General features: G+C 39.1%; 3 protein-coding genes and 3 pseudogenes across 7 annotated transcripts; 3 read left to right on the top strand and 3 right to left on the bottom strand.

Annotated features, from left to right (window-relative positions):
• Positions 1-12,498: 12,498 nt before the first annotated feature.
• On the bottom strand, positions 12,499-13,393 carry LOC114087085 (forkhead box protein I3-like; annotated as a pseudogene).
• A 19,519-nt stretch (positions 13,394-32,912) lies between these two features.
• On the top strand, positions 32,913-71,750 carry Optn (optineurin). 3 transcript variants are annotated; one of them, XM_027928591.3, is made up of 14 exons: positions 32,914-33,107; positions 39,699-39,875; positions 40,585-40,787; positions 44,628-44,810; positions 47,327-47,400; positions 49,246-49,380; positions 58,565-58,667; positions 59,797-59,912; positions 61,155-61,304; positions 61,668-61,761; positions 63,152-63,310; positions 65,369-65,499; positions 66,652-66,734; positions 71,395-71,750. In XM_027928591.3, exons 2-14 carry the CDS (start codon positions 39,710-39,712, stop codon positions 71,520-71,522), a joined length of 1,725 nt encoding a protein of 574 aa, XP_027784392.1. In that variant the 5' UTR covers positions 32,914-33,107; positions 39,699-39,709; the 3' UTR covers positions 71,523-71,750. The 3 variants fall into 3 exon arrangements, with proteins under 3 accessions (XP_027784393.1, XP_027784394.1, XP_027784392.1); XM_027928592.3 differs by lacking the exon at positions 49,246-49,380 and having other exon boundaries at positions 32,913-33,107; XM_027928593.3 differs by lacking the exon at positions 66,652-66,734 and having other exon boundaries at positions 32,913-33,107; positions 71,395-71,578.
• Positions 71,751-82,848: 11,098 nt separating this feature from the next.
• LOC114087158 (small ribosomal subunit protein eS27-like) lies at positions 82,849-86,850 on the bottom strand (annotated as a pseudogene).
• A 216-nt stretch (positions 86,851-87,066) lies between these two features.
• Mcm10 (minichromosome maintenance 10 replication initiation factor) lies at positions 87,067-115,121 on the top strand. 3 transcript variants are annotated; one of them, XM_027928574.2, is made up of 20 exons: positions 87,067-87,088; positions 88,846-88,924; positions 92,502-92,840; positions 93,441-93,545; positions 93,685-93,822; positions 95,530-95,716; positions 96,920-97,085; positions 99,185-99,352; positions 100,952-101,068; positions 101,898-102,097; positions 103,459-103,559; positions 104,338-104,448; positions 104,528-104,645; positions 107,623-107,851; positions 109,066-109,210; positions 110,010-110,128; positions 111,875-111,988; positions 112,530-112,675; positions 114,130-114,172; positions 114,658-115,121. In XM_027928574.2, exons 2-20 carry the CDS (start codon positions 88,918-88,920, stop codon positions 114,739-114,741), a joined length of 2,637 nt encoding a protein of 878 aa, XP_027784375.1. In that variant the 5' UTR covers positions 87,067-87,088; positions 88,846-88,917; the 3' UTR covers positions 114,742-115,121. The 3 variants fall into 3 exon arrangements, with proteins under 3 accessions (XP_027784375.1, XP_071475819.1, XP_071475821.1); XM_071619718.1 differs by lacking the exon at positions 87,067-87,088 and having other exon boundaries at positions 88,730-88,924; XM_071619720.1 differs by lacking the exons at positions 87,067-87,088; positions 114,130-114,172; positions 114,658-115,121 and having other exon boundaries at positions 88,730-88,924; positions 111,875-111,980; positions 112,530-112,669.
• A 4,105-nt stretch (positions 115,122-119,226) lies between these two features.
• On the top strand, positions 119,227-121,809 carry LOC114087084 (small ribosomal subunit protein eS27-like; annotated as a pseudogene).
• A 3,652-nt stretch (positions 121,810-125,461) lies between these two features.
• Ucma (upper zone of growth plate and cartilage matrix associated) lies at positions 125,462-134,437 on the bottom strand. The gene is made up of 5 exons (XM_027928421.1): positions 134,380-134,437; positions 133,927-133,992; positions 133,730-133,825; positions 129,411-129,509; positions 125,462-125,559 (listed from the first exon to the last, which is right to left on the bottom strand). The coding sequence occupies exons 1-5, from the start codon at positions 134,435-134,437 to the stop codon at positions 125,462-125,464; spliced, it is 417 nt and encodes a 138-aa protein (XP_027784222.1).
• Positions 134,438-144,179: the final 9,742 nt, after the last annotated feature.

The raw sequence follows: 144,179 nt of genomic DNA, 5'->3' as shown, positions 1-144,179 counted from the left end.
TGCTGCAGCCACTTTCCAACTGGTCCTGGCTATTACTCCTGCCAGTGGCATGCCCTGGCATCTTCTACAGGGTACTCATTTTATAGGCATGAAGAAAGCACAAGTTACAGGGTCCTGGAGGCTTCCACCAAAATAACAAAGGAAAGCCCTGGAGGCCAGGCAGTGCATGGCATGGTCAGAACCCTTGAGAACAGCCAATAAAAGAGTGATGAGAGAAGCTGAAAGAGTGAAGAGTGAGCTGAAATAGAGACCTGAGGATGTTAGAAATGCCAGGAACCTAAAACCAATAAAAGCAGTAGGTAGACTGCAGAACCAGCCCAGGAGAGTTGTCTTGCAAGGTGATAGGGATAGGGGCTGCTGAAGTCCTTTAGAGCTCACATTATGCAACCATGTGACACAGATGCCAAACACAGAGCTACAGGAATTGATGTTTGCCCTGCTGGGGTTCTGGTCTTACTTTGGACTAGTTCCCCTTATCACTTTCCTAGTCCTTCCTTTGGATATGGGGATATTTAGCCTGTGCATTGTATCTTGGGAGTATGTAACTTGCTTTGTGATTCACATCAGAGAGTTTGCCTTGAGTTTTAAAGAAGACTTTGAACTTGGATGTTTGAACCATGTTGGAACTATTGATTCATGGGCACTCTTGGAAATGGAGTGAATACAATTTGCATTGTCACAAAATAAGGTGGACATCAGATTTTGGAGATTGGAGGCAGAATGCTCTGGTATCAGTCTTAAATGTCTCCCCAAAGCCCATGTGTTGAAGACTTGTTCCCCAGTGCAACAATGATCAGATCTGGGGCCTTGGACAGGTGACTCAATCATAAGGGTTATGATGTCATAAATGAATTATGAGGATTCATGATGGATTTGTAACTTAGTGGGCTATTGGGAGGTGGTGGAAACTTCAGGAAGTGGGCCCTATTTGGAGGATATATGTCATTGGGGGAATGCCCTTGAAGGGTACATTTTGTCTTTTGTCCCAGATCCCCTTTCTCAACCCTCCCACTCTGATTTCTGGCCACCATGAAGTAAGCAGTTTTGATCCATCACATGTTCCCTGCCATGTTGCTTTAATTTGTCAGAGGCCGAAAGCAATAGGGCCAAGTAACCACAGACTTTAACCTCTTAAAATTATGAATCAAAATAAAATTTTTCTCCCTTTAAGTAACTTTTCTCAGGTACTTTGTCCCAGTGATGGAACGCTAACTCACATACCACCCAAGGCCACCTCTGAATCCTGAGTCTACCTCTTTTGTCTAGCTGTTTACCCAGATCAGCAAATATTCCCATCTTTGACTGCTATGTTCAGCAGTTTTCATATCTCCTTGCAAACAAAATGAAATGTACATTCTCAGTTGGGTTTAGGCCAAAAAAGCAGAGTTAATTAGAAAGGCTATCTTGTCTCAGTGTGTGGAGTCAGGGAAATGTCCACAGAAAAATGGTTCCATTCTGTCCAATTTTTTTTTTTTTTTTAAATCTGAGGTGCCAAATAGAGCAATATTGGTAACCAGGTATCCTTTTCCCTGGGAGCAACCCCATTTACCCCTGAACCAGCATTTCTTATGCCCTAAACCCTGCTCCCATTCCCACACTACTTCCTGGTTCCTTTGGAAAATGTCAGCCACTAATCACAGTCTCAGGGGGATGAGCTGCAGGACTGCTTCCTTCAATTTCTCTAAGCTTCTCAAGCAAAACTCCTACATGTCTATCTGCTCACATTTATAAAGTGGGCCTGTCCAACCCTGAACAATAGCTTGCTTGAAGAGTTTCTGTTGCCTTGAGAGGTGCTATGTTCAGGCTGCCCATTAAAATCACACAAAAACTTGTTAAAAATAAGCATTCCTGGGCCCCATCTGGGAACTACTGAGTCAGACATGAGAGGCATGGGACCTGCGTTTTCAACAAGCACCACAGGCCATTCTGCCTTGCAAAGGCTTTCTAGTGTGACATCCCAGCTCAGAGCTGGGAAGCTGTTATCTTTGGCCAGCTCATTTTCTATTTCTCGGCCTCAACTTCCCAGAGCTGAAGGAATGAAGCAATAATTACTCTCTTGAAGAGTAGGGTTGGGGACGTCCGCTCTGCCGGCCGGGCAGTAGACAGAAGATCAGAGCCTAGCGGGAGGGGGGGCGCAGCTAGCGGCATCGGCTCTGCCCACGCGGTAAGGAGACGTCCAGAGCCCAGCCTAGCCGGAGGCGGGAGGGGGCACAGTCAGACATCCGCTCTGCTGCCAGCCTAGTAGGCAGACGACCAGAGCCGAGCTGGAGGGGGGAGGGGGGAGGGGGGAGGGGGCCCAGCCAGCCATTGGCCCAGCCACCCGCCCTGCTGACCTGGAGGAGGGTTTGTCATGGGGCACTGGGGTCAGACAAAGGAGGCACAGATCGCAGAAACTCAGCTTGCGGGTCACCAGACCGAGCTCTGGACAAACATAAGGTCTCCCCAACACCCCCCACCTCATCAAACACGTTAGGAGAAAAACAAATGGAACCCATCTTGGAAGATCCCACCAACCCTTAAAACCCATCAACTGGTGGGCTTGGCTACCAGTGTGTTCTGGGACGGATCAGGCACCTGGTTTCCATCTCAGAGACTAAAAGTAGAGAGGTTACATGTGGAAGCTCAAGTCCTCTCACACTAGCTACATCCATCACCCTGAACACAGGGACTCAAACTAGGATTAGGCAAAGCCACTTACTGGAAGGGGAAAAAAATAATAATAATAAAACAAAATAGGGTTTGGAGAGACTTTTTTTTCCCTTTTCTTTCCTCACTTACTTTCTTTTTCCCTCCCTCTTTTTTCTCTTTCTTTCCTTGTTATTTTTTTTCTTTTCTTCTTCTTCTTCTCTCCTTCTTACTCCCTCTATCCCACTTTCAACCCCCTAAATTTTACTATCTATAAGTAGGGTAATCTTCTAAATACAGATAGGAGTTTGAATCTATACATTCTTCCATTAATTACCCATCTATTGGTTAGAGCTCTCCAAAGTTGCTAAGTTAGATCAACCCCATACCCTCACTCTTCCCCCTAAACATAGCATCCTACACCTGAAATTCAGTTTTCTTCATGCTACCAGAAATGGTAGGCCTTTATGAAACTAAGGAGTATATTTTTAAATGATAATTGAAGCTAACATCGGTAGACATAGAGCCTAGCTATAATTGTATTAATAATGAAAACTTGTGCTTAGATGATGTACTATTGATATTGGGAACTGTTAACAATTCTTTCTCCACAAAAGAGGGACTTTGGAACTAAAAAAGAGCAATATAAATATATGGGGGGGGTGAAATCAATAACACAACAGTTTCACAAAGCTGGAAAGAAACGTGAGCAGTATGAAAAAACAAGGAAAGAAAGGACCACAAGCAATGCAGGTCAACTCAACTTTAGAAGAGGTAATATCTGAAGCAGATGGAATGTCAGATAAAGAGTTCAGGATATACATGCTTCAGATGCTCTGGAGTTTCAAGGAAGACATTAGACAGCAAATTCAGACAATGAAAGATCACTTCGACAAGGAATTACATTAACAAATCCAAGAAGCAAAAGATCAACTTTACAGGGAGATAGAGGATATTAAAAAAAAAAAAAAAAAAAAAAAAAACAGAAATCCTGGAATTGAAGGAAACAATAAACCAAATTAAAAACTCAAATGAGAGTATTACCAGCAGAGTAGAACACTTAGAAGACAGAACATCAGACAACGAAGATAAAGTATTTCAGCTTGAAAAGAACATAGACAGCTCAATGAGACTGTTAAGAAACCATGAGCAGAACATCCAAGAAATATGGGATAACATAAAAAGACCAAATTTAAGAGTTATTGGGATACAGGAAGGTATAGCGGTCCAAACCAAAGGAATGAGCAACTGTTCAATGAAATAATACTAGAAAATTTCCCAGACTTGAAGAATGAAACAGAATGCCAATTCCTAGAAGCCTACAGGATGCCGAATGTGCAAAATCACAAGAGATACACACCAAGACACATTATAATGAAGATGCCCAACCTAGAGAATAAGGAGAGAATTTTAAAAGCTACAATAGAAAGGAAGCAGATTACATTTAGGGGTAAACCAATTAGGTTAACGGCTGATCTCTCAACACAGACTCTGAAAGCTAGAAGATCCTGGAACAACATATTTCAAACGCCGAAAGAAAATGGGTTCCAACCAAGAATCATGTATCCAGCGAAATTAAGCTTCAGGATTGAAGATGAAATTAAAACCTTCCATGACAAACAAAAGTTAAAAGAATTTGCAGCTAGAAAACCAGCAAAAGAATTTGCAGCTATAAAACATCCTTGGCAAAACATTACAGGAAGAGGAAATGAAAAATAACAACGAAAACCAACAGTGGGAGGTAGTATAGTAAAGGAAAAACTAATCAAAGAGGAAAAAACAAATCATGTTAAGTAATAAAAATAAACAAATATGGCTGGAAGTACAAACCATATCTCAATAGTAACCCTAAATGTTAATGACTTGAACTCACCAATCAAGAGACATAGGCTAGTAGATTGGATCAAAAAAAAAAAAAAAGATCCAACAATATGCTGCCTACAGGAGACTCATCTGATAGGAAAAGACATACATAGACTAAAGGTGAAGGGTTGGGAAAAATCATACCACTCACATGGACCTCGGAAGCAAGCAGGAGTGTCCATACTCATATCAAATAAGAGTAGGGTTGGTATTGGAGATGAAATGATCCCCACCCAGAGATAATATTCAGTAAATATTAATTATATTATTTATTATTTATTCCTAATACTCAACATAGCTGTGTTCATTTCAAGGATTTGATGGGGGAAGTTGCCCGTTTTTACTGCAGAATCTGCTTGCATTTTAAGTATAGTCTAAGTACTCTTTCTAGCCTCCCCACTTCTCTCCATTCTCCTCAGAATCCAAACTACAAAAGTCTTCTCCACCTATGATCCTCTCAGAAATACATCATTAGAGGATGCCAATTTGGGAACTCCAGAGCCTCCTTCTAAACAGAATCAAAAGAAGATGCACCACCTTAGTATCAATGAACAGAGCCTTCTGTTTGCAAAACGGCCCAAAACAAATCATTTCATTTGAGGCAAACAAATATGTCTTATTTTGTAAATGTTATACCTCAGCATGCATGAATTAAAAAACTGGTTTTATTCAGGGAAACAACTATCCAAGAGAAGGAAATGCCCAACTCCAGCCCACCTGATCCTTCCTATCCCACTTGAGAGGAAGACAAACCTGGGAAGTTCTTACAAAACACAAACCCAGTGACAGAGGTTCACTAAAAGCCTGAGACTTCATCCCAGCAGTGTATAGTACCTCCCCTCACCCACCCCTCACAACCACATCACTGTCTGCATCTCTGCCTTAGTTTCTTACCCTGTAAGTCACAACCAGCTTTATGATGAATACTAAAAGCAGAGATTAAAGAGACAGAACAAGTGTCAGAGCCAGGCCAAGATAGGCAGGGAAGTTAGAAATATCAAACTAGAAATTTAAGATAACTGTGATATATGTGCTAAAGACACTAAAGAAAAAAAGTAGACAACATGCAAGAACAGCCTAATAATATAAACAGTGATATGAATAGTCAGAGAAAAAACAAAAAGATATACTAGATGTCAAAACAGTCTAATAGAATTAAGAACTGCCTTTCATTGGATTGACAGTAGACCAGACTTGATGAAGGGAAAGACCAGAAAGCTTGAGGATATATCAGCAGAAAGTTACAAAACTGAAAAAGGAAAAAAAAGCCTGACAATAAAAATTGCTCGGGGTGGTGGTACACACCAGTAATCCCTGCTGCTCTGGAGACTGAGCAGAAGCATCATAGGACAACCTGGACAACCGAGGGAGATACTACCTTAAAATGAAAAATAAACTAATAAAAGGACTGTGGATGTAACTCAGTGGTAGAGTGCCCCTGGGTTCAATCACTAGTACCACCAGAAACAAGAATAATAATAATGATAAGTTAAAGCAAAATGACTAAAAATTTCCCTAAATTAATGTCAGACACCCGACTACAGGTCCAGGAAACTCAGAACACTAAGCAGAATAAATGCCCAAATAACTAAAACTAGAAAATATATATTTGCTATATTCAAATTATGTGCCCTCAAATGTTATAGGTTAAAGTTCTGGCCCCCCAGTACTTCAGACTGTGACTGTATTTGAACACTTTTAAAGAGGTGGATAAGTTAGAATGAGCATGTTAGGGAGGGTCCTAACTCAATCTGACTGATGTCCTTACAAAAAGAGAAAATTTTGACAAAGACACACCAGAGAGACCCACAGAGAGAAAAAGCTATGTGAATGTAGAGTAAGAAAGGTGGCTGTCCATGAACCTATGAGAGAGACCTTAGAAATGAAAGCTGCCAATGCCTGATCTTGTGCTTTCAGCTTCCAGAATGGTGAGAAAATCATTTTCTGCTGTTTAAGCCACCCAGTTTGTGATACTTTTTAAATAGAATCTCTAACAAACCAAAAATATTGAACCTACAGATCATTTTCAGGTGGGTGCTCTCAAAGCCTCACAGCAGATGTATGTGTGTGTGTATGTGTGTGTGTGTGTGTGTGTGTGTGTGTGTGTGTGAGAGAGAGAGAGAGAGAGAGAGAGAGAGGTGTTGATTGAAATAATAAGTTTGTAAATATTCAATTAGGGTGTTTTTTAAACTATACACAAATTAAAAAATAAAATATATAGGAAATTTTATCTCCATCTCCATCAGAGAAATAAATGCAAAATATAATTTAACCATTTAACTTAGCCATTCATATATTCATAAAAGCTAAAAGTAGTTTTTCCACTGATAAGTAGTAGTTCAAGAAGAGTGATATGAAGCCAGGCACAGTGGCACAAGCCTATAATCCCAGCTACTCATGAGACTGTCACAGCAGGATTGCAAGTTTGAAGCCAACCTGGGCAACTTCAAGATACCCTATCTCAAAACAAAAAGTAAAATTTATGGTTGGGGTTGTGGCTCAGCGGTAGAGCACTTGCCTAGTGTGTGCGAGGCCCTGGGTTTGATCCTCAGCACCACATAAAAATAAATAAATAAAAACAAAGCTATTGTGTCCAACTACAACTAAAAATAAATAAATAAATATTTTTAAAAATGTAAAATTGGGTGAGACTGTAGCTCAGTTATAGAGCATCAGAGTTAAATCCCCAGTTCTGGAATAAAAGAAGAGTAATATAAGCAAGATGGTGGACCACAAGTGACCTATTCATGTCCCACCCATAGCAGCTAGAATTTGGCAGCCATCTACAAATGAAAGTGCCCTTATGGAACTGCATGTTGTAGGTTGTGGAGTCCAAGACAGAGGAACACTGTTTAGAAAGGACAGGTTCACATCCAAATGGCAGGCCTGCCAAATGTTGTTCTGGCTATGGACCCAGTAAAACCTGAATCCCTGCACATTGAACAACAGGCCCTCTTGGCCTCAGTTCTACTACCAGCACCATTGCCAAAGGTCCCAGGAGGAGTCATGCCCACTCTTGAATGACTAGCCTGCCAACCTCAGTTTCAACTGCATATCCTGAAGCAGTCCTGTAACTTAGGCCCCAACCCCTGTCTGCCTTAGCTGCAGTCTGAAAGCAACCCTGACCAAAAAGGGACTCACTGGAAGTCATGTCTGTGTCCACAAAGGCAGCCTGTAGACCTCTGTCCCTTAACAGGGCCTCAAACAGCTCCATCCCTACAAGTTGGCTCCAACCCCCCACCCCAGCCACAGTCCAGGAACACGTTGTCTTGCTCACCAGGGATTGACAGGAACACACACATATCCATGCCCCTGGAGGCAGGCCAGCCAACTGTGGTCAGACTAGATCTTGAAGGAACCACCATGTCCCAGTTCCAGACTTGCTCACCTGTAGTCCAGAGGTAGCCCTTGCCTGCCCAGGAAACCAGCAGGTAGCATGCCCACCTGTGCTCTCAGAAACAGGCCTTCATCTCAGCTGAAGCAACACTGTAACTCAGTTATGTCTCCTCTCAGCTGAAGTCTGGAGCCAGTCTGCCAGAGCAGGGACCCATCCAGGGAACCAGCAGGAGCCCTCCCAGGGACCTAGAGAAGGCCATACTAATTTGCACACCTGGGAAAAAGTTTAACCAATGAGGTGAATGGTATGTATACTGAAAACTTCAAGACGTTGACTAAATAAGTTGAAGAAGACATAAATAAATGGAAAGATATCTCATGTTGACAACTTAGAAAAATTAATATCATCATAATGGCCATATTGGGATTGAATGCAATCCCAATCAAAATTCCAACAGGATTTTTAACAGAAATCTTGAAATCTATATGGGACCACAAATAAATAAAGCAATCTTAAGAATAGAGAATAGAGGTAGAGGCATCAACTTCCTGATTTCAAACTACAATTATCCCTTGGTATCCATGGGGGACTGGTTCCTGGACCTCCCATGGATACCACAATCCCTGGATGCTCCTGCCCCTTACAGGCATAGTATTTGCATACAGCTTATGCACATCCTCCTATATATATGAATCATATCTAGATTACTAACAATACCCAATACAATGTAAATGCTATGTAAATAATTGTTATGCTTTTTAGAAAATAATGACAAGAAAAAAGTTTGTGTGTATCTTGTAAAGATGTAATATTTTTAGCATGAATACACACAATTTTTTAATTTTATTTTTAAAATTTTTTTCCTTAAAATATTTTGGATTGATTTTATTTGTCAAAAATGAATATCAAGTAGGAATCTTTTCTAAAGTATTGCATATACTAGCCTACTTTATGCTTATTAGGAATAAAATTGTTTACAACATTTTAGTGACAACATTTTTGGGGGGTTTAGCTTTTTTACCATTTTTTATTATTTTTTACATGACGGTAGAGAATATTTTGAAATATTATACATACATAAAGTAACTATAACTTGTTCCAGTTAGGATCCCATTATTGTGGTTGTCTTGCTGTGGAGTTACATTGGTCATGGATTATTCATTTATGAGGACAGGAAAGTTGTGTCCCATTCATTCAACTATCTTTCCCATTACCAGCCCTCCTCCCTTCCCTTCAGGCTCCTTTGTCTAGTCTGATGAACTTCTAATCTTCTCCTCTCTTGTTGGAGGTAAGCATCCACATATCAAAGAGAATATTCTGCTTTGGGTTTTCAATGTTTATAGCAGCTCAATTCATAACAGCCAAGCTGTGGAACCAACCTAGGTACCCTACAACAAATGATTGAATAAAGATAATGTGATACACACACACACACACAATAGAATAATACTACTCAGCCATAAAGAAGAACAAAATTATGGCATTTGCTGGTAAATGGATGGAACTGGAGAATGTCATGCTAAGTGAAATAAGCCAGTCCCAAAAAGGTTCAAAATTTTTAACACTTTCAATTTGTGAGTGGTTGAAAATGTAGATGCAGAACTCAAAGATACAGAGGGTCAACTGTACATTACAAAGTGAGCAATAATTATCACAAAAGTTTGGCACTGGCACAAATATATACAAATAGAACAATGTAATAGAGTAGAAAGCCCCAAAAGAAAGCAATGCAAATATGGTCAAGTCATCTTTGACAGGGTCCTGATAATACACATTATCGGAAAGGATAACCTCTTCAGTAAATCGTGGGGAAATCATGAATGGGATGGTTGTGATTGCTGCATAATATTATAGGTGCATTTAATAACACTTATCTATACACTTAAACTGTTAAGATGGTAAATTTTATGTTTTGTATTTTACTATGAAAAAATGGAAAAGAAATTCAAAATACTTTTTGGAATTCCAAATTTTTAAAAAATCTGGAGAAAAGTTTTGAGTCTTCCCAACCCAGCTATATAGTGACTCTGGGTGTGTGTTAGGATAGGAAGGAGGTGAGGAGAGGCTTCCATGGCTCAAAGATCCCAAGCCATATTTCATTTTGCTGGGCAAGAGAGTTTTCTTTCATGATTTCAATTACATTGATCTCAAGCAATCTATTTCTCTTTTCCATAAAGTAGATTAAACGAATAAAAAATAAATAATTGAGCTAGGCACAGTGGTGTACACCTGTAATACCAGCTACTGGAGAGGCTAAGGCAGAAGCATCACAAGTTCAAGGCCAGCCTGGACAATTTAGGAGACCTTGTCTTAAAATTTTAAAATGGGCTACCAATGTAGTTCAGTGGTAGAGCCTAGCATGCACAAGGCCCTGGGTTGAATCTCCAATATGGCAAAAAATAAATAACATTTTATATATTTTCATAAATATATACTATATATATTTACACTATATATACATGAAAATATAGGGAATGTAATACATATATGTTACATTCTTATATATAAGAATGTATAAGAATGTCTATATATATTACATTTTATATACATATGTATTACATTATTAATATATTTTCATGTATTCTCTAAATTGAGAAGACATGATCATTGGTATTGGACAACATGACAGAGGGTTTTTTTTTTTATCCCACTTAGAGTTTGTTTCATGTGATCCTTCTCAGCATGCAGTTTACTTTCCTAAGAATTTTTTTCTTTGCTGCTCTGGTTCACATTATAAATTTATAATTATAGAATTGTGCTAGAAACAATATTTATAAAAGTTCATATGCTTGCTCACATTCAAAAATATCCTTAGAAACAGTTTTCTGTACTTTTCAGTAGAAGAGTAGCTAATCTCTTTGGTTGTCTTTCTGCATAATGGTTAAAAAGTAATGATGACATAATCATAATGATTTCTTTTCCACACCCTATTTCAAAATAAAAAATTTTTAAAAATATTGTATCTTAAAGAGAATATTCTGCTTTTCCCTATTTCATAGGGAAAAGGCTTTTTGTTTGTTTGGTTGGGTTTTTTTTTTTTTTTTTTTACAATATGCATGTGATCCTGATTCTAAAAAATTCCAGTCTAAAAATGCTCACATCAAAGTCTAAAAATGTGACACAAAGGTGACTCATTGGATGCTATCTTCATCTGAGTGGAATGCTGTTCCCATAAATCCAACAACCACTCATTTTTTATACACCTTTAGTTTATTTATTTATTTATTTATTTGTTTATTTTTATGTGGTGCTGAGGATCGAACCCAGGGCCTCACACATGCTAGGCGAGTGGTCTACTGCTGAGCCACAACCCCAGCCCCTAACCATTCATTTTTAATTAACTCTTTTTAAATAACTTACTATTAAACAAATAATGGCCCAGTGTTTGCCATGTAATGTACCAGGTCTCTGCTGGGCATTGGGAGGGTGACCATGAGAGTTATTCAGGGAAAATGCCTCTGAGAAGTGAAAGGGAGTGCTAAGATAATGAAAGCATCTATTAAAAAAAAAAATTGACCACAAATGGCAGCACACTGATACAAACCATATTAAAACTATGAAATTCCATTTTAAAACTATTTTTAATAAAATTCTAACAATACTTGGTTAAGAAATGAAATACCCAGGATAGGAGCTAAGAGGGACAGGATGTCATCAACTGATTCAGCAGTCACCCCAGACCTTGGACTTGGGCAGCAGGAGTGAGGCAGAGCTGGTGTGTGTCCCCCTTTCCTGCTCAGGGGAACATCACCAGGGATTGCTATTTCAACCAGAGTCTTTGATCAAGCGAGATCCAGCTCCTGCTATGCCTACTTACTTATGTCTGCCCATGATGCAGTTTGCTTCAGCACCTAGGATACAGGTTACCAGCACCAGCTCTGGAGCCAGGGCCCAGCTCCACCATTTCCTTTCTGGGACCTTGGGCAAGTCACCTGTCATCTCAGAATTCCACATCCCTTGCATGGAAAGCAAGCATGCGACAGGGCTCTCCCCACCACTCCTGCAAGGTGAAGATTCCGTGGGCTAAAGCCTGTCAAGTCTAGAGCAATGCTTGATGCCCAGGCTGCCTGACTGCATGGTTTTATTGCAATTAGTACTTCAAGAGTACCAGAGGTGACCTATGAGCTGGGTACACCTCAAGGATTTGTAGGGCTTCCCTGGGACACACTGATACAAACCATAACTGGGGGCCAAAGACAAAGAGGTCTCCTAATAAAGAGCCAACTACCTGTCTTTTCTAGAACAATCAGAAAGCTGCTGGACAGGAGACAGCCAAACAGCTGCTCTGCAAGCCTTTGGCTGGTGGGTCCAACCACCGGCTCCAGGTGCCAGCTGCTTCGTTTCCCACCTAGCAACTTCAGGGCTTGTTCCACCTGCCTAAGTACTTCTGAGCCCACCACCTGGCATAGAGCCACAAACCGGACAGACCCCTGCCCTCACAGGGCTCACAGGCTACCTGGGTCTGAATGCAGGTGGATTTCTCCCCAGAGGTTCATCTTCAGGAAACCTGTAAAAGCTTGCTGGGTTCTAGGAGTTCCCTGTTCCACCTGGTTCCTCCACTGTAGTAACAGGATCACCAGGGAGAAACGCAGAATCAGCCCAGCCCCAGACCAGCACTGGGAATCCGCACTGCAGAGACCTCAGATGTGCTATGAAAATCTGGGAAGCATGGCCTACACCTCAGAGGCCTCCCAGGGATAGATGTTGACCCTGCCAAAGTTGTACAGGGGCCTACTGAAGGGGCTGCTCTGGCGCCCAGGGTTGTGGTAGGGAAGGGGCTGTAGTAGGAAGATCACTGACTGCTGCCATGCTGGTGCTCAGCGACGGTGTCTGCGGAGGCTTCAGAGGTGGAGGTGGCAGGGGAAAGCACTGCTTGAGGGCAGCTGAGAGCCTTGGACCCCCAGGTAGCAGCTGCTGGGCTGGCGCGCTTGATGCTCCCGCTGCTGCAGACGCTAAGGGTGCCGAGGCTGCTGAAGAAGGTGCTGATGCAGGAGCCAGAGGCCAGCACCAGGCCCCCGGAGGGGACACGGGATTCTTGGCGCCCTCGGTCTCGGGCGACTGGCCACAGCACCGAGGAGGTGTGTATCCCTCCGGTGTGCCACCCACTCTGGTCAGTCCGCAGTCCCGAAGACAGGTGTTCTGACTTGGAAGTCCCTGCAGTTACCACAGAGCTCCTCTGGCCTTGGAACGCCTCTTTCGCTTCCGACGAAGTTTCTGTTGTCAAACATCATGTGGCAGTTTGGATCCAGAGTCCAGTAATTACCTTTCCCTGGGTCGTCCTCGTCACGGGTCACCTTCCTGAAGCAGTCGTTGAGCTACAGGTTGTGGCGAATGGAGTTCTGCCAGCCAGCCTTGCTGCACTGGTAGAAAAGGAAGCTGACGGCCAGGAACTGGAAGATGTGGCGAGCTTGAGGTTGTCCCCGGGCGCGCTCTGGATGGCTATGGCGATGAGTATGAGTAGGGCGGCCGCACCATCTTCATTAGGTCCTCCCTAGTGGCCAAGAACAGCCAGCCCGGCTGTGAAAGAGGATTTTCTATGAAAGTAACTCTGGGCAGTTTATGCAACATGAACAGACGATCTATATTGGGTCAAGGATTCCTGCTAATCCAGCTCATCCTTCAACATGTGCAGAAGGATGCGGATGGAATTTGAATAGAACACACCTTCAGCTGGAGACTTGAACTCAGAGCCCACTAATTAAACAGATCACAGGAAAAAGAAAATCTGTTGAATATTAGAGTAATTGGTTAAACTAGGTTTTGACTGTCAATATGAAAAACATAAATAATATTCCTGGTGCACTGTGAAATAAAATGACCTACTAGGCACCCAAGAACTTTGTCTTGTTTGGTGCTGGGAATGGAACCAGGGGCCTTGTGCATGCTGGGCAAGCGCTCTAAACCCAGCGCCAGAAGACTACGTAGTGTACTTTTTTTTTTTTTTTTTTTTAAATCTGGAAAGGCATTGAGGCCCCAATCTGAATCTGACAAAAGAAATTTAAAATTAAAAGTAACGGGGATTTCGAGTGTCTGTTTTGGGGTCCGGCAGCGATCCTGGTGTTGGAAAAGCGCAACCACTCCCGGGAGCCCCCCTATGGCTGCACATGGCCGGGCCAGACTGTAAAGTGCGGCAGCCTCATGCCCTCCAGGACCCCGCAGCGGAGTCTGGTGGAGCCCTCCACTGCCGGGTCTCCTAGCCCAGCCTGTCCTGCTCAGGCGAGGCCACCGCGGAGGACAGGCGCGGTGGTGAGAAGGGTGGCGCGGGAGCGCAGCGGAGGCTGTCAGCCCCTTCCAGCCCAGAAAGGGCAGAGGACGCCCTGGCTGGACCGCGCATTAGACCGGGGCGGCGGGTAGCGCCCTCATCTGCGGGTCGATGAGACCTCACCACAATGGACAGAAGCCTGAGAGGTCCTGGGCGGGGGGGGGGGGGGGGGGGCAGACCCTCCGCGACCAGAGAGAAAAGGCGGCGGACAAACCCTAACTGGCCAATTCCAAGCCCTGGACCCTTTGGGAAGATTTACTGGGCCTTAGCCTAAGACCTGTGCTTGTAACATGGAAAGGCTGCTCTCAACTTTCCCCCGACCTTTAAAAAAAAAAAACTTTTGCTACATCTGGACTTTCCAAATGTAAAAAGGTAAATTTCATTTTAAAATGAAAAGTAACGGGAATTTTCTTGCAATTTGATAATTTCAATTTTGTCCAAAATTACTTTGGGAATATCCTGAAGCAGAATAGATGTTTGAAAATGTTGTTGATCTGAATTATGAATAAAACTTTTGACATGATTTTATTTTTTTGGCATAATTTTCTAATTATTTGATTTTTTTTAAGATATTAAAACTTACTGCCTCAGCCTCCTGAATACCCAGGAATTATGGGCGTGCTCCACTGTACCTGGCTTGAAACAGAATATTTTACAACTTACCATCATGCCTAAATCATGTTAAAATCTCAGAAATTTTTGTTGAAAATCAGAGTGGGTCAAAGTGAGCTGAGGAATACCAATTTGGATGTTGGTTGATGCCTGGTTATGGATTACATTAAATGGTATTTTTGAAGGGGTCAGACTTAACTGAATGTACAATGGGAAGCCACTGCAAGTGTTTGATTATGAGGACAATATGAGAAGACCTGTGATTTAGAAAGAGCATTATAATAGCATTTAGGAGTAGGCATTGTAGGAAAGAAAATTAAAATTGATAAGAAGGGCAGCACAATACAATAGACACTAGTATGGCCCTATTATAAACGTGGCTGTATAACCAATGTGATCCTGCAATCTGTACACGTGGAAAAATAAGATTAAGATTACGTACCCCATTTGAATAAAATATATGATATATCAAGATCATTGTAATGTTTTGAGCAACTAATAAAAAAATTTAAAAAAAAATTAGATTATGGCTATGGAAAAAATAAAGTGAACTCTTATGGGTACTATTATTTACTTAATTTCATTGATTGAATTTTAAAAAGCATTTTTTGTACCTGGTATTAGAATTAACCTTTTTATTATAGGAATGTCTTAAATGTATATCATATCTTTTGACGATTTTATCTTCTCTCTTGGATCTGTTGTGCTGACTTTCCTTTGAGTGTAATGAATCTTCTAATTTGAGGTAATAATCCTAGTAAAGACATCCTTACAGTTTACAGCTTCAACTTTTTGAAATTAAAATGCAATTATATGAAATTTAATCGTATTATAATTTCAGCATGGTATCACTCAAAATTGATAATGAACATTCAATTTGACTGTTGACTTTATACAACAAAATCAGTTTTCCAAAGTGTGTTTTGAGGAATGTTAATTCTATGAGATGTTTCTAGAATAGTTCTGTGTGCAGAAAAGTGCAGCAGACATCTTTTTTTTTTTTTTTTTTTTTGGTAGTTTGTTTCTAAAGTCATTGTAGAAGGTTAAAAAAAATATATGTATATACAAAATTGTATTATGAATATTGGTTTTGGAAATTCCTTTGCTGCATCAAATAACATAAATATAATTTAGTAGGGTCACATTTTTCTCCAGCATTGTTCAACTTTGCTCGGTTTTGTTGTTAATTTTGGTTGTTTCAAGTGACACAGGATGCTGCCAGTTACTATGTGATTGGCAGTACATCCATTCAGAGTTCATCTTAATTGCATACCCTGTATCTCTTGTTTTCAGGAATAATTTTGACCCCTGTCTGATCCCCTCATTGAAACTAACATATACATGCACCAGATGTTCTTCCTGTGACTTTGTCCATTCGAATGTATCCCCACAACCACCCTGGGAATTGTGTACCACTAGAATCTTCATCTAATCTCATAATCACAGATGGTCTTAAGTGTTTGGGGGATGGGGAGAAGCTATAAACCACTTAGAAAACTCCGTGAAAGCCTAGGGATACTTTGGGAACAACAAATATATATAATACCACGATACACACACAATCCATATAGTTTCAGGAACCCTGTAAGTCCATAAGTGAAGTCATATATGAACTTGAAGATAAGAAATTTTGAGTAAGAAACAGACTCAGAGAGTCACCAGCATTAGTCACTTAAGGGGCTAGGTTGATGAAACACATCTGCTTAGCCCCAAGACTGCTTCAAACATCCTAGAGTCTCTCAAGTGGTAACTATCAATTCAAACCCAAGACTGAGTTGCACGCTCACGAAAAGACTACTGCAGAACATTAAAGAAAATCATCACAACTGTCAACAAAACTTCTTTAACCTTGGGGAAAGGACATTTGCTTTGCAACACAGGAAAAATCTGAAGGCAGGAGAAGTCCCATCCAGAAAACGCATACTAACCATTGGCTGGGACGTGTCCCATGGAAATGCAGTCTGCATGGTCCTCAGTATGGTCCTTCCCCGTCCTGGCTTGGCCTCCCTGGTCTATACACCCAGCATAGCAAAGCCAACTCCTTCTGTCATTGACCTCCATGGCTCCTTCCAGGCTGAGCAGGAACTAAGCCCCGAGCTGCTGCTGACCATGTCAGAATCAGATGCAGAACAAGACGTGCCAACTATGAATAGCAAGGGGCTCCAGACTGTGCCAAGCAAAGGCAAGTCTCATATTTTAGACTTTTTATGATCTCTTCATGTGAAGTGCAGAGAGAACACGGCGATGAGCCCTTGACTGGGATAATTAAACGAATTTATCTCTAATCTAGTCAACTTTGGAGAGGGTAGGCCTCTGGGCTCTTTAATTTGTTGGTTTCTGTGCATGCAGGTGGTTAAATGATAGCAATGGCCATTTTTAACAGGGATTTTTAAAAATATATATGGAATTATCATGTCTTTTACACTCTAAGGAAAGTATCTTTCTATTGTTTCAATAGCTTGAAATTTTATTTGTACCTAATTAATATTCAAATATAGTTGTTTTATGAATCCCAGTTTTTATATACATTTGAATAACAAGAAATTGGAACTCTGAGTTCTACATATGTATATACATATATATTCATTTTATTCTTTTTAGTTATATAAAACACCAAGATACACCCTGAAATAATCACAGAAGCATGAAACACAACCTGCTTCAAATCAGTCCCCAGCACTTGCCCTGTGCTACCCCACTCGCCTCCCTCCACTCCAGCCTTCCATCTTCAATCCATTTATACTTTATTTTGTTTTGGTTTTTAATTGGTGTCCATGGATACACCTGATGCTGAGACCCACAGGGCCACATCTGTGTATGCTCATGTCAAAGTTGGTCAGATTCATTCCACAGTTTTTTCCCTTTTACTTCCCTTCTTTCCCTCATTCACCTTCATTGGCTTTACTGATATTTCCTCTATTTTGATGAAATTCCCTCTCTTTCTTTTTTATCACTCCTGCTTATTTTGGATTAGCTTCCACATCAGAGAAAACATTTGACCTTTGACATTTTGGGATTGGTTTATTTCACTTAGCATGACACTCTCCAGTTTCATCCATATATTTACCAGCAAATGCCATAATTCATTCTTTTTTATGACTGAGTAATTCTCCATAGTGTATATAAACCACCTTTGCTTCATCCATGTATCTGTTGAAGGGCACCTAGGTTGGTTCCATGCCTGGGCTACTGTGAATTGTGCTGTCATTTGGAAAAATAAGAGACCCAGAATAGCCAAAGCAATCTTTAGCAAGAAAGTGATGTAGGAAGCGTCACAATACCAGACCTCAAATAATACTACAGAGCTATAGTAACAAAAAAGCATGGTACTTGGTACCAAAACAGGCATGAAAACAAATGAAAGAGTTAGAAGACAAACTCACATAAATACAATTACCTCATACTAGACAAAAGTGACAAAAATATACATTTGGGAGAAAGATAGCCTTTTTAAACTCTATAATCTATATTTATTCTCTCTTTGATTTTATTTATTTATTTATTTATTTATTTATTTATTTATTTATTTATATATGACAGCAGAATGCATTATAATTCTTATTATACATACAGAGCACAATTTTTCATATCTCTGGTTGTATGCAAAGTATATTCACACCAATTCATCTTTATACATGTACTTTGGATAATAATGATCATCATATTCCACCATCATTTATAACCCCATGCCCTCTCCTTTCCCCTCCAACAACTCTGCCTATCTAGGGTTTGTCTATTCCTCCCATGCTTCCTCTCCCTATCTCACTATGAATCAGCCCCCTTATATCATTCGGCATTTGTTTTTTTGAGATTGGCTAACTCCATCCATTTACCTGCATATGCATGTAAAGATAGCCTTTCTAACAAATTATTCTGATAAAACTGGAAATCTACATGTACAATAATGAAATTTGACCCCTATCTCTCACCCTGCACCAAAGTCAACTCAAAGTGGATCAAAGACCTAAGAATTAGACCAGAAACCTGCAACCTCTAGAAGAAAATGTAGGCCCAATACTTCAAAGTGTCGACTCAGGAATGGACTTCCTCAACAAGACTCCTAAAGCAGCAGAAATAAAATTAAAAACCAATAAGTGGGATGGCATCAAATCAAAAATCTTCTTCATAGCAAAGGAAACAATTAAGAGTATAAAGAAAGAGCCAACAGAATGGGAGAAGATCTTTGCCACTTGCTCCTCAGTTAGGCATTAATATTCGGAATATACAAAAACTCAAAAAAACAAATAACCCAATGAATAAATGGGCAAAAGAACTAAACAAATGTTCAAAAGAATAAAACAGATGACCAACAAATATATGGAAAAAATGCTCAGTATCTCTAGGAATCAGTGAAATGCAAATCAGAGATACACTGAGCTGGGCGCAGTGGTGCACACCTGTAATCCCAGCGGTTCAGGAGAATGAGGCAGAAGGATCATGAGTTCCAAGCCAGCCTCAGCAACAGCAAGGTGCTAAGCAACTCAGTGAGACTCTGTCTCTAAATAAAATACAAATTAGGGCTGGGGATGTGGCTCAGTGGTTGAGTTCCCTGAGTTCAATCCCCAGCAACCCCCCCCCCAAAAAAAAGATACATTGAGATTTCATCTCATTCCAGTCAGAGTAGGTGGCCATTATCTAGACTGAAAATAATAATAAATGTTGGCAAGGATGTGGGGGGAAAAATAAACCTCTTACCTTGATGATGGGACTGCAAATTAGTGCTACCACTCTGGAAAGCAGTATGGAGATTCCTCACAAAACTAAGAATGGAGCCAATACATGACTCAGCTATACCCACACCTCAATACATATCCAAAAGATTTAAAATAAACATAGTACAATGGTACAGCCACATCAGTGTTTATAGCAGCACAATTCACAGTAGCCAAGGTATGGGTTTCAGATAGATAGAGATAAAATATATATGTATTATATATTTTGGTACCAGGGAGTGAACCAAGGGTTATTAACCACTGAGCCACATCCACAGCCGATTTTCTATTGTTTTTTTTAAATAATTATTATTTTATTTATTTATTTTATTTTTATGTGATGCTAAAGATTGAAACCCATGCCTCACACATGCTAGGCAAGCACTCTGCCACTAAGCTACAGCTACAGCCCTTTGTTTTTGTTTTTGTTTCCAGACATGGTATCACTAAGTTGCCTCACCAAGTTGCTGAGACTGGCTTTGAAACTTAAGATCCTCCTTCCTCAACCTCCTGAGCTTCAGGGATTATAGGCCTGCATCAGGGCACCTGGCTTTGAGTTATATTTTTAATGAGTTCAAGGCTGCATTTTGAGAACTGACCAGCAGGTGGCAGTGCCTGACAAGGAGTTTTGATGTTTTCTGCCTCTGTCCCCTCTCCACCCCCAATCTCAGCAGAAGTTGCTATCAAAAGCCACATTAAATATGTTTTAAAAAGACATTCTTCAGTTCTTAGCATTGCACCATACATCAGAAACCATCTGCTTAAATCCTTTGGAAAAGTAAAATAAATAGGTCTTTTTTGTTTTTTCTGCTGGGTTAGGGATTAAACCCAACGCTTTGTGCATGCTAGGCAAGCACTCTGCCACTGAGCCACATCCCCAGCCCCCAAAATAGTTATTTTAAACTATTTTTTCTAAATATCCCAAATAGGGACTTCAATTTATTTATTTCAATAAATCAATACTATAATTGTAGACTGATCTATGGAAATTTAAATGAATTTGCAGAATCTTTTTAATAAAAAATTGATTTAATGGAGGTGTTACTCATTTCTTTTTTGCCTCATGAATTCGCAAAAACATTATCATTAGATTTTGATATTATTTCAATTCAATTTACTATTATTGTGTGGCAGGTAATACATTATACTCTATCTGCCAGGCATCTCCTCTCCTGTAAGAACCAACTACTAATAAACAGAAAAGAAAAAAAATCAAGTGGTAAAGGCAAAAGAATTTAGAGTTTGACAGTTTTAGTTAGAACCCCAATTTTAGTTACTCTGACTATAACACTTTCACTGCTGTTTAAATACTGCTCTTTGCTTATATGCCTGTCTGGTTTAAATGATGTCTCAGAAACTGTGCTAATCACACCATATATAATGTATTATAATCAAACACACACACAAAAAAAATGACACCATTTTATTCCACAAATATGTCATGTATTATGCTAGTCATAAAATTTCAGAAGTGGTCATAATTACTTACTCTACAGACTAAGTAGGTAAAAGAAAGCGAAGTCATTCAGTATACTGAAACACATGACATAAGGCAGAAATTGGTAGGAGACAAATGGCTGAAGTAGGAAAGGGGGAAGCTCTTGAGAGTTTTAGACTTAATCTGTAGGAACTGGTTTCCAAATACTGGTCTATGGACCAGTTACAGATTGCCTGTTTTACAATTGTTAGATTCCTAGGCTCTGTCAGTGTTCACTGTTCCTAGGTAGCATTCATGTTGCTAATCATGGGAACCACACTTAAGAACCAGGCATAATGTGTTGCATCTCTGATTTTGGTTCTGATGAACTCCTTTTCTACCATTGAATATAGTCATGGAGGACCTGTCAGTCAGAGTCTCACCTTCCCTTAGCTGCAGCAGCCTAGCTAGATTTCAAATAATGTTCAAAAGTTTGTATCATAGAGCTGGGCATGTTGGCACTGTAATCCCGGTGACTCAGGAGTCTGAGGCATGAGGATCGTAAGTTTGAGGCCAGCCTAGGTAATTTAGGGAAACCCTATCTCAAAATAAAAAATAAACAGGGCTGGGGATGCAGCTCAGTGATACAGGTACCCCAGATTCAATCCCCAATATCCCTGCTCCAAAAAAACACACAGAAGTTGTATCATAGAAAGTTCCCCAGTTATCTTGATGAACTCCAAGACTGGAAATACAGGGAAGCTATTAAATGATTCTCATCAGGAGATAAATGATCATGTATGTGTTTTATATAGTTTACTCTGAACAATGTTTGGGAAATTTAAGAGCAGAGCATAGAGATGAATTAGAACACTATGGAAATCATCTAGGCAAGAGGCACTAAAGGCCTACCTTAAATTAGGATGCAGAAGAAAAGCAGTGAGGAAGATAATGGTATTTAGGTCAAGATAAGCAAGCCTTGATTAATCTAATCAACAGTTCTCAAAGATTGGCTTCCTTCAGAACCACCCGAAAGGTGAGGGGCTATCTCACTTCCCATAGACTTTTTGAGTTTCTGTGCCTACCTAGAGTTCCTAACTCTGTAGGTTTGAGGTGGGTCTCATGAATCTACATGTATGACAAGTTCCTAGGTGGCATTCGTGTTGCTAATCATGGGAGCCACACTTAAGAACCAGGCATAATGTGTTGCATCTCTGATTTTGGCTCCAATAAACTCTTTTTCCACCATTGAATACAGTCATTTAGGACCTGTCAGTCAAGAGTCTCACCTTCCCTCAGCTGCAGCAGCCTAGCTAGGTTTCTTATTCTGAATTTTCTTTCTTTTTTTTTTTCCTTCACTTTTTTCCTCTAAGTATTTCTGTTGATTCTTTTTAGTTATATATAATATCAGGATACATTTGGACATAATCACAAAAGCAAAAAATATAATTTGGTCTAATTCGGTCCTCAGCACTTGGATTTCCACTTCACTTGTTCCTTAAGGTGGTCAGAGTTTTTCTGTTTCCAACCAAAAACTCCAACCAAGAGAGTGAGGGAATCTTGGTAAGATGACCCTATTAGTTTTGTATACCTGCTGTAATAAGTGACCCCAAACTTAGTAGTTTAAAGGGACAGAAATTTATTCTCTCACGCAGGCTAGCAACCCAAAACTGACATCACTGGGCCAACATTAAACTTTCAGCAGGGCCACACTCCTTTGGAGACTCCAGGGGAAAATCTTCTTCCCTCTTCCTTCTGATGCTCACTAGTATGACTTGATTTTTGGCCACAGCAACCTCATCTCTGCCTTCATGATCATCTTTCCTTCTCTTCTGTAAAGAATTTCCCTGCCTCTCTCTTCTAAGGACACTGTGAGTCCATCTGGATAATCCAAGATTATCTCCTTAGAGATAGATTAGATCCTTAACTAAATCACATCCACACAGTCTTTTTTCCAAATAAGGTAACATTTATAGGTTCCAGAGATTAGGCTGTAGATATTGGGGGAAGGACACTTTTTTTGGCCTAACACAGTGACCAAGAGTCATCCTGGTTTTAGTGCTGAAAATCTTACATTCTAGGAAAACTCTCAATCCCAAAAAACTTGAACTGGTTTGCTTTTTCCTTAAACTTCTTTGCCTTTGTATGCTCATTTTTTTTTTATTCTGATGGGAAAAGGTTAAAAATGCTATATCAGGGGTAGCTTTAGCTGTGCCTATAAAGATATGAGAAATTTAAAAAAAATATCATAGGGCTTTGGGATCCACTGGAGTAAGTGTCATTTATTTTTCAGCCCATCAACCTCACAGATAATGCCCTCAATATCCAATAGGGCATTCTTCTAGGGAAAGAGAAGGCTGCCCTGCAGTTTCCCATGACAAGCCTAGACACCAGAATCTGCCAAAGGTTGCAGGCATCTAATAGATGCAATATATGGCTGTGCCACCTCCAAGAGATCACCATCTGTCCTGGTGCAGCAGGGACAACAGTGTGAGTCCTAGATGTCATGAGACCACCGGCCCCTCCCCATTCCCTCCAGCTGCTGTGAAATCCCCCACTCTACCCTGCTCTCTCCCTTCACCCTCCAGGACACTGGGGTAGATAATGTACCTTCTGAGATTGGGTTTTCTGAAAAGACAACAATAAAGATTTTTCTTCTAAGAGCTATTGCTCAAAATCCTATAGATGCCCTTGAGGTAGGAAACACAAGGGGACTAGCTACTAACTCAAAACAGGAGACCAGGGTGGGGAGAAACACAAAGAACTTGACACACACATTAACATCTCACTAAAACCCACACTCTGCTGTGTATTACCCACCACAAATCCACAGCAGCGAGGCAGTAAATCATGTAGGACTTTTAATCCTCTGAGTTACACTGGGATTCCAGCTACTCATGAAGTGTGAGGAGGATGGAGGCCCGCAGCCAACTACTCAGGCTGAGAGACTGCTGGCTCTGAGCTTAGCAAAGATCATAGCAGCAAACACTAGGTACCAGGTCTCCTGTTAGTGCCTTATGCACACTATGCCTTTAACATGCTCGATGTCCTCAGGTAGCAGGTGCTCCAGATACAAAGCCCTTATCTGAAACCTTTGGAGCAAGCTCCATTTCATAATTCAGAATTGCCAGAGTTTTAGAAAGGTATAATGAACCTAATTTATATCACATAACACTCCAGCAGGGTCTGAAGCAGCTCTTATACAAACTAATTAACGTTCCTTCAATAAATGAAATAATCAGCTGGGTTTGGTGGTACAAACCTATAATCCTAGTGACTTGGGTGGCTAAGGCAGAAGGATTTTAAGTTAAAGAACAGCTGGGCAATTTATTTAGAAACAAGGTCTTACTGAATTGCTTAGTGCCTTGCTTTTGCTGAGGCTAGCTTTGAACTTGCAACCTCCTATCTCAGCCTCCTGAGCTGCTGGGATTACAGGTGTGCAACACTGCACCCAGCTTGGCTTTATTTTTTACTTTAGAATCAGCAACACTTCATACCAAAAAAACAGAATAAGTGGTCTGATGAGCCAAGTAGAAGAGATTAGATTTCTAGACAAAAAAAAAGACTGAAAACCTGAAACAAACTAACAAAACCAAAAAGTGAATTGGCCATTTCAAACTTACTTTCATTGTAAAGCAAGGATAGAGAGACAAAACATTAAATAGATAATTGGTAACAAAAGTTTACTTTCCTGTGTAAAGATTAGGACACTTCATTATCATATCAATTGAATCTAGACCGGGAAATTTGTCTCTTCTTTCTCTAATCCTGATAATAGATGGCAGACATACATAAGTGTGGCAATGTGAGGTTGGGAAGATGGTTCTGTGGACTGGGTGAACTGTGTTGACACCCACATGCTTTCTTTGGAAGGGCATATGCCTGAGGCCACTCTGGCCTTGCCTGGCTTGAGTTAGTGGGATACTCTACATTCCTCAGAAAACAACCTGTTATCTGAAGGAGAAATGCAGGCCCAAGGACTCCTACCTGCCATTAAGAAGTGCATGGGTTTCCCTGAAAGGGGATTTTTATGACCTTTACACAGACCAGGACTTAGGGAGACCTTTAATCTTCCAGAACTTAGGGAGACAGGATAATTAGAAGTGAAGCCTCTAAAAATAAAATCTATAAGAAAAAGTTACAATTGGAACAAGTCAGCACAGGCCAGGGTGACACAGAGTTGACTTGGGTCTTTAGCATGTCATTGTAATAGTAAAATCTCCTCTACATGGGGTAAGATGATACACAGTGGATCCTTCTATCAGTCAAAAGTGAAGAGGTGGACCTGGCCAGGATTCCATGGAAACTTCCCTGGGGCCCCTAATGAAATAGGAGTGCAAGAAGAGCTGAGAGGACCCACTCTCTCCCTTTCTCCTTTGAAAGTGTTTCCTTTTCCCTATTCCTTCTAATAAACTCATGACTGCCATTGAGTGACTCATCTGAAATTTTTCTAGCATGATTATAAGAACCAGTGACTGAAGACATCTATGGCTATGTTGGCTCTGCAGACAGCCTTGCTATGCAACACTGAAATCTCAGGTGGGATAAATAAGTTATGCTCTCTGATCTGGGGTCCCACAGTTTGTTTAAGCTTGGTGAATGGATCTTTAGCTTGAGTGACTTCATTTTGACTTTTAGTCTGGTCTTTTGGGGCCTAATGCAAAAAATTAGTCCAAAGCAACATCCTCCTATAATTTTTATTTAACAAGTGGAGTGTGCCTCACACCAGGTACACTTAGCAGGTCCAAGAGGGATTCTCTTCCCAGGGGACAGCTGTAACCACGTCTCTGATGCTTGAATTATCCCAGTGGTTATACAACAACAAAAACCTCAAGAACTTTATATTCTCATTCTCTCTCTCTCCTTCTTCTCCCTCTCCCTCTCTCTCTCCTTCTCCCTCTCCCTCTCTAACTCTCCTCTCCCCAAGGAGCATGAGAGTTATAAAATGTCCAAAACCTCTCCTTTGAATCCTCCAAGTTCTTTCTTCGGCATCAGGAAACAGAATACTCGTGGCATTTACATCCTTAGAGTTGAAAATTGGTGTAACTGGCAGGAACCCAAAGAGGAAACATGTTGACTCCAGAGTTGCCAAGGGACATGGGGTCGGTGGGGAAAATCCAGGCTGGCCACAAATCTTGATGTGTTTAGAAGTGGCTTCCCTATTGGATGGGTGGGGACCACTGCATACATTCAGGGACACCCTGAAAATCCAAATAGAGGTGCTGCAAGTTTTGGAAGAGCATCCAAAGTAGTCATGGGAAAGAGAATTTAAAAATGTCAGGCATTGGTGACAAAGCCCCTAATGTGTGCATTAAAGTAAGTCACAATCTGGGAGTTAGCTACTCACATTAGAGTATAGAAATAATTTAAACTAGAAAGAGAAGTCCAATTAGCACAGGTTGAGAGCAAGGATGGGCTGTCATGGCATTTAGAACTTGCAGACAAACACCTGCAAGTCATGGAGTACCCTTAGGATAAAATGAGTGGACACCATGGGGCCAGAGCCTGTATTTAGGCATTGGTGACTAGCAAATACTTGGGCCCTCAGACATAGGACCCACTCAGAAACTCTACTAGTTCCAGTGACTCAGAAGTTATGGTCAAGGATGTAGATATAATGGAAGCTAGACTGGTAGTTGTCCAAAAGGTAAAGACTCACCAGGAATGGCCTGAGGGTACAGATCCACATCTATTTCCAGCTCCAAATCCATATTTACATACTGCCAAGAGACCACATACCCCCCACTGCCCCTGTGGAGCTGGTGGGACAGAGGTCCAAGTTCAGGCAGAAAGTTAAAAAAAAAAAAAAAAAACAGTACACCAGCATGGCTGCTTCATTTGTGGGGATAATATTGAATGGCCTAGAACTACCTAAAATGACTTCAGTAACTGCTCACCCTGCTTTGCGTCAGTGACTTTAGGCCAGTGCTGCTGATGTAAGTGTGGGGTCATTACTAGCTTGGCTGCTTCTTGGTCAAATTTAGGAGATACTTCTATGCCCAGAAGCACCTGGGCTCCTAAGAGAGAATTACAGGTCTGTTTGCAGGACCTGGGGATGAAACATGCTATCTACGTGCAGCCCTTTCCAGGGCTGGTCAGTATGACTTTCACTGCCAGGATGAGAGATGCGGTGTTACACGTAGCCCCTTCATCCATTTATGGTACCCCATTAGTAGGGCAGCCCCTCCAGCAAGCAGCCATTGATAGCAGATCTAGAGGAGACAGAAAGATTGAGAGAGAAAATGGGAGTCTGTAAACTCAACCCAAACTGGAAGGACCTCTCTAAGTCTCCCATAAATGAATGTGGGTGGACTTAATAGCAGCAGGAGTAGATGAAAGGAAAATGGATAAATAGCCTAATGCCACCCTGGTAGTTATGGAAGCAATTATTAAAAAGGACAAATGATTTCAGCCATTAACTCTCAATAAAGAAAAGAAAAGGGAGACAGTCAGAAAGGTAGACTGGACTCCTACTTCAAAAGGAGACAAAAGCATCTCCTATTAGGAGATGTAACAAAAGCAGAGCCCACACTCCCCTCACCCCCAACACACACTAGAACCCTTTGATTGTGGGATGACTAGGAGGAGGTCAAGGTTCAGAGGTCTGAGCTATGCCTCTGGATCAGAGACCATATGTAGAATCAGTAACACATTAATCTTCAAAAAATATGCAGAAGATAACAGCATTAGACAAGAGAACTGAAGGTACATTGATAAATGGCAATCCTGACAAATTTTCAAACAGGTTAACTGCTATTGATGGATATGGGGAAACAGTGAGAGTCAGAGTTGCAACACTGATGTTGCAGCTTGAACACCTGCCACCCACCCCATACCTGGAGTTCATAGCTTCCATCCTGTATACAGTGTAGGTGTTGATACCTTATGGGGTAAATGTTTACAAACCACAGTAGGGGAGCCCTGTTTGCCAGGAGATGTGTCAGCTGTTAAGAATGTGTTAGCACATTAAGAGAATGCTGAACATCTCCCTATTGTTTTCCTGGCTTCCTACTGAATTTTTGCCACCAAACAAGATCAGCTCCCTGGAGGCCAGTAAGAGATAACAGACCATAAATGCATTAGCTAAAGTAAATATAATTCACACAATCCACAGTTCTTTTTTTTTTTTTTTTTTTTTGGTGTTGCGGGGGATATCAGGGATTGAACTCAGGGGCACTAAACCACCGAGCCACATCCCCAGCCCTCTTTTTGTACTTTATTTAGAGACAGGGTCTTACTGAGTTGCTTAGTGCCTTGCTGTTGCTGAGGCTGGCTTTGAACTCAATATTCTCCTATCTCAGCCTCCCAAACAGAGCTGCTTGGATTATAGGCGTGTGCCACCACGCCTGGCTCCACAGTACTTTTAACTCTCACATGGCTGGCTGGTAAGAAAGCAGGATGGAACTCGGCACATGGCAGTAGACTATAGGAAATTAAATAAGGTGATCCCTCTATGCAGCCATTCTCATCATAGCCACATGAGAGGAGCACAGCATTCAACTGGGAATATACCTCTCTGTGCTAGACTTTGATAATGCCCCTTTTAGCACAGATACAACTTCTGAGGATTGAGACCCATTTGCCTTCATGTGGGAAAAGCGTACTATGGACTTTCACCATATTACCTCAAGGATATCCCCACCTTGTGTCATGATACGGTAATAAACCTGGCTCCAACCTCCACTGGTAAAAATGTTTACATAATGATCATATCTGATTCTCTTTCAGTGCACACCAAGGCTACCCCCATGCTTTTGACTGACTTGCAAAGGAGAAGATGAGCTGTAAATCCTAAAAAAGTGCAGGGGCCTGGCTTATTGGTGTTGTCTGGTCAAGTAAAACAGAGGTTATAACTCAGGTTGTTATAGATAAAGCTCAAATATGTCTACCTCCCAACATAGTAAGCAAATACAAGAATTTGTGGGGCTACTGGGCCATTGGAGGGCTTCCATTCCCTTATCTGGGTCAGTTATAATGATCCCTATGTAATTTGTGCAGGAGGGGGACATTATAGGACTCTACTGACTGGAGTACTGAGTTATTTAATCAAGCCAAATGAACAACAAAACAGGTGCATGCCCTTGGGACACTAGACACATTGATTGATACCTACTGAGCTTACTGTCCATGTCAGCCCAAATGATTTTGGTTGGGGCTCCTGGCATTGGATTAAGGGACACGAGACTTCTTGTTGATTTTTTCACAGTATAGAAAGGGGTGAGGGAACATTATTGCTTGTTGGAAAAATAATTGTATGCTACTTATGCTACCCTTCTTGCCACAAAGCCCATAACCATCAGAGTAGAACCAGTCAAGATCATACAACTAGCAAACATAAGATGGCTGGAGGAAGATACAGCAGAGAAAATTGCTACTTGGCTACATCATAGATTAATCATGCAGGACAAGACTGTGTGTCCAGCTATAACATACTGGGGACTGCACATGAAGATATCTGATATGGTCACTGCATTCCAGCAATGTCTTGCTTCCTGTCAGCACTACTCACAATGACTGGATGCCACCAAGGGGCATATCAAACAAGGTGCTGTCCCTCTTCAGCAGTGGCAAATAGGGTACATTGGCCCTCTCCCATTATCAGAAGGGACCTGATATGCATTGACTTGTGTGGACACAGTTACAAGCTTGATGCAAGACTTCCCCAGTAAAAGAGTCAATTCAAAGGCAATTATTAAGGGACTGATCCTGCTGAGTTCCATGTATGGCACACCACAGGTAATTGAGTGACTGGGAGACTGTTTCACGGGCCATGACATATAACAGTGGGCTCAAAACCAAGACATATTGTGGATTTTCCATCTGCTATACTATTTAAAAGGAACTGGGTTAACTGGAATGAATGGCCTGCTGAAAAAAGTCTTAAGGACTGGGGGCAACTCTATGCAGGGGTGGAATGCTTATCTGCCTGAAGCACTGAGGGCATTAAATGAGAAACCCAGACATCAGCAGCATGCAGACTTTTCTATGTTATCTCACTCATGTAAACTCATGGGCTGGGGCTGAGCTCAGAGACAGTGCACTTGCCTAGCCTGTGTGAGCACTGGGTTAAATCCATAGCACCATATAAAAATAAATAAGTAAAGACATGCTGTCCATCTACAACTCTAAAAAAAATCTACTGGACATTTTCTTAAACTGGCTTGGGGCACAAGTAACAGTTTACTGTTTCTGGCACCTGAAAACATATCAGAGACAGGAGTATTAGTTGACCATGGAAGCCGCTGGTGATTTGCCTTACTGTGATCCCTTGTGGGTCTAAACTTTACTTGTAAACCTAAACTAACAAGTAAAGCCCACTGTGTGGGGAACCTGGCCCTCACAAGTACCAGTGATGTCACCCTTGTACACCTGAGGAACACTTTGTATCAGTTTATGCCAGTTACATTTCAGAGTGTCTTATTCTTTCTATGCCCCCAAAGTGCAAACAGATAGCTTGGCATGGTGCATTTGCTTAGGCAGGGCTACTTTGTAGGGTCCTCTACTAACAACAAGATCACACAGTAACTGGTATACTGCCCCATGGAGCTTATTTGCCATTATTGGTGCCCATTAAATATTTGCCATATTCTCCATAAGTTAGCAACAAGTAACCTTTTCCTGGACTGGGCAACAGAAGTTGCACATCATGCCAACCAGACCCACTGTTGGATCTACTCAGAATTCTGTGTACCTGCAGCAGAAGAACTTCCCTGGGTATGGAATGGACTTGCAATCTTAATTACTTTAACATCCTTGTTGATAGGTTCTTGCTCTTTGTACTGCCCTAGTAAGATATGGATGCAGGGCTCCAGAGCTCTGTCCTGAGGACTTTCCAAAAGACATGGGCAGTACATTTAAGGGCTTCTGAGGCACTGAAGGAGTGGAGTGTTTGGGAAAACACTAGTTAGTACCTAGGAAAGTTTGTTGTTCCAAAAAGTAGTTAAGAAGGACTCTGAAGAATGTGATAATGGAAATAGAGAGGGGAAACTTTAGATGAGGATCAAAGCAGTGACTTTGGTTGTAAAGTAGAAGAATGTACTCATAAAATATCTAAAGAAATGTTAGATTGTCCACCTGGGCAGTGGGTATGCCCCCTATCCTGTACATTTCCCCTGCTTCTAAATGCAATGCAGCCCTCCATTGTAATACCCAAACCCCCTCCATTGAATCCTTTGATTTTTTTCTTTGTGATTAGTAAATAGTATGTTTGTGGCATTTGCAGCCCTGGGGTTAAACAAAGGGGTTCCTGGAAACCCCAATTTATAGTTAGTTTGTCAGTTGGCTAGAAACTCTTGTCAAACAACCTGGATATTGCAAATGGCATTGGAAGTGGGGGTCAGTCCCATGAGGCTGAATCCTTATCCTGTGGTATCTGCCACTACATCCAGGTGGAGAAAGTTATAATTGAATTAATGGACACCCAGCCAATGTCACCCACAGAGCTGGTTGTTGTTGGTGGTGGGGGGACATTTTAACACATACACACACTTCTTGGTGACCAGAGGTCATAGAACTCTTCTGTGTTGATTGTGGAGTAAGAGTATGGGAGAAACTGTTTTTGTCCTATATTCTCAGACCCCAACCCACTTTTGGTTAATTAACACCAGGGGACTGTTGAGAGCCAGGCAGCAGGAGATCTAGACAGCAAAGCTATACCTTTGCAGTACACCAGGAGAGGGTGTTTCTGCCTTTTCCCTTTTTTGGGTTAGGAGGGTTTGTGAGTGTGTGTTGCTGCCAATGGGATCCAGGATCTTGCACATACTGGGCAAGTGCTCTACCACTGAGCCACATTCCCAGCCGTTTTTGTTTTAGTTTGAGATAGGAACTCACTAATTCTGCCCAGGCCAGCAGAATTTGTGATCCTCCTGCCTCAGCCTCTGCAGTATCTGCGTTTATAGGCATGCACAATGGCTCCTGGCAATGATTAGGATTTTGTTTATTTCCCATTTGTGAGCAGCCATAGATTAGTAATCATGCGCTGCTTACTCCCACTGATATGAGCAACCCTCAACACTTATATTCCTAGATCAAGTTCTTCCCTGTTATGACATTCTTTTCTACCTAAACACAAATCTGCTCACAGACGCTTTCCCAGACCACCTGGGATCCCACTCTAATTTATTTAAGTGTCTTGCTCTGGGATCCCCTTTTTGATCTCAACACTTTGACTAAGTCCTTGCCCTGTGATCAGATGAAGTCTGTGTCCTATGACAATGCCTCACTGATGCTTTCTTTGATGTTTGGATTGCAAACCAGGACGGATCTTCTCTCCTATTGTTTTCAGCCCTTTAATTCTACTATCCAATGCAGAAGCATCTTCCCTTCTTTGGCATAATAGATCAATACTTCCCACAGAAGCAAAGGCTGCTTCACAAATATGATCCAGATTGATCCATTAATCCCACCTGTCTGGGGCATCTGAAGCATCCAGATGTTAACAGATCTGTAAGAATAAGAGCCCAATCAGCATCCTGAACACTTTCTTTTCAATTAAGGCAAAAGGGGAGGTGCCTTTGGGATGCAAAGCTGTTATGCTGTTAATTATGCCTAGATTTAAAACAGATAAAGGTTTCATTTTGAAATTGCGGGTGGGGGTGGGCTGGGGTTGTGGCTCAGCGGTAGAGCGCTCGCCTAGCACTTGCGAGGCGCTGGGTTCGATCCTCAGCACCACATTAAAATAAATAAAAATAAAAGTATTGTGTCTACCTACTACTAATATATATATATATATATATATATATATATATATATATATATATATATTTTTTTTTTTTTTTTTTTTTTTTAAGACATTGCCTGGGACCCTCTTCCTCCTTCCAAGACCTCCTGCGGCTCTGGTCAGGGAAGACCGATTCTACACGCTTCTTCTAATTCGTAGTTTATCTTATTTAACGACATTTGTCTGACACCTCAGCGTTTTCCCTACCCACTGGGGTGGGGAACTTGGCACTGCACTAAAGCAGTGAGGGTGGAACGCTGGACACAAGCAGGAGAGAGGAGGGGCGGGACGTTGGGCGAGGCCGCGAGGGGCGTGGCCACAGGCGTGGCGTGGGCGGAGCCTGGGAAATTCCCCGGCGGAGGCGGGGAGCTAGCGCTGTGGTCAGCTGAGCGGCGCCGGGCGGGTAGCGAGGCCGAGCGTAAGCCCCCTAGCCCCGCCGCTCCGGTCCCCGCCCTTGGCCCGTCTCCCAGCCGGCGTCCACATCCGGGCCGGGAGCTCTCCTCCAGGGCCACGATGCCTAGGGGTCAGTGACATCGAGAGAAGCCGATCGCCGGCGGCCGGTGAGCTGTGATAGGGGGCGACAGGGACTGGGTGGGGGTGGCTCCTTCCTTGGCGAGTGCTTCTCGCCCAGGAAGCGGTTCCCCGCCTCTCGGCTCACTGCGGCCCGAGCTTGCCTGCTGAGGATGACGAGGGTTGGGGCGGCCATGGGGCATACCTCCCGTGGGACAACTGCCTTGCGAGGGTTTTCAGGCCGGGATCATGACCTGCTGTGAAAGGGCGACCGGTGCGGCCACCCCAGAGGGTCCCTGAGCCCCGGAATGGTAAAAACACCGGCTTGGTTAGCTGCAGGTGATTTCCTCTGCAGGTCACCGAGGTCTTTTGAGGGTAATGTCCTCTTGTAGGAGGAAGTGGTTAAAGGTGCACTCTTGGAAGACATGAAAACACTATCAGTGAGGTGTTCCAGGAACAGGAAAGAGTAGTGACCCCTCTCCAAGGTGGTGGGCTTACTGGACAGGTCAGAGTCGTCAACGTAAACCGTTGTGCCTGGGAAGGTGTGTGATCTCTCTCTCTCTCTCTCTCTCTCTCTGAAATCTACATATATATGTAGATTTTACTTTATGTAGCTATACAGATAGATATACAGCAGAGGGGGAGAGAATGAATATTTGATGAGGCTGAGAACTTTAAAGGAATTGCTTTTACAGTCAGAAATGTGTAAGATGAGGCAATAAACAGGCTCAGAAGAAATGAAACCTAGCTTCTGGCCAGGCCTTGCCACCAAGAGTACTGTTTATGGAAATATGTGCCACAGAGGTGTTTAAGGATGAAATGGACAACTAAAGCCTTACGGAAAGACTTAGAAAAATACAGAAGACAGTGTCAGGATGCTCAGAGGCTTAAAAACTAACTAGCAGAGCAGCACTGTAACAAGAGCAGCCAGCCATCTGGCTCTTTTGACCTAGGGAAAGAAGAGGTGGGGAGCCAAGGCTGCCTCCCAGGACAGGCCTATTTGTATTGTACTAGAGAGGACCCAGAGCAGAAGCCAAGGCCAGGGACTGCCCTGGAATGGACAAGACAAGGGCAATTTGAGTGTGGTTTGTAGTGGACAAGGACTGATTTGAGTCTGAAGGGTGTGTGATCTGTTATTTCACTGAATCTGTTTTAGGAGTTCTTTATATATTGTGTACAACACTATAAAAGTAACACCGTCTTTGTTTTACAACAAAACTTTAACCTGTATATTATGATACAGAATCGAGATTTCCCTCTAAATAAACCTGAAAGGAATTGATCAGTGTATTACTTTCCTTCTGATTCTCAAGTAGTAGCACGTAGGTGTTCTCACCATGAAAAATACCCAGTGATCCTCAAACCTGCTTATCTGAATTTTATAGAGTTGGCCCATTTTTAAAAAATATTTATTTTTTAGGTGTAGATGGACACAACACAATGCCTTTATTTTTATGTGGTGCTAAGGATCGAACCCGGGTCCCGCCTCGCTCCACCGCTGAGCCACAATCCCAGCCCCTAGAATTAGCCTATTTAATAAGTTCTTTAGAATTTATGGTATGGTAAACAAAAGGCAAAGGGAAAAAAATTAAAATCTTAAAAATAAAATCTATTTTAAAAGTTTTCATTGTTTCCACTTCAACATGTGTATTACAATGGAGCATGAGAATATATGTTATGAGATAATATTTTGATGCCTTTGCAGTGATATTAAAAAGCAATTTTGATTTTTAAAATAGGTTTTAAAGTTGATTTAAAAAATCTGGAAGCGAATGCCATAGAACTGTAGGAAAACATAATAATACCAGCATGTGGGGTTTGTCATTTATACAGCAGAAAACATTTTATAGGTGTTAGACTTAAAAATACTTCATTATGCTGTATTTTCATTTCATTTCAGCAAACATGTTTGGAAGCCTGCTGTATGCAGTCTTTAGTAAGAATAACATGGAGAGAAAATAGATGGGCATAAGATGACAACAGTGTGGGGAAAGAAGGCCAAGGAGGTTGAGACACAAATTGCTCTTGAGTGCTTAGGAGAAGAAAGAGTTCATTTGATACACGACATCATATTTGAGATGGACCTTGAACTGTCCAGTGCAAGTTTCCCAGGGCAAAAAGGGAGTCAGAGATCTAAGGCAAATGACAAAAGAGAGACAAGGGTGCAGAGGCTAAGAACACAGAGAATTATGAGCCTTTCAGTGTACCTGAGTATGAGTAGTTTGGTGACAGATGACACCAGTAGATAGGTATGTTGAAAGGCCATATTTGTCTTGCCAGAACTCTGTCTTATAAGAATAGTTGTACTCAGGTAATGACCTCATGTTATAGAAGAGACAATGGGACTGAAATGGAAAGAGATAAAAGTCAGACCATTTAGGCAGCTATTAAAATCCATTCAATAAGGATATATTGAATCTTTCATTATATATTTTACATAATGTCCTTAGGACTGGGGGTACAGCAGTAGACAAAATAGACCAAAACAAAACAAAAACAAACAAAAAAATCCTGTTCTCAATGGTGGTCAGCATTTCCAAAGTCCAGACAAACTAAGAAGGGCCTGAGCTAAGCCTATGGGGATGAAGAGGAGATTGAGAAGCATTTAGTGGGTGGAAGAGACTACTATTTGAAAATCCATTAGACTTGACAGAAGAGGGAATTGGAAGTATCAAGCATCACTCCCAGGTTCCTATCTTGGCGACTAGATTAAAGCTGTTTCTTTTTTCTGTGTAATAGGAAGATACCACATCAAACTAGAATTTCTGGTATATAATAGTAAGACTTCTTTTACCTCACTGGTAGGATGCATAAATACTCTTTAAGTTCTTTTTCCAGTATGGTGATGGGTTTAGCTGATGCAATCTTGGAATCTTAGCACCTCTGTTAATACATACTGGAAGAACCAACTATACTGCCAAGAGCCAACTATTATCTCTGATCAAGAAACAAGTTTTCACTTTAAGACTAATTTATCCCAGCTCAGGAGACTGAGGCAGGAGGATTAGACAGTTGTTGGTTCAGAGCCAGCCTCAGCAATTTAGCAAAGCCCTAAGCAACTTAGTGAGACCCTGTCTCAAAATAAAATATAAAAAGGACTGGAGGTGTAGCTCAGTGGTTAAGCACCCCAGGGTTCAATCACTGGTACCAAAAACAAACAAACACAACAACAACAACAAATGTGATTTATCCACGTAGGGACTGAACCCATGAATACTTCAGTAGCAAATTTGAAGGCACAACTGCACCAGGGTAAGGGCCTAATCTTATTTTGTGTCTAATGTCTAGTGGGTAGAAGCCAGTGTAAAGTAAATTCTACTTAACACATTACAGTTTTCTGGCCATCAGCCATCCTGTAATAGAAGAGACAGTGCCCACAACTTGAATTATTGCTCATGTTTTCTGTCATTGAAGTATTCAAACCTGTTTTGTGAACGTGCACCGTGTAAACTAGACAAGACATTCTTGCTTTGAATAAGAAGTTGGACTAGATTATTTCTAAGGCCAACTCAGGAATGAGATTTATTTCCATGTCTCCAAGGTCAAGTCATTTCTATAATTACTTGATCTCTGGAATTAAAAATACGAATGTATGATGTTAGGAATTCAGGTAGCAGATCTAAGAATAAAATCTAGATTTTTGCTTTTGACCTTCTACCTACCAGGTAGTTATCAGTCTTCCTTAATTGTGAAATATTGACAAATTCTGTGCTCAATCCTTCCATTATTAAATATCACTTTTTCTGAGAACTGACACACTTCAGATTGAGGTCATTTAGATTATTATGAGAAAATCTGTTATTAGAATTTTGGACTAAATGACATTGTTCCAATTTCTGTAATCCTTGAATATATGTGCAAAGATTTATAATATACCTCCGTGTTTGCCCACTTGAATGTTTCTCAAGGTGATGTTAAAACTTAATTGTAAGTTTTCCCTAACTGACATTCTACCAATAGATATTTCATATGTGCACTCTACAGAGATCACTCATAATGATTCCTCCAGAACATTCTAAAACCATAAAGTGCCCTTGAGTCATCCAAAATTATTTTATATTAAATTACTGTTAGTAAAATTTTGATAGAATCTATATGCTATGGTTGCCATGCATGCTAACTTCTTATTTACTATGACATTTGAATTAAAAACTAATTTTTCCTAACAATATTGGATAAAAAGAGTTTCCCATAACTAAGACAGGTATATGAATTGGTGAGAGGCATGCTCATGAGGGTGTGTCTGTATTGAAGGGTAAAGTAGGACTATAATCTTAGAAACCAAAGAATACCTTTTACAGGGTTGCTGAGCTGAGAGCAACAATGAAGCATATCATCTGCTATACCAGTCAGTGAGTTATCACAACAGGTCAGGTGACTTCCCAAGGCCACACATTTGGCTAGTGGTATAAGTGCTTTTCTACTGCCTCTTTTAGCACAACCCTGCTTTTTCCAATGTCCTTATAAAACCTGGACAATCTGAAAAAGCTGGAAGCACTGATATAACAACTAGAACTGTTTTTACCTTTATTATGGATTTATCTATAGACTTGGTAAAGGTGTCAAGGAAGGTCAAGGAGGAAAAACATCTGAATACTTTTCAAGGGAACATCCCTCTCCTTTCCCTTCCCCTCTTCCTTTCCCTTTCTATTCCTTTTCCCTTGGAAAGACAATTAAGGGAAAATTTGTTCATATGAAAAGACGAAACTGAGCACATCTCCAGATAAGTGTTTAGATATTTAAAAAAATATTTTGGGCTGCAGGTGTAGCTCAGTAGTATAGCACTTGCCTAGCATGCACAAGGCCTTGGAGTTGATCCCTAGTACTAAGAGAAAAAAAATGTGTGTGTGTGTGTGAGAGAGAGAGATATGCACCCTTGCAAACTATAATGTAATTGATGAATACCTAAGGAAATTTTATATTGGCTGATGCATTACACATTTAGGCCTATTACCTAGAACTTCATTATTCCTCTGCAAAATAGGTATGAAAACTGTTATCAGAAAACCCCATTAAAAAAAAAAAAGGAAACCCTCATTTTAATGAAATGTTGGCACCAAGATCATTCTGTACAGAAAATTCATGAAAGTCATAGACATTAGCAGTTTATTTCTTTTTCTTTTCTTTTTTTTTTTTTTTTTCTTTTTTTGCTGGGGGAGAAGAGCAGTCTGCTTTAGCTCCTTAATGCTAAATGATGGAACATTTTACCATGATACCTTTTTTCTAGATCAATTTACTTGTGTAAGACATAAATGTAAGAGGTTCAGAATTGAGTAAAATGCTTTATCAGTGTTTTCCATTCATAAAGTAGCCATTCTCATGACTAGTTCATGAGTATGCATTCCTTTGTGCTGACTGCTTTAGGTAGAAATCGCATGGCTTAGTGGCTCCGCAGGACCTGCTGTTTCTATTGGTGGTAGCATTGTCTCTGATTGCCTACAAGTTCTTCACAACCAAAAGCAGAGTGCCATCCTCTCATTTCCAAAGAACAGACAGAGGGCTGAAACCCTTGCCTCTTGTTATATGTTAGAAGGCAGTTCTCTTGCCTCTGTCTTGCAGTGACTGATTTCATGCACAATTCAAAGGGGCCACACAGGCTCTGTAATCATGAGGAGCTGATGGGTCTTAGAGCAATGCCTTTCTCCCATTAAAAATGGGCTTGCACACTTCTTCATCCTAGGGCCTTCTTTGGTGTCAGTGGCTTTTGTATAGCTTTATAACCCATCCACATCAGTTCTTGATGAAAAAAAAAGTGTGAAGATAAAAGATTTTTCACAGAGCATATAGCCAGTCATGGAATGATGTCCCTGTTTCTCTGGGTGGTACATAATAAAGAAATAGAGTTGGTATGTACTGTTATCTTGTATTTTTAAGTCCACATTGACCCATTTACAAAATAAAGTGTTATGTGAAGAAATATTTTCAGAATACAAAATAGCAAGATGACTTAAATTTTTTTGGTATATGCTTTGAAAAATATGATATTGAAGGCCATGTATTTAGTAGCACCTTTATTGTATGATTGGGTGGGTGTGGAAATCATCTTTTGATACTTGTTTGTGCCACTTCTTGGCCATGAACAAGCTGTATACCTCTGTGAACTCAGCTTCTTCATAGTAAAATAGCTACCCGGGTGACTTTTAATGAAGAATATAGGGCAATGACAGGTTTGGGTGGTGTTTTAGCACAAATTAAGCATTGAAAAAAATGTTAACTCTCCCCTTCCTTTTAACCAAAAATTTGAGAAGTAAATATATGGAAATTAACAGTTTTACTGAGATATAATTCACATATCATACAATTCACTCAAAGTAAGGAGATTTGAACTTAAAGATTTGCATTGGAAAATTTATTTAATTATGCTTTGCACATGTCTACACATACCCTTCCTTCTCATTTTCCAGTCTTTCTTACTGTACCCCTTTGTACACTCATATATACACACATGCATGTTTCTCTGAAACTGGGATATGCCTTTTTGTTTAAAACAGAAAAAGAATTTAAAAAGTTCAAAATGCAAGTGGAGAAAGTTGGCAACTTTGGAAATAAATATTAGTAATTATTAATGGATCTGTGAGACTCAAGGACACCCCTGGTGGAGGGGGGCATGGCTAGATTTTTAGGTTGTGGCTTTTCCATAGGAACTTCTGCCATGTCCCACCAACCTCTCAGCTGCCTGACTGAAAAGGGGGACAGTCCCATTGAGACCACAGGAAATGGACCCCCCATTCTGGCTCACCCCAGCCTGGATACATTCACCCCAGAGGAGCTGCTGCAGCAGATGAAGGAGCTCCTGGTTGAGAACCACCAGCTGAAAGGTGAGCAGCCACCCTGCATGTGTTCTCCACTCACCTGGGGCCTTTATGAAACATAATTCCTTTGTAACAAACCTCCTCTTGAGCCCAGATGGCTTTTGGTAGAGTTAAAATGCTTTCTGTTTTTTACCTCTTGATAACGTAAGAATAAAACATATTCTGTCAGGGGACTGGTGATGTTGCTCAGAGCAGAATGCTTGCCTATCATGTGTAAGGCCCTGGGATGGATCCTCAGCACTGCAAAAAAAGAGAAAAAATATTCTCTCAGGGGAATAGAATAGTGATATTTAGTCTATTAAGGAGGAAAAGAAAGGAAGGCTGCTTTGAATACAGACTTAGTCCTAAATATTACCTATTCATAGGAAACATTCTGATATGTCAAACTATGGCTTTTGGCAGAATGGGTGTTCTCATCACAGAGTGATAGGACCTTTCTTAGTCTCCTAGTTAGAAATGGGAATCTGGGCTATAGTGGAGGTATCCAGATCAATTTTTTTTTTCTTGATACTTTGAGGACTAGAAATGTTAGACCCACTAGTCCTGTCTGAAAGCAAAAACCACTCACCCGGATATAGTCTTTTCTCCTGCTGATCCTTGGGCCCAGGCCAAGGCTGGCCTGTTTAGATCCAGAGCCAAGTGGCGAAGTGGGCTGTGGGCCTATTTGGTCCATTCTCCTGGTGTGTGTGACTTCCTCATTCTGACCTCCATACAGAAGCCATGAAGCTAAATAATCAAGCTATGAAAGGGCGATTTGAGGAACTCTCAGCCTGGACAGAGAAACAGAAGGAAGAACGCCAGTTTTTTGAGATACAAAGCAAAGAAGCCAAAGAGCGCCTGATGGCCTTGAGTCATGAAAATGAAAAATTGAAGGAAGAACTTGGAAAACTAAAAGGGAAATCAGAAAGATCACTTGAGGTGAGAAGACTGATAAATTATGATGTTATTTCTTAGTATTTTCAATAGAATCTTACTTGTCTAGACTCCTAGGTGAAAACCTGTCATGATTCAAGCTGGACAAGTTTTAGTATAAAGTGTTTTGGTGAAAAAAAATTAATTGCAGTTTTTTTTAATATGTTCTTAGTTGTTGATGGACATTTATTTATTAATTTATATGTGATACTGATAATCAAACTCAGTGCCTCACACATGCTAGCTAGGTAAGCGCTCTACCACTGAGCCACAACCCCAGCCCTTGATTGCAGTCTTAAGCCTGTATAATCTCTGCTGGGGAAAAGAAATTTGTAAGGCTTTAATCATGTTGACTGTAGTCCAAAGAATACTGAGGCGATAAATCAGCGTTTCATATTCATTATAGCGATGCAGTGGACCTCTGCTTTGAATCATCCAATTGTTGGCTTTTAGATTATGTCTCTGATAAAAATTACATTTAAAACATCTATTACTCAGTATTTTTACTTATTGACTTTGTCCTTTCTCTCAATCTAAAATGGAGATAATTCACTTTACATTTCCTTTTGAAAAATGACTTGTCAAATGCCACGTTGTGATGAGAGGCTGGCTATAGAGTTGCCATGGTTAAAGAGAAAGAGACATATCACCCAAGTAACCTGGGAAATGTATTCATACTAGAGAGTAGATGTCAAAGGTGTTAGTGAAAAACAAACCAGGACACATTGGAAGTCCCTGCCAATATACCAAGGGTCACTGGTTATTGTTCATTTGGGTGGACATCTGCTATTCATTTTCTTCCAACCTGGCACTTAACCCTTTGGAAAATGAAGTACTTGGTTGTATTAGGGAGGATGTATTCTAGCTATGAGTGATTTTTTTCTTGAGACTTTTTACCTTGAACTTTGTTGATCTCTATTTTCTTGAATGGGTAAGGAATAGAAAGAAAATTAAAAGTAATTGAAAAGGGGGATGAATAATCCAAAACATGAAAAGTTGATTACAAAAATACTACAGTTCATATCAGTGATCTTACTCATCATCCTGCTCATGGAATGATGAATATTCTGCTTGAATAAATTTATATTTGTATTGTTGGTAAGATTTATCATGCCTGATCCGTCAACTTGTCTTACTATTCAAAAGTGCATGAAGTTGTTTCTTTGTGGGGGGAATTTCTCATTAGCTAAATATTGTTGAGGTAAAATTCTCTGAAGAAATGATCGCCTAAGATATATGAATGATTTTCTAATCTCAAGAAGAAAATATCTTAAATTGTATTGCTTCCTTGGATTTTGGAATGTGAGCTGACTATTGGCTTTAGCCAGCTGAGGCCTATTACCCTGAAGCCAAGATGGCAGCTTCCAGAAGCAGTTTATCTTTTTGAGCTATCTGCCTATGGGTTTTCCTAGAAAGCTCCAGAATTGGAAGAAGTTAAAATCAGAAACTGAAGCTTTGGATAGCTGTTTCAAGGCAGGTAATCAGAGGACACAAACTCCACATGAGGATGAATAGAGATCTCCCTTGGAGGTCTACCTTCTGATCCTCAGGGTGAGGCCAGGCACTAGTGGTTCTGTCTGATTTCACTGAATTATGCATTAAAATTTTCTCCAAGGGAATGTTTTCTACCTTAATTGTACAAATGGCTATGCAGGGTCAATAGATAGAATCCTTCTAGGATTCTAAGTTTGCATATTAACTTAGGCACATTTTCAGGACAGTGGGAGGAAAGATTGTACAAATACATGAAAAGACAAATTGTGTCACATGAAGGTCAGTGGTAAGGGCTCAAAGTGATGAAAGAGAGCAACAAAGAATGGAGTTGGAATAGAGATCAGAGCTAAACCATAGGAGCGCTAATCCAGGAAGCAAAGGAAAGGATTTCAGTACTAAATGAAGGGAAATTTGAAGGATTATCTTATAAGGAGTTTCATGGAAAAATAATTGGATTTATTATTTCCTGAGTACAATTAAGGGAATTGTGAAAAAGAAAATTTAGACTAATAATCTGAGATTCTAATGTCAGTTTTTTATCCTTGATCCTCAAACACTTGTTTAAAACTCTATTTTCTCTCCTTATACCAAAGTGTATAAAAATGCTTTCTACAAAATGTCCTTAGAGAGGTCAAGAGGGCACACACAATGATTCCTAAAAAGGAATCGTTCCTGGTTCTAGGTGAGGTAGTACCTATCCTTTTCCTGTTTCATTCTTCACCTTTGTTTCTTTTGTGTGAGTCATTGCTGAGAGAGACTGCACAGCTTCTGACCTTTCCTTGGAACTTACTTCTTGGGGTTCTTTGAGCTGCTTTCCTTTGAATGTGTGGTAGTTCCCAGCACGGCACTGCTCCAGCTGAAGGCAGAGCATCACCTGGGCAGCGGGAGGCCCGTCGGGTTACAAGTCAGTAACTGGTTCGTGGTCCAGCCACGTGTCTTTCTCATACTGCTAAAGTTCCACTCTGAACCTTTGGGCCTGTTCTTTGTTTCTTGGGAAATCTTTTAGAGAGGTTAAGAGAGGAAATTTTCAGACAATGCTGACTACAAGTTAGGGATCACTCATTTAAATTATTTGTTTAGAGATCATGTTGATAATACTTAATTAGGCTAACAGTTTCTGAAAATTAAGATTTTTCTTTAAAGGCTGGTCTCAAATATTTGTTATTTTTCACTGTACTATTAAGATGCAGGGAATGCTGAAATTTTCTGGTGCTCTCAAGCATCTATACTCCTAATTTGGAAAGGGAACTAAATGAAGCATGTTGTCATGCACATAGAACCATGGAGGTTTCTTAGGGAGAGAACCAACTATGTGTGGTGTCACATTTTCCTTTCTAACCTAAAAGAACTGAGGCCAGGAATTTCAGGGATTCTGTTAAAGGCCATATACCTCCAGTGATGGGCAGAGTATAGACAAGATCTGTTCTGCCTATTCCCAAGTGAAAATGCCACACCTGAAAAGGGTCTTTCTCCTGTGACGTTGACATATGCAGTCATTGCAACAGGGTGAACACAATGCATAGTAGGCACTAGTGGGATATTAGTTTTTATAGGCTAAAATTTATTTATTTATTTATTTTGCTTTTGGTACCAATCTCTGAATTTTAAATTTCCTATTTCTCAACAGATTTATTTTTACCAACTTTCAAACACCAACATAGAATATTGTACCCACCAGCTTACATATTGGGAGGATTTGGGTTTTGCTGTCACGGGACCAAGTAATATCCTTGGTGCTTTGGCTTCTAATTAGATATCATGAGTATAAGGAGAGCGGGGATAAGTGGACATTTCTAGGGAGGAAAAAAGGTAGGAGTTTGAGTTAGCACAGCTTTTTCTTCTTGTTTTCTAGAGTTTTGGCCTAAATCACCATTGCCAAAATCTGGTTGGTTCTTTTCATAATATCCATATTCCAATGTGCTATTGAAGACTTACTTTCTTGTCATGAAGTCATTTTAAATTTCTGTTATTTGAGTACAACACAAATAATGTAAAATGCTGGGCATTGTGTCATATGAATCCTAGCTACTCCGGAGACTGAGGCATGAAGATCTCAAGTTTGAGGGCAGCCTATGCAACTTATCTGTCTCAAAATAAAAAATAAAAAGGACTAGGGATGTAATGCAGTGGTAGAGAGTCACTGGGTTCAATACCCAGAAACGCACACACAGTAAAAATTTCCACCTTAAATGTTCTGTTAAAATACATGTCAAGTAAAAGCTGGGTTTTCTATTTAAACCAGGGGACAAAGATATTGAAAACAGCCTTGTCCATGAGTGTGAGGACAATCAAGTTTGATGGGTAGGCCTTTGGTTTGATTTCCTTATGTGCTATTCTCCTTGTCATTTCCAGGACCCCACTGGTGACTCTAGGGTTCCCAAGGTGGTAGCAGAGCAGGAAGTGGAACAGCTGAAGACCCAAGTGGCACGCCTTCAGGCTGAAAAGGCAGACCTGCTGGGCATCGTGTCTGAATTACAGCTCAAGCTGACTGCCAGCGGCTCCTCAGAAGACTCCTTTGTTGAAATCAAAATGGCTGTAAGAGTTTTGTTTTTGGTCTTGTTTTAAGCAAACTATAAAGCCTCATCTAGACAGAGGAAACAATTACCACAATTTTTTGCCAACGATGGAAGTGAAATAATGAGGAAATTTCAGTGTAGCAATGATAAATTGGCTCCCATTTTTTTTAAGTACAATGCTTGCAAGGGTTTCCTAGCTAAAATGAAAAACATAAATTACCTTTTATGACAAAAGATATAAACATTTTCCCCAACTTGTCCTGGCAAATTGGATGTTTTGTGACTGACCTAAAAACAACTCAAAAACAAAAAACATGTATGAACTTTCTGGTCATTTTTTTAAATCAGGTCTCAAAGCTGTAAGACCATTTCACTTAGATGAGCAGAATTGTGATCAAATGTAGTAACAAATGGTTTTTAAATACTTTTTAGTTGTGGGTTTCTCTTTTCAAAATCTTATGAGGAACCATGGAAATTAAAAATGAGAAGAGAGGGAAGAGCTGTTCTGGTGGTAGATTTGTGGCCAAAATCTTGGTCATTGTCCACAAAGCCAATCCAATAACAAGGACAGGATTTTGAGAAAAAGGAAAAAAGAAGATTTATTGCTTTGCTAGCAAAAGAGAAACACAGGGGACTCCTGTCCCAATGGCCATGACTCTGCCCATCAGCAAGAACAGGGGGCTTTTAAAGAGGTGACTCAAAGGCTATATTCTGTGTGTTCTCTGGAGTTGTAATTCACTTGTTCATTTGGGAGATAAGACCTTTCTGAGAACTTCTGGTACCATCCCCAAAGTCTGGATTACTTCATTCCTATGGTGAATGTGTACTCTGCCTAGGATGGGGAAGAAAGGTAATCCTGTTTCCCCTGAGATTAGGGAGGAGCCAGGAGAGAGAAGGAGAAAGAAACATGTCCATTTAAAAAAATAAGTTGCAGTGGCAGAGCAGTAAGAATTATACTCAAAGCATAAAGTGGACCACTGTTACAGGTTGAGGGGTATATGAGAACTGAGTTTGAATCCAGTGCTGTCAAAGTCAAATTCCTGTCAACCCAAAATGAAGTGAGCTAAGCAAGGTGGTGTATATTGATCCCTAAACTCTTGTGAAGTGTCTGTTACGACTGTTTCTGGATATACACATAGTCCTGTTAAAGAGCAGAATGGGTATGTAGATCATGTAGGGGCCTCTCCTTCAATGACACTACAAAAGATTGGACAGTGAAGGAGAAAAACACACAAGGATAAAATCCTCTGTAATATAGGAGGGTCATTTGAGCTTTGTCAAAGTGCAGATCTGATATAGGAAAAGAGATAAATTGTGCCCTGAAAAAGGAAATGGACTTTATAGATCAGTCAGGGGTAGTGGGGATCAACTTGAAAAACACCTGAACTGTTAGTTATTCTGGAATATTACTGTGGGTCTTCCTTATTCACTTACCACACTAAAGATTAACAGAGTTGGAAAATGGCTCTTAGTGACCTTACTATCCATGCCAAAATCAGGAGAAATTTAGGTTTGAAAAGGCTCCTTTATCAGAGTGTCCCTCCTGGAAGACTACTGAAGCAGAAATTTGATCAAAGAGCTTTAACCTTCTGCAAATAACTGATAAAATTCAGGAAGCCCAAAGAGTATATCGGACTTCTCCAAATTAGGCTTGTTCTCTTACAGTTAACATCATCTTCTGCCTCACAGATAAGTGACAGTTGTGCTTGTCTCACTGCTGTGAACTTGAAAATACTGCACAAGATTTAGAAAGTGCAGCTCAGGAGGCTGAGGCAGGAGGATTGCAGGTTTGAAACCAGCCTCAGCAACTTAGTGAGGCTATAAGCAACTTCATGAGAACTTGTCTCAAAATAGAAAAATTAAAAGGGCTTGGATGTGTGGCTCAGTGTGATATCAAAAAAAAAAAAAAAGATTTAGGAAGTATATCTACAATATCTGTTATAATTTTTGAAGATTTCCCTATTAGTTTATTTGAATATAACTGCCTTGCAAATACTGCTTTAGTCTTACTTAACATCCCTAAATGGCCTATGGTGCATGCAAATTTCTAACAAGCCCTAATTTGGCAAAAAAAAAAAAAAAAAAAAAAGATGGTAAGCCTCATCCAAAGAAAATTGCCTCTTTGTCAACTTTGATTCACAGAGTTCTAGTATTTTACGTTTTAAAGGGCTGCACAAGAAAGATATGTGGGATTGTTAGCTGTGTGGTCTTAACCTAGGGAAAAAGGGAACTGCCAAGAAGATAGGAGATAAGCTTATGTTTATGGAGTCTGGGTGAGTGTGTTCAATGAGAAGAGTCTGACCTTTACGCCTTGGCCTAGATATTTATAATCCTGACAGAGTGTGCAGGCTGAGGGAAGAGTAAATTTCCATTCCACTTGAGTGACCTAATTTAATCATTTCACATTCAAATGTTGCGTAGTTTCCTGGGTTGTATCATCAAAATTCTTGATCTTTTCCCTTTTTCTTTTCTTTTGACAAACAATTTGTCTTGTAGATATATTGTGTTAAATCCCTTTCATTTCTGCTTTTACAGGAAGGAGAAGCAGATGGAACATTAAAAGAAATCAAGAATAGTCTTGAGCCTACAAGAACAGACTCCATTGACATGTATGTGATGAAAGACTAGAACTGTCAGGCAGAAAGATGGGGCAGTCTTGTCCCTTTGAGTCTGTCACTGGAGGTCAAACATGATGGGCTGGAGAAGTAACTTTTTATTGATTTATAGTAGGACCTTTCATTAATATTCAGTTTGAATGCTATTTAATGTTGTAGCCCAAACTGGCGGAGAATAAAAACAATGTTTGGTGCCTTTTTTAGGCTGACTAATGCAGACTACTCTGTTGTAGGTGTTTCATCTCCATCAGGTAAGAAGTGAAAAGAGTCCTGCCCTCCATCAAAAGAAGATATTGCTTCCCAAAGACCCATGTTTGCTAATTTGTTTACCAGTGCTGTGTGACTTGGACCAGGCTGCCCAGCTTCCATAAATGAGATGTATCACTTTCATCTCCCTGTTCATCCCTAGTTATAAGCCAGAGTGACCAGTGCTGGTGATCCTCTCTAACGATTATTGTTAGTGCTAGCAATCATTGTAGGAGTTTCTTGAAAGTGCCCAGGTGTCTTATCTGTGGAGTCTCAAGTTTACCTGAACCAAGTAGATACTGGGAAACAGACATCTTAAATAATGAAAGGGCAACAGGTTCTTGCTAAATTGAGGATGGCCTCAAACTTGCAATCCTCCTCAGCTTTCCAGGTAGCTGGGATTACAGCCACTGTGTCTAGCACTGCATAGATTGTTTTTGTTGTTGTTGTTGTTGTTGTACTGGGAATTGAACCAAAGGTCTCACACATGCTAGGCAAGTACTGTACTACTGAGCTACATCCCCAGATTGCCTCATAGACTTTTAAAACCTTTTTTTCTATAACTTGATGAATGTACATAGATAATGACTTATAAAAGGTGAAAAAAATCCAATCATGTTTCCAAACTTTTGTATCAGAGAGAAAATATTAGACAATATTCTTTCATCAAACATGGCTGTTGGCATAAGTGAATATTATTCTCTTTTTAGGTTAAAAATTCTTAAAACTTTTCCCCCAAGTTGCTATTTTTAATATCAGAAGACTTTCCTGGAAGTATAAGGAAGGAAGAAAATTGTTTGACAATTTCAAGCCACTTCCTCCTCATTCATACCACATGCAAAGATCAGTTCTTCTTTTAAGCCACCGTGCTATTTAAAAAAAAATAACAACAACTCTATGTTATTTATGATAATCAGAAGGAGTTTGAGATTGATTTCTAGATTTAGAGTTTGAGCTTTGGAGTCCTAGTAATGGAATTCAATTTCTTTATTAGATTTGTGAGCTCCAGTAGTTTACTGAAATAGTGCCTGCCATAGGCATCATCATAGTCCCTGAATGTTTTTAGAGTGGTAGCCATGGTTTTGTTTGTCATTAAAATGTCTCTATTCAATCATATTTTGAAGTCAAGAAAAATATTTGACAACATTGGCTATATTTGTCTTTGATTACTTGAAACAAAAAGAAAAAAAATGTTTTCTTGACTTGTAAAATTGACTTTCTCAAGTTGGAGAAAGGCCAGTGTAGTTTGTTTGGCAGAGTCCTCTTTGAGACTAGATCTCTGGAAAGCGAGTTTTGGGGTCTTACTTACACAGTGACCATTCAGAAACAGCAAGTTATACTTTAAGGCTATCTTCTCTGGAGTCTCACTGTCAGTCTCTACACTTTCCCCAGAAAGTAAGGAGGAGCATAGCAATATGGGTCTTGGGACCATGCATCTGTCAGTAGATGAGAATTAATTGGAGAATGTTCTGGAAAACAGTTTGTTTAAGCTGGTCTTAGTTATATTGGGCTACTCTAAGTGTTGGTTTTCATTTTTTGATTTAAAAAAACCTTTTAACCTTTATACTGAATGTGGTGGTGGTATCAATATAGGAGCAAATCTGCCAAAGATGCCAAGAATTATTTGGAATTTGAAGAATTAACTGTGAGCCAGCTCCTACTTTGCCTAAGGGAAGGAAACCAGAAGGTGGAGAGACTTGAAATTGCTCTCAAAGAAGCCAAAGAAAGGTATGAGATAGCTTGACCTGAAATGTGTATACACTGTTTTTTAATAACTTTATTAAAATATAACTAAGATACCACACAGTTCTTCCATTTAAAATTTACATTTCAATATTTTCACAATATTGTGCAATATTCTGTATTAGGGTTGCAATCATTGCCACAATATAATTTTAGAATATTTTTTCCCTCATACCATACAAGAAATCCAAATCCCATTAGTGTGTCTATACTACCCATGCCTCCCAGTAATCTTCTTTCTGTCTCTATACATTTGCCAATTCTGGGCATTTCATATAAATGGAATCACAAAATATGTGATCTTTTATGACTCTTATGACTGGCTTCTTTGACTTATCATAGTGATTTTTTTTCCTAGTACTGGGGGTTGATTCAGAGCCTCACATGTCTCACATATGCTACTAGTGCACTATATCCCAGCCTCCAATTATTATTTATTTGTTTGTTTGTTTGTTTGTTTATTTTTGGAGAAAGAATCTTGCTAAATTGCCCAGACAGGATGATCCTCCTGCCTTGGCTCCTAAGTAGCTGGGATTACAGGTGTGCAATATCATGCCCAGTTAGCATAGTATTTTTAAGGTTCATATATATACAATGTACCATATATCAGTACTTAATTCCTTATTGTTGCTTGTTTTACTTAGCTTTTTCACCACTGTGAATAAAAGACCTGACAAGAACAATTTTAGAAGAGGAAAAGTTTATTTAGGGGTTCATGGTTTCAGAGGTCTCAGTCTACAGAAGGCCAGCTCCATTCCTTGGGGCTCCAGATGAGGCATGGTGTAAGAGTATGGTGGAGATGAGGTTCATATGATGATCAGAAACCAGGGAGGGAGACTGCACTTGTCAGATACAAAATATATACCCCAAAGCAACACCTCAATGCCCACCTCCTCCAGCTATACCCTACCCACCTTCAGTTACCATTCAGTTGATCCCCCATCAGGGGATTAATTCTCTGATTGGGTTAAGGCCCTCATAACCCAATCATTTCTCCTCTTAACCTTCTTGCATTGTCTCACACATGAGCTTTTGGGGGATACCTCACATCCAAACCATAACACTGCTGAATAATATTCTACATTGGATATGTGACATTTTCCCATTTACCACTTGATGAACATTTGTTGATTGTGAATGCTTCTATGAACATATAGATATAAGTGTTTGCTTGGACATGTTTTTAATTCTCTGTGGTGTATACCTAGAGAATGGAATTACTAGTCTGTTTAATATTTGAGGAACTACCAAATCATTTTCCAAAGAGGCTGTACCATTGTGTATTACCACTGGCAGTATATGTGTATTCCACTTTCTTCACATCCATATCAACACTTGTCTACCATTTTTATTTTAGCCATCTTAGTAGATGTGAATTGGCATCTCATTGTAGTTTTGATTTCTAATTCCGTAGTGAGAATCTTTTCATGTTTAATTTTCTTAGGAGAAATAGCTATTCAAATAGACTAGTTATTTATTAAAAGTATGATTTGCAAATATTTTCTCTCATTCTGTAGGTTGTTTTTATCCTTCCCTTTCCCTTTCCATTTTTTTTTTCCTTCATGTTACTGAGCTACTGAGGATTGAACTCAGCTCATGCTAGGCAAATATTCTACCACTATAGCACATTCTCAACCCTTCACTTTCTTGATGATATTATTTGCAGTGCAAGAAAAAAAATTATATTGATGTGATTTCTCTCTTTTAATTTTGTCATCTATTCTTTTAGTACGGTATCTCAGAAATCATTGTCTAACCCAGTATCACAAAGCTTTACTCTGTGTTCTGAAGATTTTTATTGTTTTAACTTTACATTTAAGTCTGTGGTCCATTCTGAGTTCATTATTATGTATGGAGTGATTAGAAGGCTAATTTCATTATGCTCTTGGTTCTGTTTCGTTGATCTATATATTTGTCCTGTCCTTATGCAGGCATACAGTCTTGATTTTTTTTTAGGGTTTACATTGCATCTATATATCAGTTTGCGCTGTATTATCATTTAACAATATCCTGACTTATGAGCATGGGATGCTTTTCCATTTATTTGTATCTTCTTTAATGTCTTCCAATAATGTTTTGTATTTTTTTTTATTTTTTATGTTTTTTAATTTTTTTTTTTTTAGAGAGAGAGAGAGAGAAAGAGAGAGAGAGAGAGAGAAAGAGAGAGAGAGAGAGAGAATTTTTTAATATTTATTTTTTAGTTTTCGGTGGACACAACATCTTTGTTTGTATGTGGTGCTGAGGATCGAACTCGGGCCACACGCATGCCAGGCGAGCGCGCTACCGCTTGAGCCACATCCCCAGCCCAATGTTTTGTATTTTTAATAGTTCAGGGATTTTTGGTTTGGGGTTTTGTTTGTTTTGGGGAAGTTGTTTGTTTTTGCAGTGCTGGTGATTGAATCTAGGGCCTTGCACATGCTAGGCAAGTCCTGTTTTGTACTTTTCAACACATCCTGCCTTTTTTTTTTTTTTTTTTGCAAAATTTATTCCCAAATATTTTAGTCTTTTTGATGTTACTGTAAATGGAATAGTTTTCTTATTTTTTGGCTTTCTCATTGGCATTACATAGAAATACAACCAAACAATTTTTGTATGTGGATATTATGTCCAATAGCCTTACTAAAGTCATTTATTAAGTGCTAATTTTTTAGTGGAATCCTCAGGATTTTTTTTATTACAGAATCAGACTGTATCATTAGCATATAGAGATAGTTTTGCTTCTTCCTTTCTAATCTGAATGCCTTTTATTTCTTTTTCTGCCTGACTGCCCTGGCTAGAACTTGTAATGTGGTATTAACTAGAAATGTAGCATCCTTGTCTTGTTCCTAACCTTCAGGGAAAAACTTTCAGTGTGTGTGTGTGTGTGTGTGTGTGTGTGTGTTGGTAGAAGAGAGTGGTACTGGGGATTGAACCCAGGGCCTGTTGCATGCTCAGCAAGTACTCAACTCCAAGCTTTCAATCTTCTACCATTAAATATAATGTTAGCTGTGGGTATTTCATAGATGCCTTTATCAGGTTGAGAAGTTCCTTTCTATTTCTAGTTTGTTGTAATTTTTATCATGAAAGGGGTTTGGATTTTTTCAAATGCTTTTTATGTGTATATGGAGTTGATCATATGGTTTTAGAAAAACCTTTATATATAGTATATCATATTAATTGATTTTCAGGTTAGACCAACTTTGTATTACCAGTTTGTCATGATATATAATCCTTTTTATATGTTGCTGGGTTCAGTTTGCTAGTATATTGTTGAGGACTTAAATATATAAGGGATAATAATTCATAGTTTTCTTGAGATATCTTTGTCTAGTTTTGGTCTCGGTTAATATTGACTTCATAGAATGAATTGAGAATTGGTACCTCCTCCTCTGGATACATACACTTTAAAAAATATCCAATGAATCTTTTTATATGGAAATAGCTATAACATAATGCTGTTGTAAACAAAATCATTTAGACTGGTTTCAGGGGTACATTTATGTGTCTTATGCATTTTTAAGTCAGTAATTTCTGTTTATAAATATACTTTTTAGAATACAAAGTATATAGTATAAGATACAGGGGAGGTTATAAATAGTTTTAGGGTTCTTGTGACTGGAACATTTAATCATAATATACTATGGCATAATTAATTCTCTCAGACATTATCCGTTGCTTTTTTGTTTTGTTTTGTCTTTGTGGTACTGGGGATTGAACCCAGCGGTACTTTACCACTGGGCTCCATCCCCAGCCCTTTTTTAATTTTTTAATTTTGAGACAGGGTCTGGCTAAGTTGCCCTGTCTGGCCTCGAACTTTTGATCCCCCTTTCTCAGCCTCCTGAGTCTCTGGGATTATAGGAATACATCACCATGTCTGGCTTAATCTTATACTGCAGCACTTTAATACTTTCCAGAGCTGGGGATGTAGCTCAGTGGTAGAGCAGTTGCCTAGTATGTTGAGAGGTCCTAGGTTCAATCCTCTCTTAGGAAAAAAGAAAGTATTTTGCAGTTGAAACAGTTTAGAATTTTAACTATAAGGAGATCTCTTCTTAAATGTTAAATATAAGTTGTTTTTTTTTTTCCAGAATGAAAAAAAAAATAACCTGAAAGACATGTCAGTATTTGTCCAGTGTCTTATTTGGTGATCAACTCTTTTCAAAGGTGAAAAGGGCATGGAGGCATCTAAGTTTTTACCCCACACACTACTATTCAGAAAAGTTCAGAGTTAATGTCTAGGAACCTACTACCTCCATTGTCTTCTAATGAGGAAATATAATCATCCTTTCTTTTCAGTAAATTCAAAAACATAGTAAGTAGTACAAATAAAAGCATTCTTTTTATTATTATAGTTGAGTTTTAAAAGAAGATGTTCTGTGAATGAGAACTTTAACAGCAATGGGTAGTCAGTATATTTGTATTTTAAAGGCATATTTTATTTTTCAAGTTCTATATACCATTCCAAAAAGTCAAGTTTAACACAATTCATCCTTAAGCCAATATGATTGGCCTTATTAGTAGAAGTATAAACTTAGGAACTTGCTAGTTATAAATAATGATCTTTCATACGAAATTATATTACCTGCTTTCGAAAAAGTCATAGCTTTCTACCAGATGCCTAGAGGTATTTATTTCTTCAGATTGTAGGTAATGAGTCAGGCCTGCCTTTGAGATGAAGTCCTCATGCCTCACATGAGCACCCTGTAAAGATCTCTTTCTCAATAACTCTCAATTTCTGATTTGTAACCAGCTTTCTCTCAATATTTAACAACTAACAAGTCAGTAACTAGCTGCTGAGAATAATGTTCTCTATGTGGGCATAGGAGGATTTCCTCCTAGATAAGGTAGGTCTGAAACTAAGGAACAAAATCACTGACACATGAACAACCTGGCTTGATTTTCACACACTATACACAGATATGATAAAAACACATGTGCAATATATAACATGTCTTTTTCTGAAATAAGTCAGTTTTCAAGCATTTTCATTAATCATAGGAAACAGTTGTTCTAAATGTATATATAAAAGTTACTCTGAAAAATTTTTAGGTGATTTATGGGGAAAGTGAATAGTAGATTTGTCTACAGTTTTGCCAGGATTAATATTTCATGTAATATGTGTGTTTCTAAACATACTCCGATAGCCAGTAAGGAGCAGGAAATTCTATAAGAAATGTAGCCCTGGAAAATTAAGAGGTGGCAATGAAAAGTCAGCTCAAGGTAAAAAATTAAGAAAGTTGGGGCTGGGGTTATGGCACAGTGGTAGAGCGCTTGCCTAGTACATGTGAGGCACTGGGTTTGATCCTCAGCACTACATAAAAATAAATAAATAAAATAAAAGTTAAAAAATGCTTTAAAAAAATTAAGAGGGGCTGGGGTTGTGTGTGGCTTAGGGGTAGAGTACTCGCCTAGCACATGGGAGGTGCTGAGTTCAATCCTCAGCACCACATAAAAATAAATAAATAAAGGTAATGTGTCCAACCACTACAACTAAAATATAAATATATATATATATATATATATATATATATATATATATATATATTTTTTTTTTATTATTTTTTTTTTTTTTTTTAAATTAAGAAAGGTTGAGGCTGGGATATAGCTCAGTTGGTAGAGTGCTTGTCTTGCATGTACAAGGCCATGGTTCAATCTCCAGCACCACAAAAAAAAAAAAAAAAAAATTGTAAATTTAATTATAAAAATTAAGTTGTAACTGAATTATAAGTCAAAAACCTGTGTCCTGTGTGAGTGGTGGTGTAAAGGTTAACCTCTTGCCCCCTATCATCTGGTACTTAACCCATTTATTGGGCTTAGCCAGAGACAGTTCCTGTACACCAATTAGGTTTGGCAAACTTTAACAGAATCCAGTGTTATTTTACTTTTTATCATCACTAAGTCCTTATTTAAAAATCACTTTTACATTCATATAATAAATTGTTCTATAAGCTTCTTACAGAAAAATAACAGTTCTTTGACCAGCCATTCCAGATACTTTTTCCTTCTTCTCAAACACTTCCAACATATTTACTTGGTTTTATTGATATTTACCTTCATATATTAGGCTTAAATTGTTATTTAAATTTTTTAAAACATTTTGTACATAATCTATTAATCTCCCACTATGCATGTTGAAGATTTAACTCTCTTACACATCATCATCAACACCACACATATGTTTTTGGATCCCTCCATTTTGTCCTTTCCCTGCCTCTGAAATTGATTATATTGAAATTTATTTAGATGATTATTTAGCGCGCACACACAACACACAACACACACACACACACACAATTCACAGGTGAGCTATATTCTATGCCATGACCACTTTTCCTTTTGACAAAACGTTTTTTAACCTCTGTATATAATTCCTTTTTGGAAATTTGCTACTGATTGTGGTAGCACAAGCCTGTAATCCCATCTACTCAGGAGGGTGAGATAGGAGAATTACAAGTTCAAGGCCAGCCTTAGTAACTTAATGAGACTATCTCAAAATAAAATTTAAAAAAGGATTGAGGATGGAGCTCAGTAGTAGAGCACTTGCCTGGCATGCACAAGGCCCCAGGTTCAATCTCTAACACTGCTTTATTTTTTGCTTAAGTCTTAGTCCGTTTTCTGCTGCTGTAACAGAATACTATAGATGCTTACATCTTAAACAATGTAAGTTATATGGCTTCTGGTTCTGGAGACTGGGAAGTTCAAGATAGAGGGGCTGCTTCTGCTGAAGTTCTTCTTACTATGTCATAACATGGAAGAAGGCAAGCAAGCATGCACAATAGAAAAAGAGAGCTACTGTCATTGTTTTATTAGGTTCTCACTCCTGAGCTTGAAGCAGCTTTAATCCATGCATGACCATACTGTTATAATGCCAATGACAATTAATCAACATAAGTTTCAGTTTCAGAGGGCGACATTCAAACCCTAGCACTGAGTTTCCCCATGTACTCTCTTCCAGTGAGGAAATCTCTTAATTACTTTACAAAACACTGATAGCATAGTAGTGTGCTTTTCTTGCAGAATCTTCTCCAAGAGTCTCATGTGGTCACTTCTGGGTCCTGCTGTATTGTAGTCATCTCAACATCTTCCTTTGGCATCATCCTGTGGAATTCCTTTGCTCTCCAGTGTTGGATCTCATTTCCTTAATCCAGTGTCTTTCTTACTCTTTTACTAAGTAGTGTACACTACATCTCCATACTGAGAATATGAGGCATATGTTTTCTGAGGTCTACTTATCAAAAAAAATCTCTCTACCTTTATACTTAATGGATAGTTGTGTTAGATACAGAATTCTAGATTGGACATTATTTTTTTTCCAGTTTTTGAAAGCGTCACCTCATTGTATTCTAGCTTCTAGATTTACTGTTAAGAAATCTATTGCTACTCTGATCCTTAATCTTTTTGTATGAAAACTTTTTGTTTTTCCTCTTCTCTGAAAGTTCTTTGCTTTGTCTCAAGTATTCTGAAATTTCACATGTGCTCTGGGTGTGAGCCTGTTTTTTAACCTTGCACCTTTTTCATTCTGCAAACTCATGACCTTAACTGAGCAACATCCCTGCCCTTTTAATTTCTTATTTTAAGACAGGGTCTTGCTAAATTGCTCAGGGCCTCACTAAGTTTCTGAGGCTGACCTTGAACTTATAATCCTCCTGCCTCAGTCTCCTGAGCTACTGACATTACAGATGTACCCTACTACTCCTGGCTGACCTTCATTTCTTGACAAATAATCTCAAGTTAAAAATTATTTCCTAGTCTCTTTTTCCTTTATTTGCCTTCCTAGAACCTACTATTGTTTTGTTTTGAATTGGATCTCCTGGACCCATCATCTGATTTTCTTAACTTTTGCTCATCTTTGGCATCTCTTTCTCATTTTCCTTTTTCAGTTTTCATCTCTATTGTATTGGGGGAGTGCTCATGCGTGGGTGTACATGTGCACATGCTTCCTTGCTTTTAATGTTCCTTTCTCAATGACTGCGATATATTTCCTTATGTCTCTGGGGATAGCACTCCCACCTCCCACTGGCATATTTTACTTTCAGTAGAAAATATTTGTTTTATTTTAAGGTAATCTTGTCTGGAAATCTTGGCTGTTTGATGAGACTTAAGAGTAAGTAAGAGTTAGAAGTTACTTGAAGCGTTGTGAGCATCTGGAGGGAGATAAGCTGGGAGGTTCCTGGGGAAACCTCACGTCTGAAACTTAAAATCTTTTCCCTTGTCCTAGTCAGATTCTCCTGAGAAGATGCTTCTAACCTCCTGCCTGAAGGTCATTTTTCTAGATGCCAGTGTTCTTGAGATGAGTAGGTAAAGAAGGCTGAGGCCTTAAGCTGTATCTATGTAAATTGTTCCCTTTTAAATAGAAGGCCCAATCTCTCTGCTTAACTCTTTTGAGTCCAGAATCCTTTACTTTTTATCTTACAACATTTTTTAAACAGGTTCCACCTTTACCACATCCAGAGGTACCCACTAACCCCAGCCTTTTTGGAGTTTCCATAGTATAAATCATGTTACTTAATGGCGCTCCCTACTATTGGCTCAGGGTCACCTTCCTGGAATGCTGAGCCTGTCCCCACTCAGTCCTGTGCTTTCTAAATTTTGTTATTTGCTTTCACCTTCTCTTTGTTCCTATAGTCACATAGGTTTTTGAAAGTCATTTTCATAGCATTTGGGGTAGGATAAGAATTATATGCACATACTCGACTTCCTATATTTAACCCATCTCCATTTTTTTCATTTATACTGGAATGGCTTTCCTATGATTATGACTCAGTGTAAAAATGTGCTGTGTCTGTCTGTTCAGGAACTTATAAATTCAGATAGATCCTAAAGGAAAAGTCTTTCCTTCTGTTAGTTTCTTATAAGTGGGACAAACACTCATGGAAGACACACACATATCTACATGTGTATACACACACAAGAAATTTTAAAAATATTTTTGGATAGTCCAGTCACATGAAAACAGGCAGTATTCAAAATGAGTTATTCTTGGGTTTCACTTCTACATATATTCATATCTTAAATCACATCAGTTCTAGCCAGTCTTAGAATGAAAAACAAAACTATTGCTAATACAGTGAATGTAGAGATTTTGAAAAACCCTGATTCTTTACCCAGATTTTGAAGTGTTCTTTGGAGTACTTCTGTAATTGCTACTCCTTTTGAGCCGAAAGTAACTTTTTAACATTCTGTAATTTTTCAGAATTTCAGATTTTGAAAAGAAAGCAAATGATCGTTCTGAAGTTGAGACCCAGACAGAGGGCAGCACAGAAAAAGAGAATGAAGAGGAGAAAGACACAGAGACTGTGGGTACTAAGATTCCAAGACTGCTGACACACCCAGTGGATAAAGAGTAATACAGTGGCTGTGATGTGTATTAGCTTTAAAAAATGTAGAAATAATAGTAAAAATTTTTTTTTATTTCTCTAATATTTCTTGTCCTAGTTTGAGCTTCACTCAGTGTTAATTATAGTGAGATATATTTCAATCAGTATTCTACAAAACCACTCCTATATCGCTTCTTGTCTCCTAAATCCTTATGTGAGAAAGCTCACTACATTAAAAAGGAACTTCATCTACTTTATAATGAGATTACTTGAGGATATAACTCAGAAAATTGTGGAATTCAAAGATCTTGGTTGTATGTCTCTAATGGTAGGAACAAAGTACTTGGAATAAGAAAGGTCCATGTATGTACATTCACTGTTGTGTGTAACTTAGAGATGTATCTTTCAGTCTGAAGAGTCTTAAATTTAGAAAGAGTTAATGAAACCATGAAGTTATGATAGCCACAGTAGTCCATGTGGTAGGTACTTATATAAAATAGCCATTTTAACTAATGGACTTATTTAACAAAATTTATATATCAAATGCCTACTGTTGGCCATGTATTCAAAAGAATCGAGACTATTTAGAAAACAGATGTAGCAACCACCAGTGTGTAACCGCACTCTGTTGACAAAAACAACAAAAAAATTCAACTATCAGTAACAGAAGTATCAAGACTTCCAAGATATTGTAAAACTCATTTATGAATTACAGGACTGTCAAGGAAAAGGCTGTATAATGAAAATGTTGTGCAAACTAGAAACATAAATTAGTTAGGAAATATGTAGATGAATTGATAGACAATAAATAGGGATGTGCTTTGATACTCTCTAATCTCTATGATCACTGAGCCATATGTAAGATTACTTTTTAGTAGTAAAAAATCATTATTAGAAGAGCATTCAAATTGATTAATGCTCTATTAGGAAGTAGAATTGTATCCAAAATATTTCTTTTCATGCAAGATATTTGGGGTAGTAATTGTGAAAACTTTATTCACCAGTCAGTCTTATTTCCATACCAGTGGTTCAGACTCTTTTCTCACAAAGAAGTTCATTTAATCTTGTGATAATCAAGTGTGAATGTTTGTTATTTCCTGTATGATAGGTTGGAAGCGAAGTGGAAATGTTGAACCTTCAGGTGACATCACTGTTTAAGGAGCTTCAAGAGGCTCATACAAAATTGAGTGAAGCCGAGCTGATGAAGAAGAGACTTCAAGAAAAGTAAGAGAAAGAGGCTGCTTTTATCCTCTTTGGAAAAATACACATTTTTATTAAGTATGTTACTATATAGAAATATAGTTCTATAATATTTACTGTATATTTATTATAATTTTATATATGCTACTATGTTAGTGAGTAAAAGAAAAACAGGACTATGTAAAATATGAATTCACTAATGTACAGGTTAATGTATAAGCATGGAATTCTTGTTGTAATATGAAAGAATGGGGACTTTGATTCTAAGTACACTAGCCTATGTGGCACCTGTGCAAAGTAGCAAGCCAGATTGCCTGTACTGTGACAACACTGATGTGAACACACACAAAAGAAAGCTGAAAAGAGACTGAGTGAAGTTTAGGAAAAAGTCCATCTCAATTTGTTGTTTAATCAATCATTAAAGCTAGCATATAAATTGAGAATTTTACATTTGCTTATTTCTTTTGATCTAAGAAGTTACCCAAGACATAGCAAATATAACATGTTTGTGTTATTACCTTGGGCAAGTTATTTATTTAACCTCTCTGCACCTAAGTTTTGTCATGTGTAAATTATGTGTCATAATTTCTCTAATGTACACCAAGTTAAATAAGATATTTAATTTGCTTGGCTTTAATGCTTTGCACATAGCTGTCATTGATTTGTTTTTGCTATTATTATATTGAAATTCTCTTTTTAAAATTTTTTTAGTTGTTGATGGACCTTTATCTTATTCATTTATTTATACATGGTGCTGAGAATTGAACCCAGTGCCTCACATATGCAAGGCAAGTGTTCTACCATTGAGCCACAACCCCAGATCGAAATTCTCTTTTTGATATTTAAGAGAACCTGTGGGGGCTTCCTTTTTCCTTTGTTGAGTCTTTATTAGAATTCCAAGTTTTGGTGATTGACAGAACTTTTTCAAATATAAAAGTACCCATGGATCACTACATGAGAATAATTGCTAGCCAACTTCTACTTTGGTCTGTATTTAGCTAAGAAAAATATATTTATATGACTACATACACCAATTATTCAAAGATGACACTACCTCATGTCACTTTAGATCTGTACTTATTTATTTTTAGACATAAAAGTTCAGAAATATGGACATGTCTAGTAAAGAAGCAGAATGGATAAATATTTTACTTTACATTCATAAATCCTACAGACCTTAAACTTCTTTGAATTTAACCTGTTTTTTGGATATGTTGAAAAGCCACTGAGAAGTGAAATTGCATTGTTTATCTTCATCTTTCTTAGATGCCAGGCCCTTGAAAGGAAAAATTCTGCAACCCCAGCAGAGCTGAATGAAAAGCAAGAGCTCGTTTATAATAACAAGAAGCTAGAGCTGCAAGTGGAAAGCATGCGATCAGAAATCAAAATGGAGCAAGCTAAAACAGAGGATGGAAAGTGAGTACACTGTGCAGAATGGGAGCTTGCCCAAAAGAATACCTTTTTAAAATACAGATTGGAATTAAGAATAGAGAGTAAATTCACAAAATTTGTTTTTTATTTATCTGAAAGAGTACTATGAGACTCTTTGGAGGGATAAAATTTTAAAGGTTTATTATAACAAAATTATTCTTTGTATTTAGCTTTTTTTCCCCCCCAGACACTATTGTTTTGAGAGTAAGAAAATGCTAGTAAATGGTGGAATGATAAAGATAAGAGGAGATTTTGCTACTTGAGTGTTCAGAAGATGATTCAGAGGCAAGGCTTTGAGTTTGTGATATCCTCCTACAAGATTCTGTTTATTAATATCTTTTTTAATAGGTCCAAGTTAGCCATTCTACAGTCAACCCACAACAAGCTTCTTCAAGAACATAATAATGCATTGAAAACAATTGAGGAACTAATAAGGAAAGAGGTACTCATAGAAAAAATAGATTACTGATTAATGGAAACTGTTGAACATTTTATACCTAAAAAAAGGTTACCTGAATCCTTGACTAAGTCCCATTTCAAAAGTTGCTTTTCAGTTTATAATTGGTTTCTTGTGACATAATATTTACAACTTCTCACATATGTTCAATGTGCTTTGTGTTACAAAGGTGGTGTTCATGTCCCACTATCAGAGAGTAAGCATTTAGTATTTCTCAGAGTAGGTAGAGAGAGCTGTAGGAGAGCTAAGAGCATGGTCTCCTATGTGCACAGTGTACAGTAAGAAAGCTGGCTAGGGCTGGAGGGGCCATTCACATGTACAAGGCTAGTTTGCCTGCTGGCAGTGAACTTGGAACACTGGACTCACTGGTTTGCAATTTAAATTGATAATAATGCCCAGCATGGTGTGATAATTTATAGACAATGGAAACTTTGAATTAGAAAGCCTTTGAATTTATATTTTTATAAATATACTCTTTTTTAGAGGGCGTTGTTTTTTTAATTGCTTTTATTTTTTAAATACATGACAGCGGAATGCATCACAATTTTTATTACACATATAGAACACAAGTTTTCATATCTCTGTTTGAATATAAAGTATGTTCATACCAATTCATGTCTTCATACATGTACTTTGGATAATGATGTCCATCACATTCCTCCATCATTGCTAACCCCCTGCCCCCTCCTTTCTCCTCCCACCCCAATGCCCTATCTAGAGTTCGTCAATTCTGGAGGGGCTTATTATGTCCCTATTTCAGTATTATCTTTTAAAAATACTGTTGTTTTAAATCAGGTAACTGGGCTGGGGCTGTAGCTCAGTGGTAGCACTGCCCTGTCCACTCAGTGGTACAGCACTTGCCTGGCATGTGTGAGGCACTGGGTTCTGTTATCAGCACCACATAAAAATAAATATGTTAATAAATATATTGTGTCCATTTACATGTAAAAAACATTTTAAATAAATAAATAAATCAGGAAACTATGATTTGCAAGCCATATGTTAAATGAATCCGATTTTCTGAGTAAGTTGGTATTGCTAATGAACAGACTAATTTAAAGCTAATGATTTTATTTATTTTATTTTTTATTCTTTATGTATTTATTTGGTACTAGAGATTGAATCCAGAGGCACTTTATCACTAAGCAACATCCCCAGATCCTTTTATTTTTTTCTTTTGAGACAGGGCCTCCCTAAATTGCTTAGGCTGGGCTCAAACTTGTTATCTTCCTGCCATAGCCTCCCAAGTAACTGGGATTATTAGTGTAAGTCACTATGCCCAACAAAGCTAATAATTAAAAAAAAAAAAACTAAAGGTTTATCTAACATTTCACTAACATAGACTACATTTCTAGAATCAAATTGTCTTTTGTAGTCAGAAAAAGTGGACAGGGCAGTGCTGCAGGAACTAAATGCAAAACTGGAAATGGCAGAGAGGGCACTGGCTTCCAAGCAGCTTCAAATGGATGAAATGAAACAGACCATTGCCAAGCAGGAGGAGGATCTGGAAACCATGGGTGTCCTTAGGACTCAGGTAAGAAATGCTGTGGAACCTCAACTGAGTGGGATAAGCCCCAAATAGATTTGCAAACGCAAAAGTGATGGTGTTTAATACACACACATTATTTTATATTCCTTCCACCAGTGAAATATTTAAAACTTTTAAATTGATAAAAAGTGTGGCAATGTCGTGTGTGTGTGTGTGTGTGTGTGTCTGTGTGTGTGTGATGCTAGGGATTAAACCCAGGGTCTCATGCATGCTAGGCAAATGTTTACCACTGAGTTACACCTCCAGTCTGCAGAGTGCACAGCTCAAATGAATTTTATTCATCTGTGTTTCAAAACTGATAGGAAAATGGGTTATTTTCATTTGTAGCATTATAATTAATGCTACTGTGACATTCCTGTAGATATCTTTGTTCTCATGGCACTCATTTTCTGTTGGGTACACACCTGAGAGTGGAATTGCTAGTTCACAGGCTATGCATGTTACTCAGTGTAGAAAGTAAACAGTTTTCCAAAGTGGTTGTACCACTTTGGAAATGTTCACTCCCATCCACAGAGTTTCCATTGCTCTACGGTCCTATCTATGCCTTTATTATCAGTCAATTTTACTTTTATTGTTTTGGGAGTATGTAATGGTATCACATTTATTTGGTGTTTCATTGATGACTAATGAGTTTGAGTACTCTCTCAAATGTTTGTTGGTCTTCTAGGTATTCTTTTTTGTGATGTGCTTGATAAAACTTTGCTCATTTTTTCTTTAGGTCTGTCTGGCTTTTTCTTGATTTTATCAGTTCCATATATAGTCTGATATAAACCCTTATCATTGTTTTTGCCTTTTCACTCTCATAAAAGAGTCTTTTTTAAAAAATATTTTTAGTTGTAGAGGCACACAATACCTTTATTTTATATATTTATTTTTAGGTGGTACTGAGGATCAAACCCAGTGCCTTACATGTGCTTGGCAAGCACTCTACCACTGAGCCACAGTCCCAGCCCTCAAAAAGGAGTCTTTTGATGAGAAAGGTTCTTAACTTTATACTAGTCCAAGATACCAGTCTTTCTATTTATAATTAGTACCTTTTTTGTGTCCTGTTTAAAAAACTTTCACTACTCCAAGGCCAAGAAGATACTCTTTTTTGTTGTATTCTAAATACTTTTCCATTTTATTTTTTATATTAAGATCTATGAACTACCAGAAATTGGCTTTTGTATATAGAGTGAGATAAGAATTTGGATTTATATTTTTTTCCTATGTGTCCAAGTGTCTTGGTTCCATTTAGTAAAAAGCCATCTTAAGTGCTCTGCTTGCTCCTTCTTCTTGTGAAGAGTATGAATACCAACAGATGGAGATCATTGGAGCCATCTCAGGGGCAGAGAAGTAGTTTGCAAAAATGGACTTTTGTCTAGGTTCATATACTGATGTGGCCAATTTTTCCAAAGATTAAGAGCTATTAAACTAGTTTATAAAATAAGGATAGCAATTCTACAATCCCAGGACTTTTTAAAAAATATTTTATTAGTTGTTGATGGACCTTTATTTTATTTATTGATATGCGGTGCTGAGAATCAAACCCAATGCCTCACACATGCTAGGTAATTGCTCTACTACTGAGCCACAACCCCAGTCCCAATCCCAGGACTTTTGATATGGGAAATGAACATCCTCACGGGGACTTCACATGTGTCTGGAATTCAATAAATAGCATCTTTCTATTATTTTAAATTTAGCTTAAGAGCAGCATTCTTAAGTTTATCTAGCAAAGTGAATAAGCCACTTACTATATTGTATTAGTTCTGAATACCTTTTTAAAAAAAGAAACGGGAGTATTTTACTGAATTAACGTTGCATATATTGCCAAAACCACCTATATCAGTGCAGTTTCAGGGTCCTAACTGTTTAAGCACACATGAACACACAGTTCATATCTATTATTTGAAAGCAGCTGGAAAGTTTCTAGCAGGAGTATGTACCTATCATTCACAAGGCCTACCTGAGGATGCAGTACTCTCAACCTTATAAACAGGTGATCTGCAGGGAATCCACATTCATCTCAGTAGAAACTTCTTTACTTTTTTCCTCTAACAGATGGAGGTTTATTGTTCTGATTTTCATGCTGAAAGAGCAGCGAGAGAGAAGATTCATGAAGAAAAGGAGCAACTGGCATTGCAGCTGGCAATTTTGCTAAAAGAGAACGACGCTTTTGAAGATGGAGGCAGGTAAGGTAAAGCAAGAGGAAGGCAGAACATATGACGGCATGGGCTGTAGGAGAGGTAACCTGTCAAAGATGTTTCCTAATTTGAGCTATTAGAATCACTCTACCTACACTTGTGTTCCTACATTTGAGATTGGCTTATTAACAAAGCTGGACAGAGACTTGTTGGAACCCAGTCAAGTTCTTGGCTTTGAGAAAAGCTGTGAAAATATGTTTTATGTGTCCAAATGTTACCCTGCTAGTCGTGAGTGAAATATACTATACACTTTAAATTTCTAATGTGCTTTGAAAAAAAATACTTCCAAAATTTCTCTTGATTTTTAAAATTTCATCTTGGGAAAGTTTTAAATTCTAGAAAAATACAGAGGAAAAAAATAATACACAGCAAAATATACACAATTCTGAATTGACAGTTCCTAGTATATCTTTTTTTTTTTTTTTGCTTCAAAAAAAAATTTTTTTTTATGAAAGGGAGCTTTAGATAAAGTTGAAGTCTCTTGTTCCACATCCTTCATTTATTCTCCTCTTCCTTTGCTTTGAACAATCAGTTTAGTGGGTAGCCTTCCCATCTGTATTATACATGTGTGTATACACACACCCCAATTTTAAAACAATATTATTTCTCTTTAAATTACAAAATAATCAGTGTAGAGATTATTCTGTAACTTTATGTAACATTGTGATTTCAAATGCTGTCTATTTTGATTCATGCTGATTTAATTCATTGTTTTAATACCTGTGTAGTATCTTAGTGTAGAAATATGTAACTTATTTTCTAATCCATTCTAGTATCAATTAATAGTTTGGTTATTTCCTAGTTGATTTTTAAAGATCTTACTTTTACCTCACAGTATGCTCGTGCCAATATTATATAAAAATCAATTTAAGGGGCTGGGGTTGTGGCTCAATGATAGAGCACTCACCTAGCATGTGTGAGGCACTGGGTTCAAGCCTCAGCACCATGTAAAAATAAATAAAATTCATTCAGGTCCTAATGAAATTCTTTTAAAAAATCAATTTAATCTCACATTCTGATTTTTATGAACCTTGACACTGCAGTTTGACTCTTTTTTTTCCCCATACTTTTGTTGACTGCTTAATGTTGTCATGGTTCATAGTTGCAGAACATCACATATAGTGTTGTTTTTAATCCCAGTAGGCAATCCTTGATGGAAATGCAGAGCCGGCATGGGGCAAGAACAAGTGACCCAGACCAGCAGGCTTACCTTATCCAAAGAGGTGAGTCACATTCAAGTCTAGGATATTCAGGGAATATCCTACTAAGAAGGCACTCAAAGAAAAAAAAATCCCACTATATTCTATAAAAGGGATTTCAAATTAAGCTACCCAAAATACAGCACCCTTCAGTCTTATTCCCCTAGTACTCAGATCTCTATCCATTACTAATTCCAGACCTGATTCTTCACCCCATGCTGTAGTCTACAGATATTAGGTCATCTGCATCATCCCCTTCAACTCATCTTAAGCCTCTACTTGCATATATTTATTTGTGCAGTATCCTTCATGTAGGTGTCCTTTCCATATGCATATTCCTGTATTCTTATATTCTCCTTCCAATTAATTCTTATCCCATCTTTTAAACCCATTTCAGACAGGTACACTCCTATAATCCCAGTAATTTGGGAGGTTAAGGCAGGAGCATCACAAATTCAAGGCCACCTGGGCAACTTAGCAAGACCTCTTTTCAAAATAAAAAAATAAAAAGGAATGGGATATAACTCAGTGGTAGAGCACCCCTGGGTTCAATCCCCAGTACGGCCAAAAATTTTTTTTTTCATATTTTCCCGTCTCCAAATTGTTACCTTTCTGAACTTCCAAAATACTTCATTCTTTTGCTATCTTTTAAGTATTTATATGTTGAAATATGTATTTTAGACCTCTGTTAAATGATGAGCTCCCAGGACAGTACATTTTCTTGTTTTAGTACTGGAGATTGGACCCAGCAGTGCTCTACCACTAAGCTACATTCCCATCCCATCCCTTTTTATTTTTTATTTTGAGAAAGGCACTTGCTAAGTTCCCAGGTTGGTCTTGAACTTGTGATCCTTCTGCCTCAGCTCCCAAGTCACTACTATTGCAGGTATGCACCAACACACCTGGCTTCTGGATGAAATATTTTCACCCAATATCTGGTGTTTTGCACATAATAATATTAGCATTTTTTTTTGAGAGTTTACTATGTTCAGGCACTTTGCTGATCTAACTTCATCTGTATTATTTGATTTGATTCTCAAAAAATTCCATGAGGTCTATATTATCATTTTCTTATAAAAGACAAAACTAAAATTTTGTCAAGGTTAAGTAACCCAGGATTATAAGGCTAGTTGGGAGCAGAATTGGAAGAGGAACCAAAGGTTATCTGACTGACTACTACATAGTATACTGCGTACAACAGATATCATTTAATTTGGAAATACATCCAATTTTTAATTTCCTAAGTAAAACTGATCATGATACATCTTAAAAGAGTGGTGCTCTTTTAATGATTTTATACTGGTACTAATACACTAATACACTAATAATATGCTAGTAATAATGTTCTGTAATTTGTAATGAATCACTGAAAGGAAAATATTATTCTTGATTCTAGGTATTAAAAAATAGAATTCCAAGATCAAAGACTAACATAGCTAGAAAAAATAAACTAATGGCAGTGCCATCAAGTAGAGTTCAGGATCCCTCTTAAATATCACAAAAAAACTTTCCTTAACTTTTTTGTTTGTAAATATTTTACCAGTTTAAGTCTCCTTCACATACCAACTGACTATTAAAATGGAACTGCAATATTATCATCAGTAAGGACACAATATTAATACATATAATGAACTGATAAATCTCAGGGAAATTTCTCTGAGTATCTTTTTTTATTTCCTATCTCTCCCCTTCCCCCACCGGCCAAAATCCTATTACAGGAACAACAACAAAAAGATTAAACATTAGAGGTAGCAATTCAGGTTAAAAATATGCATAGGATTATTCATGGGGGAAAATGCAGAAAAGCTATCATTTGATCTAACAAAAATATTACCCTGGGTCTGGGGTTGTGGCTCAGCGGTAGAGCACTCACCTAGCATGTGCAAGGCCCTGGGTTCGATCCTTATCACCACATAAAAGTAAATAAAATAAAGGTATTGTGTCCAACTACAACTAAAGAATAAATATTTTTTAAAAAATATTACCCTGAGGCATTTTTTAGCATCAGTGGGTAAAGCTATGTTTTTCTCAGAAACCTACAGCTTCCTACTCCTTTGATTTCTTTCCACTCATCTGATTTCTCTCCCTCCTTCCCTCCTTCCTTTCTTTTTTCTTTTCTTTCCCCAATCCCCCCATCAGTACTGGAAATTGAATCTGTCACTACCATGCCTGTCTATATGTGTCTGATTCTAGAAATGTCCAACAAGGTAGTCTTGGGTCAAATTATTGCTGACTCCTGTCCCAAAAGCTGTGATTCTGCCCATCAGAATGAACGGGGTTTTTAAAGAGGTGATTCAGAGAAAATGAGATTAAGAAGATCAGGAAGGAGAAGATTAGGGAAAAGAAGATCAGGAAGGAGAAGACCAGGGAGAAAAAGGTTGGGGGGAAAAAAAAAAACTTGTAAGATTCAAAGCCACAAGGGATATTAGTCAAAGCATCAAGTGAACCCCTTACAAAAAGGTCAGTCTCTTGCACGTGGATGTCTTAAGGAATGGTTGTGTTCTTTATAAGTCAAAAACCTACTTACATAAAAAAGACTGGTCAGTTTCTGACTTACATTTATAATCTAAAAGTCTTTTTCTATGTATACATTTATTCTTGTCTAAATAAGCTGTTTTGTCATAAAAAATATTCCAGAGGACTGTCTTAAGATTTTTTTTAGTGTCTTAACAAAACTGATTTAAACAAGTCTCTCTTGATAAATCTCATCATTGTCATCAGCAGCAGCCATTTCAGTGTCTGCTCTGTTCTAGGACTTGGTTAAGTGACAGGGAATAGAAAGGCATAAGGTGTGGTCAAGTCCTTAAGGGCTGTGGTATAACTGGAGACAGAATGTGCACATAAAAACATAAATTCATGTACAAGATAGCATGTAGGTAAATAAAAGGAATGGTGGTGAAGATAACAGAAAAAGCTGATCATAAAGGCACAGAGAATTGAGAAAAGCCTTGAAAAAAACATGACTCTAACCTTGACCTTGAAGCTAGGATTTGGATAAGTGTAATGTGAGAGTAAAAGGCAAAGATGGAAATGAGTATGATCAGTTGATAATAAAAACTGACTAAACTTTTTATGGATTGAAGAGGCAGAAGGCAGAGGGAACCTTGAGCAGGCTGCTATCGCACACACACAAAAAGCACACATGGAGGCAACAGTGTTTAAAATGTAGAACCAACAATGCCAATGGCAAACTACAATCCACAGGCCAAATCTGGCCTGTCTTCTGTTTTTACAAATCAATTTAATTGGGATGTAGTCATGCCCTTTTGTTTGCATCCTGTCTTTGACTGCTTTCATGCTATAGTGGCAGAGATTTTATTTATGATTTGCAAGGCCTATATAATATTTTCTCTTTGGTCCTTTACAGAAGTTTGTTGACTCTTAATCTCAAGCAATAGGACAATTAGAAAGCCCTGCTTCAAAAATCATGCTTTATGAGGAATATAGATAGTAAAATATGCTTCTTGGGCCAGGGATGTAGTTCACTAGTAAAGCACTTGCCCAGTTTGCAAAGACCCTGGATCTGGGTCTTAGCACTGAAAAAATTTAAAGAAAATAGAAAGTTTCTTAAGTTTCTTTTTTTGTCTGAAAGTCTTACATGTTATTGAATTCAGTAATGTATTTTGAAGCAAATAACAATGGTAAAGATCCAAAAACAAAGTTTTGGGGCTGAACCAAAGTATGCGCCGAGACTCTAAAAAAAACACAAAATACTTTGCACTGGTCCAGAAAGGTCAGGCCAGAGAGATGCCCAGGAGACAGAAGTAAATTTCAGCAATGATCACAGTTTGTATTGATCTAGGACATACCCAGAGTAAGAGCTTGTTTCAAACATTCTCTGATTTAGGTTTCAACCTCAACCTAACTCAGAACTGGGGGCAATTGCAGGATGCATTCTTCAGCTGTTTCTCTTCACTGACATTCCTTGGGCAATTCCTATTCTTTCTAAGGCTCCTCTCATAGGTTACTCATCCAGGAGGCCTTTCTGCATTGGGGCTCTTTTCTTACTCCTACCCAAGCCCACAGTGCCTAACACTCCCCCACTTCCACATCACCACTGCCCCTTCTCTTACCTGGCTTCCCCACCTTGTCAGTATCCTGGCACACAGCAGTCTCTTGCACATCCATGAGGGCTTACAAGTGTCTGCTGAATAAATGGGAGTGAGTGTTTTGCTTCTGAAAAGGTATATACTGTTGCAGGAGACCCCTCCATACTCACTTTATTCCTTCCTTCATATTCTCTCCCTCTTTTGCTTCTATCCAGAACCTATATTGTCCTGTACCTAGAACTGAAACTGTCTTTTCAGACTCACACCTAGAATATAGTTTAAATCCTGAAATAATAGAAAAGCAGCAGGTACTATTTGTGGAGATTTCTCTGGCACACAGTGATGTCTTCCATTAAAGAGTGTGGTGATGTACACCTGTAATCCTAGCTACTTTGGAGGCTGAGGCAGGAGGATCCTAAGTTCAAGGCCAGCCTCAGCAACTTAGCCAGACCCTCAGCAACTCAGCAAGACCCTGTCTTGAATTAAAAAAATAAAAAGGATTGGGAATGGTATCCCACTGGGTATTGATTATGAAGTTTAACAGATGACCAAATTAAAACCATGTTATTAAAATCAAGCAGAAGTTCTTTTCAAGGTGGAACTAATGAAACATTTAATTTCCTGCTTATTCCCAGGAGCTGAGGATAGGAACTGGCGGCAACAGCAACCACAGAGTATTCCAATTCATTCCTGTCCCAAGTGTGGAGAAGTTCTGCCTGACATAGATACATTACAGATTCATGTGATGGACTGCATCATTTAAGTGTTGATGTTTCACCTTCCCCCAAACTGTTGGTAAATGTCAGCTTTTTCCTCCAAGACTTGTACTTTTGTCTTATTTTTTTCACTCAAATATTTTGCCTCATTATGCTTGTTTTAGGAGGAAAAAAAAGATGTATCAATTCTAAGAGAACACTTTGTGGATTTCCATGAGCTCACAAAATGGAATCCTTAACCACTGCCCTTCTGATAATAAATTCAGTAGTTTTTATGTTCTGTTTATGTGGGCAAATACACTATTCATACAGTTAAATAGCAAGGGATGTAAAGTGACAGGGCTCAGGGAATTACAAGAAACTTCACTGATAAATTTGAGAATCTTAAGGAGGCAGGAAAAATGAATTGGTCACAGATTTAATCAGAAAAAATGTCTTTTAAATAGTTTTAAAGCAAATTATTGTTATTATGTATCTATTGAAACTGGATCTTTTGGGTTTATGTGTTTTTGTATATGTTGTAGTTTTATTGTAGCCATAGTAATTGTACCAAAGTTGTGACATACCGCTTTTCATCTAGTATGGTGAGCTTTCAGTTAATATTAGGACAAGTCAAAAAATGTTGGCATACATGACATGAAGTTCCTTGGATTTCTCTTTTTTTCTCTCTCCATATATGTTAGAGAGGGAAACTAGGGATGGAACTCAGGGTCACTCTAGCACTAAGCTACATCATGCCCCACCTCCCCCAACCCCACTTTTTTTTTTTTTTTTTTTGAGATGGTCTTGCTAAGTTTCACAGTCTAGCCTAGAATTTGCCATCCTCTTGCCTCAGCCTCCTGAGTCACTGGGATTAAGTTCACTAGATTTCTTATCATTCACAGTGTTAAGTTTCATAATCACAAGAACTGGTTATTACAAAATAAAATTTTGTTTATGAATCTTTTACATTGTTCATAGATGATTGATTTCATAGTATGAATTTTCTGTATTAAGCTCATTTAGCTTAATATAAGCTTACTTTGTAAGATATATTTTATCAATTTGATGAAGTTGAACAAGATCCTTTAGTTGAGACCAACACACGTTTGAATTAGAAAGTTGTTCTTACTAAGAAGGTGAACAGATAGGGATTTGCCTTATTTTAGACCTGTAGTTTACTAACTAGTATTGGACAAGCCATAGAAGTTAACTATCTTTATATATCCAGTTCCTAAAACATTTAAGAGAAAATAAAAGATCTCCTTTGTATTTACGATAAGATCTCTCCTAGACAAACTTGATTACACACATATGTACATGCATGTATGCATTTATGTGTATTTAAATATGAATCAAAATAGTTAATTCATGCCAAAAGAACATATTATTCAAATTACAGTTATCTTCATGCCAAGAGAATACATTGTACACCTTATTAATCTAGATTAAAAGATTATCATACATACATCCCAGGGAGAATGTTTGTAAAAGACATTTCTAAAATTATAATGAAATTTTTTCTTTACTTGTTTATAGTTTCTAATATAAATGTTTTTATCCTTTTATATTGGATAAAATAGATTTCAATAGTATCCTATAGAGAAGAAAACAAAATGGTTTCATGTTTAAGTTATTGTGGATATTCTTTTACTTTGTTCAAATATAGATATCCAGGAAATCTAAAGTCTAAAATAACGACATGAATGAGCTTATTAAGCTTGTGACCAAATCATTTGCTTGATAACTAAAAGTATGACAAATGAAGGCAAGTTCTTATGGTTGCTTTAAATTAAGGTCATTGAAGAGTTATATGTATCCTGTGTTCATTACAGCATTATTCATAGTAGCTAAGACACTGAAGCACCCTAGGTGTCCGTCATTAGATGAATGAATAAAGAAAATGTGGTGTATATACACAATGAAAATACTATTCAGCCTTTAAAAAGAGGGAAGACCTGTCATTTGCAGTAACATGGATGAACCTGAAGGACATCATGTTTAATTGAAATAAGCCAGACACAGAAAGACAAATACCATATAGTATTACTTATATGTGAAATCTATAAAGTTGAACTCTTGGAAGTTGAGAATAGAATGGTGGTTACCAATGGATGGGGAAGGGGTTAGATAGGGAAAATGGAGATGTTGATCACAGGGGACAAAATTCCAATTATGAGGAGTAAGCTTTAGTGATATTTGGCACAAATAGTGACTGTAATAAATAATGTGTTATATATTAAAAAAAAAACATTAAGGCTGTTTTAAGGGAATCAACCAGTTCAGTAAACAACGTGTAAGCTCTGTATATGTCTTATCTAATTTATTTATTCTGATATATCTTCAAACGCTTTGTTCCATAATAACAGTTAATGACTCCTCATAGAAATCTTGTGTGGGGGGGGGATGAAAACACAAAGAATGGTGTCTACCCTTAACAGATTTATAAGTATTGTTAACTGTAGGTACATAACTGTCAGAATATCTCTAGAACTTTTTATCTTGCATGACTAATACTCTGTACCTATAAATAATTCGCATTTTCCCCGTCTCAGCCTCTGGCAACCACCATTCTACCTTCTGTGTCTATGATTTTGATTATTTTAAATACTTTACATAAGTGTATCATGCAGTATTTGTTGTTCTGTGACTGGCTTATTTCACTTAGCAATGTCCTCAAGGTTCATCCATGTTGTTATATATGGCAGGATTTCCTTCTTAAGGTTGCGTAATATTCCTTTGTATATGTATATCACATTTTCGTTATCTATTTATCTACTGATGGACATTCAGGTGTTTTACCTCTCAGCTACTATAAGTGATGCTACATGAATATGGGAGTACAACTCTCTCTTTGAGAGCCTGTTTTCAGTTCTTTCAGATAACTACCTATCATATGATAGTTCTGTTTTAATTTTCTGAGGAAACTCCTTATTGTACCATTTTACATTCTTACCATAGTAAGAACAGAGTTCTGGTTTCTCCACATCCTTGTCAACACTTGCTATTTTCTGTTTTTCTGATAATGACCATACTAATAGGTGAGGTGATATCTCATTATGATTTTGGTATGTTTTTCCTTGATAATCAGTCATGTTAATGTCTTCTCATATACTGGTTGGTCATTTGTACATCTTCTTTTTTAAAAAAAATGTTATATTTTTCTGTGGTGCTAGTGCCTCATATGTGCTAGGTAAGCACCCTACCACTGAGCCACAACCTCAGCCCCTATATGTCTTCTTTGAAAAAATGCCTATTCTAGTCCTTTGTATAGTTTTAAATTTTTCCCCCTCTTGAGTTACAGGTATTCCTTATTTATTTTGGCTATTAACCCCTTATTAAATACTTTCAAACCATAATATTTTGTTTATATATGGTTTGCAAGTATTTTTACCCATGCTGTAGGTTGCCCTTTCAACTCTGTTGATTGTTTCTTTTGCTAGACAGAGGGGTTTTGGGTTCAATGTAGTTCCATTTGTCTATTTTCATCTTTGTGGTTTGTGTTTTTGGTGTCATATGTAAAAAATCAGTGCCAAGACCAATTTCATGTCTTTACCTTTTGCTGTCTTTATTCTTGTTTCTTCTGTTTTTTTGCAGCAACATACTTTAAATTCCTTTCTTATTATCTTTTTTTAAAAATATCTTTATTTTATTTATTTTTATGTGGTGAGGAGGATTGAACCCAATGCCTCACATGTTTGAGGCAAGTTCTCTGCCACTGAGCCACAACTCCAGCCCCTTATTTTCTTTTTTGATGAACTCTCAGCTTTTGTTTATCTGTGAAAGTATCTCTTTCGTTTCTGAAGGATAGTTTTGCTGGATATATTATCTCTGTTTGGCAGTTTTTCTCTTCCAGCAGTTTGAATATATTATCCTAGTCCTTTCTGGCCTGCACGTTTTTCTGTTACAAATTGCTTACAGCCTTATGGAGACTTCCTTGAATGTGATGAGTCTCTTTCAAAATTCTTTCTTTAATGTTGGACACACATTCTATTCTTCTCATTCTCCCTGAGGGAGAGGCTACCAAAACGCCTCTGTATGCTACACTACAATTCTCTAGAGCAGCAGCAAGCCTCCCAACTCTCTGGGACCCAGATGTCTACAGTATGCTGGGTCCCACTAGCACCCTAAGATAAGTAAAACGGAAACTCTTCTCTTGGGAATTCCCCCCACAAAGATGGAACAATGGACATGTGCTTCACTCTTCTCTTCTCTACCCAAGGGAGGGCCTACCAAGACGTATTGGCCTGTGTCTGCTGTGATATAGATCCTCTACAGCAGCAGCAAGCTACTCAACTCTCATTCTTAGAACCCCACTCCACCCCCACCCTCATCCCCACCCCCATCTGTAGTATACAAGTTCCTGTCCAGCACTCTGACCAGGCAAGACAAAAACCAGTCTCTTGGGTAGCTCTAACTAAAAACTGAATGCATGCTCCACTTTTTTTCCCTCCTCAGGGAGAGAAGCTGAGAGCTAAGGGTTTTCACCTACTTGTCCTGCACTGAATTGGGGGAAAGTACTATGGTAACTGAATGTATGCTAATCCAGATCTTCTTTGTTCTCAGAAGATCCCAGCCTGGTGTTGTGTTGTGTGTCCTGTGTGTCCTATCCTCATCCATGCGGTCCTGCCCCCACCCCCCGCCACTCTCAGTATTGGGCTTGAGATGGGATAGAAACCAGTCCCTCAGGCAAACCTTTGAAATTTGCAATATTGGGTGTATTCTCTCCTCTTTGCCACCCCAAGGAGAACTCAGAAGCTGGGAGTTTTCTCTTGATCATGTTATACTAAGTCAGGGGGAGGTACTCTGTCTAGCAATTAAGTGCCACAAATTTGCCTACATGTTTGTTTTATACTCAACTTCAGGTATAAGAACATCTTAACTATCTTCTTGATTTCTCACAAAAGGAATTGATATATGTATTGTTAAGTCAGCATCTCTCTGGGGGAGGGAGGGCTTGAGGCTTCCTATGCTGCCATCTTGATGATGTCATCATCTCCCTTATAAGAATTTTGGCCCCTTTTCTTTTTCTTACTTTCTTTCTTTTCTTTTCTTTCTTTCTTTCTTTTTTTAAATACTGGGATTGAACCCAGGGTGTTTAACCACTGAGCCTCATCCTCAGCCCTTTTTATATTTTATTTAGAGACAGGTTCTTGCTGAGTTGCTCAAGGCCTCACTAAGTTGCTGAGCTTGGCTTTGAACATGCTCCTGCTTAGCCTCTCAAGCTGCTGGGATTACAGGCATGTGCCACTGCATCAGGCTCTTAGTCCCTTTTTTAAGGCATTGATATATTGATACATATATCAATTCCTATAGTATGTGTATTGCTATATTCTTAAGTCTTGTTAAATGGGAACAATAGAAATATGGGGAACTAAGAAATATTAATGAACTAATGAAAATCAGATAACTAAATCATTTAATAATATTAAATCATCAACTATTATATTTAAAAATAACTTTGATCTAGTTTGGCATGTGAGGAACTTGGAAGTCATCACTCATCTCCAAAACAAACATTTTTTTTTAAATATCTTTATTTTGTTTATTTATTTTTATGTGGTCTAAACTGAAATCAATTACTTTTTTTTCTGGTACTGGGGATTTGAAAGCAGGGGTACTTTTCTACTGAGCTACACCTTCAGTCCTTTTTATTTTTTACTTTAAGACAGGTCTCACTAAGTTGCTAAGGGTCTTACTAAGATGCTGAGACTGGCCTCAAACTTGTGATACTCCAGCCTCAGCCTTCTAAATTACTGAGATTAAAGGCATGCACCATTGTTCCTTGTGAAATTTTAAAATATTTTAAACTAGATGAAAGTATACTTTGTCAAAATTCAAGGTATACAGAGAAAGTAGTGCTGAGAGGGAAATTTGTAGCATTGATTGCACATATAGAAAAGAAGAAGTATCTAAAATCAGTAAGTTTCCACTTAGGAGACTAAAAAAAAGAATAATAAATTAAATGCAAAATAAGCAGAAGAAAAGAAATGAAAATTACAGCAGAAATTACACTCAGTTACCATAGTACTTTCCCCCAATTCAGTGCAGGACAAGTAGGTGAAAACCGTTAGCTCTCAGCTTCTCTCCCTGACTTGAAGAGGGAAAAAAGTGGAAAGCAATGAAATTGAAACCAGGAAATCAATAGAGGAAAATTGATAAAACCAAAGTCTTGTTCTTTGAAATAATCAATAAAATTGGTAAACCTGTAGCCAGATTAAGAAAGAAGAGACAAATTACCAATTTTAGCAAGCCAGCAATGAGGAATGGTCACTTGAAATTTAAAAACACAGTACCACTTACATTAGCACACACACACACACACACACACACACACACACACAAAATGGAAGACGTAGGTATAAGCCTAGTAAAATATACACAAGACCTATGAGGAAAGCCATAAAACTGTGATGGAAAAAAATTCTAATAAATAAAGAGAGATCATGTTCGTGGACAGGAAGACTCAATATTCTAAAAATATCAGTTCTTCCAATTTGATGTATAGATTCAATGTAATCTCAATTAAAAGTCCCAACAAGTTATTTTATGGATATTAATAAGGTAATGCTAAATTTTACAGGGAAAGAGAAGAGTATGACCAATGCAGTACTGAAGAGTAATAAAGTAAAGACACTGATACTACTGACCTCAAGACTTACTAGAAAGCTATAGTAACCAAGATGGTATGACGTTGGCATAAAAACAGAAAAGGGACCGAGGATATAACACTTGCTTAGTATGTGTATTGCCCCAAATTTGATCTCTCACACTGCAAAACAGAAGAACAAAAACCAAAACAAAAACAAACAAACAAACAAACAAAAAACCTAGACCAATTGATCAATGGAACAGACAGAAAGCCCAGAAATGGATTCACACAAATATAATCAACTAATTTTTGAAAAAGGAATAAGTGAAATTCAATGAAGAAGTTTGTTTCAATAAATGTGTCTGGCACAAATGTTTATTCGCATGCAAAAAAGGAGGAGGAGGCAGAGGAGAGGAAGAGTCCAGACATAGACCTTACACTTTTTGTAAAAATTAAAGCTGGGGCTGGAATTGTAGCTCATTGGTAGTGTGCCTGTCTACTATGGTACTGGGTTCAATCCTTAACACCACATAAAATAAATAAATAAAATAAAGGATTAAAAAACATCATTTTAAAAAAATAAAGTCACAGACTGAAAGAAAGTCTTTAGTGAACACATTTCCATAAAGAGCTGCCATCTACAATATACAGCGAACCCTTAAAATTTAGAAAACAGTCAAATCTTAAAACAGGCAAAAGGATGAACAGATATCTCACCAAACAAGATATAGAGCTGGAAAACAGGCATATACAAAGATGTTCAACCTCATATGTTATTGAAGAATTGCAAATAAGGCAGGCATAGTGGCACATGCCTGTAATCCCAGATATCTGGAAGGCAAAGGCAGGAGGAGCAGAAGTTTGAAGGCAGCCCCAGCAACTTCTGATTTGAAGCCTTGTCTCAAAATACAAAAAGAACTGGGGATGTAGCTCCACGTAGAGTGACACAGGGTTTAATCTCAAGTACCACAAAAACAAAAGCAAATAAAAAACATCAGCAATGAGATACCACTGCACAGTTACTAGAATAGCTAAAATCCAAAACATTAACAATTAAATGCTGGTGAGGATGTGGAGCAACTGGAACTCTCAGTGCTGATGGGAATAAAAAATGTACAGCAACTGTAGAAGACAGTTTGGCAATTTGTTACAAAACAAAGCTGACTTATCTTACACTCTAACTATTATTCTCCTTGGTATTTACCCAAATGAATTGAAAACTTACAGCCACTAAATTCTGTACATGAATGTTTATAGCCACTTTATTTATAATTGCCAAAACTTGGAAGCAACCATGATAACCTTCAATATATGGAGGGATGAGCAAATAGTGGCACATCCATACAATGAACTATTATTCAATAATTTAAAAAAATGATGGGGCTGGGGTTATGGCTCAATGGTAGAGTGCTAGCCTCGCACGTGCAAGGTCCTGGGTTCGATCCTCAGCACCACATATAAATAAAATAAAGTTATTGTGTCCAACTACTGCTAAGTGAAAGAAGCTGTCTTAAAAAAACTATAAGCTGTATAATTCCAACTATATGACCTCTGATCTGATCAAAACTATGGTAATGGGAAAAAAAGATCAGTGGTTTCCAGGATTGGGAGGAGAAAAGGCTGAATAGGTGAAGCCCAGAGACTTAGGGCAGTGAAAGTATTCTTATGATACAGTGATGGTGAATATATGAAGTCTAACATAACAAATGGACTATAGTTAATGTATCAATATTAGTTTATCAGTTATAACAAATGACCCACGTGTATTATTATTACAAGATATTAATAATAGGGGAAACTGTTTCAAGCAGCTATATGGAACTCTCTTTTCATTCCACTCAATTTTTCTATAATTCTAAAGCTCTTCTAAAAACTGACACTAATTTTAATGAAAAAATAACTTTGAACTAAAAGATTATTTAGTATGAACACCCTAAAATTCATTGTGTGCATCAGAAAATCAAGATTGTTGTGAAGATTGGCTAAGAGTTCCATTGACCCTAATGAAAGAGATAACTTGGGATTATTTTAATACAAAATCAAACTTACCGTGCCATCATTAAATCAGTGGTGGAAATCTGATATGACAGCTAGTTGCAGCTTTTAAGTGCAACAGGAATCAAGTATATGGACCAATCTTCATATGCTTTAATGAAACAACAAAAAATACCCAAATTACTTTGCTATGAAAGGCAGATGAAATATAAATTTAGCATTTTCTTTGGCATCCTTTGACTTACATGGTTCATGGCTTAAAAATTATTGAGATAAATTATGTACTCTTCTCAGGAAAATGTTTTTAATTGTTGAGTGATTTTTTTTAGCTAAATAATTAGAAATGTAAAGTATATAATACAAGAAGTACGGATTCCAGAACTCTTAGTGAACTTTCTGTAGCCATTTGTCTTTTAAATATATGGATCTATAATCAAGGGTGAAAGTTATTTCATATCTCTCTCTCTCTCTCTCTCTCTCTCTCTCACACACACACACACACACACACACACACACACACACAATTATTTATCCAGCAAAACCAAGGAAGAAATATGTTGAATATTCTTATGGATTAATTGGAACACTGAACTTCCTCCCCTCCCCTCCCCTCCCCTCCCCCTTCTAATAGGTCTCATTTTAAATAGCATTCCCTCCTCCTGGGTCAAGGACAGAAGAACTGGTTTCATTATTTGGCTCATTAATTAGGTAAATATACTCAAAGATAATACACCTCTACTCTGTCTACTTAGAGAACTCAACTATGTTCACTAGCCAATACCCCAAACTGTATTTGAAACCTTTTAAGTTAAGAGGGTTTCAAATACAGTTTGGGGTATTGGCTATATATCCCCCTGGCTTCAGTCACAAATTTAAAGAACCTGCTGAAATTCACACCACATCTCTGCCTATCCAAAACCAGCTCCTCTCTAGGTCGCTAGTATATTTCTATGGTTCTGCCAGTATCCCAGGTAGTAACACCCTGGACATTGTCCTCTCCTTTTTCTACCACAGGTGCTTTCCTCTGGTCAGTTACCAAAGCAGATAGGTTTACCTTCATATGCTCCCAATTTGTCTCTGTATTCTCATAGTTGTGACTGTCACAACCTTCTAACAAGTTCTCTGCCCCTAGTGTCTTGAATTTTCAATTCCTGAGCACCCATCTTTAATAGGTTTAATCTTCTGAAACAACTCCTTATGGAGTAATGAGAATATAAATTAGTACACGTTTAATGCTTCCATGTACCAGGCATACTGTGTATATTTTCAAGTCTTTCCATTTAAATATCTTCAAATGTCCTATGGAATAACAATTACCATCCCTACTGAACAGAGAAATAAGTGGAGTCACTGAAGAGTAACTTATCCAAAGTTGCATAGTAGTATGTGGCAGTTAAAATCATGCAACCTTCAAGGCTGCAGTCTGAGTACTTAGCCATATCTTTCTTCTGTATATCCACCTTCCTCTTCCATTTGCTCAAACATGTCTTTTTATTATGTATAAAATAAAGGTTTTGGGGGCTGGGGTTGTGGCTCAGTGATAGAGCACTTGCCTAGTATGAGTGAGGCACTGGGTTCAATCCTCAGCACCACATAAAAAAATAAACAAATAAAATAAGGATATTGCATCCATGTATAACTAAAAATATTTATAAAAAAGGTTTTGACCTGTGTCCATCATCCTCCAGATAATTAGTTTCTACATACTTCCTTTAATGTTTCTGCCTCCTTTTCTCTATATGTTCCTGCCCCTCTAGCAAAATTGGTAGTCACCTGTTGTTATTTGTCTCTTATACATTGTCATATCTCCCATATTACACTGTTAAAACCTGGAATAGGAACCACGTGTTTGCCTAACACTTTTCTACATAAGGCAATGGACTATTATGGCTGTTTTGTGTGAAAATGTACTGGATATTCTCATGTGATCCTCCCTAAAATCTTCTAATCCAGACATTGCCCCAAATGGTCAGTAACTTGTTAAGAAAAAAAAAATGTGCTATTTGATTTTTCCTTTCCATAAACATTGTACGCCAACAGCAGTAGCGAGAGAAAATAGAGGATGATGTAGGAAGATGAGCAAGACATGGTTCCCTTCTCTCCAGATGCTCACGTTATAGTAGGAAGAAAAAGATACAAACAATTAGGGAGCACCATGGCAAGTTCTATGAAAAAGACCAGTCTGGAGCTCAAGGAAATACCAAATAGGAATGTTTAGTCCAGGGGATCCAGAAGAGCTCCACAGAGGAGAGATGCTTGGCCAGAGCTTAGATGGATGAGTAGAAGCTGACCAGGTAGTTGATGTTTACCCAGTGGTTGAAATCATTCCAAGCAGAGGGATTTACATGTACAATGGCTCTGAGGCATGCCAGTACTTGGAATACTTGAGGAAGAAGGAATAGTACAGTGTAGCTGGAAAAAAAAAAGACTACTTTAGTGGTGAAAGACAAAGAGTTCAGATTATTGGAAAATTGGGTGGAAGTTGAGTCTACAAGTTTGAAATTTATAGGAACTGAGAGGTGACTGATAGATTTTTTTCAGGGAAAAGCGATGCCAAGATTGTTTTATAAATGGAGGCAACAAGAGAAATGGATAGGAATCGTATGAGACTGGAAATGGATCAGCATAGCTAAAAATGAAAGATGATGAGAGACTAAAGAGTGAGGATGCAGGGGAAAGAAAAGGTTCAGGAGATATGAGCTAGAGCCTATGTAACTGGACACAAAGAATGAGAACTTCGGCAGCATAATGGACTCACGGCATTTGTGCCCTTTGGAGACTAACCTTTCTCTTTTGTTTCCCTTTCTTGTTTTGCGATATATTTTAAAAGGCCCTCCCTGTGATTCTGATACACTCTAACCAGTGCTATAGAAAGATATTACAGAGGCTGAACAGAGAAATGTCCAGTCCTATCTTGCATTTCTTATTCAACAGATATGAGATGAGGCCCAAGCAAGTGATATATTTTTTCTTTTTTTTAATATCCAAAATGTGTTTATTGGTACGTTTTCCCACTCATCTTGATTCAGGTTGCTTTTAGTGCTGCTTCCTTCTGAAGGAACATCCTTCTGTAAGTCTTACTTTTCCTCCTGTAGGCTGGCAGAGAACAGTGGAGCAGCCAACACACAAAACTACTCTTTGTGCATGGCTGAAAACTGTGGTGATTTTATAGCATCCTGGGCATTTCACATCCATGAAATAGAATTGGGGCTCTGCACCAGGCACCACTTCTTGTGTTTCCTCTTCTCTTCTGGAGAGAGATGAAGGAGATTTTTTGCGAGAGGCATGTTCTCGTGGGGAGGTCATCACCGCCGGAAAGGCAAGCATATGATTTCCAATGAGTTCCCAGGTAATACTGATGCTGCTGGTCCAGGGACCATACTTTAAGAAGCACTGCTTTATAGCACTGACAATGGCCATTTCCTTCCTAAAAGTCTCCTTTCTTGGCATTCTATGCCATCATTTTTCTGCAGACCCACCTCTTCTTATACTGGGAAAACCTGGGGGCAAGAGTATAAACTGAGGCCTATATATTCTATGTGTACTGTTTTAAAATTTATGGTTAAAACTAACCATCTCTTAGGGTATCACACTGAATTATGGCACATGAACAGTGAGCCTCAGGCCTCCCAACCTTGTTTTGTGCTGCATTTGATGGCCTCTTTCACAAGCGACAAGACACCCAGCCTGCTATTCAAGCTTCCTGCACCCCTACCCCATCCACTATCTTAGACAAAAGGATTGGCCCTTGGAAGGACAACCAGAGGCTGAGGCCCAAGTAAGGCCCTTGACACAGGCTTAGATCAATTGATTAGGAAATTCCAGGAGCCTAGGACATAAAGCTTTGACTACAGGGGGTTGTCCATGATGCTGGTGGTATATTCCCTTGGTCCTGGGGCTCATCTCCCTGTGGGAAAGGGTACAGCTGGAAGAAGGATGGGAGAGAGCAGGGGCATGTGAAGGTCATGGTCAGGGTGCCCTATGGCCTTGGGATAAGGGTAGTTCAATTTTTTGTTTTTTCTCTTTTATAGTAATGAAGGTTGAACCTAGAGGCAGTCTACCACTTAGCTACATCCCCAACCCTTTTTATTTTGAGACAGGTTCTCACTAAGTTGCTTAGGCTGGCCTTGAACTTGGGATATTCCTGCCTCAGCCTCCCAAATTGCTAAGATTACAGTCATGCACTATCACACCCAAATAGGACCATCAACTTTCCTAACCATTCTGGCTGCTCCTACTCAGTTTCTGTCTTTGGCTGCTCCTATTTACCTCTGCTTCTTGCCCCTCAAATTCTTGTGCTCCCCAGAATTCTTACCTTCTACACCTGAGGCTCTTAATCTGAGAGGTGTCTATGGATGAACTTCAGTAAAATATGTGAACCCCTGAAAAAGGATACAAAATCTTCAGATTCTGAGTGTATATTTTTCCAAGACGAAAAATCGAATCACTTTCAGTATTTTCTCAAAGGGGTTTGTGATATCACACACCCCAAAAAAGATTAAGAACCCCTGCAATATAGATTCTGTTTAGATTTCATTTGTAGGTATTTTTTTATGATTCTCAAAACTATTGTTCATGGGCCTCTGTTTTTATTCTAAGGAGACATCAAACTCTCCCAAGAACCTCAGACTGGAGATTAAGTTGACTGTTTGGCCTTTCTTAATCAGTATCTTAGATACATCTCATTATGAAACTGAAAACTGAATCTGTTGTCTCCCCTAAACATGTTATGTTTTTCCTGTGTCCCCTATTTCATTGCATTGCCTCAAAAAACACCCAGTTGCATAAATCCAAAATCTATCAGTCATCCTCACCCTCTCTTTCTTTAATATCCCCACTTTCAATGGGTCCAAAATCTACTCTCATTTTTTCTCAAAATCAATCCCATCTCTTTCCTCAAAATTGCCACTATACTAAATTCCATAAGAATGACTTGATCCCTCACTCCAAGAAGATTTGAGGGCTTAAAGATTGGTACTGTTTCCTACTCCTTGCATAGCATGGGATGCAAAGAGGACCTAAAAGTCAAGGTGAAGAAACCAACTTTAGACTACCAATCAGAATTGGTCAAGGATTTTCTACACCATAGCTAAAATTAAATCAATGATGAACTTTTATAATTGGATGCAGTGATACGTTTAAACACCTTTCTTCAATTTGATTTTTGTAGTCTCTTCAATACTGTGAAATTTTCAGCACTCACAGTTCTCAAAAGGTATTGCTCCCAGGTTGAGCTCATAAAAGGAGCATTAATACAAGGAGGAAAAAAATCCATGTAGATGATTGTTTGTTTTTCAGTCATCTTAAAGCTGGTTTTAATTGTTCTAAAATGAAGGCAGATGCAGTGGACAAAATAACATCTTACATGAAATGCTTTGGGGGAATTGTTGGGAAAAGGTATAATGGCAGCTACACCCCAAATAACCCCAGCATGGCGCCTGAGGAGCTTCTCTTCCTGCCTCTCCCTTTCCTGCCGGCGCCAATTTCAAATCTCGCTGGCAGGAAACCTTAGCCCCAATAAGAACTAATTTTGTGGGCTCCGGAACTGACATCTGGAAGAACTTACCAATAAACGAGTGACAGGTCATTTACCTAAGCCCTGTCACCTCTCCTTAGATCTATATAAGCCCACAGCCTTTTGTAATAAAGTGGAACTCTCCCCAGCGAAGTGTCTTGCTTGGAGGAATTCTTTCAGGAATACCATGCCTGAATAGTGTCCTCAAGAGAAAAAAAAAGACATGATCATTTTGGTCCATTAAAAACTTGTCTGGGGCTGGGGATGTGGCTCAAGCAGTAGCGCGCTCGCCTGGCATGCGTGCGGCCCAGGTTCGATCTTCAGCACCACATACGGAGAACTAAAAAATAAATATTAAAAAAAAATTCTCGCTCCCTCTCTCACTCTCTCTTAAAAATAAATAAATAAATAAATGAATAAATAAAATAAAAAATAAAAACTTGTCTGCTCGGAAGTCTTTGAACTTATGTAGAAGATAAATCGCACTTAAAAACTGTATTCTTAACATTATGTACAAATACTATTTTTAAAATTTTTTTTAGTTGTCAATGAACTTAATTTTTTTTTAAATTTTATGCCATTATACACGTCCTCTTTTTTTGCATTACAATTCTTAATACACATATATACCACAATGCGGTGCTGAGAATCCAACCCAGCCTCACACATGCTAAGCAAGTGCCCTACCACTGAGACCAAATACAACCCCAGCCCCGGACACTATTTTTAGAATGTAAATACACCAAGAGGTCTGAATTTACTACAGAGTGTTCTGTGAAAAATATGGCCTCTTGCCAAGTTACTGTGAACTCTGACACCAGTTACAATTCTCAAACCTGTGGACCGAGAACTGGTCTGGGAATAGTGGTTTGTAAGTCAAGGAATGTCATCTAGATTTCCCACATTTTACAAATGGTGAAAGGAAACCTAAAAGTAAAAGTATTTCCCGAAGATTGCAGTCAAAAATAGAATTTTTTGTTTAGGAGTTCAAATATCAACTGGACATAAGGCCAGCAAAGCTAAGTGAGATAATCAACCAGCTTGTTTCGACCTCTATCTACTTACCCCACAGGAAATTTGTGAGCGCAGCAGTAAACGTTTGGCAAATGTCGGGGCTTCTCTACGGCAATTCTTAGCCTCCACCTCGTGGAAACGAGAAAATGCAGTTGCGAAGAACTACATCATTCAGTTCTTATCATGGTGAAGAACTGAGTTTGGACCGCGAATAAAAATACTGTAAAGGCATCCTGACGCTGGGGGGCGCCAGACTCTGTTTTACAGGGTCCATGGAAGCACTTCACGGAAGTTCGGGTGCCCTCAACAAAGAGGGCGCCCGGTGACGTAGGCAAGTCAGATTGCTCTGCGCAGGAGCCGCATTTCGCTCGCTCCCCTGGTATTCGCCTAGGAGAGCTCTAGCGTAGCCAATCAGTACGGTTCCGCAGCCGCATGCGTCTGACGTCAGAAGCCGGGGCTGGCCCGAGTTTTAATTTTGGCGGGTTCCACGGTAGACTGGGTCTCGTAGCCGGCGCCTGGTGAGAAACGCGGGTTTTGGGCGTGCGGGTGGCCCTCGCGCGTCTGTGGGAGGATTTGGAGGAGTCTGAGCATGAGAGGCGCAGAACCGTGGGCGCTCGAGTGGGCGAGGTCCGGGATCGGGCTGCAGCGGGGGCGAGCTGCTGAGCACCGGCTTGGAGCGGGTGCACTAAGGGTGCGGCACGGCGGGGAAGGCGCCTGGGCTCCGGGTCTCCTACTTAAGAATCAGTTTTGTTTTGTTTTTTAAAGAGTAATCTTTAAAAATGCTTGTCAAATGAATGCCTTTTGTTCATTATTGATTCGTTTCTTTGTTTGTCTAATCAGTAATTTAATTTCCTAACCAGTATTGAAAGCGTGCATTTGCCGGCCTCCGGACACAGGATGTCTACCCTTAGGAGGAGGCTTGCGGTCTAAGGAGGAAAGTAAATAACAAACAAGTTCACGGTGATGGATGATGTGCCATGAGATAGTCGAAAGGATATCTTCCTTTCCTCTATGATGAGAAGAATACAGAAGGAAGCTTGCAGATAGGCTGCTCTGGAAAGACTTAGAAAAATGGAGAGTTAAGTGAGGATGAGAAGCTCTGGTGGAGCTTTCCAAACAAAAGTGCCTGAGGCCTGAAAGTAGGCCAGTCTGGCTGGAGCATAGTTTGGGAGGTGGGTAGAGTTGGATGGGGTATATACAGAAAAGATGAGGAAGTAGAAATACAAGGTGAGACAGTATCCATTGCCTCACAGGCTTTGTAAATTTAGTTTTTAAGTGCAATGAAAAACCATTAAAGAATTTCAGTTAAGGAAATACTATGATCTTGTATGTGTTCCTAAAAGTTTACTAGGGAAAGATTACAGTGACTGTTGTATGAAAAATAGATTGTAGGAAGCAAAGAAACCAATATAGGAAGCTAACATAATAGTCCAGATAAAAGATTAATGGTGGCTCATATTAGGGTTTTGTCAGTGAGGTTGGAGAGAACTGAAAGATTTGAGCTATAGTTTGGCGATAAAACCCATAATACTTGTTGAATAGCCCTGGATATGAGAGTGAATGAGTATATTCTGAGAGAAGGTGGGGGCTGGTTATAGCAGTGAACCAAGTTTGCTCCTAACTCTCCACTGGATTCCCTGGTGAATAATATCCTACATTACACACGATGGGGTCCATGGAAATGTTTGTTCAATAAATAAAAAGAAAGCACCATAATCAATATCTTGACATTGCACTTGTGAAAGTGACATATATGTAAGTTAAGTCTAAATAGCCTTGCAATTTAGTAAGTCACTTTAAATGAAAAACTGGAGAGCACACAGAATGATATATTTTTATCTTCAAAAGCTCCTCTGTGCTTTGCTAACTAGTATTGAATTAAAATTCTGACAAAGGCTGGAACTAAGTAGTTACACACTAAGCCACTATGAATAAAGTCAACATCGTTTGCATTATAATAATATGGGATACCAGCCCTAATATTTAGACCAGCCTCAATAATTCTTATTCATAGTCTGTCTCATTTCTACCACCTTGTATTATACAAACTACTCTACATTTCACCAGTGAATGATTTCTGTAATCATAGTGTGAAGACAAGTAAAAGAATATTATTTACGTGTAAAGAGGAGATCGTGTTGGCTGTGGGCAGAGAAAAGATGAGAAATTGTCAGATTCTAGATGAATTCTAAGGTTATAGCCCATGGGATTTGTTGGATATGCACTGTTAGACCAAAAAGAATCAAAGGTGACTTCTTGTGTTGATTTCACACAGCCAAGATTCTACAGTACTCATCCTCTTGGCCATCTAATCCTCCTTCAGTTCCTGGTCACAACTTTTGACAGCATGGATGGTAAGACCTGGTTATTTTCTTAATTTCTCTTTGTTTCATGGAAAACCACCCTTTCCTGCATGGACTTGTTATTCTATTTACAAAATAGTGAAAATGCTTTCCTACTCTGAGCATAATATTATTTCAGTGGTTCAAAAGAGATCTCATTTTAGTCTCTGAATGTTATTTGTTTTCACCAGGTGAGATTTTTCTTTTCCCTCTGGCAACTGTAATTGTCTTTCATAATACTGCTTGCTGAGGTTCTTAAAATGTGGCAAGCATTTGCTAAGATCCTTACATACATTAATTTACTTAATTTTCACAGCCACTGTATTTTATAGACAAGAAGTCAGGGATTTTAGTAACTTATCACAGGTCAAACTGTCAGATCAGGGATTTGAACCAGGAAGTCAGACCTCAGGAGCTTCCATTTGATGTGGAAATATGTTGAAATCGTTTTAGTCTTAGTCTAGATCTGACTTAAAATTCTGACTGTCCTTTCTTCTTTTGAGGGTGATGATAGTGGGGGATTGAACCCAGAGTTGCTTAACCACTGAGCCACATCCCCAGGGTACCTCCCACCCCCAAGGACAGCATCTCTCAAAGTTAAAACTTCTTAACAGTCTTTTCTGTTGTTGTTTCAATGTTGGGGATTGAACCCAGGTCCTTGTATATGCTAGGCAAGCACTGTCCCACTGAGCTACATCCCCAACTCTTAACAGTCCTTTCTAACTTTCATTTTTTCATAGATGTGTACACAATACTAGTCAGTAAAGAGATATTTCTCTTATTTGCAAAGCTTAGCCTGAAGCAGCATAAAAATGACTGTGTTGATTGTAAAGGGATCTTGACAAATAAAATGCATTATTTTTCTGGTTGCATATTTGAGGTCATTGTTTGAAACTAGATTTTTTAAAATATTCAAGATTATTATACTTTTTAAAGGAAAAAAGATTATAAAACTGAATGTAGAAATTCATTACCCTGTGATATATATGAAACTCATTGCAATTCCTGTAGCATAGTTTATGTAACACAAACCATAACTTTTTCTATGAGGTGGTCATGAAAATAAGAGGTGCTTGGATATGTGCTAAGAAATCATAGTATCCAATAGGAAAAACTAATTTGGTTGGCATGGCTTCACAATTTGGCCAAAGTAAAGAGAATAAAAAGTTTACTGGTACTGGGGATACACTGTTGAACATTGTTCCTGCTTACATTTTCATCAAGGGAGTAAGATAATAACAAATTAAAAGTTAAAAACAACAGCAACAAACTATCTTACCACGAGTCTCGAGAATGACTTTGTCTGCTGATAAAAATGCTCAGAAGAAAAAGAAAAATTGTTGATGCAGGAGACAGAGTTGGTAATTGTAGAGTGACATTCTTGAAGCTGAAGGAAAGGGAACTAGTATATAAACAGGAGAATTTGCTATAAATAGGACTGCACACTATCCATTGTCAGGAGGTAAGCAGAGAACATAGTTCAGATTTGGTAGTGAAAAATGAGGAAGCTAGTTACTTCTATTTATTCTGCAAAATATAAATCAAGGTCATCAGCCAAGAGTAAAGAGGGGTGGGGGTATAGGTGGTTTGAGGAAAGGCTGTGTGAAGTAGGGAAAGGGAAAGGAAATGTATTGGGGAAGCATTTTTTGAGCATTGTTGAATGCCTGTTTGATATTGCTGGCATAAATTTAAAAGTAGGCCAGTTAGCATGATAACATGTCTTTTCCCAGTAATATTGACCAGGTAGCGTGCTGGCATAGAGGTGGTAGTTGGTTGGACTTATTCATGGTTAAGATTTTGTCAGGGAACTTGAGAACATGTGAGAGAAGCATGGGAATTAAGAGTCTTTGGGGGCTAATGATGGAGCCCCCTGGGAGCATTTGCCTAGCATGCACCTGGGTTCATTCTCCAGTACTATGAAAAAAGAAATGAAAAGAAAAAGAGTCAAGCCCTCTTCCTATGATGTACTATCTTTGGCAGCTAGAAATAAGAGGTAGTAGAGGCCTCTCTGCTTTGATTTAGAGATGTTGCAATTTCTCTGAAGCACAGGGAGCTAGGATCACCTCTCTTCTCATGCTCCATGCTGCAGTCTTGAAGTCTTTGTTGACCAAACAATTGAAACCAATTTTTATATGACATCTGACTCTTAACCATTAGGCTTGTCAGAACATTCTAGAATATAAGTCTAGCCCTTTGCTCTTTCCATCTGCTATGAGAGTATAGAGTGGTAGAAGGGGTTGGTTTGTTGATCTAGAGAACTCCTTACTAATCCAGGCTGCCACTGTCTCCTGTGAATCTGAACAAGTTCCTACTCATTCCAGCCCTTAATCTTTCAAATGAGGGCAATCGGTCAGATATCCTTGACATTTTGCTTTAAATACCTCTGATTTTATAAAGGAATAGTGCCCAAATGTGGGGAAGAGGGAATGAGCAAAGAAAATAAGGTAATTAAGAAAGAAGAAATACAACTTGTCAGTAATCATAAAAGATTCTTAACCTCACCAGTAATCCAGGAAATGCCAATCAAAAGAGTGAGATAATTTTTAAGTCATCTTTGGCAAAAAAATTTCAAGATACTGGTGTCCTTGCACTTTGAGAACAGTTTAGCAGTATCTAGTAAAATAGGAAGTGTACATTCCCAACAAACCAGCAATTCACTTCCAAGAAACACACATGTGCAAAAAGATAAATATATATATATATATATATATATATATATATATATATGAATGGTTGCAGCATATTTAGAATTGGGAATAACCTAATGCTATTTATTACCAAATGGATTATTGATTCAGCCTTACTATAGAATATGATACAAAAAATAAAAGAAATAAACTAGAACTATTTTGATTTGGTCTAATTTTACAAGCAATATAGAATGACCAATGAATACCGAGTAATAAATACAGTGTGAAATATTTATGTGACTTTTTAAGACAACAATATCATACATTGATTCTTACTACCTATATATTTATGTAAAAGTATGGAAATGGGCCAGAATGATACCCCCAAATTATGAAAGTGATTGCTATAGAGAGTGGTAAGAAGTTGGGATAAGATCTGGCATGATAGATCCCTGCTAAGTGTTACTTAAAAGGCCAAAAAAAAAAATGTTAGTGATGGCTAATTCTGGATGATGGGACATGAATACTTTTAGTATACTTTTCTGTATTAAGAAAAAAAACAAAACTCAAAAATAGTTAAAAAGTAAGGAAGCAAACACAGCTAAGGCCTGAATCTATGTTTACTGTTTTTTAATTATTCTTTTGTTGGCTGAACCTCATGGAAGTTGTCATGCAGAAAGTTGTCTCATCAATTAAAGTAGCACAGGTAAAAAAGATGTAGCCCAGGGCCTGGGCCGCTGTAGTCACTAAGCAGATCCTAGTCCTTTCTTTCTTAGCCTTATGCCCTCTAAGAAGTATCTGAGTCCAGGAAATGTAGGTACAAGGAGAACAACAAGGTATCAGGCAAAATGGTGAATCTGTAAATTGATTTTAATAGTTTTGTTATGTTGAATGTTTAACTATGCTTGTCATGAGCAATTTCTCAGGTAGGCTTAATTTCCCACCTTTATTTCTTCCAGTGGAGGAAGATGATTTGTCTTTGCTAACGGCTCTGCTAGAGGAAAATGAGTCAGCCTTGGCTTGTAATTCAGAAGAAAGTAACTCCTTGCCCCAGGAAGATGGTAAACCTGACACGTTTGATGAACTCTTTGATGCCGATGGTGATGGTGAATCGTATACTGAAGAGGCTGTTGACGAAATAGGAAAGATGGAAGACCAGAAAGAAAATTTGGCCACTCTCTTTGGGGACATGGGGGACTTAACAGATGAGGAAGAAGTTCCTACATTGCAATCAACTGAAAACAAGGTCCTCCTGGCTCCTGCACCTAGTCAAGAGAAAACCAATCAGGAGTTACAAGGTGCTCTAACCATTTGCCAACAGACTCCAAGACCACAACTATCCAAGAAAACTGATAGTTTTCATCAAAATACTTGCTGATTCAAGGGTAGAGATAAATGACTTTGTAAAAATAAAAATTTTTTCAGTAGGTAGTTAAGACAGTAGATACTCAAATCTATGTTTCAGCATCCATAGGCTTCCTTGGATCATTGTCAGCCAGCCATAATTGATCCTCCACAGAATGGCTCTTTTCATGTGGTGCCGGGGATCAAACCCAGTGCCTCACGCATGCTAGGCAAGCACTCTACCACTGAGCCACAACCCCAGCTCTGTATAATTATTTCTTTGCTCCTAAAAATTAACTATACATATGCATCAATAATATCTGTGGTACAGATTCTTAACTGGCTTAGATATGAGAGTCTTAATTGCTTAGAAATGAAAAGTTTATTTCTCTGAGGGACCTCTTTGGAGTAAAAATTAAGCATGAGCTTTAAGTATGTGGTTATATTGAGAGTCTTAAGGTTTTGAGGTGGGGGACAGGCAAAATATTGCCAGCATTTTTCTCATGTATCCATTTTTTTCCTTCCTTGTTCTTAAATCTGTTTTTCTTTCCTAGATGAATTAAGGAAGTTGCAAGAGCGAATGAAATCCTTACAGGAACAGCTAAAAGCAGCATCACTTAAACAGCCTGCAAGTCCAGCCCTTCCACATAAATCCCTTGGTAATAAGACTGTAATTCTGATAATAGTATACATTCGTGTCTTTTAGAAATTGTAACATTATCCTTTGAATTCAACTCCTAGCAAAATAGCCTTTGAACCCCTTCCTAAATTGGTTTTTCTAATTTATTTTTAATCAAGAAAGTAAGTCTCCACGGCCCCTTCTTAAGGAGAAGAAAGTTCAGAGAATTCAGGAATCAACATGCTTTTCTGCAGAGCTTGATGTCCCTGCCCTACCAAGAACAAAGCGAGTAGCTCGGAAACCAAAGACTTCTACAGGTGTGATACTCAAGGCCTCACTGGTTGCCACTGCTCTCGCTCTGTTTAAAATATATTTTGGCATTGTCGTGTGTGTGTGTGTGTGTGTGTGTGTGTCTATCTATAGTCTTTTGGTCTGTCTTATGTCCCCACTGAGAAAAATAAGTTTCTTGGGAATGGAAACCATATGATATATTTTGTGCCTTTCCTGTACATCTCAAAGTACTTAGAAAACCCTTAGGTATGCAGTAAATGCTTACTGAATAGTTAATAGGTTGAATTATTTTAACCATGTAGTCTTAAAGTTGTACTTTGGACTGAAGTATAACATGTGGATGAAGTTCTCATGCTGGGAATATGGAAATTTAATCTTCGGGCTTGGGAGAGTAAGGCACATATGCCCTTAAAATGGTAAAACTTTATATGAAACTGGGTTGTATTAAGCAATGTTCATTCTTTGAGGGAATGGGGTTTTGGCTTAGTGGTAGAGAACTTGCCTAGCATGCGTGAGGCACTGGGTTCGATCCTCAGAACCACATATAAATAAAACAAATGTTCATTGAACTAAAAAAAAAAAAAGCTTCTTTGCCAGGAGTATAGAATGGTAAGCAAATACACACACACACACACACACACACACACACACACACAATGAAAAGAATTTATAGACCCTATATTGGTCTTGGTTTATTGCTTCAGTTTGTCCAAAGTGATTATTCTTCAAAAAAACTTGAGACAAAATGGTCTGGAGATAAAGAAGCCTAAATGAAGCAGTATTTATTGGTCATGTTTGTTCAAAAAAGCCCTTTTGAATAGCTTTGACCTATGATGTGGTAATGGAGAATAGTTGCAGTCTTGGCGTGGTCATATTAACTTGATAGCAAGTTCTATATTGAGTTTATTCACTCATGAAAATTGTCCATTCTCTTGAGACCTTTGGCATTACTAGCATGTTTCATTAGGCAGTTTTCAAAGATTTGTTTTGAGGAGGCAGGACATGGACATGGTTTCTAATTCTAAAATTCTAGAGTTGTCACGACTCCTAGCTTGGGAGCAATGATCCAAAGTCCCTTTGACATAATCTTATATAACAAGGGAAATTTTATTATGGAAAATACTCAAGCTTTCTGATCTTTGGGAGCATTACAAACACCTCCAAAATGAAAAAGTAACCACATCAGGGATATTTAATGCAAATAATAATCAGAATACCCTGCTACCCCTTTTTCTCCCCTGTCTTACAAATGGAATGGAAAGTCAAAAGGGAAATTAACTTTAGATATGCCCAAGTTAGAATTTGATCTGTGCATAGATCTCTTCTAATTATTTATTCCTAAAGGAAGGCTTTCACTTCTGAATGGAATCTACTGAAATCTTGTATATGGTAAACATTCAATAAGTATCATTACATAGAATATAGGTATTTTAGAACTGCACATTCTAATACAGTAACCACTGGCCACATGTATCTATTTAAATTAGAAACTTATTTCCTTAGAAGCACCAGTCACATTTTAAGTAATCAGTGGCTACCTGTAACTGGTGGCTACCATCATATTGTGTTGGGCTGTTTTGCAGAGATTTTGAGGGTAGGTTAGAAATGGTCTTGTGGGCTTCATTTTGTTCTGTCTTCATTTTGTTTGTTTTGCATTAGTTGATTAAAAAAGAAACTGTAAAAACAAATTTTGCATTCATCCATCATGGCTTTCTTTTCACTGAATTTTTAAGGTAACTTTCTAGAGGCCAAGAGCTCATTTTCAAAGATGACAAGTGCACCCTCCCAACCACTCCAAACTGTTCCTGGGAACAAACCCAGTGGGATAACTAGAGAACAGAGCTTGGGGACACCAGGGAATTCTGGGGCACTACCAGCTCAGCAGGTCTCTGTGGAAGCCTTCTCTGGCCTGCGACTCAGGTCAGTATGTGTAACAATCCTCTTATTTCCCTCATTTGCACCACTAGGTGGCTCTTCTACTCAGTAGACAGAAACTTCTAGAAGTAGCATGTTGGTGCAGCAGATTGACAGAATACCAACAACTCTTGAACTGTACAAAACTTGGCAATAAGACCAGCAGTAGCACTGGGTTTGACTCAGGACAGTTGCATATGAAATGTTTAAGGAAGACTTATTCTTGTTTTCATGATGAATAAAGAATATCTGTTAAGAAGAAAATGGAAATATAGTATATTTAATTAGAAACTGAGGTGGAAACAGGGATATTCACTGTTTTAAGGGTTTTTTTTCATCTTTATTTAGGTATAATTTAGTCTACTTTTTATTTTTGTGGTACTAGTGGATATAGAATTTTTTAAATATATATAGGTGAATGAGGATAGTAGAGTTTTTTATGAATATATAGTATGGGCAGAGACAGAATAGATCTTCATATTCTATTATAGAAGAACAATTTGAAAATTCACCAGATTTTGACAAATGATTAGGAATAAGAATATATTCATCAAGCTGAGCATGTGATCCATGCTGATAATCCCAAGTACTTGGGAGGCTGAGACAGGAGGAAATAAGAATTCAAAGCCCATCATCAACTTTGCAAGACCTTAAGCAACTTAGCAAGACCCTGTCTCTAAATAAAATATAAAAAAAAAGGCTTGGATGTGGTTCAGTGGTTAAGCACCCCTGGGTTTAATCCTCAATACCAAAAAAAAAGAGAATGTATTCATCAAAGCTAAATTCAAAAGCCTTTATTGTTGTGAGAGTATTTGTTTTTTAAAAAGTCTGGTTGGAAATAGTAGAACCTGTAAAATTCTTGAAGAACTGATGAGCTTTAAATATCAATTCAGTTTTATAAAAATTTTTAAAAAGAATGTTATAACATGTTATAACTTATTAGCACTTAAAGGATTTGTGATTTTTTTTTTTTTTCTATTCTGTGTAAATCCCAGATCTATATTTGTGGAAAGGCAAACCTCACTTTAAAAATTATCTGATTTTTATTTATCTGCTGTAAAAATGTGTGTATTGTTTATATTATATAACTTAATCCCTTGAGAAACTGTAGAGGTGCGTGCCTGTAACACCTCCTCTTATCACCTGCTTAAGATGCCAGATGTCTCTTTTTAGAATTATATTCTGTTTATTGCTGGTTTCTTAACTTAGGCGACCTAGAGTATCCTCCACAGAAATGAACAAGAAAATGACTGGCCGAAAATTAATCAGACTGTCTCAGATAAAGGAAAAGATGGCAAGTGAGAAACTGGAAGAAATGGACTGGGTGACATTTGGGGTTATAGTGAAGAAAGTCACTCCACAGAGTACTAACAATGTGAGCCATGCTATTGATTTCTGAGCTGCTTCATTGAAAACTGATAATGGAACTTACATCCTTAATTTTTTACTTGTCAGTATATTTCACTTTGAAAAATCTAGTTCACTGTCCTTGTGTTGGTACAAAGGGGAATATGTAAAGAATGCCCTAGCTTTTAAAAAGCTAGTTATATAGGTATCTTGGGCTTTTCATTGTTCAAATCATTCTCATAGTATTTTATACATGTGGACATCCATGTGACACTGTAATCCTTCCTGTGGAGGAGAGAAGGGCAAGTAATCAGAGAGGCTGAATTCACAGATCTTTTGGAGATCTCTGTAAATGCAAAGTATCAATCACAAAAGTGCTGAAATCTCTGGCCTATGGCAACACAATATGGTATCTTTAAGTTGGTGGCTCTCCCAAAAGATCTCCCAAGTTTCAAAATTGCAATTGACTGAGGCATAGTGTGAGGAAAAACTCTGTGACCTAGCAAGGGAAAAAAACCTGAGTTCTAAGCTTCGTTCTCCCTTAAAATAGTGGTAGGTCCTCAGGTTGACTCTTAATCTTTCTTGAAAGACTTCCATTTCTTATCCACAAAATGAAGCCTGGCTTTGGTTATATTGAAAATCCATTCCAGCTTTAAAATATTGTGCTTAATCATGCTCAATCTGTTATTATTTTCCAATTTAGATTTTTCCAACCATGGATTGTTTATAAGATCTGACACCAAGATTGAGCCCTATTACTATTGGGATAAATGTGAACAAATATGGTTTTCATTTAATTAAGTTCTTAATTGTTTCACACTGGCTATGATGACATTGAAACAGTAGATGTGAAAGTTTATCTCAGCTCTTCCAAGAAAGACATTGCATGAACCCATGGAAGAATAATTATAATGCTTTATAGTACGGGCACTAACTCACTAATTAGACCTGTCCTAGGACACCCCTGTTGAAATAGTTTGTTTCAGTGTTATTCAAACAGTTCTGTTTTTTAAAATGTGTCTTTGGAGGTTATTCATGTTATAAGTGATTCACATTTTGAGTTGTTTTCTCTAAATATTTAATAATACTTCTGAAATTTTAAAGCTCAGCCAATTTTCTTTAACCAGTTAAGTCCCAGGTTTTGAATTCTTGAATATCTCAATGAAATTGACACAGAGGCATTAAAATAGGTTGGAAATCATAATCTAGAGCTTATTATATAACTTATTATCATTAATAATGTTAATTATGTCAATAATATTGATGGATACTATTGCTAATCATTCACCTTCTTTTCCCAAAAGAATGGATCTCCAAAAACAAATATTTATGTCAAAGTTACCATAAGTGGTATATATGTTGCTCAATTTAGGTTTTCTTTTTTTTTATGTAAGTTTTTAAAATTTATATATAACAGCAGAATGCATTAGAATTCTTATTACATATATAGAGCACAATTTTTTTTATATCTCTGGTTATATTCATAGTATATTCACATCAATTCATATCTTCATACATGTACTTTGGATAGTAATGATCATCACATTTCACCATCATTTCAATTTAGGTTTTCTAGGTATTTCATAAACGGGAAAATGCGCATAATAAATTAATCAGTGATAACTGATAGATACCAAGTTGTTTACATGTATAAGTTTATGTCAGTAAGTTATTAAATGGTAACACTGTAGCTTCTTGTCCTCTTAATGGTGTGTGCCAGGGGCGGCGGTTAAAAAGGCGGTGCTGGCCCACTGCATGGGATTAGCAGACATTTGATGATTGTATTTTTGGGATTCATTATATTTTTGTATTTTCCTGCAATGAAAAACTTGAACTGCTGGGCATGGTGGCACACACCTGTAACTCCAGCAGCTTTGGAGGCTGAGGCAGGAGGATTGTGAGTTCAAAGCCAACCTCAGTAATTTAGCAAGGCCCTAAGCAACTTAGTGAGACCCTGTCTCTAAATAAAATATATAAAAGGGCTGAGGAACTGGCTCAGTGGTTGAGCACCCCTGGGTTCAATCCCTAGTATCAAAAACAGTACTTTAGCACCTGAACCATAAATAGAGACAGGGTAATCAACAATTCAAAAATTCAAATTAAAAATAGAATAAAAATTCTTTTCAGGGGAAAACATTTAGCATTTGGCGACTAAATGATCTTCGTGACCTGACACGATATGTGTCATTATTCTTGTTTGGGGAAGTTCATAAAGGACTCTGGAAAACGGAGCAAGGTACTGTCATAGGATTGCTAAATGCTAATCCCATGAAGCCCAAGGATGGTTCAGAGGAGGTAAGAATGTGTCTATGATTATATTGATTGATTGTTTTTACAAAATTAGCTGAGTTTTATAAAAAATGTTTGTATTGGTCTACCCCCAAAAAATGAGTCATGCTTTTATATTATTGTCTCCATTAATCTGGTGTTTGTTAATCATCCACAGTGTTCTGAATTTCTACCTACTCCAAAGTATTTTGTAACAACTACCTTCACTTTATCTTTTCAAATTAGTTCCAAGGTTCCTAGAGTTTTTTGAACTCTTATGCTCAGGTTTCCTTAGATCCCTTACATAAAATTTTCATGGTAGCCTCAAGGAATTTTGCTCCATTAATTATTACAGTCATAACTGTAGTTTAGAATCAAAGCCTCTTCTCAAGCCATCCACTGCTTCTCTAATAAATTACAAATCTAGACCCAGTATGAATTAGCACCAAGTAATTTCTTTACCCTCATCCAGCAAGCTTTGCCTTTTTGTCAGATTAAATTCAAAAGTAAGGAAAGGAAAAAAAAATGTTATTTCACTCCTTGTTTTCATCAGATCTTCATCTGTTTGTTGGGAATGTGTTTGTCTACAGGTAATAGGAAAATTTCATTATAGTTTGTTTTTTAAAAAATAAATGGTGGGGTTTGTTTTTCTTACATGATAAAAATCTAAACATGGGCAGTATAGTAATGTCATGGCAATGACTCTGTGAGTCTCTGACTTTCCCCCTTACTTACAAGATGACTGAAGTTCCAGTCATCACTGTGGAGCAGAATTACTGTATCAGATACCACTCCCAGTAAAGGACTCGAAACACCTTGCCAATTTCTGCTAGAATTTTAGATCAGGCAAGAGGCTTATGCACAAACCCGACTGCCAGAGTTTGAGTCCATTGATGCTGAATGCTCTCACAAGCCAGGCAAAGTAACTTTATTACTTATAGATAGGTTCTAATAATCCATAGAAGCCCATGATCCATAGTTAACTGATCCCCCTAAGACTTAGGAAAACTAGCCAGTTTCCAAAAGTACTCTACTCTAGACTGTATAACACACCAACCTCAAGTATTATAGGACATCCTGTTTTAAGAGGGTTGAGGATAAAAATCTAGGCTCTTCAGGACAGTTCCTCCTTATATTAGGACCTGTTTTCATAATACATTCTGCCTGAGAATTGCAAGCAAGAAGGGGGAGAACTGGTTGTCCTCCTGTAATCATATCACCATTCAAGGCAGCAAATGAAGAGGAAGGATGAGCCAGCCACTATCTCCTACTAGGAAAGCAAGGGCTTTCCTACCAACTTCTGCTGAAGTCTCATTGGCTAAGTCTTGAGACTTATAGCTAGACCATTGCTGGGAAAGCAAAATGGGATCCCTTTTCTGAGGCTGAGCTTTTGCAAGTCCAAACAAAAAAAACCAATTCTAATAGCCAAGAGAAAGGAAGAGATCATTACTGAGAAGAAAGCTGAATGTTTTCTCACTTCTAAATCTCTTTTATAGAGCCCCAGTTTTAAATTCCTTTGGACCAATAAGTCTTAAATCAGTACCAACCATTCTTTTATCCATTCTTGCTACTAAGAGACCCTGCTTTTGTCTGCTTTTAACTCTTACCCTGCTTTTTTTTCTTTAGGTGTGCTTGTCTATTGATCATCCTCAGAAGGTTTTAATTATGGGTGAAGCTCTTGACTTGGGAACATGTAAAGCCAAGAAGAAAAATGGAGAGCCTTGTACACAGACTGTTAATTTGGTTGGTTTCAAACTTGTTTAAGATGGCTTCTGCTAAAGAAAAGTAATTAGGATTAGAGTTTAGTTATTTTAGCTGAAATGATTAAATTGGAACTGAGTTTCCTACTTAACAGGAATACTCAAAATGAGAAAGTGAAATGTGTGGTTAATAATTGCCAGTTTAAAAAGCTAAGGGTAGGGAGGTTTTTCACTGCCAACAATGATGAAATACACCAGGAAGCTTATTTTAGTCTATACTCTAATATAACTTCCTTATGACTCTTTTAAAAAAAAAAACAAAAAATAGCTTCATTGATATGTAAATCATACACCATACAACTCAACCTTTTAAATATAATCAGTAGTTTTTTAGTGTATTCAGAATTGTGCAACCATGTAATTCAGAATACTTTCATTACCTCAAAAAAAAACCCATACCCATTAGCAGTCATTCCCCAGTCCCTCTTCTTCCAGCCTCTGGTTAGCACTAGTCTACTTTCTGTGTCCTCATTTGCCTATTCTAAATATTTCATAGAATGTGATCACAGAATGTGACCTTTTTGACTGATTTCTTTTGCCTACCACATCTTTTAAGTTTCACCCATATTGTAATATTCTTTCATTTCTTTTTATGGTTAAATAATATTCCCTTGCATGAACAGACTGCATTTTGTTTATCCATTCTTCAGTTGCTTGACATTTGAGTTACATTTGGCAGATATGAATAATGCTGCTCTAAACATTTAGGGGACTCTGCATGTAGACAGTGTTGTGAGGCTGAAAAGAGGCTCTTTCTGCCTGCAGCTCCCAGGGCTTCAACCCTATTCCTCATCAACTGCTCTTCTTTGCAGAATGACTGTGAGTACTGTCAGTATCACATCCAGGCTCAGTACAAGAAACTCAGTGCAAAGCGAGCTGATTTGCAATCCACCTTCTCCGGAGGACGTATTCCAAAGAAATTTGCACGCAAAGGTGCCAGTCTAAAAGAGCGCCTGTGTCAAGATGGTTTTTACTATGGAGGAGTGTCTTCTGCATCATATGCAGCTTCCATGTAAGACATTCTCAGGACTTCTTTTGGGGCAAGAGTTTTGTTTGTTTCCTAAGAGTAAACCCAGTGGTTGGACTTTTCTGTAACTGACCTAGGATACTTGTCCAGGTTTTATCTTTCATAGTTTCCTGCCTGCAATGTGGTAGACAAGGACTTCTATTCTTAGAGAGAAAAGCATACAGAAGGGAGTGATTAGGCAGTCATGATCTTTAATCAGAGCCCATACTTTTTTTTTAGCTTATAACACAAATGGTGTAATTTTGTGGGGGCTGTCGGCATACCATTGAGAGTAAGCTCATCATAGTCTTAATAGCCCTTGAGTCAATTCTGTTGTGACTATTTGATCAAGGTTGCAGATCTCTTAGAACCCAATTTAAATTTAGTGAACACACCCTATGAAGTCTCACATAAGGGTGGGATGCTGCAGGGCAGACACTCAGACTGTAGAACTCTAGAGTTCCTGAAGTAGATGATCGATGGCCCTGTCACTATATTGTAAGGAGCACATCTGAAGATATGACAGGTGGGACTTGGCACAAAGGAGCTTTAGTTGGTTTATCATTAAACACATTTTGTTCCCAATACAACAGGAATTAAGCAAGAGGATTCACACTTCCTGTTTATTTGATAATATCAAACACATTTTTATGATTTAAAATAATTTCAGTATTTTTTCCACATTGCTAAAAAGAAATATCTGTTCATTATTTTAAAATAAGAATATACAATTCAACCAAAAGAAGAAAGTAAAAGTCACCTATAATCCTACCACCTAGAAAATGATTAGCTGTTTGGTATTTATGCACCCAGGTGTTTGGGTTTTTTTTGTTTTAAGTTTGAATTTTTGGTAATATTAAGTGAGCCATATTATACATTTCTTTGTGACCCCTTTTTTTCCTCACAAAATAGTGTTTTCCTAGTCAAATATTTAATGTCATTATTTTTAGTGGTTACCTGCTATTCTTATTCTTGGCTCTTTTAAACACTTAGAGGAACATTAATGGTGATTCTAATTTATAACATCATAAACTAAGCTATCCTCAATTTTTAGTTACTATCCTCAATTTCTACACAAAGCTTAATCATCTTAAGACAAATTCCTGGACTTCTAGAATATTGACATATTTTGTATTTCTTTTGCCCTTCCAAAATGGCCTCAGGCAAATTTGTAGGTTGCCTCTTATTCTCCACATAAACCAGTTACACTGCCAAGTCATGGCATTAGTAAAGCCTACTTACATGGTGCTTTGAGAGACTTCAACAGTTGGTAGTAAATACATTTAATATTTATTTCTGTGACCTTTACTCGTCAGAGCATTGGAGTTGGTGCTTTTTCTTTCATGGTGTGGGTCTTGTCATTTCAGTGCTGCGGCTGTTGCTCCTAAGAAGAAGGTTCAAACTACTCTAAGTAATCTGGTTGTGAAGGGCACAAACTTGATCATTCAGGAAACTCAGCAAAAACTCGGTAACTTAGTTTCTTCATCATAAATTTCTTTCTCCAGTTGAAATATGTTTTATTTGGCTTATACTCTTAGGTGCTGAATATCCAGCCATCACTTGCACTTAATGCATAATATGGCCTAAGCTAAAGGCATGAAGCCCAGTAGCGGGACATAAAGGAAACGTACATGTTGATCTTAGCTGTGCCTTGGCTTTGTGTGCTTTAAGATTTCCTAGTGTATCTGGGTCAGACTCTTAATATCCAGCATTAGAATCAGTGGTTTTAAATTCCTGGTCAGTCCTATCAGTTATCTTTTGTTAAAATAATTCTAAATCAGAGAATGCCAGCCTATTGTGTACTTTTGGTCTTAACATGGCCGAGGCCTAGCATAGAAATAGTGTCTGAAACAACCCCACAGATATTAGTGCCTAGTGTTCTAGTCATTACTAAAAATAACATACTTACAATACCCTTGCAGTCCTAGACAGATGTTAGGGGTCAAGGGCTCTGTATTTTCTCTTGACATTCCATTGCTTTATTTTAAATGATGAAATTGTGATGAGTACAGGGTTTTTAAAATGACACATCCTAGGGCTGGGGTTGTGGCTCAGTGGCAGAGCACTTGCCTCTCACATGTGAGGCACTGGGTTTGATCCTCAGCACCACATAAAAATAAATAAACAAAATATATTGTTTCCATGGATAACTAAAAAATATATTTTAAAAAAAAAATGACACATCCTATGACATCAAACCATCTGAATTTTAGATCCTTTCTAAAGCCAATGTTTGCACATCCCAGGAATTTCCCAGAAGGCCTTATCTTGCTCTGAGGAGTTCAGGGAACTGATGGACCTGCCAACATTTGGAGCCAGAAACTTAAAAGAACACTTAGCAAAAGCCAAGGCTTCAGGTACAGTCAGCTCACAGGCGGCAGTGTGGGCCCTAGTTCTTGGTTCTCAGGGAATCCCTAAGATGGGCTTGTGTTTCAGGGATCATGGGAAACTCAAAACCTGCCATCCAGTCTATCTCAGCATCGGCCCTCCTGAAGCAGCAGAAGCAGAAAATGTTGGAGATGAGGAAGAGGAAATCAGAAGAAATTCAGAAACGGTAAGAGGAGCAGATTTAACATTCACTGTTTCGGTAACTTATCTTGGGAATCCTTTGAATTTCTTAATCAATTTCAATTTCAAAATGTGACTTCAGATTTTGGTTGGATACCTTTTTGTCATCACCTGAAGAGCACTGAAGGCTCTACATTTCTAACTTAAGCTAGTGACTCCTGAGACCAGATGTAGATTAGTTAGTACCACTGTGGAAAAAGAGAAAGTGAAGCATGAAGAGGATTTTTATAGAAAGGGAAGATATGTTCACTTGTTTGGCTCTCGTTTTTTTTATTTTGTTACAATTAGGTTTTTAAATACAGGCAGAGCCAATGAGTAAATTGTTATACTTAGTTATTCAGATAAATAAGAAAAATGAGGCACTAAAAATAAGGAGTCATTTTTGAAGTAAAATCAAGTGGAAATAGGGAGGGTGGACAAATCAGAGATTCCTGAACTCAGGTTGTCTGGATAGTGATAACAGCCACTGTTTATAGGTGCTTACGTGCACCAAGCAGTCACTCCCTGAATACAGATTTCATTCAGTCCTCAACCTGACAAGGTTTTATGGTCCTGGTTTTACTAATAATGTAACTGAAGGTAATAGCTGAGTTTCAGCCTCCACCCATTCTACTACACTGTTTTAACCAATCTGCTGTCCCAAGTCTGGGCTGCTAAAAAGGTGAATGGTTACATGGAAACTCAATTAAAAGTCAAGGGGAGGGGCTGGGGATGTGGCTCAAGCGATAGCACACTCACCTGTCATGCGGGCAGCCCGGGTTCGATCCTCAGCACCACATACAAAGAAAGATGTTGTGTCCGCCGAAAACTAAAAAATAAATATTAAAAATTTCTCTCTCTCTCTCTCTCTCTCTCTCTCAAAAAAAAAAAAAAAAGTCAAGGGGAAATTCTTTGGAAAAATAAGAGAAGGGTTTGATCTCAGGCAGCTTAGTTTGAGATTCTGATAGGATATCTACAGAGGTATTTATCATGTGCCTCCAGGTGACATAAATATATATACGCACATTAAAATATAGTGGGTTGTGAGCCTATTGGGAAATAAATATTACCTGTCAGCTAGAAGGCATTATAGTATGACATTTTTCAGGATTTTGCTGGCAAAACAAAACATACCTTCAGGCAGAATTTGATAGGCAGTTTGCAAACTAGCCTAGAGCTCACAGGAGTGCTCAATGATAGAGAAAGGAATACTGGCCTGAGATTACCTGCTACCAGTTGTGAGTCTGTCATTTGTAAGCAATGTGACCTTGGGCCTCAGTTTCTTCATCTAAAAATGAAGGGTTTGAACGAAATGATTTTTGAGGTTCACTATTTTGTTGTTGTATTTCTTAAATTGTGGGTTTGTTTTTTTTTAAAATATAAGGGCATTTTCCAAAAAGAATTTGAAGACTACCAAAGGGTTTTTGTTTTAATTTTTTTGTTTGTTCTAATTGGTTATACATGACAGTAGAATGCATTTTGACACATTGTATACAAATGGAGCATAACTTTTCATTCCTCTGGCTGTACATGGTGCAAAGTCACACCAGTAGTGTAATCATACATGTATATAGGGCAATGATGTCTGTTTCATTCTACTGTCGTTCCCATCCCTATACTCCCTCCCTTCCCCTCACTCCCCTCTGCACAAGCCGAAGTTCCTTCATTGTTCCCAAACTCCCTTCCCCCGTCATTCCCTCCTGCCCATGTATACACACTTGGATTAGCATCTGCTTATCAGAGAAAATATTCCGTCTTTGGTTTTTTGGGGTTTGGCTTATTTCACTTAGCATGATTTTCTCATTTACCTGTACATGTCATAATTTCATTCTTCTTAAACCTGAGTAATATTCCATTGTGTATATGTACCACATTTTCTTTATCCATTCATCTGTTGAAGGGCATCTAGGTTGGTTCCATAGTTTTGCTATTCTGAGTTGAGGTGCTATAAAACATTGATGTGGCTGTGTTACTGTAGTATGCTGATGTTAAGTCCTCTGGGTATAAACCGAGGAGTGAGATAGCTGGGTCACATGGTGGTTGCATTCCCAGTTTTCTGAGGAATCTCCATGCTGCTTTCCATAGTAGTTGTACCATTTGCAGTTCCCCCAGCAATGTGTGAGTGTGCCTTTTTCCCCATAACCTCACCAACACTTATTATTACTTGTATTCTTGATAATTGTTGTTTTGACTGGAGTGAGATAAAATCATAGAGTAGTTTTGATTTGCATTTCTCTAATTGCTAAAGATGATGAACATTTTTTCATATGTTTGTTGGTAAATTCTATTTCTTCTGTGAAGTATCTATTCACTTCCTTAGCCCATTTATTGACTGGATTATTTGTTTTTTTGATGTTAAGTTTTTTGAGTTATTTATATATCCTGGAGATTAGTGTTCTGTCTGAGGTGTGTATGGTAAAGATTTTATCCCATTCTGTAGGCTCTCTCTTCATGTTATTGTTACCTTTGCTGAGAAGAAGCTTTTTAGTTTGGAGATTCACTCATTTTAAATAACTCTTAAAACCATGTATAATCACCATGAAGGTTACAATGCCTCTCTATTAAGGACTTCCAAATGCATCCTATGTTTTTTGTCTTCCCAGTTGAGTAAACTAAAATGCAGAGGGATTCAGTAAGGTCCTGCAGGTCCTAGAGCTAATCATAGGCTGGGTTTCTGTCCACACCTTAGCTTCAGGACTGTGCCCTGCAGAAGATACCCATTGGAAAGACAGTTGGTGGTGAAAGAGTTCATCAGTACTAAAGTATACAACAGTCAGAACTTATTCAATGAAAAGTCATTTAATCTAAGTGTTAGAGTTGTTCTTTTGTGTGTAACTTGAATGATTAACCTAGGAAGAAATTATTTTACTAACAACTAGTTATCAGCTGGTGGCCTTCTAGAGTCTCTCAGTCCACTTTGAGTTCTGGATTTTCCATCTGTGTAAAACCCTGTGTATGTTTTATTTCTGCATGTTTCTTTAAAGATTTCTTCAAAGCTCCAGCAAAGTCCAGAGCCCAGCTGTTCCATGCTCATCTCAGCTTCCCACTTTTCAGTCTTTGAGAACAGTGGCTGAGTTCCCAGGGCTGGAAGGCACAGTGGCCACACAGGTGCCTAAGCTTGGCCGAGGCATCTCAGAAGGGGAAGATGTTCTCTTTTTTGATGAGTCACCACCATCAAGACCAAAACTGAGTGCAGTTGCAGAAGCTAAAAAGGTAACTGTCTTCTATTTTCTTTAGTGCTTGATTTTGCATTCCGTAAGACACAGCTTAGGTGTCAAACTATGAACTCATGTTCACTAGATGCCTAGTGGTTATTTACCAATCATGTTATGTAGAGTAAAAGGAACTTTAAATGATAATGGTATCCACATACCATTCATTTAATCTAAGAAAATTGAGCCCTGTCTGATACCATTCATTTAATCTAAGAAAACTGAGCCCTGTCTCAACTGTTCTGAATCAGGCTAAAGGAGATAGCCTCCAGGAAAATATTGCTTTACAGCTAGAGACATTGCTGTTAAGGAAAAAATTGGAATTTTTGAGGCAAGACTAAAAACTAGTGGTTTAAAGACTCCTTCTTTAGGGTGAGGGTGTAGTTCAGTGCTACAGTGTGTATTTAGCTCACACAAGGCCCTGGGTTGGATCCCAGCAACCAAAAAAATAAAAAAGAATTCTTCTTTAAAAAGAACCTTATACAGAAGTCCAGTCTGTCAATAGATGAAAGCTAAAATGCTTTGGCTGAAGTAGGGGTGGGGGGTATCCAGAATACCATCTGTCAACTGCCCTAGTCCCTTGATTGAACTTCTTTCTGCTTTTCTCTAATCACCAGGAATAACCCAATTAAGGGCGAAAGCTCACTCTAAGCCCAAGCCCCTTACCTATAATAATGATAACAGTAACATCAATAATAACAGCAGTTGCACATATTGAGTAATATTACTCTGCGCGTGCCATGCTTGTCCTATGTTCAGGTATGCGCCTTGTCTCATTGAATCCAGACAACTAGAACCTTATAATAAGACAGGTCAATGCTATCATCATCCCCTTTTATCAATGTAGAAACTGAGACTGAGAAATAAAGTAATATTACATGCTACTCAGGGCATGAGCTGGAATTCTACCTGAATTCTGATTCTAAAACTTCCAAAATGATCATGTGATCCCCTTTATAGATCTAGAGGCCTGTAGTCTATGATATTAAACTATTTGTTTCATTTAAGTAAACTGAAATTTCATTCATCAGTTTATAGACCTGTCTCTCTGTTATTAGATTCTAATAATTGTTACTAATTCTAGGTAAGATGAAGAAATACTTTGTCAATTTCCATCAGAAAATAGCCAGACTCTACTGGTTAATAGCTGGAAAGGGGAAGATGCTTTGGGTACCTATTTCATCTTTAGATTCTTAGCTTCTTCTCTTTTTCTAGTTGGCTGCTATCTCCAAATTAAGGGCAAAAGGCCAGATTCTTACAAAAACTGATCCAAACAACATTACAAAGAAACAAAAGGACTCCCAGAATGTCCTGGAAGTGAAGAATCGTGTAGAAAAGAACAATACATTTTCTCCTCAAGGTACTACCATTTTAAAGTTAGCAATGGGAGAAAGAGAGCATTTATTAGGGAAATGCTCTAACTTCTAAACCATAACCAGTGCTCTAATGATAAGTATTTTTTTTTTTTTTTTTTGGTGGTGTTGGGAATCGACCCCATGGACTCACACATGCTAGGCAAGCGCTCTATTACTGAGCTATGTCCCCAACCCTTTATATTTCGAGATGACTTGAACTTGTGATCTTCCTACCTTGGCCTTCTGAGCAACTGGGATTATAGGCATGCACCACTATGCCCAGCCCAAGTCATTTTTTCACTTGCTTTTCCCCCACATAAGATTTAAGATTGAAACTGATTGTGTTTTTATAACCACATTAAATTGGAATGAAATTAATACACAATTTGAACCATCAGGAAAAAGGTTCCTCATTGAATCTTTACAGAATGCATTAGCATGAAGATTTACTTTGAAATAAATAGAATTCCTTTGTTTTAAATTGCGGTTCATTTTTAAAACTCTGTGGTTGGTGTTGCCATTTTTTAATTGGTTTATAAATAGGATTTTTCTTGTTATCTGTTATCATAATCAGCTCCTTATGTTAAAGTGAAAGAGATATTCTAATCCAGCGATCAGGTCACCCCTGTATTCTAGGTTCTACCGCTTGGGTTACTCCCTAAGTTTTCTTTGTGGTCTCAAGGTTGAAAGACCCAATAGACAGTCAGAGGAAGCTAAACATCTGAGGCACCATTGGCAGAGAACAGGGATCTATGCTGTCTCAGATTTCTCTGTTATATTTAACATTTTTTCTTTCTGCTCTAGCTGAGGATGAATTGGAGCCTGCAAAGAAAAAAAGGAGAGAGCAGCTCTCTTACCTGGAATCTGAGGAATTCCAGAAAATTCTAAAAGCAAAATCAAAGCACACAGGCATCCAGAAAGAGGTAAGAACCCCAAAAATCAGAGCAATGTCAATGTCCTTCAAACCTGAGGTGCTTTGTTGTAGAACAAAGAACTTTCTTATACATATGTCAAGAAATAACTAGGGCAGTTTGTTTGGGTTTGTTTTGAAAGGCAGGAATATTTTCAAATAATTTTAGCTTTGCTCTTGTCCTTATACTGAAGAATAGTAATTTGTTTATTATTTAAACAGACTTCAGTATATAAAATTGTTTCCATGTAGTTATGACAATGAGATTATGTATAAATGGCCCCATACTGCTTAATATTTTCTGCCTTGCAATATGGAAAGGTATTATTTCCATTCAAATATTTTAATGTTGACATTTCAAATGCTCTGCATCAATAGTTAACCTCATTACTCCCAAAGACCGTTTTAATCAGAAGTACTTTTTTATTGCTCTTTATCATAAAATAAAATTCATGAATGATATGTATTACCTATACTTAAAATTTCAAAGATATTAGCATGGTATCCTAACTAATATAAAAATTTTTAAAAAGAGGAAAATAACATTTTTTATTAGAAGTGCTTGGGCATAGCTTACCCTAAGAGAAATAATGAAGTAGTTAGAGGCTTGAATCTATAAATGTACATGACACAGTGGGAAATGAGAACTCACGTAGTAGCTATGTTTTCTTGTTAAGTACCATGGGCCTATTTTTTTTTTTTTTTAAATAATCTTTGTTTTAAACAGTGAATTATCCTGGAAAACCCTCAGTGTACACAGAAGTTACCTAGTTGTGCTCTTGGAATATTCAATTTATGTTAAAACCATGCACAAATAACTTAGGGTTATATATAAAACAGATTTATATGTAAAACCTATAATTAGGTTTCTCATGCACATGGATGTCCCATAAATACACAGAAGCCAAATAGGATAAGGAACAATCCTTTGTTTTGTAGGGGACTGTTCTGTGCATTGCAGACAGCATAGCATCCCTTTTCTCTGCCAATGGTGGAGATAGCAATCATGACGATAACAAAAAAGCACCACACATTCTCAAAATGTCTCTGGGGCTACTGTTGTTTCTACTTAGTGCTGATATGCCTGATGATCTTCACTCTTGATTAACAAGTAACAAGACGGTTATAAACCATCTTTCCACTGGACTTAAAACTCAGGCAATTGAAATGTCAGAGCCGACTCCTAAAGGCCGTAGAGATGAGCTCCTTCCTCATGGGTCCTCAGATACTGAATTCTTTTGCCTTGTGCAGCTGTGCCAATTCAAGCTGTGTCCACATTCTATAGAAAACACCTCCCTCCCCTCATCCTTTCTCTTGTTCTCAGCACCCAGGAAGTTCTGCCAAGTGCTCAACCTGGGACCAGTGCCTAGTAAATGGGGCTGTCATCACTGGAGATCTCGAGCATGTTCCCCCCTATAGAGTCTGTATTAGAACAGTAGAAATAACTGTCTGCTGGTGCACACTGGACCTAATGACAGTGTTAATATGTTAGCTGTTTTTATTTGTATTTGGTGTTTTATAAATCACCAAATATTTTCATGGTTTTGGTTCTCCCTGATACATATTTTAAGAGCTCATTTCTACTTACCTTCATCTTTGGTTTGAAGTTCTTGAGGTACTACGTAGGGTTCTCTAACATTTAGCCTGTCTCTTCAGTTCTATTTTGATTATTATCCCAACTGATTATTGTTATTATTATCCAACTGCCTGAGCATATGTTGGAATTTGTGCAAATACTCCTGGCTGTTTTGTCATTCAGTTGGAGGCTGAACTCCAGGAATGCTATTTCGAGCCACTGATAAAAAAAGAACAAATGGAAGAAAAGATGAGAAGCATCAGAGAAGTGAAGTGTCGAGTAGTGACGTGTAAGACAGTGAGTGTACCCATTTCAACTTTCTACCATTTCTTCTCTCCTTTCAGGGATCAAAACTAAAGATGAATTATGTTTTGGTTTTGTTGCTTGTAAAATTGGAGTGATAACAAGCTTATATATTTTTCATAGATCTTGTAGGAGAAAGTGAAAAAGCTACCGATCAGCCTTTCTAAATAAGTCCCAAGCCTCATTATCTATCATCAGTAGCCTATAAGGAGGAGTCTAAGACAGACCATCCTAAGCTGTTGAGAAATTTACAACACTGTGCTCCTTTGGCCCTCAGTGTTGTCCTAATGTCACAGAAGTTATTGGGTACTTCATGCCTGGCTAGAAGTTCAGGTAGATATTAGAAAAAAATAGTAATCAGTATGAGGGAGAGTCAAGAAATCACTTGATCCACAGAGCTAGAAGATAAGGTGGTAACATCCCCATCATTGACCTAGGCAGTAAGGGGATGACACTGTGTACTTGGACCAGATGGTGGTTACCCAGTCTCTCCTTAAAAGCTCTTCATGGACATGTGGTCTGTTGGTTTGTGCAGTGTGCCTACACCCACTTCAAACCTTTGGAGACCTGTGTCAGCGAGCAACATGACTACCACTGGCATGATGGTGTCAAGAGGTTTTTCAAGTGTCCCTGTGGAAACAGAAGCATCTCCCTTGACAGGCTCCCAAAGAAGCACTGCAGGTATGAGCTTTGCTTGGGGTTTTCTGTCGCATGCAGGGCTCCTTAAGTCTTTTGGTGTTACTATGTGATGCTATGTGATAGGACCAGTGTTCCATGTCTTCTTAGAGCTTCTGGATATCCCCAAGACTATAGTTGACAGTTGGAATCCCTGGGGGGCAGGGACATTTCCTTTTTACTGCTATATCCCCAACACTTAATGTGGTGTCTGGCCCATAGAGTTCTCAAAAATGTTCATGGAATAAATGAAATATGTGTAAGTTGGGCTGGTGAATGAATATATGTACTTATTAGGGACTAAGATAGAGAACTGTTTTTCTCTCTCCATTCCAAGAATCTTTTCTTCACTTAAAATCTCTTTAACATATGAGAAAGTATACATGTTTTAATGTTCTTTTATTTGTTTTTGTGTATACTTGTGGGCGGGCTCAGATACAAAGGCATACTGTGATGTCATCCTCTTGGGGAGGCTGAGGAATCCTTCCTCCTCCATCTCTGGTCCACTCACCATCTTCCTCATTTATTTGTTCTTTTTATCCCCTTCCTCACCCCCTCTTCCCATCTCTTAACATCATAATCAACCATTCTCACATGATTAATATTATGCTTTTGTTTTTTTGTAAAATATTTTTTGTTTTTATGCACTTTTATTTTGCAGAAATGGCACTATATTAAATGTCTCATCTTAATGTCTCTTTTCACTCAGTGTTTTTAGGATACCTCTGTTTGCTCTCTGTTTGCTCTAGTGTATTCCATCAATTGATAATACTGCTCCATGACCAGCATTCATCACATTCAACCATGGATTTCCATACCCCTTACTCACCCCTTAGGTCCTCATAGGGTCTGGTATAGGAGATGTTTTGGCATGTACCCAGGATTAGAACTGACCAGATAATATTAGGTCACTCTCCAGAGTGACTAGGCCAGTCTTCCCTCCATCAGGCTTACACAGGGGCCTCCATATCCCCATCTTCAACAACATTTTTGCCAGAGTACAAAGTGGCATTCTGATAGTTTGTTAAAATTTTATGTATTTGGTTATTGATATTTTTAATATCAGTTCATATGCTTTTCTTTTTTGTATTTTTTGTTACTATCTCTTATTATCCTACTGGAGCTTCTTTTTCTTCTTATTTGTAGATTTGTAGATGTGTCTTCAGTATTTAAGATCTTAGTCCCATATAATTTTGATCATTGCAAATATATTCTTCTCAAACTATTGATTTTTAAGTTAAATCATTAGGGAATTTCTTTTTTTAACCTCCCAGCTTTGTACTTTTATGGTTTTTGTTGTTTTTCTGGTTGTTTTCTTTTTCTCTTACCCCATCCCCACCTTAAAAGTACATAGATAATTTCCTATGGTTTTTTCTCCTTAATTGCACAGTGAGCCCCATTGTCTTTAAGTGTGTGGGCATATACACCACCACTGAGTAAATCCATCTTTTCTCTTTCAGTAATTGTGGCCTCTACAAATGGGAACGAGATGGAATGCTAAAGGTAGGTGTATTCATAAGCTTTTTATTACTTTAACAAACCACTGAGCTGATCAATTGAAAAAGAGGAAAGGTTTATTTCAGCTCAGAGTTTTAGGGATTTGAATCCATGGTTAAACTGGATTTTAGCTGTGGCCCCATTGCTTTGGGGCCTGTGGTAAAGCCACACATTGTAGTGAGAATACATGGCAGAGGAGGCCCATTTACCTCATGGCTAGGAATGAAATAGAAGAGGCCTGGGTTCCACAGTCCTTTCAAAGGCACAACCCCAATGACCTAAGACCTCCTGTTATGCCCCACCTGTTTAAAAGTTCCACACCTCCAGTAGTGCCATGCTGGGAACCAAGCCTTGAACATGTGGGCCTTTGGGGGACATATTAGATCCAAACTATAGAGGTGGAATCACTTCAGTGTTAATTTGTGACCCATTTTAGTGACCCAGGGAAATAATGTTAAACCAGTTCTTATTAAGTACTCTCATTTTTCTAGGAAAAGACTGGTCCAAAGATTGGAGGAGAAACCCTATTGCCAAGAGGAGAAGAACATGCTAAATTTCTGAATAGCTTTAAATGACCCTAACTTCAGACATTTTTTCACAACCTGTCTTGCTTCTTGTGGTTCTGGAAAAGCAAGGGACTGGCTCTGCATTACCCATGTTTCTGATTGACACCATTAGAAACAAAAACTTGTTAATAGGCCGATCCACTTTTCTTAAATACTTTCTTCTGTTGAATTAATTTTACACCAAATATAACTGACTTACAAATGGAAAATCAAGATATCCTGGTCTTTCCTATTCTCACTTTAGATGACTGCATTACTGCATTCACATAAATTTTTAGAGTTACTCCTTAGTTACACTAAATCTTACAGGGCTTTCCTTTGAGGTGTTTTAGAACATTGAGCAATGAGTGGGTGGGGTGAACTTACTTGTAGGCCTTGAAAACATTCCTAATGAGATCAGTCTTTTAATCCTGTTTATCAACATGTATTAAATGCTTTCATACAAATCGAACAGGTGTTTAATTTTTTTTTAACCTGTCATTAGTAGGGTATTGTGTCATCACAGGCCATCGGAGCAGGGTAAGTAAGCAGAGTGAGCAGAAGCCGTTTGTCCTTTGTGGAGAACCTGATGTGAAGATTATAATTTTTACAATAGTTTTTGTTGTTTTTTGTTTTGTTTTGTTTTTGGGTTTTTTTTTGGTTTTGTGGGGGGGTTTTGTTTGGTTGGTTTTGGTACTCTTGTTGTGCCTTTTTCTTTTTGGAGGAAAAAAACTTGGCTTTTTAAAATAAAATCACCTTTCATTGAGTTTTATAATGATAAAATGTTTTCCCTTTCTAAACAACAAAAATAAAACAAGTATTTTAGGTAAAAATAATTCAGAATAGCAAATAAGGAACTTCTGAATGGCTGGTGTAGAATTTTCCCCAAAGGGGAAATATGAAAAGCTTCACATTGGTCAAAGAAGAGAGGGCATGGACCGGGTTTCTGTGGAAAAGTTCATGATAAAAGAAAAGCTTAATGCTGTTTATAGCAGGTTAATTAATGTCTAATGACATTTGTTTGTTCTAATCTGGAGCATAGATCTGTTTGCTTAAGTACATCACTAGTAGCAACCCATCAGAGCTTTTGCTCTGCCAGGAAGATAAGCATTTCTGACCCATGCCAGTATTTGGGAAGAATTGGGTGACATCTAAAAAAACAAAAAAGATTAAGTGGCATTAAAGGTAGAAGAGATCAGTTAGCTTATTAGGTTGACAACAATTTGTGAAAAAGGTCTAGAAATTTTGAAGATTAAAAGAATGGCTACACTGTTGGACTATCCTCAATGAGGAAAATGTTACTCTGCATGCAAGTCATCACAAAAGCACTTCAAGAACTGATTTAGAAGCTATAAATCAAATTAGGTGAAATTGCAAACATTGAACCACAAATAACCAATTACTATATAGTATTTCCCCAAATAGTTCCAGATCAGGTATACTCTATTTTGCAGATTAGAAATTGGTTAAGTAGTTTAGAAATAAAGGCTGAGACTTATTTGAAACAAGTTTAGTAAGGTTTCTTTTTTAAAAAAATTTTTTTAGTTGTAGATGAATACATATCTTTATTTTTATTTATTTATTTTTACATAGTGCTGAGGATTGAACTCAGGGCCTCATGCATGCGATGCAAGCACTCTACCACTGAGGTACAACCCCAGCCCTAGTAAGGTTTCTTAAGCAAAGACTTAGCTAACAATAGTTTTTAAAATCAATTCTATTAAGGTATAGATTACATACAGTAAAAGGCACATGCCTTAGTGTATAGTTGGAAAATTTGAACAACTGTTTATACCCATGTAGTCACACCACAAACGTGAAGCAAGATGTTGCTTTCTCCTCCAAAAGGTGGCCTTGAACCACTTGCCAATCAATCTGCACCGCAGCCCCTACAGATTTACATTCTAGTTTCAGATAAATGGAATCATACAGGGCATATTTGGTATCTGTCTTCTTTCACATAGCATAATTTTTTAAATTTATTCACATTTTAGTGTGTTATCAATGTTTTGTTTTTTTCTTTTTTATTGCTGGCTTCCCTGTAAATGGTTTGTTTATTCACCTGTTGATAGACATTGGATTGGATTGTCCCTAGTTTGGGACTGTTATGAATAAAGCTGCTAAAATTATTTTAGCAGTAAAAGTATTTTTGTGTCTCAGGCAAACACTTAGGAGTGGAATTTCTGGGTTATATGGGAAGCTTCATAAGAAACTGCCAAGTTGTTTTCCAAAGTGGTTGTACCATTTTACACACCAACTGGTAATGTGCAAGGGTTCTGTTTGCTCCATAGTCCCAATACCTGATATTGTCTTTTTAGCCATTTTGATGGGTGTGTAGTAGCATCTTATTATGGTTTAGTTTGTAATTCCTTGGTAACCAATACTATTTGAGCATCTTTTCATGTACTGTCCATTCATGTCCTTTTTTTGGTTTTTGTTTTTAACTCAGGGCTACTTAGCCATTGAGCTAAATCCCTACACCTCTTTTACTTTGAGACAGAGTCTTGCTGAGTTGCTCAGGGCCTTGCTAAATTGCTCAGGCTGGTTTTGAACTTGCAGCCCCTCTGCCTTGGCTTCCCAAGCTGCTGGAATTATAGGCTTTTGCTACCACGCCCAGCCTCATGTGTCTTTATAACGTATGTCTACTCATCCACTTTTATTTTTTTTAATTATTGTATTGAGTTATGTATATTCTGGATACAAGTGCTTTCTTTCACCAATAAGTATCATGAAAGTATTTTGAGTAATGTTGGGCAGAAGATCTATGAAAATAGTCTAGTTTTTGTCTTCTCATAATTCCCCAGAGTGATGTTATTAGCTCAGCACAAGTGGGTTTGACCTTGAGAGAGAACAATTCAAGTACTGGATTTGGTAAATTCCTGGGTTTTTGATTCTAGCTTTATTTTTACATAATTAGCAAATATATCAAAATGGAAGTAATGTCTAGTTGTATATTATTCAGGTACTGTGTTAGTTTTCCATCATTATAACAAATACCTGGGGTATTCAATTTATAAAGAAGGGTTTATTTTGGCTCAGTTTTGGAGGATGGTTGGCCCTGTTCCTTTTGGGCCTGTGGCAAGGCAGTGTATCATGTTGGGATTACATGATATGGAGCAAAACCACCTCATGGCTGAGAAGCAAAAAAAGAGGAAGAGGAAACCCACAGTCCTCTTCAGTGCCACAACCCCAGTGACCCAAGACCTCCCACTAGTTCCACATCTGAAAATTTATACCTCCCAATCACACCAGGCTGGGAACCAAGTCTTTAACACAGGGACCTTTAGGGGACACTCAAGATCCAAACTATGACAGGTACTTGTTTGTGTGCTAAAGGCATAAAAAAGGTTGTCCTCACTAAAAGTTGTACTATTTTATTTTTTTTCAATAATGACTTCAGGAGAGCAATCTAATGGTGTAATGAGATTGTTTCTTATGTAAATCAATTTACAAAATATTAAATATCTTGCCTCTTGGTGCCGTAATTCTGCTGAGTGCATGATAAATGGTCAGCCATGAGCTGATAAGATCACAAGCTTGCTGGACATGGTGGTGCACACCTCTAATCCCAGCTTCTAGGGAGGCTGATGTAGGAGGATTACAAATTCAAAGCTTATCTCAGCAATTTAGCACGTCCCTGCCTGAGAATTAACTAGATGGGATTGGGAAGGTAGCTCAGTGATAGAGCACTTGCCTGGCATGTGTGAGACCCTGGGTTCAATCACAAGTATTACCAAAAAAAAAAAAAATTGTTTTGCAAGGCCTGTGCTTTATAATAATGAGATTATTGTTATTGTTTTTACTTGGGGAAATATTTAAGGACAGGGGTCTATACAATGAATGATTCAGAATCACAAGTGTAATATTTAAGACCCCAAAGTATTATGGTGTCTAAATCAATGAGGAGTTGTCTAGAAAAAATATTCACTTTAGTTTTCATATCATATGAAATTTAGTTTTCATATGGAAAACCAGCCATATCCAAAACCTCAAAAAAAATTGCCGTTCCTGTAGGAAACTTTTTGAAAACTGCTTAACTATAAATTAGCTATACCATCTTTTTTTATATGATAAAAATGGTTCGATAGGTAAAGTAGGCATTACTGGACAAAAATGAATTTTAATGTTTAAAAAATAAAAACAAAAAGTTTCCATAGATTCTTAGGTGTACACAGATTACCTTCAGGATCCTCAAGATGTGGGAACGGTGGTTTCCTTTGGAGACAAGAGGGATGTAGTTTCTACTATGTTCCTTTCTGTCCCTTGTAAGTTTGAAAGCATGTATGTAGATTACCTGTTCACATTGTGTGTCTGTATGTGGTGCTAGGGCTCGAACCCAAGAGCCTCACATGCTAGGTATTCAAACTTTAATTTTTTAAAAAAGGCAATGTGGAAAGGGGCAAAGCTTTCCAGCAGTGACAAACCTCCCAAGATATCATGCCTCACGAAGGATCTCCTTCAGCCCTCTCCAGAGGAAACGTGAGGAAACCTGGCACAGAGCCCCATTCTCCCTCCATGGATGTGAAAGGCCCAGGATGCTCTAAGATCACCAGTCTTCAGCCACACAAAGGGTTGTTTTGTGTGTTCCCCATTTCACTGTCCTTTGCCAACCCACAGGAGGAAAGGCCAGGCTTCCTGGAGGGTGGTCCTTCAAGAGGAAGCAGCACCCAAAGCACCCTGAGTTGAGGTGAGCGGGAAAACATCTCAGTAGGCATCTTTTGGATTTTTTTTTTTTTTTTTTTTTTAAAGTCTTGATTTGTTATAGTGTCCAGCTCCAGCAGGGGGTCTCAGGAGATGAATGGATGGTGAGGAGTTAGCAAAAGGGGGCGGAGAAACAACAGACACAAGAGTGAAGGTGCTGAATCCCAATCTTTACTTGTAAAGTTAATCATATATACTTTTCATTTTGGCAGGCTCACAGTATTCTGTGGTTACAAAACAGGAAACATTATTCAAGGAAAGAAAATTTTACGTAGCTACAATTGGATAAGAAGAATGTATCTTGGCTTGTGCATAAGCAAGCATTTTTACTTTCAGTTTGCGTTTTACTTTGAGCTGTTTCCACTTAGTTAGCTTTTAATAATATTTAGAAATGTCCTAGACTATTGGCCTATACCTTGATGATTCTTTCTTGACTTACAGACTAGAACCGGCGCCATGGTTATGACAAATGGTTAACTTGAAAAGAAAGGCTACTAATTTTAATCAATCAAGAGTAAGAGCATCAAACCATTGTGCACAGGAACGAGAACAAGTTGCCCAGTACTTTAATATTAATTAATCTGTCTTAATATTAATTTTTCTTCTTTAGATTTTGATTTAATTTCTCAAAAACTTCCTTGACTGTTTTTCCTATGGGGGTTTCTCATTAAACATTAACAATTTACGTTCCACAGCTGAATCATTGCAAATAGATTTATTCTTTAGAAATAGTTGCATTAATTGGGAAAGTCATGTTTTTTCCTTTATGCTTAATGGTCATAAGAGAAGTTGCAACTATACTTATTAACAGGAATACAAAAACAAACCAGCCCATTCCCAGAAACATGCTGCACTCCTCCAGAGGATGGACACCTTGCGCCATCCACCTCAGTAGGGCCCTGCCTTTGCCTGAGTTAGGGGAGGGGCGCAGCATTATAGGATCACAGAGTATGCCAAAGTTATCAACTATGAACTAGAACATTAATATTTAACCCATTTGCTTTTATACAAATCTTTTACAAGCTTGAAACAGAACCTCTAAATTGTAGAAAACTTGTGAGAGCATTAGAATATCATTGAAAATAAATTAGAAATGAAACTTTCTCCTAACAAGACTTCAAAAACTAAAAATCATTCTGGGACTCACAAAAATGATTATCTCTTTTCAAAAAAATCTTAAGTAAATAAAGGCATATGATAAGAAGTTGCAAAATTTCCCCTGCAATGCACCAAACACACAAGCACACACGCACAATTTGTTTGTTTTCAGTTCTGGGAATCAAACCTAAGAGCATTATTTAGGGGGGCACTGTGCAAAACTGGTGATAAAAAATTAACAAAATTAATCTTTAACAAATTTGTTTTCAACCACTTACCTAGAAGCCCTTAAGAACAAAGGATAGTAGTAAAAGAACAGAAGAGTAAGCAAAAGAATGTCCAAAGGCCACACTTTGGACAAGGTCAGTGTCCAAAAATACAAATTGTTCTGTCATTAATTTCCTATTAAATGTGGCTGCTCAAATTCCTGGTCATGTTACCTTTGGCATCCTTCCCCCAGCCAAGGAAATGACTTCGTTTGGATTTTAGCAAAGGAATTCTGAGCCAAATTTGAAAACCCTGAAGTATAATGGAGGCCTTGTTAGGGATGGGAGTGAACGAGTAATCAAATTCTTATTTAGGCCCTTTGGGCTGGAATTCTTTATTTAGAGCCAACATGCCAACCTTGGTCATTGAAGAGGCAAGGACAAACTTACTTTGTTCTGTTTTAAACGATCTCTCCTACAAACCATTCTGGTTTTGACATCTGTATGGCCCCAACATTCCTTCCTGCAGACACAACAGGCAGGTGGCTGTGTGGTGTGGCCCTGAGTCAGAATTTATTTGCTGCCATCCACCTGCTTACTAGCACAAGGGAGAGGCAGGTGGTTTACCAGAAGGCATGGGCTGTTTTATCCTGACTGATATGGACCAGATTGTGGCTCCTTTTGATTTGCAGCTGAAATAAGAACAGTCCTTTGCTTTTTTTCTATATACAGATGGGCAGGTAATAAAAGTACTGTTGGCCTACTGTATGCACAAATTCTGTATTCACAGATTGAGGAAACTATAGACCAAAAAATTGTGTCTATATAGCAATTAATTCCCAAACAATACAGTGTAGGTTTTGACTTGGCATTTACATTGTGTTTGATATTTTAATAAACCTAGAGATGATTCAAAGTATACCAGAGGATATGTGCAAGTTACATGTAAATTCATGCCATATACCTAAGGGACTTGAATACATCTGTAGATTTCGGTATCCAGGGAGGTCCTAGAATTGATCCCTCTCAGATTTCAAGGAACGACTATAATTCATTTAAGAAACACCTTGTCATCCGAGATTACCAGCCTTAGGGGAATAGGGTCCTCAAGGCCCATCGGGCTCCTCAACAGCCAGAAGGGCAACTGCATGTGGCCAGAGTCCATCCTTGCTTGTACCACAGGCCAGAAAATCTGCAATTCGAACTCGGAATCTGAGATCACCTGAGCTAAACCCACACCAGTGCCCACTTGCCAACCTGAGGACTCACCCTCGCCCACTTCGCTTGCTAGCCAATCTAGAATAGGCACATGCTGCTTTAGAATTTCTAATCTAGGTGTGGATTAAGTGCTGAGGAGCTCCAGCCCCAAAAGAACAGACCTAGAATATCCTTGAGCTGGGAGTGTATTTCACTAACTTGCTAATGCTCCAGTTCTGTCTCATTTTCGGGGATGGGATAGGAAGCAAATGAAATTCATGTGTGGCTCTTGACCAGTAGTTCAGGCAGGAACATCTCTCATCTTGGTTGTGCTCAAACTGATTGCTCTCTCCAGTTTGGATCAGAGACTGGGACAATGGAAGGCAAGCAGCAGAGCTCTTTCCTGTTGAGATTTATGCTTTGAAACATTGAAATCCTTGTCTCTCCCAAGTAATACCAGTCTCACCAGGTAACAGTAAAAATAGCAATGAAAAGCTGAGGCATTTCCAAGTTTTTATTTTATTTCAGTTTCTTCCAGAATGACACTCTCCAGGAGAGTGGAGATAAATGAGGTGTCAGTTTCCCATCTCTATAACAAATACCTGAGATAAGCAACTTATAAGGAGAAAAAGGTTATGTTGGCTCACAGTCATGTTTCAGTCCATGACTGATTGGCCCCATTGCTTTGGGCAAGGAGCACACCATGGCAGACATGCAATAGAGCAAAACTGCCTACATTGTAGCTGGAAAGTGAAAGGAAGAGGAAGGGACCAGGATCCCACAATCCCCTTCAAGGACACATCCACAACTGAAGATCTCCCACTAGGCCCCACCTCTTAGAGTTTCTACCATCTTCCAATACACCAAGCTGAGGACATGTCCTTTACCACATGGGCTTTTCGAGGACTTTCCAACTCCAAACTATAGCAACTATAGTTCCTAAACAAACTTTCTGTTGCACCAGGTCCAAAGGTGTTCGGGTAGAAATACATAGATCATGCAGAGAGGTGAGCGCTAGTTACCTGTTTAGGTCTGACTTGATTAAGTGGTCCAAGGAGATCCATAAATAGTTAATAATTCAAGGGCCCCCAACCATGAGTTTTTCTGCAAATTTTCTCAATTTGCTTGCTTTATAAAAAGACTAGCAAAGATGTCCCAGTGCTAGTAAGCACTTAACCTCTTCACAGGGAAGTTTGATGCAGCCAGTTTGAAATGCATAGAAGTTGCAACTCACATTTCATCTATCTTACCAATGAAGAAATGGGTGAACAAAGTCTAGCCTGTTCAATGACATGTGGAGGGAGCATTCACACCCCAGTACCGCCACTAATGGTGTAAATATAAAATAGTCCTTAGAGGGAAAACGAGCACAGATAATTCCTGAGCACCTGTTACCCAACAGAGAAGTATCTGGAAGGTACACCTGGGCCACAGGTAAAGAAGACTAACTCAAAATATTCTCCTTAGTTATGCCACTAAAATCATGCCACTAAAAACAGTGCCATTTGCCCTTTGTTGTGCTTGGAAACTTAACACTAGTTTCCAAATTGTGAACCCTAGTGTTCCTTCTATCTTCCTGCACAACAAACAGCATTTAATGATAGGACTGCAAGTAAAGGTCAGTGGTGGAGCATGTATTTAGCATGACCAAGGTCCAATATTCAGTCCTCAGCACTGAAAAAAGATAAAACTATATTTAGTATGAGAGTTTGTCCACTGCCCACCTCATCTTCCCAAGGTCATGTCAGCTCTTGCTTGGAGTTTGTGGGAAGAAAATGATAGCACTGATTGTTAAATATGAGGTGATCTGGCACATAATCACTTAATAACTGGAGTATTTTTAAAGACTTTTTTTAAAAAACTAACTTAAAAATACATGTATTGTTACAAAGTCTCCTGGCCTGGGGCTGGGGTTGTGGCTCAGCGGTAGGGCACTTGCCTAGCATGTGCAAGGCCCTGGGTTCGATTCTCAGAACCACATAAAAATAAGTAAACAAAATAAAGGTATTGTGTCCAACTACAACTAAAAAAATTTAAAGTATTTTTTTAAAAATGTCTCCTGACATGATTGATCACCCTAGCTCTGGTGTAATATTTTGTGACCATGAAGGTAAAATTTCCTCATAGCAACCCTTATATAAAATCACCCTATATTGCCCTGGAAGCCCAACCTCAAAGGCAGGTGGGGGCTAGCTGGCCAGGGACCCCAGATATGAGGGAAGCAAGGGCCCACAGGTGAGATGGGAATCTGGGGAAGAGTGGGTGCTTGTTCTTCACCTAGAGTCCTCTTTATCTTCTAGAGCCCACTTAAGTTGTTTTGACTCCTTCCCATTCTTAGTGTGCAATTTCTGGAGGTCAGTGGGGAGCAATAGTGGGAGTAGGGGTGATAAGCCTGGGACCAGAAAGCAAAGTGGTTGAGAGGAAAGGAAGGGATAGAATTGTGTGCCCCTCAAAAGATACTTTGAAGTCCTATCCTTCAGTCCCTGTGAATGGTACCTTATTGGAAATAGGGTCTTTAGGTCCTAATCAAATTAGGACAAGGTTAGTAGAGTGAGGCCTTGATTCAATATGACTGGTGTCCTTAGAAGAAGAGACTTGAGACATACATGAGAGGGATGGTGATGTGAAAGCACACACGGAGGCAGCCATATGATGATGAGGTTGGGTGGCATCATGCTGCCATATGCCAAGGAATGCCTGGTGCTCTTGGATGCAGGAAGAGCAAGGAAGGATACCTCTAGAGCTCTGGAGGGAATGTGGCCCTGCCAACACCAAGGTTCCAGACTTTTCAGCTCCAGAACTGTGAGAGAATAAATTTCCATTGATTCATGTCACCTGGTTTGTGGTACTCTGTTAATGGCAACAGTGGGAAACAAATATAAGACACTATAAAGAAAAGTGAGATGATGCCAACCAAGGGTTTCTCATTTTGTTTATACAACTGGCCTTACTGTAACTGTGGCTTTTGAAGGGTGCAATTAAGAATCAGGAATGAATCTTAACACTCTGGAGGAATGAAGTCCCTGGACTTGGCAATCCTTTGAAGGCATTTACCAAAACAAATGTATTAGTATTTTTTTCTAACAACCAAGTCAGCAACATTAACATTGTCACTGGGGGGTGGGGGGGTCAAGTCTATACCTTGCTCAACTGGAGATTTGAGATGATAATACATATGGTTAAGTCAGCGTTTTTATTTGTAAGCTGTAAGCAAACACAAAATTTCTCTCTTTACTGTGATTCTGCTGTCCAATCAGACAGGAGATCTGCTTTGGGGACAATGATTAAGTGAGGGGAAACCAATATAGATTAGGGATTAGGATGAGCCACAGGTGGTTGCTCATCTTGGAAAATCATCCACAAAAAAGCAAAAGCCAGGACATTTAATGCATCAGAATGAAAGGCATGTGTGTTTACCAGAGTTGTTGACCACAGCACACCCTAAGCTGAGGTCCCTATTAGGGCATTTGTGTGGAAAGAAGTGCTGGTACACTTGGGTGAGCAGCTATGGTTCATGCTCTGTCTTCCTGGGTTGCTTCAGGGTGGGGTCAGATGCGGTGGCGGTTGTAGAGATAGGAAGGGTACAGCCCATCATAATGCCACTGCCGCCACTGCTCCACGGCCTCCCGGCTCCTCTCTTCCTGCTCTGATGAGGAAAGATGAAGTCACATGAGGTTGAAGGGGACTCTGACCTGAAAACAAGCAGTCATCAGCCCACATGGCCCACCCTGAGGTGACATGAGTCAAGTGTGCCTATGAGCCCTGGAGACATCCGAGATCAGAGCTGGAAGGGGCCTGAGAATGTGAGTTCAGCAGCCTCCATTTGTGGATCAGAGCCACACAGCTGGCTGCTGGTAGAACTGAGACCAGGGTCTGGCATCTGAACTCTTTTGCCTACAAACCTGTCAAGTGGGGAAGAGCCTATGCAGTCACTGGCTCAAAGAGATGACAACTGAAGCACTAAAGGTAACAACATGGTAGCACAGAGACCAAACACTGTGCCTTGAAAAGTTCCTGAATGGAAATCATTGTGGATCTGGAATGACAGAATTATGACAGCTTTTCTCCTCTATACCATTCTGTATTTTCTAAGCTTCAAAAATAAATTTCCATTTTTAAAACTAACTGGAAAAAGGATGGATGCACTAAAAGTAGGAAAACTTAGATAACTGGCTCCATGGGGCTCATTAACCTGATCCTTTTCCATATGTTTGAAGTATTTCATAATTTAAAAAAAGGGACGAAGGAAGTTTTTAATGAGTTAAGAAAGCTGTGATTTTACTTGTGTTTGGTCAGACATGTTTACAAACAACACCTTTGTGTAATTGTAGAATTAGGCTCCTGGTGCCAATTCAAGATGCCTGCTACCATTAATTGCAATTAAGGCACTGGCAGATGTCATAAGACCTCCAATATTTGAAAAGGGTGAGTGAGACTCCTCCAAAAGTTAATAAAATTACCATATTATCCAGCAATTCTATTCCTAGACATATACTCAAGAGAACTGAAAACAGAGACTCAGATACTTGTACACAGGAATGCTCACAGCAACAACATTTGCAGTCACTCAAAAGTGGAAATGACCCAAATGTCCACCCACAGATGAATGGATAAACAAAATGTGTTATTTATGGGGATACATAAACAAATACATATGCAAATATACATAAGAGAAATTATTCAGCTATAAAAATAAATTAATGGATACATGTCACAACATGGATAAACTTTGAAAACATTGTGCTAAATGAAATAGACCATGCATAATGAGACAAATAGTGTGGTCCTCCATTTATATGAAATATCTAGAACAGGAAAATTCATGGATACAAAAAATATAATGGAGGTTACCAAGATTAGGGGGAAGGAAGAATGGACAGTTATTATTTAATGGGTACAGAGTTCCTGTTTGGAATAATGAAACCATTTGGAACTAGTGGTAATAGTTGCACAACAGTATGAATGTACTGAATGTCACTAACCTGTATACTTAGCAATGGTTTAAATGGCAAATTTTCCCTTATCTCTATTTTACCACAAGGTTGTTTTTGTTTGTTTGTTTTTTGTTTTGGTACTGGGGATTGAACCCAGAGCGTTTAACCACTGAGCCAATTCCCATCACTTTTTACATTTCCTTTGAGACAGGGCTTTGCTAAGTTGCTGAGGCTGGCTTTGAACATGTGTTCCTCCTGCCTCAGCCTCTGGAGCCACTGGGATTATAGACATGTGCCACCATGCCTAGTTATTTGTTTGGTTTTTTTTTTTTTTTTTTTTAAGAAAAGAATTTGTGAAAAATGTTGGGAGGATGGAAATACTGGCAGAAGATGATGTCAAGGATTAAAAACCTAAAATGTCTTCCTTGCCTCTATTATCTCAAATGTGAACTTCTCCAAAAAGTTTATGAACTTGATTCTGGTGCAATTGAAAGTGGCATTCTCTTTGGCCTTGGGCTAATAGGACAAACTGGTGGTATGGACAAAATGGATGTCCCTCTGGTCCTTAGCATCTGTGAGAGCCGTATACCTGGACCAAGGAGGAAGGGCTCTGTTACCACTGCACATTGAGGCACCACGGTCCTTCCATAGGACCCTGGAGATGGTGCTCCCCTTGAAAAATATCCTTAGGTACTTGGTACCCCAGAGATAGACTGGAACTCCTGGACTAGAACTCATTCATTAGTCTTCAGCTTTTTCAGACATTGCTCAAGCTCAGTGGACCAACTCCTCTTTGAGCGTGTGATTTTGCCATAGAAATTGATTGGCTATCCCTTTTATGAAGTAAGTACCTTGAAAAAGGTTGAACATTCAACTGCTATTAATTATTCTTAGAACAGGTGGCTTTGTCAGATAAGACAGCTAACTAAAACCAGGGTTATGAAAGGGGAATATCAAGGGCCTCATAGGAGGGCCCAGAAGATGGAGGCTTTGAATATGGCCCCAGGTAACCAAGCCATAGCAACAGTTGTTCCAGAACAGAGGCAAGGGAAAGGACAGTTATTATTTAATGGGTTCAGAGTTTCTGTTTGGTATAATGAAACCATTAATGAAAATGTTGAGAAGAGTTCCACCTTTTTCAGAACTTTATCGTCAAACAGGCTAGACGTGCTCCTGTTATGTTAGTTAGCCTGTTAGTATGTCACCTTGGGTATTCATGTGTCCTTTCTAAGCCTGTTTTCCAAACCCTAAAATGGAACTCACAAGTCCTGTCTCAGATGCAGCTTGTAGGGATTACATGGTTCAGCACAGAACCTGGCAGAACAAGTGCTCTGCGCCAACGTCTGCTACAACTCCAGTTCCCAAAGACATGTGGCCTACTCTAAAAATGGCCTCTCCATCTCTGTGGATGAAGCCTAAGGATCCTGATCTTAGCATCCTCCAAAAACTCACATCATCCTATAGGTACCTAACCTCCTTCATAATTCATCATGAAAAGGGAAACAGCAAATTATTTCCACCCATGTGCTAGAGATTTGGACCTGAAACTTTTTAAACACACACACACACACACACACACCAAAAAAATTTAAAAAAAAAAACATTATTATGAGTAGTATGAGTAAAAATCACATTCTCATTTCTTAAAACTAAGACAGCTCTCCCCAAGCTGTCCATCAAGGTAACAAGCATTGGCCTCTAAGCTAGGACAGCCTGAATTTTTCACAATATCTTCCCAAAAAAATTTGATTTGGAGGATGGGGCTGGGGCTCAGGCTCAGTTGTAGTGCACTTGCCTGGCATGTTTGAGGCACTGGGTTTGATTCTCAGCATCGCATATAAATAATTTTTTAAAAATAAAGGTCTATCAACAACTAAAAAAAAAAAAAATTAAGTTTGATTTGCCAGGATCTGAGACCAACACCTGCTTGTGGGGCTCAGCCAGATACCACCTGAAGGGCTATAGTCACAGCCTGTAGCCCTTGGGACCTGGTGGCCATAGTCTTTCCACTGGAGGATGCCCTTAAAGGATCATACTTCCTCTGTCCATCAAAGTCAAGAGTCAGGATAACCAAAAGAGCCGGTTCTAACAAAAGTACCCCAAACCAGGATCCTGCGTCCAAGCTCAAATGCACCAGGAGGTACCAAGTGAGCTTGCTCAGGACCATTTCTATCTTGAAGTTAGAGAAAGACCAAAAAAGAAAGAAACCAACACATAATGAGAATCAAGCCTACTGGTCTGATCCTCATTAAATGTTTCTACAGATGTCTGCTGTGGATGACACTACACAGCAAGATCAACTCCCACTGGTGGAAGGCATTGGCTTAGAGATATAGCCTCTCTCTATCTCATCCCCATCCATACCCACTCCCTACTGAAGCCCTGGTGCAACCAGCAAGGCTGGAGGGCAAAAAGGAGATCTGAGGGCAGGAGCATGTTGCATCAATTGCTTGGTCAGAGACACTTGCCCCCTTGCCTTTTCTACTGTTTGTCTATTGACAAGAACAGAAAGGTCAAGACTCAGCAAACAGGGCATAAATGGCACATGAGCAAGAACTCTTACCATCCTTCTGTTCCTCCACAAAGTTCTCAAATTCGTTCCTTTGTTCCTCATAATATTCTCTCCGTAGCTCATCAGCCCGCAACTTCTGCCTGTTTTCCACTGTGGAAGGAAAAGAGGTAGTTTCCCCCAAGAGAGGGGCATTGAAAGGACACATTTAGGGGAACACCAACATTTTACCTGAGAAGCTAAAAGTGGTTTGGGAGGTATTGAGGTTGGGAGACTCCACTGAAATGGTTTATTCCTGACAGAGGCTTTAAACTGGAAGAACCTGGGAGATGATCCCACCCAGTTACCCGCCCCCCATCACCTCTCTTTTAACAGAACTAGAAATTGAACCCAGGAGCACTCTACTGCTGAGCTCCATCCCCGGCCCCTTTTTTGTTTTGTTTTGTTTTCTGGTTTTTGGTTTTTGAGACAGGGTCTCACTAAGTTGCACACACTGTCCTCAAATTTGCCATCTTCCAGCCTCAGCCTCCCAAGTCACTGAGATTATAGATGTGCACCACCATGCCAGGCCACATGACCTCATTTTGCAGGTGAAGAGATTGAAGCCCCAAGAGGAAAAGTGAGTTAGCTCCAGTTATCAAGTTAGTGGTATAATCCAAATACACCAGGCCACTTAGTCACTTGAAATCAGAGATAAACTCCACAAGCAGGGTACGGTGACACACATGTGTCATCCCAGAGATCCAGAGTCCCAGGCAGTAAGATCACAAGTTCTACACCAGCCTGGATGACTTAGTGAGACCCTGTCTCTGAAAGGAAAGTGACCACAACACTCGGAGCAACCAAGAGATCTTTATTGCAGCAGTGCAAAAGAGGAGAAAAAGAGAGAGAAAGAAAGAGCGGGGAAAGAGAGGAGATAGAGGGGGAGAGCAAAGAGAGAGAGAAAAAAAGGAGAGGAGAGAGTGAGAAGAGAGTGAAAGCAAGAGAAGAAAGAGAAATCAAGAGCAAGAGAGACAGCAAGAGCAAGAGCAAGGGGCCCGGCAGGAGGGAGATTTTATAGCCCAAATCTAATGGGGTCTCTGGGTCTGCAAGCTGCCTTGTTGGCTACAGTGATTGGATCATCTTAGTAGTGTCATCTTCTGCCTTCAGGCAGATGGGGCAGGGCAGGGGCTAGATGTGGGGTTGAGTGCATGGGTTATCCTGCAGCTAAAATTCGTTCAGCCTGTCCTGCAGACAACTTAGTTCAGCCTGCCCTGCACCTAACAGTCTCAAAATAAAAACTAAAAAGGACTGGTGATGCAGCTCAGTGGTAGAGGACTCCTCAGTACAAAAAAAAAAAAAAAAAAAAAAAGAAGAAGAAAAGAAAGAAAGAAAGGAAAGAAAAGAAAATGAAAAATAAATAAATAAACAAACTTCACGAAGGACTTATCCAATTTAAAGTTGACCTCATGTTGATTAATACCTTCAAGTCTAGTCAACAGTTTTGAGCACCTGTCACACCAGGATATAGACTGAATGCTGGAATTACAAAGGTAAGTAAGAAAGATGTTGTCCCTCCTTTTAAGATGCCTGTAATCCAGGTGAGAAGAGAGCCCTCAAAGCAAGTTTCAGGGGCTGGGAGTGTTGCTCAGTGGTAGAGTGCTTTCCAGTGTGCATAAAGCCCTGACTTTAATCCCCAGCACCATGGAAAAAAAAAACAACAACAACTTTCACTGAGCTTTTGGCTGTGAAATTAAACTCTATGAGAGCCGTGGTCCTCTGGAGAACATGACTTATTGGGAGGACAGTATCTAGAAGTCTACTTTCAAGGACTTCTGGTGCGTTCTTCAACTAGAAAAAAATCAACAAAGACTTGCAGGTCATGTCTGCTGGAGGAAGAACAGGCCCCTTAGAAACCTCACATTCTCCTGGGGTACTGAGACGCTCTTGTTGTCCCCACAACTCTGATGTGCAAGAGCAGGTGGGGAGGTGAGAGAAGCACAGGAATCAAGGGAGGCCATGGCCCCTGTCCCACCCCACATTCAGGAAATGACAAGTTCTCCTATGCACAATGGTAACATCAGAAACCACCTCAAATCCCTCTTGGAACCAAGGAGACTACATTGATAAGTAAATTCTATAATGAGTTATTTATGTTGAAATTATAATATTTAACTCAGTTTAAAAATCACTATATCTGTAAATTGGTCTTAGAGTCCCTGAGGTAAGTCCTCTGTTTCTCCCAGATTCCTGCCTTTTTGCCTATACAGTTGAAGGAAACCTTAGTCTGACAGAAGGGGTTTATGGTCCAATCCATCTCTATACCCCACATATTTCTCAAGAGGGGATCCAGGCTCAGAGAAGTGCATTGACATCATTGAAGTCACAGCTACACAGCCGGTTGTGGTAGAGCTGAGGCTAGAGCCAGAACACCAGATTCCTAGTACTGGCCCAGAGCACCCCCTAGTTCCTTGGTTCCTCAAGTGGACACAACATCTTTATTTTATTTTATGTGGTGCTGAGGATCGAACCCAGTGCTCCGCACATGCCAGGCGAGCATGTTACTGCTTGAGCCACATCCCCAGCCCAATTGTTTGTTTGTTTTTAGGTACTAGGGATTGGCACAATGCTAGGCAAGGGCTCTACCACTGAGCTACATCCCTACCCTTTTTATTTTATTTTGAAACAGGGTCTCCCTAAATTGTCCAGGCTGGCCTGGAACTTGTAATCCTCCTGCTTCAGCTTCCAGAGTGTCAGGGATTGCAGGCTATGTCACCAGGCCTAGTTAAGATGGTGTTTCTATGCTAGGTATCACCTTCTGTATTACATGCATTTTTGCCAAGGACATGCATCCCTCAGATTCTGTTTACCCCTAAAGTAAATTGAGCCTGGATCTCAGAAGCTTAAAGAAGTCACGTATCCATCTCCTTGGCTTCCAATACAAATTGCTTCAAAGTACCACCTTCCTTGTTCCCAACTTAAGGACCACTGGAAAGATTCTCCAGAAGTTTGTTTATTTATCCATTTATTTTTCATTTTCTTTTTTTTTTTTTTTTTTTTTTTGTACTGAGGAGTCCTCTACCACTGAGTTGCATCACCGGTCCTTTTTAGTCTTTATTTTAAGACAGGGTCTCACTGAGTCATCCATGCTAGTGTAGAACTTGCGACCTTACTGCCTGGGCCTCTGGATCGCTGTCAGCTCTGTCCATTCATCTACAGGAGTCGACCAGGTATCCTCAGATGCATTTACATGCAGTCCTGGGGTTCACCTGCTGTCCTGGGCCTCCCACGTCTGCCTGATGCACTGAGCTCCTGCCTAAGGTCAGGGAACTCAGCTTAATCATGGATCTTATGGTTCTGAGTCAGCTTCAGAGGACAGATATATTTGTCTGTCCTAAAGTTGCCTGTTTTCCCCTGGAAATTTGCAGAAAGCTGCTTCTCTGATTTCAGACAAGAATGGCCCAACCTCCATCACAGCCTTTCAGTGTTTTTTGATTTTGCCAAATTTAAATCCCAAGTTGTGTGAGGTCTAGAGATTTCACTAATCTGGCTATACTTATCCAATTTAAAAAAAAATTTTTTTAAAGATTATCATCTCCAAGCATTTCCACCTCTGATCTTCCCCATCATTTGAAAATAATCCTGTTATTTTCACTGAGAAAGTCACCTCACTGCATATGCTCAGTGATACAAAGAGTTCATTCATCTACACACACAAGGAAAGAATCAAGCAGTCAACTTGGCCAGGACAGCCTGAGCTCAGAGTCTAAGAAGAATCAAGTTTAGGGGTAGGAAACTCAATTGCCTTCAAGGGCCATAGGTTAAGAACATGAGGGCCCTGCAGTGTGGACCCCAGGGCCTCTAACAGGCTGTTAGGGAGATGTGCTCACCAACTGCACTGCAAATTAAAGCTTCAAAAAAGCACAGCTGGCTAAACACAGCTTTTTCAGAGGCTTATAAGTAAGGAAATTAGGACCACAGACAGGAAGTGGCTGAGGCCACTTAGCAGCAGAGCTGTCACTAAGCCCACATTTCTCAGCACTCCTGTCCCCTGGGATCTTTTTGGGCATGTGATTCTGTTGCTCTACTGTGCACCTTGCCAGTACTCCAAAACACCCACTGAAGTGCTAGGTGCTTTCTAAACTAGAGAACATTTCCTCCTTTACATTTTTCACTTTCTGAAGCAGGGAAGCATCTCATAATTGTTAGGTGTATTTGATGCAGCACTGTTCCTTTTTGGTCCTCACGCTAGGAATGCATTTGTCCCAACATGTGACCCACAATCAAGGAAACAGTATAATTTCTACTTCAGAGCTACAGTCATCCTGATGCTCAAGGGCTTTTCTGCAACCCTTAATCCTCTGCTGTGGTAAGAGTCCACTCAACATCCTTACCATTAACCTCGGCTCTGGATTTGGGGGACCGCTTGCTGCGCCTCTTGAGGAAATTTGAGGCATCTGATTCCTGCATGAAAATCTTCGGTTTCACACCTGAAACCCAAGAGAGGCCTGTCACAACCAGCACTGGGGGCAGGGATATTGGGGGAGTGGGCTCCACCTGCCCTGCACCCAGGGGTTATCTTCAGACTCACCTTCCTGGGCTTCTTCTCCTGCTTCCTGAGGGCTGCCCACTGATGCGCTGGTCCCCTCCCGCAGCACTGGAGGACAAGGTCACAAAGGGAAGGCTCCAGCATTGGAGGGGAGCCCAGGCCCTGAGCAAGGCCTCAATAGTCCTTCTAGGCTTAGTGGCTTGCCAGTCCTCATGTGGGGTCCTCTGTCCATCAAATACCAGGTATAGGACCAATCTCCCCAGGAACCCAGCAGGCAAACTGCAGTGTTTCCTGGTTTTTTTCTTTCTTTGATATATTTCTCTCTCTCTCTCTCTCTCTCTCTCTCTCTCTCTCTCTCTCTCTCTCTCACACACACACACACACACACACACCAAGAATGGCCTCTCTGTCCAGCTGAGAACACTTACCTGTGGAAGGTAAGTCTTACCCATTATGTAGATAACACAGCCCCCCTTAACCTTCCCATATACTCACTAGACAGGAGCACCACGGCTGAGAGGCAGGACAGGAGAAGGACCTGTCGCCAAGTCATCTTTGTACAGGCTGAGTCTCTCTGCAGTTCCCAATGCTGCTGATGCTGTCTCCTGCCTGGTCCTCACTCTGAGTCAGGCAGAACAGGCAAGAGGGAAGGAAGAGAAAGGCAGGAGGCCAGGAGGCCACTGGGGGAGGGTGGGAGGGGTCCTGGCTACAGTTTCCATTGGCTGTTTGTTCCTGACTGGAGCACCGGAGATGTTTTTGGCGCCTGGCAAACCTCTACAGAAGCAAAGTTTGTAGTCAGGGGCCCTGGATGGGACAGTTTTGAAGTGGCCTGTCCAACATCCCAAAGAGTTGCTATTGAGAAGGCTCAGCCTAAGAGTCAGGACTCCAGAGACCAAGGGCATGTTTCGAAGAACTCCTGGCATCTGCTTCAGGAAGGTTGGGACCCCAGTCCCCAAGTCCTGAGCATACGAGAGCAGGGAGGAAGAGGGTATCACTGGGAAATCCTTATTCAAATGCCAGGCAAGGAGGGACCATAGTGTCCAAAACAGCCATCCAGGTAACCCTCACACAGACACGTGGGTCATTCTGGTGATAATCAGAGAACCCCCCTCCCTTGACACATTGTCCCCAGCTGGTGATTGCTGCCAAGCAAAGCATGGAACCCTAGCCTTGGGAGTCCTAGAACCCCTTGGAGACATGCAGGAAGAGAGTGGGTCAAGCTTCCACTGCAGAGAAGGAGGGGTACAGCATTTGAAAAGAACCACTTTTAGGCACACTTCTTCAGAACCACACAAACCACACTCACCATGCCCATGTCGGAAGGAGTTGGTCCCTAGAAATGGGAGCAATGAGGAAATCAGAGTTCTGTGGAGCATTGGAGCCCAGCCCCTGTGGTGGCTTGTTCCTGCCATTGCCATTTATTATGACCTTCATCAGTACTTTGTTACCTGCTGAAGAATTATTCCCTGGGCATTGTGGAGAATCTTTCCAATGGCAACCATCACTAGACCCAAAACCCAGCCCACACCCATCGGAGGCTCCCTTTCCATAGACTGTATGTTACCATCCTGCATGAACTTGATCATTGGTCAGGAAAAACGTGTTAGTAGCAGAGAAATAATGGAGGCAGAGTAAATAAAATACAGGTTGGCTTCCAAAGGAGGAAAATGTGGCCAGTGGCAGTGCTGGCTCTATGTGGGCTCCCCCTGTGCCGTAGTCCCGCTGGGCAAAATAACCAAGAGGTGACAAGCAACTTGAAGGTTGAAGCGGGAACTACTTTATTGAGAGTGAACTCAGCGGGAACTGAGTGACAACTCAAAGTAGCGGGCACCCAAGGTAGTAGGAGCCGCTTCTCTGCTGGACGGCAGAGGTACATATACCCAACTAATTACACACAGCTTAACTTAATTAACATCATCTATATACAGCAATCAGTCATTAAGTAATCCTCATCATCTTAATGGCTCGATGGCGTTACTTCACAAACCACTCCTCCTGGCAAAGTGCCAGGCGCCATCTTGACTTGATTTGTATCCCCAACACCCCTGGACACTGTCTGGACTGTACTTAGCCAGTGGGGACAGGCTGTGGGTGCAACCTGTGCGAGGAAACATCAGCAAGGACTCATCTATCAGATGAATAGATGTCCTGGGAGAGGGAAGGGCCACAGAATGCTTTTGATGGGATTCCTAGGTGAGAAAATGGGTGTGAAAAACATCTGTGACATTCTTGGTATCTTAAATCCACCTGTGTCTTATTTCAGTTACATGCACTTTAACTACATTTATTGAGCACCTCCTTTACCCAAGATCCCCTAGTCACTGGCCAATCAGCTTTGAGTAAATCTGTCTAGTTTCCCCAAAATTGTTTCTGCTCCCCATTGAACACTGTACTTACTGTGGTCACCATGCACAAAGGCTTCAGAGAATAATCTCAAACTATGTGCAGTGTTCTCAAAGTCAGCTAGGAGAAGGTGGCAGGAGATCCAGAATTCACAGGTTCAAGGAATGGAGACTGGAAATTTATAGGTAATTAAGCTCAGTTCTGGAAAAATAAATTTGCATTTCTTATATAACTAAGCTGGTGATCTGATTCTCCAGGCTACACTGATCTGTTCCAAGTAATGGTCTGACCAGAGCTTGTCTCAATAGTCTCAGTTCCTTCAGAATTTTCTAGATCATTAGCACTTGGCTTTCCATTGTCAGGTATGCTGCAGAGCTGGCCTCCTCATGACATGATGCCTCCAAGTATAACAAACCATATCACCTGAAAGCAGGGCACAGTTCTGATGGATGGGGGAAGACAAGAAGGGTACTGAATCTGACATCAGAAGATAAGTGCCACATAGTGGATTTGTCCAGTGACACATCCTTTGAGCTTTCTCTTCCTTCTGTTTCCTCCATCTTAGTGAATGATCTCACCATCTGTCCACCCAGTTACCCAATGAGAAACTCAGGGACCATCACAAGGCACACTTCCCATCCCCTCACTGTCCCGAGCTTATTGGTCATCACATCCTATTGATTCTCTTTCTTTGTGAATGTTCTCTGTCCTTCCCACTCCTGCTGTTTCTGTCCTCTCCAGACATCATGTCTCTCTTGGACAATTGCAACAGTCTTCTCTAAGACCCAATCACTTTTCACCTAATTCACACTGAACCCCTCCTGCCTTCCATGTCACTGGGAGGGTATTGTTCCTGCAAAACCCTCCTATGGTCGCTGCTTTAAGTCATCCAGTGGTTTTGTGATTGTGTCACATGATAAGCATGCATACAGTGCTCAGAGCCTCTCTGCACCATTCCAAGGACTTCGGGTGCATTAATTCTAATTTTGTCATCCATCTATATGACAGAGGAGGGTATTAAGGCACAGAGAAGTAAAGTGACTTGCCCAAGGCCCTGCAGCTTCTGTAAGTCCAGAACTGGAATTGAGCCCATGGAGCCTGGCCTCAGGGTCTTGCTTACCACTGTCATCCTGTACTGCTTCACAGGCAGGAAGGATGAACCCCTCACAGTGCCCAGGCCCTGCCTACCTCCAGACCCCCATGCTCCTGTGCTCTGGGGATCTCTGAACTCTCTGTGGGTCCTCAGAAGGGCCTTGCTGCTCTGGGCTTCCATTCTGATGGGGCTTTGGGAAACCTTATCATCTCAGCTTTCACCTCCTCTTTGAAGTCTTTCTGATTTCACCTTCTTCCCCTTGACTCCTATAGATGAGCATTCTCACGTTTTTTTCACATCATGTAACAAATAGGTATGTATATGTTTATATTCACATCTTGTTTACACAGCATTTTTAAGGATTCATTCACACACCATACAATTCACCCATTGAAAGTATGTAATTCGATGGTTTTTAGTATATTCACAAAGTTGTGTCTCCACCACAAAAATCAATTTTAGGACACTTTTATTGGCCCCCAAGAGAAGCCTTACACCCACTAAGAGTCATTCGTCATTTTCCCTATCCCAGGGCCTTATGTAGCCTCTCATTTCTGATCTGTCTCTGGATTTATCTGTTCTAGATCTTTCATCTAAATGGAATCAGTCAATATGTGACATTTTGTGTCTGGCTTCTTTCAACTGGCAGACTGTTTTCAGGGTTTATCCTTGATGCACCATGCATCGGCCCCTCATTCCTTCTTATTGCTGAATATTAATGACTAATATGTATATGCAGGATTTTGCTTATCCACCAGCAGTCAATGGACATTGGTTTGCTTCCATCTTTTGGCTATCATTAATTATGATGCTGTAGACATTTGTGTACAAGAGTTTGCAGAGGCACGTGCTTTCATTTCTGTTGGCCAGACACCTGGGTCTTATATTTAATATTTTGAGAAACTCTCATATCTCAAATGTTTACTTATTTAGCTATCTCCTTCAGTGTTGTGAGATCTCTTTGGAGGCACGTTTTCTCCTTGTCATGATTAATATGGTGTGTAACATTGACTAGATGCTTCCTGAATATTTATTGATCAATCAAAATGGCCTTTCATGAGAGTATTAAAAGGAAACACTTATGTGCTCATTTCAATGGGCTATTCATGAAAATGTACCTGTACTAAGACATGAAATTTCCAAATTTATGTACCACTGGGTTTAAGATCCTTCTCAAGTGGCAGGAATGAATTTTTCAGTAAATTTTTGAAGAATTGCCTTGGAGAGTGGCCAAGATGGCGTCAACATTCACCCCAGTTTACTTAAATGTTAGACAAGTTTCTTCCTGACTAGGTCCCTGACCTCCTTTTTCTTAGAGGGTTTGCTCTAAAACTTGGGATTGTAAATTCTTTCTCTGCCCCTTTGAAATAGATGCAGCTACTTCCAGTTGCACAACCCAAGAAATGTCTTTTTTTTTTTTTTTGCAGGAGGAGGGATGCTGGACCTTTTGCACGCTAAGTACACACTGTGCCACTGAGTTACACCCCCAGTCCCTCAGGAAATTCTGAAGGACCTGACAATCATTTTTCTGAAACATGAACATGGAGGGAGCGAGCACCCCTGCCTCCCTGTCTCTGAGGAAGGGTATGTGCTTATTTTTAGAGTCATGAAGACCAATTAGCACCCACAGGTGGACTGAAATTCCTCTTCCTGATCTGTCAACCTATCCAGTCCTTTGGGTCAATGGAGTTGGTTCAGGCCCTCTCCCCATCGCAATAATCTTGAACAAAGTCTTCCCTGACTGTTTTATTAGGCAGGTGCAATTTTAATTTTGACAATGGCATTGACTCAGTACACCCCCTCCAGGGACATGGGCATAAATCACATTGAGTGGAAATGACCTTTGGGAAGAGGGTGTCCATGCAAATGAGGTCCTTAGATGCCAAGGCCTATCTATAAGTGTTATCCCCAAAAACATATGAAAAGCTATTGTCTGTACTTCATGTTAAGAATATATTGTCTACTGGGTTGGGGATGTAGCCTGGTAGTAGAGTGCTTACCTACTATGCATGAGGCTCTAGTTTCAATTCCAGGCACCATGGGGGTGGGGAGATATATTGTGTTCTTTCATTTCACTTTTTTCTCAATGGACCAATTGTGTTCCTGAGAGCCCCCTACTGGGAAGGAGTGAGAAACATAGGTTGTACTCAAAGGGGAACTCATGACTCTTGGAACCAAGAGTTCCCCAGAACTCAACCCCCGGGCCCCTGCAAGGCAATATAAATTAACACCTTTCCCCTCCTCACGTCTCAAAAAAAAAAAAAAAAAAAAACCCAAACAAACAAACAAACAAAAAAACACCACCTTAGATTGAATGGAAAAGCTTGTTTGTTGTTTAAGAGAGTGACAGTTGGAAATTTTTTAAAAAGTCAGCTTCTTTGAGGTCCTTCTGAAGCAACTATGTTGACACAGGTGGGTGTGGAAAATGAGAGCTTGTGAGTCAGGACAATATTTCTAAGTCCTTCCTGGCTTCTTGTTTTCTTGGGAAAACCATCCATTTCTCTAAGTGTTAAGTGCTGAGCCAGAGTGTCATGGAGCATCTATATAGCATTTCCCCCTTGTGCCACAGAAATATGAGAGGTCTCTAATGAAATGGTGTTTAGAAGCCCCTGGTGGAACTCTGCCAGAAGAGGCTCATTCAGAAGAGAGCAGCACTAACCTCATGTCCTACTCCCAGGTGACTGATGCCTTCCTTGAATCTATATGCAAAGTCATAAACCCTTCCCTTCTTTCAATGTCTCTGCTTGCCATAGAAGGAATTCAAGAAACGCTTGTCCTCCACTATCAGAACCAGGATGTATAAGGTGTTAGACAGAAAAGGTTTGGTAAAGACATAGGCCATTCTACAAGTACATGGACTATTGTCATCAGCTCACCCATGGCTGGTGTTTAGCTCTGTTACAATAATACAAGTTATTACAACATTGGATATTTCAGTCTGTAAATAGCCACTTGCCTGAGCCCTCTCCCAACCCCCTCTACTGCTCTAGGCCTCCCCCAACTTCCACAATCCATTATCTAGAGGGTTGATGCTTGGCCCAGCAGAAACCTACCAGAACTCTGCCAGCCTTGATTCTGATTGCTAAATGTCTGTCTTATGCCAATTCAATATTTTTACAATTCTCTCTGACTTCAGGGATTTCTTATTTATTGATCCCCAAAATTGACTTATATTTTTTCTATTTCTTCTCTTTGTCACTTCTGTTCTTATTTCCCATATTGTGTTATAACCTTTGGTCCCATCAAAATCCCTCATTTATCACAAAAATTCTTATCAAGGATATTTAAAACATCCTTATTTACAAAAGTGCAAAATTGGAAACAATCTAAATGAATCAGCAGGGGACACATTATGATCTACCCGTGTAAGAGAAGAGTTCAGTCTCCACCTCTGAGATTTGCTTTGCCAACATGGTGGTCTGTGTCCCATCTCAGCTCTGTAGCCTAAGAAGACCTACTTGCTTCCATGATCCTCAGCAAGCTCTTTCCTTTTGATCAAATAACCTAGTGAAGTGCTGATTTTCTGAGTTGCCCCAGGCCCTTGGAATGGCACTTTAGTGCCCAAGATTAGTGGTTGACTGCAACCTTAATCTCCACAGTTTGGACAAAGGACATCCTGGTCAGGGTGGCCTGAAGCTCCTCTCTTGAGGATAACACTTGGAGGTAAGCAGTCCATAATGGATCCAGGGCAAACTCCATTCCCACTACTACCCATTCCTAATAACAATCTCTAAGGAAGGCAGATGGAACTACTGCCCTCCAGATCCCACCACTGAGAGACACACTGAACTTATGGACCCTTTGCTGTGATCATTAGATGGGGCCTTGAACAGTTTTACTCTTGAGATATACAGGGGTGCGTTATCTTTACTCAAGACAGTACAGGAATGTGGTTGTCATTCAAATCTCCCTAGTACCTTAAAAGCACCAATACCTGGGCCCCAACCTCTAAGATTCTCATTCAGTTTGTATGGGATCTCGGCACCAGAATTTGTTGCAAACATGCAAGGGGGTTGTAATGAACAGCTAAGGTTAATAGCTACTGGTATCACTGTATATACACACCATTTTCACAGACTCATCTAAAGTTTTATTTAAAAGAAATACATATATATATATATATATATATATATATATATATACACACACACACACACACACACATATATATATATACATACATATGTATATATATATACATACATATGTATATATATATATATACACACATATATATATATACATACATATGTGTATATATATACATACATATGTATATATATATATACACACACACATATATATGCATACACACATATATATATATGCAAAACATATGTACACACATATAAAAATTGTAAACACACACATTGTGTGTGTATGTGTAATTCCCACATGTATGCATATTGGAACCACTTGCAATAAGGGTGGTCTTTAGTTACTTCTGTTATGGTTTGGATGTGAAGTGTCCTCCAAAAGCTCCAGTGTTGGTGCAAGAATGTTTAGAGGTGAAGCAATTGGACTGTAAGAGCGGTGACCTCATCAGTCTCTCCTAGTTTGATGGAAATGACTAGGTGGAGACTGTAGGCAGGTGGGGCATGGCTGGAAGGTGAGTCACTGGGGATGTGCCCTGAAAGGGTACATCTTCCCTATGGCCTCTTCTCAGCTCCTTCTCTGCTTTCTGACCCCACCGTGAGCTGAGCAGCTTTCCTCTGCTGGGCTCTCTGAAACCAGGAACCCTAAACAAATTTTCCTCCTCTAAATTGTTCTTAGTTTTAGTCTTGGTGATGAAAAAGCCAACTAAAACATCTTCCTTCAATTTTTTTTTAGGGGGTGGGGGAGTTTACCAGAGATTTGTTATAGTTAAAGCTTCGTCCCAGGGTTTCATAAACTGACTTCCAGACCACTCACGTAGAATCCAATCAAGCCTTTATTGAAGCACACCGGTGGCGGCTGACCAGAACATAAAGCTGTTCCCCTGATCAGCCCCGAACAATTGCAAGGGCACTCCTTATAAGCCTGAAAACCGCAAAAGGGATGTTCAGGGGGTCTAGCCAATGCAAGCAAGCCACGTTACAGAAGCGAGACAGTGCAGTCAAGCGGAGGGAAGCCTAACCAATCACAGTTAGCCCAGTCACCCCAGTTACAGAAACAGAGCCCCGTTACCCTAGTTACAGAAACAATACCCCGTTAGGTAGTTCCGTGTTCTTAAAGGTTTCTATAGCAAAAGGAAAAGAACATCTTGCTCCAGTCATGACTCTTCTACTTGACATGGTTGTTTTACAGGATGAAGTCATAAAACAAAATGGAGTCACATTTGCTCCTACTATCACAGATTAAACTCAAGGGCACTTGTCCGCTGAGCCACACCCTCAGCCCTGTTCTGTATTTTATTTAAAGACATGGTCTCACTGAGTTGCTTAGTGCCTTACTTTTGCTGAGCCTGGCTTTGAATTTACAGGCATGCACCACCATGCCTGGTTTCTTTCAGTATTTTTACATTAAGTTTTGTACAGTGATCATAAAATAATTTTTTAGTCAAAAGGTAGGGTGTGGTGGTGCACACCTGTAAACCCAGTGGCTTTGGAGCCTGAGGCCAGAGGAACTTAAGTTCAAAACCAACTTCAGCAACTTAGCTAGACCCTAAGAAACAAATGGGCTGGGATGTGGCTCAGTGGTTAAGTACCCCTGGGTTCAATCTCCAGTATCCCCCCAAAAATTTTTTTGAAGGGGTGCTGGGAAACCAGAAGCGCTATTTAGAAGAAATAAAAAAAAAAAAAAACTACAGTTTCAACTAAAAATTAAAATATATTTAAGACAAATAAGTAAAATTGTAGCAATCCCTCTAGATCCAGCTCATCTCTTTCTGTGAGCAGCTCCCTGGCCAATCTTCAACACTCCCTCTGTCTCTGGTCTCTAAGTTCCTTCCAGCCTGTGAGCATTCCACTGAGTCTAGAGCTTCATGGAGGCTGACTCCATGTTGGTATCAGCACCCGCCCCCCACCCCCAGGCTAGAAAGTGGTCTGGCCCAACCTTTCAGGAGCACATGGTCTGGCCCACCTTTCAGGAGCACATGGTCTAGCCCACCTTTCAGGAGCAGGGCCTCTGTGTGGATTTATTATTGATAACCTGAGCCTGAGGTGACACCTGGAGAGCTGAGCATTTCTCTGAACAAAGGCGCCCTCTTTCTCTCTCTGTTTCTGGAGATGAAACAGAGCTTCTTTCTGGTCTCCTGCTGGACTTTGCGGGGAATGGAAAGGAAAGGATTCATTGGCAAAACCCACAGAAGAGCATATAAATGAGGGCTGTGGATGAGATTCGTTGGCCCAGCTGGCTGGGGGCCCGGCCTTCCAGGAATGCCGTGAATGTATGGCTTATATTCTGAGTTCCCCACAGTTCTGGGATGTTGGGGATGTGTCTAGTGCTGCTTGAGGCAGGTCCAGGGAGGACAGGAACTGAGTCACCTCAGGAAGCCTGGCCGGAGCTGAGCCAAGCTGAAGGAAAACAGGCACATAGGCCCAGTCTTGTCATCCTCAGAGTGAGGGCTTTGAAGGCAGGCTTGTGCAGAGGCTCTGCCAGGCCAAGTCCTAAACGATGGGCCTGGGGAACCTACAGGACTGGAAAACGGCAGGTGTGCTCCTGCCAATGCATCTTACTTGGACAAAGTGTACCTTCTATGTGACTTTCCAGTTGCACATTAGCACTGGGGGAATATATTAGTGTCTGCAAAGTTTCAAGATACCAGTACCACAAGATGTTCCCTGATGAAAGAATTCCATGGTAAACTATGTTTGGGGAGCACTTGTCTCTAGCTCTCTTCCCCACCAGACTCACAATGCACAGTAGCACTTACAGTGTC

This window comes from Marmota flaviventris, chromosome 12 (genome assembly GCF_047511675.1).
Source record: "Marmota flaviventris isolate mMarFla1 chromosome 12, mMarFla1.hap1, whole genome shotgun sequence".
Classification (NCBI taxonomy): Eukaryota; Metazoa; Chordata; class Mammalia; order Rodentia; family Sciuridae; genus Marmota; species Marmota flaviventris.
This window is presented reverse-complemented; position numbering and strand designations above follow the sequence as displayed.

What these genes read in the sequence shown, in the direction of transcription:
- Optn (XM_027928591.3), top strand. Translation starts at nt 39,710, where the DNA reads ATGTCCCACCAACCTCTCAGCTGCCTGACTGAAAAGGGGGACAGTCCC. An exon ending in TGAGAACCACCAGCTGAAAG is followed by an intron (nt 39,876 to 40,584) that starts GTGAGCAGCCAC and finishes ACCTCCATACAG; the next exon opens with AAGCCATGAAGCTAAATAAT. An exon ending in GGCTTACCTTATCCAAAGAG is followed by an intron (nt 66,735 to 71,394) that starts GTGAGTCACATT and finishes GCTTATTCCCAG; the next exon opens with GAGCTGAGGATAGGAACTGG.
- Mcm10 (XM_071619718.1), top strand. Translation starts at nt 88,774, where the DNA reads ATGGGATTTGTTGGATATGCACTGTTAGACCAAAAAGAATCAAAGGTG. An exon ending in CTCCACAGAGTACTAACAAT is followed by an intron (nt 97,086 to 99,184) that starts GTGAGCCATGCT and finishes AATTCTTTTCAG; the next exon opens with GGGAAAACATTTAGCATTTG. An exon ending in CCAAGGATGGTTCAGAGGAG is followed by an intron (nt 99,353 to 100,951) that starts GTAAGAATGTGT and finishes TTTTTTCTTTAG; the next exon opens with GTGTGCTTGTCTATTGATCA.
- Ucma (XM_027928421.1), bottom strand. Translation starts at nt 134,437, where the DNA reads ATGACTTGGCGACAGGTCCTTCTCCTGTCCTGCCTCTCAGCCGTGGTG. An exon ending in AGCCGTGGTGCTCCTGTCTA is followed by an intron (nt 133,993 to 134,379) that starts GTGAGTATATGG and finishes CTTGTCCTCCAG; the next exon opens with TGCTGCGGGAGGGGACCAGC. An exon ending in TGTGGAGGAACAGAAGGATG is followed by an intron (nt 125,560 to 129,410) that starts GTAAGAGTTCTT and finishes TTTCCTCATCAG; the next exon opens with AGCAGGAAGAGAGGAGCCGG.